Raw genomic sequence first — 144,179 nt, 5'->3', positions numbered from 1 at the left:
AAAATACTAGCAAACAGAATCCAACAACACATTAAAAGGAACATACATCATGATCAAGTGGGATTTACCCCAGGGATGCAAGGATTCCTCAATACATGCAAATCAATCAATGTGATACACCATATTAACAAATTGAAGAATAAAAACCATATGATCATCTCAATAGATGCAGAAAAAGCTTTTAACAAAATTCAACAGTGATTTATGATAAAAACCCTCCAGAAAGTGGGCGTAGAGGGAACCTACGTCAACATAATATAGGCCATATATGACAAACACACAACAAACATCATTCTCAATGGTGAAAACCTGAAAGCATTCCCTCTAAGATAAGGGACAAGACAAGGATGTCCACTCTCACCACTATTATTCAACATAGGTTTGGAAGTTTTAGCCACAGTAATCAGAGAAGAAAAAGAAATAAAAGGACTCCAAATCAGAAAAGAAGAAGTAAAACTGTCACTGTTTGCAGATGACATGATACTATACATCATAGATAATCCTAAAGAAGCCACCAGAAAACTATTAGAGCTAATCAATGAATCTGGTGAAGTTGCAGGATACAAAATTAATGCACAGAAATCTCTGACATTCCTATACACTAACAATGAAAGATCAGAAAGAGAAATTAAGGAAACACTCCCATTTACCATTGCAACAAAAAGAATAAAATACCTAGGAAAAAACCCACCTAAAGAGGTAAAAACCTGTACTCAGAAAACTATAAGACACTGATGAAAGAAATCAAAGATGAAACAAACAGATGGAAAGATATACCATGTTCTTGGATTGGAAGAATCAGTATTGTGAAAATGACTATACTACCAAAAGCAACCTACAGATTCAATGCAGTCCCTATCAAATTACCAATGGCATTTTTTACAGAACTAGAGCAAAAAATCTTAAAGTTTGCATGGAGACACAAAAGACTCCAAATAGCCAAAGCAATCTTGAGGGAAAAAAATGGAGCTGGAGGAATCAGACTTCCTGACTTCAAACTGTACTACAGAGCTACAGTAATCAAGACTATATGGTACTGGCACAAAAACAGAAATATAGATCAATGGAACAGGATAGAAAGCCCAGAGAAAAACCCACACACCTATGGTCACCTAATCTATGGCAAAGGAGGCAAGGATATACAATGGAGAAAAGACAGTCTCTTCAATAAGTGGTGCTAGGAAAACTGGACAGCTACATGTAAAAGAATGAAATTAGAACACTCCCTAACACCATGCACAAGAATAAACTCAAAATGGATTAAAGACCTAAATGTAAGACTGGACACTATAAAACTCTTAGAGGAAAACATAGGAAGAACACTCTTTGACATAAATCACAGCAAGATCTTTTTTGATCCACCTCCTAGAGTAATGGAATAAAACCCAAAAATAAACAAATGAGACCTAATGAAACTTAAAAGCTTTTGCACAGTAAAGGAAACTATAAACAAGACAAAAAGACAACACTCAGAATGGGAGAAAATATTTGCAAACGAATCAATGGACAAAGGATTAATCTCCACAATATATAAGTAGCTTATGCAGCTCAATATTAAAAAATACAAATGACCCAATCAAAAAATGGGCAGAAAACCTAAATAGACATTTCTTCAAAGAAGACATACAGGCGGCCAAGAGGCACATGAAAAGCTGCTCAACATCACTAATTATTAGAGAAATGCAAATCAAAACTACAATGAGCTATCACCTAACACCAGTTAGAATGGGCATCATCAGAAAATCTACAAACAACAAATGCTCTAGAGGGTATGGAGAAAAGGGAACCCTCTTGCACTGTTGGTGGGAATGTAAATTGATATAGCCACTATGGAGAACAGTATGGAGATTCCTTAAAAAACTAAAAATAGAATTACCTTATGACCCAGCAATCCCACTACTGGGCATATACCCAGAGAAAACCATAATTCAAAAAGACACATGCACCCCAATGTTCATTGCAGCACTATTTACAATAGCCAGGTCACGGAAGCAACCTAAATGCCCATTGACAGGCAAATGGATAAAGAAGTTGTGGTACATATACACAATGGAATATTACTCAGTCATAAAAAGGAATGAAATTGGGGCATTTGTAGAGACGTGGGTGGCCCTAGAGACTGTCATACAGAGTGAAGTAAGTCAGAAAGAGAAAAACAAATATCGTATATTAACGCATGTATGTGGAACCTAGAAAAATGGTACAGATGAACCGGTTTGCAGGGCAGAAATAGAGACACAGATGTAGAGAACAAACGTATGGACACCAAGGGGGGAAAGTGGCGGGGGTGGTGGTGGTGGTGTGATGAATTGGGAGATTGGGATTGACATATATATACTAATATGTATAAAATAGATAATAATAAGAGCCTGCTGTATAAAAAAAAAAAGTTTTATTGGACTACCTCCATGCTCCTTTGTTTACATACTGCTTTCATGCTGCGAGAGCAGAGTTGAGTAGGTGCTACACAGACTATATGGCTTCCAAAACCCCAAATAGTTACTATTTGGCTCTTTATACGGAAAGTATGCTGACCCCTGCTTTAGGAAGCTCTTAATTAGTAGGTTTATATCTAAAATCCAATAAAGGCCACATATATAGTAATGATTACTTTTGCCAGGAGGTTGGAAGATGCTCATATTGCAAAACATTTGCAGATTTTAACACGTGCAACTTCTCTGCTGCACTTCATTTAATAGACAACAAGTATAGGAAAGGCCCCATGTGCTGGTTAGGGAGGTAGGTGCTGTAGGTGTAACACAAGGCAGCGTAATCCTTAATCTTAGGAGGACAGGCAATTTAGTTGGAGAGACATCTTCCCTGTTATTTAGAAAACAATCCCTAGCAGCATTAAAACAGGAGCTGCTGGGTACATTATTATCTAAATATTCCATGAGAATTCCCAGAAGAAGAGAAAGCTGAAAGCCTAATAATTCAGAGGATTTTGATTGTACCCTGAGAAATGAGAGCCTACATTTTATCCTCAAAATATGTTAAAGGATTATCTTTAGGCATCGTGTACTAGGACTAGTAGGTGTCTTGTATCTACCTCATTTTAAAAATACATTTCAAATGTGTTTGCTCAATTAAAAAAAACTCTATCATTTCTAGGATGGTAAATAAATAACCTTTGCAAACTCAAACCGTACTTTCTCCTTCCTTTTTCTATTGAGCTTGATACAAATTGAAAACTGAAGTCTGACTCTCCTGGCCAGTAAAGTATGTAGGTCTGACAGCCCAAAGGGAAATAAGTGACCATTAGAAGTTACTGGACTCTGGGTCCATGAGGAAATGATGGTGATTTTGTGGAAGGCAGTAGTGGATTCTTAGCTGACTGAAGCTTGGGTAGGAATTAGCTGCAAAACTAAGTAGCTTAGTCTGTTTCTTTTTCTATAGTATGAAGAGTGTGAAAAGGCCATTTTAATGTTTTCATAGAGTGGCTTCTCTTGGAAAACATCCTCGAACATACCATGGAGCGGTGTCAACTGTAATATAAAATGTCCTAGAAATCTTGCAATTTACGAGTTAAATGGCACACCTGAGGATTACAGGGTTTTTTCCATCCACTCGTAATAGCCCAATGACTGATTTAGCAGAAAGGAAGCAAGATGGATAATCCTGATCACCTCCTAACATTTTTTCTGTCTTGCTGACTTCAGAGATTTAGTGGTACAGATTTGTACACCTCTTTGGTGATATTTTAGAGTCAAATTCAAGAGATGAGGAGGAAGAATGATCCTTAGATAGGTATCCATACTCCATTATTTGCAAATGGCTTTATTTTTCAGATAGCAAGCTCTCTCCTGCTTAACTGTTTCTCATGATCTGCTTGCAAAGGTGTAAAGGGCTTCTGGACGCTGTGTTTTTTCTCTGTTGACACCGCTGCCCTGATAACTGAGGAACAGGGAGCAGCAGAATGTAGTTTCAGGTTCTGGATTCCTTCTTAATTTCCCTTTCCAACCCTCAGTTTTGTTGGCTTGCTTTTAAATCTGTAAATGGGAATAATAGTCATAAGAATACTTTTCCCTTAGGGTTATTGTGAGGATTTTTCCTGTAATGATGTAAAGTAGCAGACGTATAGTTAGCGTTTTTATTTTACTATACACAAAGCTAGTTATCTCTAGTGCATTCAATCACCTGAATAAAAACGACTTTTAAGATTCATGTAGTGTTCATATATTGCAATAAAGAATAATCTCTTGTGTGTAGAGCTTACGTTGTCAATTGTATGGGTCTAATGATGCTAAAGTAGTGTTTTCTTATTGATTTTAAGAAATTAGGGAATTTTGCATTGTTCTCTTATTTTTAAAATGTATGCAATCTCTCTCTTTTTATCTCTGTCTGTGTCTCTCTCTCTGTATGAGCTTATTTATCCAGGACATAAAATTCAGAAGAATGGATGCTGTTAGGGTATTTGCATTTTAAAATGTGGTTGTCCCATCATAATTACCAGAAGCCCCAGAACTGTCTCAAAGACTGTAGAAGAGAAGTCACTTTTTCTCCTGATTTCAAGCTGCATCTCCAGAGCGTATCTGGAGTAATGGACTTAAAAATGTAGAGGGCTGTGTTTTAAGTGTGCATTTTTCTTCAGCGCTGCTGTTGTCTCCTCATAGCCTTCTATTTCACAGAGTTCCAGAGAATACATAGTTTGGGTTGTTCAGTTTGGAACCTATAGATCGATGAGGAAAGATAACTAAGGAAAGTTTGAAAGTATCCATTACATGAATATGCCTCCACTCTCCTTCACTGCAGGTGTGGCTATAAGCATGACTACCACACCATAGTTTTCTTGCCTCTATTCTTATCATACTCTCTTTCCATATTTAAGATGGCAATTAAATTAAATACTTTGGGTTTATGTAGTTGGTCTAGCAAATGAACTCTGTGGTATCTGGGCATATCTTTGCATCACTTATTTGCATGGTGGTGCTCAAAAGCTTTTGTGAATATCAACCACAGAAAAGATGCAGGGAACATGATGGAGCAATTCAGCAAAAAAATAGAAATGACCAAATAAAAGAGCAATAAAGTATTCTTCTGCCTATTGATTTGATATAGATCAGAATATGTGTGTAACACCCAGGGTCAATGAAATCCAAGGAAATGGGTATCTCTCACACTTTGCTGTGAGGTGTAAACTCACATACCTTTTTGGAAAGCAATTTGGCAATGGGTATCAAAATCTTAGAAAAAGTGCTTCTCTTTTAGAAATTTAGTCTATGGAAATAATCTGCAGGAAGATGTAGCTATAAGGATGTTTTACCATAGTTCTGTTTATAGTAGGAACAAAATCTCAAACAAGTGACATATCTAATAATAGGGACTTGCAACCATGCAGTAGAATATTGTAAAGCCAACAAAATTATGCTACAGAAGAATGTAAAATGTTTATGGAATATGAAGGAAAAAGTACTACAGGTTACAAAACAGCCTTACAGTTTGAGCCCATTTTGGTGAAATTTTATATTTTGGTTGAATTTTATATTTATATTATATTCTGGAAAGATTTAATTGAAATAACAGTAGGTATATTTAATGGGAATTTGAGTGATGCTAATTGTCCTTTCTGAATTATCTATGTGTTTTTTCAAGCTTCTACAATAAACATGTACTTTTTGCAAGATGGGCAAAGAATGGTGCTTTTTTATTTTATACAAATACACAAATAAGAGTATTTTGTTTTTTCATTCGTGATTCCAAATTCTCTGGGCTTAGATTCAGACTGTGAAATATCAGATAATAAACACAATAGATAAATCTAATTGTTATGGCAACTGATTTGTTTCTCAGTTAAGTGGATTATTTTTCTAAAGCAATCTAGATGAATTTCTGAGTAAAGACCAACTCTTTAAAAAAATCCATATTTTCTTTTTGTTGAATAAAACCAATAATACTGATGTGATTATAAAGGATAAATAAAAATCATAGGGTCATAAAATTGGTCTAGCTTTTTGGGAAAACACTTATGAATAAGTTCTTTTCAAAGGGCTTTGACCAACATTGCTTCAAACCCTAAATCTTTCTTGTCCTTCTGGGTGTTCTGTTATGAATGAAAAAACAGAAAGACTTAAATAAGAAATCCTCCTCACCATCTCACTTAGGCACCTTGACACTTACTGCCCTCTGTAGATTCATGTCAATTCCTGGGTACTCGCCAAGAGTTGCTTCTTAAGTATTTGCCAATATTTCAATATTTTTCTTAAAATAAGATTATGGAGACCCAAATGATTTATTCAAATGTGTTACCTAAAGGCCTGCTTACTAAGTACAAAATTTAGGTTAGCTGCCTGAGAACAGGGAAATATTTTTCGTGCCCTGGGCATAGGGATTTGGTGAATGATGAGAGAATCTGGATAATTAGCCTGAATTTATTAATGTTCGTGGATACTTTTAAGTTTGGAGTAACTTATGTTACAATTCTTTTCTAAGGAATTTGAAGAACTTTACCTAACTTTTACTGACTGGGGCTCTGGTTGCCCTCCCAGTTCTTGTGCCATTGCAAGGTGGGTAGCAAAGTGTGTTCTGAGCAACTCACCATTTGTTGGCAGAATGGCAGCAAAAAGGAAAAGAACTCCTTCACTTGCATCTCATTCCTTTTAAGAAAGACTGGAAATATCTGAGAGCCCAAGTGGAGAAATCTCTGCTCATCAATTCCCTGCCCTGGAGACCACATGGGATCCAATTCTACCATTTTCTTCTCCTGACACTCTTACCTTGGTTCACATTACAACCTTTTATATCAAAGTGATGAACTCTTCACTTAGTACATATTGCAACTATCCTAACAAGGACTGGTCATTTAAATAATTCATGTGACTGGGAAATGGTGGAGAGGACATCTTCTTTGTTCTTTTCTTTTATTGGAAATAAAATTTTGTCTAATATTTGTATTAAGGACATTGGAGCTTCACTTTATTAAAATTTTCTACTTTCTTTAACAGCTTAAAGCACATGATAGTGCAGTTCTAGTCTTGTGAAAACTACCTGAAGTTGTTAAAGTTTTTTTTTTTTTAATCAGTACAAGTGGGCATCTTTTATTGTAAAATAATTTCCCTGTCAATTCAAGCCAGTTGTATAGTGTGAGTATGTGTGTCTGTCTGTCTGTCTGTCTTCATGTGCTGCCTGAAGGCTATATGTCCTTTCCCTGGGTAGAAAGAATTTTCCACTCAAGGTAATAAATATCTAACTTTCAAACCTAACCTGGAAATGCCGTCTTTGACTTATCTAGCATTTCTGGCTTGTGCCCCTACAAAATACAAAGCATGTGTCTTAACCATATCTAAAACCATTTTAAAATAGTGTTTTCGGAGCAATGGATCCGTGAATCTTCTCTAAGCTCTTTGTACAGGCAGCCATGAAAATTCTCAACACTCTAGGTATTAGGTTTTCCCCTCTTCTTCACAAGGAAGATCTTTAGGCTAATGTCACAGAAAACCGGGGCAATTTGTTGTTTGAGAGATAGTGAAACAGCTAAAGGAGATGAAGGATATCAGCCCAAAGCATGTCGTCTTCTGAGGGTCGAAGAAACTAGAAAAAAAGGTTTCTATCACTATAATTCTAGGAGACAATCCCTAGAACACAGGCCCCAAAGCTGTCCAGGGAGGCTCTTTGTTTCGAGGAGACCCCCAGAAGAACAGCCCTCCTCTGGAGCCTACTTTGTTTGTGATTCACCAAGATGAACAGCCCCTCCAGGGGGCAGAATTTCGACACTTGCTAATACCCGCTTCTTTGTCCTCACTCTCAGAGACTGCCTTGTAACTTCCTGAGAGTCCAGGTGTGGAAGGGGAAGGCCCACAGGGGAAAAAACGAGGCTCGGAATTTATATTTGACTCAGGCCACATGTTCCCAAACAATTTCTCAGTTGCATAGATATTAATCTCTGGGACCACATGTCTGAAATATTTCATCACTGGGAAACAGCTGAAAGTAGTTGGTGGTGCTTCATGTGCCCCACATTAGGTGTTGGAAGTATGGCCAGAAGAGGACCATGTGTCTGGGGCTCATGGGACCGTGAGGAGAAATGGCTGCACCTCCTCTTACTTATACTTTTGAGCTTGGTTGCATGACTGCAATGGTTAGGTTCCAGGTAAGTTTATTCCCCAAAAGTAAGGGTTGGGGTGGATGGTAGGAACAGATGCAACTTTTGTGGGATCATCCTGTATCCTCTGTTTATCTGGAGAATCTTTATTGCCTAGAGTGTCATCCATCAGCAAGATGTTTTTCCAGACTGGGTTTTCCCAAAAGTACAATATGCCAAAGATCACCCAAAACAAAAGAGAAATATTGTGCTGTGTCTAGGGGAGAGATCATAGTTGTTGAATTTCATAAAGATCCAAGGTTTTTCTATAGGAGAAAAACTCTTATTTTGTAGAATTAAGAATAGTAGTTAGGCTAATCCAAATATTTGATTTCAGGGGGTGGTCATAAAAATGATACATACATACTTCTAATATTTTCATTTAAATTAAAGCATCCGACCCTGTACCCATTTACCAGTCTTTTGATATAGGGCCAAGCCTTTGCTTTGAGGGTGTGGTAGTTGGTTGGAATTCCATTTTGCCTTTCTTGCAAAGACCACACCCATAAATATATCTTTTCCAATTTCTGGTTTGGATTTCTCTAAAGCAGAGCAAGAATTGAAAGAGATATGGGTGCAGGATCATTTTATATTTTATGTGATGCATACCCTACCCCAGCATTAATTATTTCAGGCATACCAAATTCAAGGCATTTTAAGAACTCATTTTTATTTAGTCTTTTCAAAGCATTCAATTGAGTGTTATAGATACAATGCTCTTTTTCTTTACCCACTCAAATTTTCTCAGTGTGTGTAATACTTAAATTTAATAATGACTACAGTTAACATAAAGTATTTGGAAATAAACACAACTGATATTTATGAAGCACACAAACCTATTGGTGGATATATAGGGCCCCGAGGGTTGGAGAGTAGCCGGATAGATCTGCGGGTTCTGTGTCTGTGGACATCAGTCAGTGTGTTTAGAGAATGGAAAGAATTAGTTAACTTAGTGAAAACCTCAAGCAAGTAGCAGTTAAGATGAATCACGTATGATGGGCTAGATAAGTCTGCAGTAAAAAATACTTCCCAATATCTGAAGAATTGTAAATATTCTTCATGGTCTGCAATAAAAAGTTTTAGGTTTTCTCATGTTATGTGAGAAACAGACCTGCTGGGGGCTTTTCCCAGGCTCCAGACTGATGGACCAGCACCGTCCGGATCAGGGTTGGTGACTGTGGCCGGGGTCCCTGAGAGTCAAGTACTTGCTCTTAAAGTTTCCACCTGGGAGTGACACGTTATAAAGCCCACTCAGATTCCATTGGCCAAATTAAGTCAGTGGCCACATCTCACTTGATCAGGGCAAAGAAACACAACCTTACCCCATGCTTGGAAAGAAGAAAGATGGAACTATTTGGTGAATGGCTTTATAGACTGGCATGGACAGCTTTTATTTGAATTCTGAGCAATAGTATAGCTCTTGCTTTCAAAGTACTTACAATCACTATTCTAACTGCTTTATAGTATAACCTCAATAGATCCTCCAAACCATGGTATGAGGTTGGTACTATTATGCATATTTTATAGATGAGGAAATGAAACATGCAGAGGAGAGAAATTTGCTAAAGATGCACAGCAATTGTCAGGCCTGGAGCTCAGGAGGCTTCATGGCAACGTCCGCATCCTGGACACCAACGGCAGCTGCCCCTCAAAGGGAATGGATTGACAAGTGGACTCAAGTGGATGAGTGTCTGAGGTGGTGATGGAGTCACAGGAACAGTAGATCCAGCTTTGTCAAAAACAATGCCAGGGTTTTCTCTGTAAAGTGGGGCTGGCATATTTTTGCTCCACTATTTGCCCCACAGATGGGTTTAGAGCCATTTTCTTATGTCTGCAAAAAGCCGTAAATCCCAGACCTGCACTGACCAATATGGTAACTACAACCCACGTGTTACTACTGAGCACTTGAAATGAGGCTTGTCTGAGTTGAATTGTGCTGTAACTGTCAAAGACACACAGGGTTTCAAAGACAATATGAAAAAAATATATGTCACTAATCATTTTTCATACTTTGTATTTAAAGGATGATAGTTCGGATATATTAGGTTAAATAAAATATATTATTAATATCGATTTAACCTGTTTTTAAAAACTGTCTGAATATGAATAGAAAATTTTGAATTACATATGTAGCTCACATTGTATTTCTAATGGCCAGTGATGCCCTAGAATCTCAAGGTGGATGAAAGATGGGTGGAATTGACATCAGTCAGTAATTTGTATTTTCTACATAGGGTTTGGAAAAATTAAAATATTTTAGTGAACAAGTACAAACTTTAATGAAAGTGTTCAAGAGAAAACAAGAACTAAATAGCATTGTCCAGGAAAACCCAGAGTCTATTGAAGAATAAATACTATAGGTTTCTTTGGCATTATGACTCCTACAAGGTAATTTTTTTTTTTAACCTGTCTTAGATGAATTCAGGATCTCTGAGTGCATTTCTCACTTGTTAATTAATTCACCAGACATTTACTGAGGGTCTATGTGCGAGAGGAGGGGCTGCCATGCTATGTCTTAATAACTTACCAGAGGCAGAAAACAGTTGGCTAATCCACAAGGAAGATGTGGGTTCTAGGCTTTAATGCATGCAATACAAAGGGCTACTCTCTTTACCTTAAAAAATATTTCACATCGAGGTTCTGAAGGTCCCATAGGGTGTATATGTACAGAAGTCCACTCCCTGCCTGATGGGTCTCAGTGGGTGACAAGCAGCGTGTCAGGGCTGTCCCGCTGACCTGCCATGTAGTCTTGGGGACCTTACTAAGCCCTTCTGGACTTCAAGTGCCTTCATCAGCTGGACTTCGTCTGCCCCGTCTCCTGGCCTATGAACTGACTACATCAGAATCACTACATCAGAAGCTTTGGGGCTCCAACCCCAGACAGTCTGATGAATTAGGCTTGAGTCAGTCCTGGGGAATATGTATTTTATGCATTTCTCCAGGAGACTCTGAATACCTCTTACACCCTTTTCTAGGGTTTGGAAATCTTGGGGCTGAATTTTGGCTTTCAAATATTTTTTGCCTAAGATCACAATAAGAAATACATTTTACTTTGAGATCTAGTACACAGATGGATAACTGAAACAGAATTGTCACAGACAATATTTACTTTTTCCTATGGGCAATGCTCTCTGAGATGTTCTACTTTGTTTCTCATTCTGTCTTATGTAAAATTTGTCTGTTGGGATCGGTAAATCGATCCCACAACTTATAATAGTTTGCAACTTGCCAATTGAAAAAGACTGGAGCATATGACTGTTCTCAGCTCTTAGAGATTAAATGAAACTCAGAAATCAGAAACAATGAGAACTCTGAACTCAGAGATGATTATATAAAGCTTTTTGGGCTTTGCGTCCCACTTTGGAATTCTATCTCCTGAGAATCATCTCTTTACTGGTGAAAGGACCAATAAGCCTGTCCCAATTTCTCCATCATGAGAGTAATATCTCCTGGATCATAATGCAGATAAAGTCCACATCAACTTATTCAGGGTGAAAGTTCTGAAGAACTCTGTTGGAGCTCTGTGTCAGGCGTTCTGAACCTGGGAGTTGAAGGACGCTCCACCCACAACAGGCACCTTTCCGTTCATCTCCTCGGCACCTCCCTCTGTATCCCCAGGCCTCTGCTTGAAACCGGCCATCTTTCTTTTTAGGTAGAGAAATATGGACAAATCTTTCAAATCCATCAGTGCAGGACCCCCCAGATGGTCCAGAGACCGAGTACCCCTGCTGCCTGCTCTGTCCTCTCCTTTCTTCTCGGGAGCAAATACAGGGCTCCTGCGGGCCCCCAGCCTGGGAGGGAAGGGCCCCATCCTTTACCACGGTGGCATGTTGCCTCGTAAGGATGTCTAGGGTTTCCTTGGGCTGTCAGTCTACACGGTGGGGCAAGATTGCTTTTCGGAACAGGACTTGCCCCCCAAAGCCAAATGGCAACTCTGGTCCTTGTCTGGGTTTTGTGGTTTGAGCTGAATGTTGAATTAACCCTCTGCTTCTTCCACCCGCACACACTGTCCATCTTCTGGATAAATCTGTTAGTTCTTCAGACCACACACGTGAAAAGGGTACTTGCAAATAACTCTCCTGCCCTCTGACTTCACTTTAACAGCCCTCCGAGGAAATAAGGTCGCAAGTTCACTGATGGCAGGAAGGACCCACTGGTGGCCTGAGCGATCCCACACGTTTACTGTCCCATTCCTAATTCATAAAGAACCCACAGTGCCGGTAGAGCCCAACGACTTTTCCATGTGTTTGATATTTTTAGTTCTAAGCACTGTCTTCAGCGCTCCTCCAACATGTGTTTGAGAAAGACCCAGTGGTCCCATATTAAGATAATTATTTTCACTGCTGTTTTGAAACGCCACAGTGGTGCACCAACAAACTTCCTACCCAGTAACCTGCACAGTTGCTTAAACAAAAATTGATCCCTAGTCAATCCAGTGAATCTAATACGTTGTAGAGAAATACATGGTTTCATCACCTGTAGTATGAGCACCAAAGGGAGATTGGTGACCTCACTGGAGGTGTTGATTCCCTCCGTAATAAATGGATTGGCCGTCGGCTGGTGCTAAGCAATCAGTGATCTCACGAGACTCGCTGCTGCAATAAACAGGAACAATACGAGATGGACGGAGGGAAATTCTTCCCATAGCGAGTAGGACTGCCCGGAATCCATCTTAACAGACGCAAACATAAATTAGCCTCTATAAATCTCGAACTTGTTGCTTTACTGACATATATGTCCTGCCAAAGTAGTATGTTCTTGAAAGAGCTGTGTAAGTAGATTAAATGGTTTCTGTCCTTGGGAATGTGGAAACCTTTATTTGTTTTGTTAAGAGACTTTTAAATATCCTTAGGTTATGCGTCAAACAGATGTCCAGGGTAAATGCTTCTGACCCATTTCAACATTTCTTAGGGGGAACTGAGGTCCAGTTTCTGCAGCTTGTGTCAAGTTCGACCCACTGGGCAGCACCTGACAAAACTGTGAGGCTGGTAATGCTCCGTCTGATGGCTCTGTGCTGTGACTTTTAATGGCAGGACTGAGGAAACTGAGATAAATTAAAACCTAATTGGGTACGTTAACAGTTTTAGCAGTCTGTGCAGATGGATCCCAGGAGAACACTTGAAAAGATGTTACAGGGGAGCTTCTGTTGCAAGACTTCTCCGCAGAATGTGACTTGTACATCCTCTTTCCAATCCGTTTCTCAAGGTTGAGTTTTCTTTATATTCTGAATGTTATAATGTTCCCTGAGTGTAAACGTTGCATTTACCCTTCCACCCCCAACTAGTTCAGTCCATGATGGGGCTTAGGATGTGAATGTCCGGACTTGAAAGCCGCAGAATGTTCATCAAAGAGAGGAAATTCCTCAGGGGAATGGCTCCACACTAGCAATGCTCTTCAGGCAGAAATTTCAAGGCATCTCGGTTACCTTCAAAGTTCTCCAGGGCTTCTGCTGTCTGAGTGGTCATCACCTGCAGATTCTGTTTTGTAACTTGAGATCACCTGTCAGGGAGAAAACTCCCTGTGTGCCTCACAAGGGAAACAAAATTAATTCCACTTAGGTCTTCAACCAAGTCTAGCCTCCATGGTTTTTCTCTCTTTGCTGTAGTTCATTGGCTCCTGACTTGGAGCAAGCTGGAGAAAGTGAAGGCTTAGGTAAAGATTTTTTTTCAGTTTCTTCAAAATGGATCCCTTCAACCTTTGAGTAAGAGCTCGGTAGCAGCAGGGTGATAATACATCTATAGGGGGTTGAGAAAGGACTCCAAGAAGATACCCCTTGTTCTTGCAATGGGAGAGAACCTGGGAAGCTACTTCTTGGTGGGCTTGGGGACGTATCCTAAAGTAGATTTGCCATGACTGATAGTGTTATCAAGTTCAAGCTTGTACTGCTTGCCACACGACAAGCCAATAAATCAAGACATGGACAACCTACAGAATTGGAGAAAATATTTGCAAACAATGTGACTGACAAGGGATTAATCTCCAAAATATACAAACATCTCATACAGTTCAATATCAAAAAATAAACAACACAATCAAAAAATAGGAAGAAGACCTAAATAGACACCTCTCCAAAGAAGACATACAGATGGCCAAAAGGCACATGAAAAGATGCTCAACATCACTAATTATTAGAGAAATGCAAATCAAAACTACAATGAGGTATCACCTCACATCAGTCAGAATGGCCATCATAAAAAGTCTACAAATAACAAATGCTGGAGAGGATGTGGAGAAAAGGGAACATTCCTACACTGTTGGTGGGAATGTGAATTGGTGCAGCCACTATGGAGAACAATATGGAGGTCCTTAAAAAGCTAAAAATAGAACTATCATATCATCCTGCAATCCCACTCCTGGGCATATATCCAGACAAGACTATAATTCGAAAAGATACATGCACCCCCCATGTTCACTGCAGCACTATTGACAATAGCCAAGACATGGAAGCAACCTAAATGTCCATCAACAGATGAATGGATAAAGAAGATGTGGTATATATATATAAACACACACACACACACACACACACACACACACACACACGGAATATTACTCAACCATAAAAAAGAATGAAATAATGTTATTTGCAGCAAAACGGATGGACCTAGAGATTATCATACTAAGTGAGGTAAGTCAGACAAAGACAAATAACATATGATATTGTTTATATGTAGAATCTAAAAAAAGTGATACAAATGAACTTACATACAAAACAGAAATAGACTCATAGACATAGAAAACAAACTTATAGTTACCAGAGGGAAAGCGGGGGGGGGGGAGAGATAAATTAGGAGTTTGAGATTAACACGTACACACTACTATATATAAAATAGATAACCAGCAAGGACCTAGTGTATAGCACAGGGAACTCTACTCAATATTTTGTAATAACCTATAAGAGAAAATAATCTGACAAAGAATACAGATATATATAGCTGAATCACTTTGCTGTACACTTGAAACTAACACAACATTGTAAATCAACTATACTTCAATAAAAAATTTTTTTTTAATTAAGAGAAAAAAATCAAGAGACGGGTTGTTGGGACAAGGAATAGTGACTTTATTTGGAAAGCCAATGGACCGAGAAATGGTGGACTACTGTCCCAAAGAACCATCATACCCAAGTTAGAATTCAGGCTTCTTTTATACTAAAAGGGAAGGCGGTGTGGTTGGTTGGTGCAAACTTCTTGGTGTCAGAATCCTTTGTTCTTGCAGTTGTCCATGTAAGTCAGGTTAAGAGGTTCCTGTAAACCTCCAACAAGACAAATGTTATTCTCTGTTCTTCAACTTTTTACCTCTATATGAATGGGAAAGTGTTGTACCTTTAAAGGTCAGAGCCTTGAGAATGGGCTATCCTGTATATTTTAGGCTATAGGCAACATTCTTAACTTGTAGCCAAAGCAATAGAATATAAAAGTTAAAGAAACAGATCTAATTTGGAGTCAGATTTTGTTCTTCCCTATTACTATAGGATTAGCACACAAGTCTCATTTCTGTTAAAGACTCCCTGAGGCTGGTTGCTCTAGAGTTTTACTATTTTTTCTGTCCACTAATTAAAGGCTCTTAAGTTTGTCCTCTTTTGATTTACCCAAAGAATGTGAGGACTATAGGAGTGAAATGATTTCTTAACCAGTTCGAATCCACTCAGGGCGCTGTGATAACAATGTGCACTTACAGAGATTTTAAAAGCTCTTTTATAAAGTAGCAGTTAAGGAAAAGTTTATGCAACTGAGCTGAATGTATAAGAGTGTGAATAACTTTACTATGACCACTTTCCATTACCAAGTTCTTTGGCAAAATTGAAATCCTCTAGTTGGGTAACTAGATATGGTTGTCCAAAACTGTTCTACCTCTGATTTGTAGAATCTATGAATCATATGTAAGCTTATACAATTGGTTCTAGAGATGAGAAAACATTTTATTAAGCTAATTAGCGAGTTTTATTTCAAATCTGAATATTTTACATAGATTTATTGCATATCATTGCATCAAATGTTAACTTGGGCATGTCTGAAAATGTCCCCTTCTTTCTCTCCTCCCTAATACACCTTTAACCAATGTGCATTAAAACATAAAAGGAAGTAAGACATGCAAGCATAAGAACGTGTACAATTCACATATTATTATCTATTTGGGTCAAGTAGATGTATCTATCGTTGAGAAATTACCATTGAACATTGGGGTACTGCATCTGCCCTAGTCTGCATTTCACCAAAAGCTTTCTGGAATGTGAATGTCTCAGTCAGCACCCTCTGAGAAATCATGTGGAGAGCCCAGTGGGTCCACTTCCTGTAGGGTTTATTATGGCATATTAATGGGAGATGTCTGTCTTAATTAATGTACAGCCCAGCTTTCCAAGTTTGGGTGAATAACCTTAAAGAGAAAGATAGCTGACATTAGCAGCCTCAACTGTCTTGTGTTTTCTTTACAGAAGGAAGGGAAACTCTTTCCCCTTTTAAGAAGGACCCACAGTGATCTCCCTTCATATTTAATACTGTGCAGCCATGCCGAGGCTGGCCAAGGTGCTTGAGTAGGACCATTCCATTCAGGGCAGGACAGCAGGGAAGTAAACAGAGAGACTAACCTGAAACCGGACAAACCTGTCTTGAAAGATGTGACGCGTTCTCAGGTCTGCTCCCTTTTTATAGGACTCTGAAGAAGGGAAGGGCCTCATGGAGCCTTCTTCGTAAGCTTTTTGTGCATCCCCTCCCCCACTTTTGTCAGCCCCTTCCCCTTTCCAAAGAGGAGCCCCCAGGGGATGCCCATCAGAGCAATCTATCGGAGATCTGTCTCTGCTGGGTCACGGCTGTGTTTGTGTGGCCAGCTTATGAGAGTGTGTTTAAGAGGTTAATTTAATTACTCCAGTTTTAAAATATGCAATGGCATGGTCTGAGCTCTGAATTTGAATAAGGCCTAAACTGCTTTGGAAGAAAGCCCTGGGTTTGAAGGGGTGAGCCCTAAAACCAAAGAATGTCAAAGCCAAAATAATGTTAGAGATTTAACAGAGCTGTACACATTTCCTATTGTGTGTGTGTATATGTGTGTGTGTCCGTGTGTGCATGTGTGTAAGTGTGTGCATATGTGTTACACGTATATGCTTATATGTATGTGTGATGTGTATATGCCTGTGTGTATGTGTATGTATATGTATGTGTGTGTATGTCTATGTGTGCATGTGGACGTATGTGTGTATACGTGTGTGTGCATATGCATGGGCACATGTGACGCGTATGTATGCCTGTGGCTGCATGTATATGTGTCTGTGTGTGCCTGTGTATGTATGTGTGTTACGTGTGTCTCCGTGCACCTGGATGAATGCGTGTGCCTGTGTGTGTACCTGCGTATGTATGATGGGTATGTGTGTGTGCATGTTGGGGATGGTGGGGGCGGTGAGGAAGATCAGACTCTCATGTAGACTTTTCCTAAGTCATGATTTCCCCCCAGTTCTCATTTATCTGCCCCTCTCTACCTCACTTGGTTGAGACTTACTGCTAAAATGAGGCAGTTCCTTACGGGACTGGGTTATTTCTCTAAGATGTGTGCTGGGGGATAAAAAACGGTTGGGAACCACTGCATGCAATCGCCCCGAGGAAAGGCTGGAGCCCAGAGAAATTGATCGGCTCTTCTAAAATCACACAGCTAATCCAGGGCCAAGCCTGGTTCCCCACCTCCCCTTCCAGACTCCGTCCCACGCTATCATGCGGCTGGGATCAGAATACGGCAACTTTTCTCCTATGGGTCACAGCCTCAGGCACATCCATAGTCAGATACGAATTCTCATGTTAAAGCATTAATCTCACATTCCTTGATACCAAAGGAAACACACATCAAAAACAAATACCTCTTCTGAAATGCATTTTCTCCTCATGGTTCCGGTGAGCTGTGTGGGTGAGAGTTTCTAATAAAATTCCACTCCAGCTGCTCAGATGAGAAAGTCTAGGGCTGCTGACTGGTTGCTGGGTGAGCGTGCTGTTGACCCTGGCTCTGGACGGCGCCAGGCTGGTGTAGACCCTCTCTTCCCGCAGAGCTCACTGGTATTGCGGTGGGGCCTCTGGAACCGGTGACTCAAGGTTCTGTGGGGACTGATTCAGTGTAACAACTTTTCTGGGACTAGGAAGACCACTTATAATATTTTCCAGAATATAGGAAAACAGAAGTTTCATGGGAGATTTTAAGAGCCCAAGTTCTGGACATTTGAGCCTTGGAAAACTATGTGCTAATGATACCCATTAGCGTCTCTTTTCTTTTTGCAGTCAGGAACAAAGGTAACAATTCATTGGTTGGACATTTGGTGACTTCTTATGTTAACAGCTTCTTTTCTTTCTTTTTTTGGGATTAAGAGTAAGCGTGTGTCCAGCTGCTCTTGGCCCTGGGTTGGAGGGTGGTGGATCGGCGGGTCATCCGCTTCCCTCGTTCCTGCATCTCAGAACTGGGCCTCCTACTCACCTCGCCACCTCCTGCCTTGCCTTCTCCAATCCATTCTTTCCCTGTAACCAGAAACATCCTTCTGAAATAAGAATACGAATAGCTTTTTCTCTTGCTGGAACCTGTCATTGGCCCCCATTGATTCTGGGATGAAGCCTGAGCTCCTGGCTGTGGCTCACAAGGGCCTGTGCGATCCAGCCACCAACTTCACCTCTGACCTCGTTTAGCACTGCCTTCTCCCTACCCTCTGTGCGCCAGCCAGTCTAAGTGACATCCTGTTCCTTGGACTTACTGCCTTCTCATTGGAGCTTTGCCCGTAGTTTTCTTTCCCCCCTGCTCCTGGTCACGGCAGACTGCTTTGCTGGTCCAATTCTTCATTCCTTCCACTGTCCACGTGCCAGCAATGGGCTCCTCCTGGGCAGAGTGGTCGACTTTGGTGTTGACCAGATGACTGCTGTGGCCAGTTGCGTGTGGATCTGTAGGATGTTCCTTCTGGGAGTCGTGGGTGGCAGGAGTCCGTCTCAGGTCAAGGGCCACGTCTGGTATAGGTCAGAATCTCAGGAAGTTCTAGAGAGCATTCATTTTATAGTTGAGTAAAACGAGATGAGGTCCATTTCATTTCTATTAAAGTCATCTTACAGAAACTGTTTTTTTAAAATGTTTCCCATATTTTGTCCACATGCCACTAATGTGCATAAGCCAACCGAGTGAAAAATTAAGAAGTCTGTATTCAGTGCTGACCTGAAATAAGTACAGACCAGGAGTCATATCCTGTTCAAATACTAACCGAGGGCCACCTCCACTGTCATTAGTTTTAGGAAAAAGTGTTTCCAGGTTCTCATGGGAATGTATAATGGAAATACGATGGAATTTTACTTCCAAAGACAGGCATTCAGGTTTTGGCACGCCAGTTACAAATGCTGTCATCCTGCCCAGCCCTGTATGTTCTCAGAGCCTGTTTCCACATCGGTAGAAGAGAACAAATACCACCAAGGAGAATCGCTCTGAGAATTAAATGAATGAATACACAGTGAACACAAATGATTGGTAAACCTTAAGGTGCAATATATATGCTATTTTCTTGCAAATGAGGATGTACCTCTGCTTACCAGCCTGTTTTTGTTCACAAACCAACAGGAATTGTACCGCACTTGTCTAGAAGGAGCTTATCATGAGATAGATATATTTCAAGAGCAAGATATGTCCTTACTTTTTCTTAAAATTTTATACTTGTGAATAAGTCAGAACCGACAGAGAAGAACTAATCAATATTACAGTAAGATATTGAGCAGCCAGCTGGAGGTCATCAGTACTTTATGATATTTGAGAAGTGCTTTCCACAACTTGGAAACGATGATGCTTCTGATTGAATGCATACACCTTTTGGCTCTATGTTTTCTGTGTTATTTTCTATTTGAAAAATTTCTTTTTTCAATATGTGGTGGAGAATGTGGAGTTCCTGAGAAAAGAGGAAATTACCCACGTCTCCATTTGGAGTTTGGCTACACAGTAGGTCCCCCACATATGAACAAGTTCCGTTCCAAGAGTGAGTTCATTAAGTCCAATTTGTTTGTGAGTCCGACAAAGTTAGCCTAGGTACCCAACTAACACAATCGGCTATATAGTACTGTACTGTAATAGGTTTATAACACTTTTCACACAAATAATACATAAAAAACAAACACAAAAAATAAAACCTTTTTAATCTTACAGTACAGTACCTTGAAAAGTACAATAGTGCAGTACGACAGCTGGCACACAGGGGCTGGCATCGAGTGAACAGGCAAGAAGAGTTACTGACTGGAGGAGGGAGAGGAGGTGGGAGATGGTAGAGCTGAAGGATCGTCAGCAATAGGAGACGAGGGCAAGCTGCAATTTCACTCACACCTGACATTGATGGCACAGGTTCTGGTTCCTTGCTGGATTCAATTCTATCTACCGTCTTGAAAAAACGATCCAGTGATGTCTGGGTTGTAGCTCTTTTTTTCTCATCATAGGTGACACAGGAGCACTGGATTGCATTCTGAAGAGCTGCGGCAACCTTCGTGTACCGTTCTACATTCGGGTCCTGTGCCTCAAGAGCTAACAGTGCTGACTTCTTAGTAGTACCAGCTACATCACCACTGCTTTTATGCTTGCTTCTGGACATCCTGAGATTGAAATAAAGATACTGTACTACTGTACTCTCTATACTGTACTGTAAAGTACACAAAAACACAACCACTCGTAGAGGATGCATGCACGTGACAATGTACGCCAGACATGTGGACTAACGTGATCGGACATGCGAATGAACGTTTGCATCTTTGAAAGTTCCCACCCTGAAGGTTCGTATGTAGGGGACTTACTGTAGTCACACGTCTGATTGATGGGCGGGAGGCCCCAGACGAGCCAGCTCTTATGAGGGGATGGCAAGGTCTTAAAGGAAAAACCACCAATAGGAAGGAGCCTGTCAAGTTCAAGCCAGACTTAATTATGGGATGTGGTATTAAAGCAGTTTGTCTGTTCCAAGAATTTCGTCATAGCCAATGTGTGGATCTGACCCAAACCCATGACTCAGGTAGCGTATGTGGGTTCTGTGAATAAAGGGATTGTATGTGTGAACTGAAAAATCCAGTTCATTCAACTCTGCAAAACTATGGGGCCCAAGTGACCCAGCTGTGGGACCCCAGAGTATAACACAGCCCCTTTCCTGCTGCTGAGCCGGCATGAGGCCAGGAGTCCTGAGTGGTCGGTGGCCACACATATCTTCACACTGCAGAAGGGAGCATTTTAGAGACCATAAGCCTGAATTTGTGAATATATTTGAAGCACAGGGAGTGTCAGTGTTAGTGAGCTCATGGAAATTTAAAGCTCATAAACATTGCCATTGTTGACGTGATCTCAGGGGTACCCGGGGTGCTGGTGAGGCTTATACATATTTGGATTGTATTAGAAGGATGTTAGGTTGCATATTGTCCAAAACAAAAAACACCTGAAGAGTTAAACATCCTCTCTTGACTGAGCGAATAGCATCATCTCACTTCTAAGTTTGCATTTCTAATCAGCATGTCAGCATGTGTGGATGCCCAGAGGCATGGTGATGGGTTGCCACCACCTTCAGGGCCTTGGGGCAATCTGCTGACCAGGCCTTGGAACGTCATGGGGAGGTCTTGCAGGGAAGCTTTCCTGCTACCATGGAGAAGGCCCAAGAGGCGGGCAGTCAAGTCGCACAGGCCTGCGTGACAAGAATTAGAAGCGTCATGAGAGAAGGGTTGGGGGTCCAGGCAGCAGGGGCTGAGGCAGTGGCTGGAGGGGAGGTCAATCCAAGTCTTCTGAGGGAGCCCAAGGCAGAAAAGAGAGTCAGGCCCATGACCTGGGAAAGCCAAGGGACCGGGTTCTGCCATGTTTGATGGAGGTTCCACCTTGGGACTTTTTAGGACTTTCCATGAGATCATCAATTCCTTTTTATTCCCATTGAAACTTGTTTGTATTTGGTTTCTGTCCCTTGTACCTGAAAGAATACTGACATGGTCTGAGTGCAGATCTTCCCAGGGATCTGTGTGTATCAACAAAATGCATTTCAGAAAGCGGGTGGGGTCAGGGCTGCCTTACTCTTGTGCTCCGCAAGTGGCCCCAGGTGGGGTCCACCAGGCAGATGTACGTGGATCCCACCTCTTGTATCGAGACGTGAGAGGTGGAGAGCTTGGTGGATCCCTCGCCATGTGAGGTGCACTTGGAGCTTGGCATCCAGGGCATAAGGGTTTAGGCTCTTAAGTTTGAGACCACACCACCTGGCCATCCGTGCGGTAGCTGTCCCGGTGGGCAAGAGCAGAGGCAGAACGGGTGGGTCTGTTCTGCCACTGGAGACACACTTTGCAGATTAAGAGAAAGCAGCACATCTGTATGTCTTCTTTGGAGAAATGTGCATGAAAAGATGCTCAATATCATTAATTATTAGAGAAACGCAAGTCAAAATTACAATGAGGTATTACCTCACACCAGTCAGAATGGCCATCACCAAAAAATCTACAAATAATAAATGCTGTAGAGGGTGTGGAGAAAAGGGAACCCTCTTGCACTGTTGGTTGGAATGTAAATTGATACAGCCACTGTGGAGAACAGTATGGAATTTCCTTAAAAAACTAAAAATAGAACTACCATATGACCCAGCAATCCCACTACTGGGCATATACCCTGAGAAAACCATAATTCAAAAAGAGACATGTACCACAATGTTCATTGCAGCACTGTTTACAATAGCCAGGACATGGAAGCAACCTAAGTGTCCATCAACAGAGGAATGGATAAAGAAGATGTGGTACATATATACAATGGAATACTACTCAGCCATAAAAAGGAACGAAATTGGGGTATTTGTAGAGAAGTGGATGGTCCTAGAGACTGTCATACAGAGTGAAGTAAGTCAGAAAGAGAAAAACAAATATCATATATTAATGCATATATGGGGAAATTAGAAAAATGCTATAGATGACCTTATTTGCCAAGCAGAAATGGAGACATAAATGTAGCGAACAAATGTATGGATACTAAGGGGGAAAGGGGTGGGGTGGGAGGAATTGGGAGATTGGGATTGACACATATACACTATTGATACTATGTATAAAATAGACAACTGATGGGAACATACTGTATAGCACAGGGAACTCTACTTAATGTACTGTAGTGTCCTAAATGGAGGGGACATATGTATATGTACGGCTGATTCATTTTGCTGTGCAGTAGAAGCTAACACAACATTGTAAAGCAACTATACTCCAATTAAAAAAAAAAAAAAAAGCTGCGCATTTTCCACACCTCTTGCTCGCAAATCTGCATTCCCAGGAGTCTCGGTGGGAATTCAGGTCAGGGCTGAGGCTGGAATCATCGTTTCTGGGGATGGCTTGTGTCCATTTCATGTCTGATCCCCAGAACTTGATCTGAATTTCATTTATCATCATGCATTGAACACCTACTGCATGCCAGCAGTAAGTTATTGGAGATACCCTGAAGTCACCTATAGTCTAGGGGTCAAATAGGGCGACGGGTATAGTTAGAATAATGTGATACTAAGGATGGAACAGAGGAACAGTGATGCAATAACTGCTGACTTATCAGAAAGAACACAGACCAGGAGACAGTGAAACATCTTCAAAGTGTCAAAAGAAAAAAAAAAAAAAAACTATCAAAGTAGAATTTCATATCAAGCAAAACCATCTTGCAAGATGCAGGCAAAATAAGGATGTTTTAAGATAAAAGAATCAACCACAACCTGTTCTATACAAAAAGGGATTCTTCAGGTTGAAAGGTACTAATACCAGATGGAAGGTCCCATCTGCAGGAAGAAAAGAATATGGGTAAGATAAATATGTGGGTAAAAATATTTAATAGTACAGTCTACTCTTTCGTCATTTATTCAAAATACATATTATTGTCTAAAGTGGGGGCTGGGAGGGCTTCCCTGGTGGCGCAGTGGTTAAGAATCTGCCTGCCAATGCAGGGGACACGGGTTCGAGCCCTGGTCTGGGAAGATCCCACATGCCGCGGAGCGACTAAGCCCATGAGCCGCAACTGCTGAGCCTGTGCGTCTGGAGCCTGTGCTCCGCAACGAGAGAGGCCACGACAGTGAGAGGCCCGCGCACCGCGATGAGGAGTGGCCCCTGCTCGCCGCAACTGGAGAAAGCCCTTGCACAGAAACGAAGACCCAACACAGCCAAAAATAAAATATAAATAAATTAATTAATTAAAAATACAACCGCAACACCTTTGTAGCACATTGAAAAGTTAATTATTAAAAAAAAATAATAATAAATAAAGTGGGGGCTGGGAAAATACAGCCTGTGGGCCAAATTCAGCCCACTGCGTTTTTTTGTAAATAAAGTTTTATTGGAACACAGCCATGCCCATTCCTTTCCCTATTGCCTGAGGCTGCTTCTGTGATACAACAGCAGAGCTGCATAGTGTGGCATAAATTGTACGGTTCTAGAGCCTAAAATATTTGGCTCTTTGCAGAAAAAGTTTGCCAACTCCTAGTTTAAAGCAAAAATTGTTTTATAAACTAGAGACTGTCATACAGTTTATGTTTATAAACTAGTTTATAACACTGAGGGTTATAATGCGTAGATGTAAGACATATGACCACCACCTGGACTGCATGGTGGCAAGGCTCTTACCATCTAAGCAGAGGAGACAGTGTTCACTCTGACTGACAGTGATGTGTTAAGGATGTGTATTTTCATCTCTAGAACAACTGCTAAATAATAATGCCAAGAGGCATAGCTACCTAGCAAATAGGCACACTAAAAATGGAATCCTAATATTAAAGAACCTCAAATCCATTGTGTTCAACCACCGGTCACATGTCAATCAATGGTCCTTCTTAAATGGAACCACCTGTGCAAGCTTCCTGCCCCCAAGACAATTAGCCATAAAAGGAGGAGCATAACTGGTTATTAATACAAAATGGTTTTTTAAAATACATTTTTTAAAATTGAAGTCCAGTTGATTTACAATGTCGTGTTAATTTCTGCTGGACAGCAAAGTGATTCAGTTATACATATATATACAGTCTTTTTTTATATTCTTTTCCATTATGGTTTATCATAGGATACTGAATATAGTTCTCCGTGTTATACAGTAATTACAAAATGTTGTCATAGAAAATTGACACATTGGGAGAACTGATCTCTTGATGCCCAAGAGACTTTGTTTTTCCCTCCCTGACACTTGGCAAATCTGATAAAGACATCGAGTACCTGCTGGGGTAATTTACTGTCTTCATGTTTATTTTGGGTTCAGGCCCCAGATGACCCATAAAAAGTTGTGGCTCTCCTGGGAGAACGGAATAATAAAGTACAGACTTTCTTGAAGGCTTTTTCTTATTTTTCAAACATGCTTTAGTTATTTGTTATCACCTAAAGCCACGAAACATTTTTTGAAAGATGTGCTCTAATTTTCCTCAAGTTGGAGGACCTTCCTTTCTCTTTTTGTAAGGATATGATAGGGCAAGTGCTGTTTATAATTTTAGTTTTAATTTTTTAGTCAATAAAAAATATTTTGAATATCTTATGCATTCAAAAGTAAATTCTTTGTGCTCTTGTGCATTTTATCTTGCATGTGCTGTAAAAATGCATTTCTATTTTTGCTTTAGACAGTTATTTTTTTTTTAGAGCAATTAAAGATTTCTTAGTTAAAAATAAATATTGTTTTCATTTGTTCCAAAAAAAAAAAAAGTAAATGAAATAACTTCAGATTCCTATTTAATAGTTTTCTTACTAGATTCTCATAAGTCATTAGAACATGTTATAGAAGATTGTTCTGTAACAGAAACCTGTAAACTATTTTGAGTTTTCTCATATTAATAAAAGTTATGAAAGGGAATCATGAATGTTTAAAAAGTTGTTCCTCTGCTCAGATCAGGTGATGCTCAAGTGACAACTCTGATGTGATTATTTCCTTGGACATATTGCCCTTTTGTTCCCAAAGGTCAAGATTCAATTTCTCCTCTCCCAAAATGGGTTTTTAATAAAAGCTAGTACAATGAAATACCCAATGACTGTTTTCAAGTCAGCCAGCTGTCAGAGTTCCTCTTGAAGCCACAGGGCATCCATGGGCAGCTTATGGAGAAGCACTGGGGAGACCCCAGCCCTTGTGGTGACATTCAGCCCTGCAACATCACAAGATACACAGCTCGGGTCTTACTGCCCCATTAGAGCTTATCTGATGTTCCTCAGAATGAATTCTAAACTAGTTTATCCACAAAATTACGTTTTATAAAAAAATGTCCAACTTCCTGCATCATCAGAAAGGATGTCATTTCCCAAAACATGACGTTATGTTGTATAATTTTCCATTCTGTTTCTTGACAAACATTCTGCAGCACTGAGATGATTAGTTTACTTAAGTGGGTATAGAATTCAAGAGTGAGTATTCAGTACAAGGACTTTATTGAATGACTGACACTGGTGTTGGAGTTTAAATGTTTGGCTTTTCATTTATAATTCGGCCATTTGGTAGCTGGGAGTCTGAGCTTCAGACAAGGCTGAAACAGACGCCTGGGGGAAATATCTCTTTGCAGGGATTTGCTCACAAACCTTGGCCTGCAGTAGCCCTGAACTCCCCACCCTGCCACGTGTGGATGCAGACAGGCTCAGTGGAAGGAATCCAATGCCTACAACACAAGGAAAATGCGAGTCTCTCTGGGAAACACAGGGCAGTTGTGTTGCTGCCGTATGGCGTTCAGACTACAGATTCGAAGAAGTTCCACTGTGCTTCTTTAAGACCAAAGCAGCCGTGGTTAGTGTTAACCAGTGCACGAGCAACTCTTCTTTAAAATAACTTCCAGGAGTTTCCCAAAACTTCCAATAATATTGCCTGTTAAGGTGAACTAAACTGCTTCAGACTCTGTCATAAGTTTCTAAGCCTTAATAATGTAATATAACTATTAGCAGATAAACTAGGTACTGGGTAAGAACTATCCAATTTAATCTTTATATCCCTATAATGGAGACAGTAGTATTATCCCTGCTTTAAACTGAGGCATGGGGCAATTAAGGAACTGTCCAAGATCACAGAGACTGCAACAGCAATGAGATTTCCACCCAGGAAGCCTGATTCCAGAACCCACCTTCTTACCCCTTATCTAGTTAGCAGGAATTATGAAGCTCTCCATAGGTTTACATCCAAATATTGTGAATATTCACTTACAATGGGTGATTGGTTATAAGGCAACTATTAGTGAACCTCAGCTGACATTGGGGCAAAAGAGAACTGCTGTTTGTCATCAACTTCTCCACCTCCACTGTGACCACCGCAGTCTTAATTGCAGTTTGGTGAATGATAATCTAACTGCAATAGCAATTCCTCAGAGAGTCTCTGGGATCCACAGTTACACCTGCTTCCCAACATCAGAAATCTTTCTGTGGTTTACAGAAATTCTCATAATGTTTATTGAGTGCTTGTGAAGAATTAGGCATTGCATAGAACTACAGGAGATTAAAAAAGAATAAGAACAATCCTTGTCCTTCACACACTTAGGCTCTTGCAGGGAGAGAGCGAAGCTGACTCCAGTGATCACTGAGGTCCAAGCAAAGTGCAAGCAGAGTAAAAAGGAACAAGATTGGAACTTTCTGTGGCAACCTGGGGAGGCTACATGGAGGAGGTGAGATTTACACAGGGCTTTGAACAATGGAACAAGTGAGACTTTGAGAAACACACAGAGGCCAGACAGTGTTGGTGAAATAAGAAAAACATTGGATCAGGAGTGAAAATATAAAGGTTTTAAAAATCGAGGCTTATTTACAGCTCTGCCAATTAATCGTCTGAGAATCTTTTGCTAAATCATTCAATTTCTTTGTGCTTTAACTTCCCCAGTTGAAAAATGGAAAACTGCATTTTGGGGTTCTAGTAAGAATGAAGTGAGATAGTATATTGAGAATAATTGTTAATCAAGAGGCCATAAAATACTGAATCTTCCTATTTGTTGTTCAGTTGTTAGAAATGGTGTTTAAGGAAAAAAACAGCATGAGCAAAGTCACACAACAAGCACTTTATAAATCTCTCTCTAGTAAATGCCTGAGAACGCCTATTTATTGGATGCCTATTATTTGCTGGGCACTTTGCACATATTGTTTCATTTCAACAAAAATGTCAATCCATTTCATTAGACGTGCTGCAGCTCTTTCCCTACCTCCGGAGGGTGCCAGCACCATGTTTTTTCTCTTTATATCCCAGAGCCTGTAAGAATGCCTGGCACATAGTAAGTGCACAGTACACACTCACTGAATGAAACTTTGGCATAATCTGGCACATGGTAGGGGCTTTATGAAACGTCAACTTTCCAAACAAATTGGAATAGGTGGGAAAATGGATGGATGGCTAGAAACGACCTCCATCATGGACAATGGGCTCGGAACAGAAACAGCATGTACAGATACTGTATTTGTTGATGCAGTGGACTCTTCTTTGTCTCCTTTGGAGTTTTCTGCATGTGGATGTGCCCTGGTCTCTTCCATGCTGTTCTTGGGCACCAGAGCACCAGGTTCACTGCAGCTGCAACACTCAGTTGTGCATTGATGTTTCCTCTCTGAAGACTGCAAGTCCCTCTTTGGGAAGCTTTCCCAGTCACTCTCTCCCTCAGTCGGTGCACCTGTGAGCCACACTTTTGCACACCCTTGTCAGACATCATGGCTGGTTTTCCTTCCAAAGCTGCAGTTGCAGCGGTGTGGGCATGTGGGAATGTAAGCCCGGATGAGGTTTCTTCTCAGCCCTAATGGCGTTGCTTCATCCTAGGGATGGAAAAGAGCTAAGAGGAAATATGTCTTGTTCCAGAGGGTGGCACTGTGGGTGACCACCGTGAGGCCAAAGCCAGATGCATTGTCCAACCAACAGCATTTCTAACATCCTGGCTTCCGAAAAGCTTGAGAGAGGCAGCTAGAAACATCAGACTGGCAGTAAAAGATCAGACCAACCCACAAAGGCTATGCTTCTAGCTTCCCCATGCCCTTTCTGAGGGAAAAGCAAGAAGAGAAATTAATAATAAATATAAACGACAGGGGGAAAAATGACAAGCCAACCTCCTAGATCCTTCTAGTTAACTTCTGTGTTGCAAGACAAACAAAGAGAAGAGACTTCTAATACCGCAAACTGACATAAATCTGACAAATAAGGTTAAAGCTAACCTAAAGCAGCTGAGCCTTACAGGTTTACAGGGGATTAATAGGGCATTGGTATTTACTTGTCTTTTTTCCCAGGATGAAATAACACATTGTCTACCATTAAACCAATGCAATGAAATCAGTCACCATGCCTTTCTGGTATTTATAAGTGTGTCATATTCACCACTATTGAAGAAGACACAAATGTGTGATGAAAATTACCAAGTGAATGCCATTTAATGGGACTTCATGCCATGGTTTCAATGTAAACAAGTTTAGAAATTTATTGCATGAGGACAAAAATCCTGTTTTGTTCTTGCTGGTGTAAGTCATCAAACTCTCTTAATGCTTTTCCTTTAAAATACGCATTTTCGGAGGATTATTTCTTGGATATGAAAGTAGTTTATTCACAAAATCTTTCCAAATATGTCAGAGTATCAACATGCAAGGGATAAAAAATGTGCACCTCTTTGTAACCAGTTATTATAGCCATCAAATGTAATCTCCCTGAGCTGTGGTTGCTGCCACATTTTTGAGTGTGTGTGTCAGCATAACTACGAGGGTAAGTGGTCTCTTGGCTGAAAAATTAGTGTGCATGATTTCCAAAACATGTAATATTTATAATTAATCTGCATATTTGGCTCAGGTCAAGATGTTGACAGGGCGGTAATATTGTTGCATTTACGGTGAATTCAAATTTGTGAGCGATGCTTCTACAGTCCCTAAGCTCTGGCCTCCAGTCTGCCCATGAAATGGGCTGTGTCCATATCTCTCTCTTCTCCCTGCAGAGGTAGCTGCTTTTAAACACCAGCTTGTGTTGCCACACCCTGCATCCTCAGGCTCGGTGGGTTGGCCTTCCTGCTAATGAGACGAATGTCCCAGGCTCCCTCCCCCATGGACTCAGGTGCTGCACAGAGTAAAAGTCTTTGTCACTAGCACAGTCGACAGCCCTGCCCTGCCTGGGGAAGTGTGTCCTTGCCCGCAGCAACAGGGACGCCTGACTGGCTGGATTATTATAAACTCAACACGGCTCCTGGAGGACCAATATAATTGGCTGTTTTTGTGGGTCGGTAATATCTGTTGTGGTCTTAACAAGGGCACGTACAGAAAGCATTTGTTCCCTTTACGAATCGTCAAGGACATTTGTTTCTTCTTTACTTGAGTAAATAGAAAGAAAATTGGAAGCCCAGAGACAGCTCTGTCACTCTCATGGTTGTAACCATCCCACTGCTGTGGCCACCATCTGGCATTTCTCCACAGGGGAACAATGCAGGAGGTGACTTCCTGCCCATCTTGCAACTCAGGCCCCACCTGTGTTATGCAGAAGGTCTTGCTCTGATGCTTTCTGCAGGTGTGAGGAGTGGGAAGCGGGGTCACAATGGGTAAACCATTAATAACAGAAGTGAGAAATCATTCAGTTGTTTTCTGGCAACGCAAGGGGCCATGTGAAACCACACTAATGGCCTTAATCCTGGTTAGAAAACACTAGAAGAATTAAGGCAAGATGAACTTCAAATTCTCCAGGCAAGTTCTTCCTGCCCTTCAGCAAATGGGGCTGTGAGTTTTAGGGGCACAGTGAATATGCAGAAGAAATGTGTTGCTGTGAAGACTTGTACCTGCAAGGTTGTTTGGGATTCTAGTGGCTTAAAAAGTGGAATGAAATTGTTCTCAAGGACTGTCTTTATCAAACTGATATCACAATTATATCAAACTATATTTAATGCTCTGTTGACTGTATTTATGCCATTAGGTGTGTACATTTTGATTTAATGTTCAATGAGCCACCACTGATGGTTGAGACTCTACTAATCCAGTGCTTCTCCAAGTGGTGAGGGACTGATATTTGAGGATGTCCAACCTATCATGGATCCATGTGTGGTCCTACTGTACACAACCCATGGCCAGCTGGCACCACCTCCTTGGATGGCAGCAAACTAGTCTGTATTCATTTCAATGAGTCTACTGATAACGTACTTGATGTTGCAACAATGTCAAAGTGCAATAGAAATTTCTAAGTGCGCCTGACTTACAATTGCTTACTTTGCTGCCAACCAGTAGCAGGCAGTTATCCTGGCACTGGTCACAGTCTGCACTTTGAGAGGTGTTGTTCAGAATCCCACCTGCTTGACATCCTGGAAACGCTGGGGAAAAGTCCTAGGGGAATCCTAAAATGAGACTGGGCAAGGATGCCGTATTCAGAGTGGTGTTTTCTGAAGATTATTTATTTGGAATTCAGTAAAGAGTCATGAGTGAGTCTGAGGGAAGCAGGGAATCTCCAGCCTGTGGTAAAGCAGGCGAGAGTTTATGAAGAACTAAAGAACAGAGTCCGTCGTGAAAGGTGGTGAAAAGGCTCTGTGATCTTCTGGGCGCCAGCTGTTCAGGGTGTTTTGTATGGAGGCAGGAGAGCACAGGACTGTTGGGGTTGAAACCCAATGGTTTCTGGAGGTTTCTCAGGAATCACAGATGGGAATAGGGTAAAAGGGTAAGAAACTGGGTGAACTGGAGAACAATGTCCATTTAAGGGAGATAATGCCCACTCGAGTCTAGATATATCTGCTTTTTTTAAAAAAGAGAAATTCTAACTTTTTACATGATAGCTCCTAATTGCGCGACTATTACTAGCTCTCAGCAAATTAAAATCGTTTAAAAATCCTGTGTCACAAAAACAAAAAACCCACCAAAAACCACCAACCAACCACCACCAACAAAACACGTGAATAGGCAGCTAGTATGTGACCCTTGAAAATTCTCTTGAGGTTTCTACTCATGAAACATATTCTAGCAAGTTCCACGGAATGTTGGAATGCCAAGTTATCTGAAGGTAATTCAAAGCAGAATTTTGTATTAACAGGAATAGGGAAATGTACGATGAGGTGAGTAGTGAAATTTCCAGGTACTAAGATACATTAGACTTCAAATAAGTGTCGAGGTTACGTTTGAGGGCGGTAGCTTCAGTCTGGGTCCCCCAAAACTTCAGAAATTATTCTCCTTTCCCTGATCCTTGGAGGAACATTTTGAGAAGCAGAATGTTAGGTTAGTAGTTTTTGTGAAAACATCCTCAAAATACAGAGCCTTCCAGTGAAAAGCAGGTTTGTTTTTTTTTTTAAGTTAAAACACAGGGCTTTAAATATATTATCTAAAATATTTCACATGAGAATCAAAGTGAGAAGAGACAATTTTGAGGAAACCACCCCCCCCCCACACACACACAGAAATAAATAGCTGTTTAATTCTGTTATTTCAGAACATTTTGATAGAAAGAACTATGTCCAGAATATCCACTCCCTTGAGGTGCACTATTCTGACAGATCATGGTACCCAGCTTTCTGGGGAAACTTGACTATGCTGAAAATTGGTAAAGAAACTCTTGACAGATGGGCTTACATTTCTCTCTAAGACCTTAACTAGAGGCTGGCACGGCTCCTGCCTCTGTGGTTGCCAGATGGCTGACTGAGAGATGACACACCTGTGACAGGTGAGTCCATGGATGCTGTCTGAGTGCAGTGAGAAGATTTTGTTGCCTCTGAAACAGAAACGAAAGTATGTATGGGAGGTGCCAGGGACAACCTGGGGGGTGTGAACTAAGGCCCTGAGTGGTAGCAGCTGGTAGGTAACATCAGCCAGGAGAAAACGTCTCTGCCTGAAGACTGAGTCCCAGGCCAGTGGGACCTTTGCCTGGCACTCAACCCCAAAGGCTGCAGAAGAGCAAAGAAAGTCTGAAAAGATCAGGATGGGCCCTTGGTCTGTCTTACTTTGGGATCCCCCAGAAGAAACCCCGAGACAAGAATCTGAGTGCAAGTGGTTTACCTGGGCTATGAAAGAAATAACAGCAGGGAAGGAACCCGGGATAGAAAAGGAAGCCCCTCAAAGGTGCATCATGAAGCCAGTTAGGCTGTGAGCAGCTGCAGCTCAAGCCCTTTGGGAAACTCTGCACCTAAGGGTTATCCCACCTGAGGGGAGGGAGCTGGGGTATCTGTCCACCCAAGGGCAGGAAAGCCTTAGCAAAGGAACGTAGGTCCTGGAAGAGGGGCGGATGTCTGGGGGGGTGCTTTGGAGGGTAAGGGCAAGGGGACCGGGGAGGCCCCCAGTAGCATCGGCTGCCAGACCTTCAGAGTTCCTAAAGCCACCAGTGCCCTGCCCTTGAGGCATCAGGAATGCCCAGGGCAACGCTAATTATGCATGGACAGGCATTCAGAGCTCCTACACTTTCTAGTTGCAAATTTCTGGATACGTCCATTGAAACTAAACTTTCTTCTACCACCACCTCCTCCTCTCTCATTTTTAAGAATCAATCAGGTGCCCCCGATTTTCTGGTGCCCTGGGTCCATTCTTAGGCTGCCTCTTGTGTAGTTGATGACTGTTTAAAGAGCACAGGAGAAGTAGGCATAAAATGACACCGATGTGTCCACTGAACATCGAAAGTCAAAGCCATTTCCCAGCTGAGCGCTGGCATGATGGGAGTGATGAGGGAAGGGCGGTGCTGATGACACAACCTGGTGAGGGCTCCCGGCTGCCTCCTTCTTTAACTCCCTCTATTGTCACAGCAACTGCCTGTCTTTCTCCTGGAAAGCAACCTTCCCCACCCCCTCACCCCCACCCCCCATCCCTGATCATACTTGCCTAGAGCAAAGGCAGATGGTAGCATTTTTTGAGATCTGACCGGTGCCTGGCACTGCTCCGAGCATTTTGTGTGCAGCTAGCTCATTTTCGTCCACGCACAGCTTTCCGAGGTCCGCCCTCTTTTTACTTTTATTTTGCAGATGAGGAAACTTGGGCAGCAGAAGTTAGGTGACTTGCCCATGTTACACACAGCTAATACCAGAGCTGATCTGAACTCATGCCTCCTGTCTCCAGATTGTTCTAAGGCCACCAGCTGCTGGCAGCCTCGCTGAATCACTCGCTGGTGAGGGGAGAAAGTGCAAATATGATTTTATTGGTGACAAGTCACAAAGGTCTCCTGGCAACAGGGATGTCACTGCAATCTCCCCATTTAACATCAGAGGGAACGTCGCATTTGCAAAGTCCTCAGCAGGACTTGCCCAGAAATCTGTCCAGAAAACAGGGAGCAGATTCCTGGATCTGGAACGGAAACAGGAAAGAGCCACCGTCGTTTGGAAGGTAAGTGGCTTAGGAAATCGATGGAGCTGCGTGCAACAGAACTCCTCCTAACACATAGCTTTTGTTGATTTGGCATCCAGGGATGGATGGCTGGGAGGGCCAGGCAGACCCCTGATCATGATTCTTTTCTCTTTCTCTTGAAGAGTGGTCCAGCCATAGGAGTCTGTGTGCTTCATAGTTTGGAGGACCTTGGGCAGCATTTAAGTGAAAGGGTTGCACAAACCCAGACAGGAAGGGATTCTGAGGCTGGAGCAGTGGAACAGCCTCTGTCTTTTCTGTGTTTTTCAGTGAGGATATAGGCACATCTTTGCCATCAAAATTCCAGCAATGAATTTTAAGAAAAGGAAGCATGATTGAGGCATGTCATTTGCCCCAAAGTTCCCACAGGAGATGACAGCTTTCCCTCTCAGGCAGCGATTTCCAAACAAGGTCAGGAATATCCTCTCACTTGTGAAGTTTGCCCTTCACAAACCTCCCTAGACTTTGGCTCCTAAACTTTGGACTTTCGAATCCTGGTTCTTTTTCTTTCCCCAATTGTCTCTTTTCATCTCCAGCTTCATTGCCAAGTGATGTTCTGGCTGGTGAACTTGGAGAGTTCTTTTTCTTTCTTCCCTTTTGACTGACCTCAGGCGAAATGTTTGTCCTGGGACACACGATACTTAAGAGTTGATTTAAAATACCCTGAAAACGAGATTTTCTCAGCTTTTGTGTGAGGAAAGAACTTCTCTGTGGGTTGGTGACCGTTTCAAAGCTAACCCCAGACAGACTCACACTTAGTGACTCAGAGAACGACAATGCCTTCTGGACACTGGATCACAAATGTTCACAACCACCCCGAGCATGCAGGATTTCGATGCATTTCTTTTCTGTTGAACAACACAATGCGCCCTAAGAATGGCTGCTTCCATGCACTGAGTCAAATCCTGAATAAAGGGAAATACAGCCCGACATCATGTTCCAGAGCCTGTAAACTTCCCTGATGCTCCCGCTGCCCCTGGGGTCTACCTGTGTCATCTATCTGCATGCTCACAAGATGCTGTTTCATTTTCAGACTCAGATAATTCTCCATCTCAAGTCAACACTGTACAGAGGGCACAATCAGAGCAGTTTGTTCTAAATTCGTTATCATTAACATGCAAGGCAGCTGCAGGGAATTATACAACTGCAAAGCATTTCAGAAAAATGTTCTGATGTGATATCCGGACTGTTTGATCCGGAAACAAAGGGAAATCATGATCTCGTTGGCTACAGCCTTACTAAAAAAGATTTTTGCTTTTCTTAATCATCATTTGTCATCCAAGTTATTTTTATTCCAGTGACACTGGTGCTCGCCAACGATTTTGAGTTGATAATAAGAACCATGTTCGTGGGTTGGAAGTGCATGGCCAGGATTAGTACGGATTGCATAACCACATCCCTTCATGTTTGGAATGACCTCTGAAAATAAGAGTGTGCCAAAAGCCGGGATGGAATCATGAAGGAAAAAAGGAATCTTCCTCATCTATAGAATGGGGTGAATAAGGAGTAAAATATGATGGCGTGAAATGAATTGGGGCTGTATAATCACAGAAAACAAAACTTACATGGTGTTTGATGTCAAACAATTACCAGGAACTCTGTGGTACGGCCCAGAGCATTTGGCGATTAAGTCAAACGACCTTTCTGAAGGAATGTGAGTTTTGTGGGGTTCAGAACTCAGTCCAACTTTAGGGGTTTGAGGTTTGAACCAGCTTTCAACCTTGCACTTTGCCGGTTTTGGATCTGTGTGTTTCAAAAATTCTTGATGAAAGGACGGTGGGTTTCTGGGAAAAGGAGCAGCGGAAGATCAGATAAGTGGGCCTGGACCACCAGGACGTCCAACTTCTGGAGGACCCATCTCTCTCTCACCTTCTCCGCTTTCTCTCCACTTGCCAAATGTGCACCAGATGTGCAAAGCCAGCGTGCGAGGTCTGTTCTGATTTGGAGTTTTTGCTCATCTTGTGTCTACTTTCTGATTGCAAGGTACCCAGAGTCATGGGGCAGGGCGGGGTTGGGGGGGTCAGCTTAACTGCCTCTGTCTTCGAGAGCTGCTGACGCAAGATTTAGGAGCTCTGAAAAGCCACTCCTCGGAACTCCTGAAATTCCCATCACTAATAACTCCTCCGGGTTAAAGACTTTGAAAGAATAAAGACACCCCAGGTGAACGTGGTGGGGGAAGGTTACCTGTCTCACTGCTGAGTGGCAAACCCTACATCCAGGAGCTCTGAGGCTCTGGGGTTCTGGAAGTCTAAGGGTCCGGGGTTCTTGGGGCCTGAAAGTCTGAGGGTCTGGGGCTCTGGGGATCTGGGAGTCTTGTGGGTCTGGGATCTGGGGGTTCTGGGAGTCTGAGGGTCTGGGGGGGTCTGGCGGTATGAGGATCTGAGGATTCTGGGGGTCTCAGGTTCTGAGATTCTGCAGGTCTGTGGGTCTGGGAGTCTGGGGGTCTTGAGGTCTGACGGTCTGTGGGTCTGGAAGTCTGAGGGGGTCTGGGAGTCTAGGGGAATTGGATGAAGGTGAGCTTGTTCTGGCCACAGAGGTAGGAGGGAAGGTCCTGGAACCTGGGCGGGGTGGTGGTGGAGGGGCTGCCATGGGAGGGACACCTCCAGGGGGAGACCAGGCAGCGCGGGCTGTGCAAGGGCAGCGAAAACCTGGAATCAGAGACCATTTGGGGAGCCAGAAAGGTAGGATATTTCTAAAACTCATGTTCTTTAACTCAAGCATCTTTCTATGCCATCTCTAGTTATATTTTTAAACAGGCTTACTGGTTGGTCTTTCATCTAGGTGCCCATGTGTTTGTGGATCCCTCTAGATATTTGCTTTGCTATTTTTTAGATTTCTAATATAAAGAATGAAAGTTGGCGAATATAGGAACTGCATCTCATTTACTTGGATGTTCACTAGCCCTGCTCCTAACACGTGTGGGCCGGGGGTGGGTACACACAGAGGCCCACCTGCCGTGGGAGCAATATTTAAAAGTTATAAACCAAACTGGCAAGCTGCTCAACAAAAGTTTCTATTCTTCCACATTGACAAATACATCTTCACAGTGACAAAATAGAAAAATATGTGTCAACTACGGTTTTTATGTGACAGGAAGTCGGCGAGCTATCAAAGATGATTGAATTTCACTGTTATTGTGCACGTGCCAGATATTTAAATGTGTAATAAAACAAAGACATGCACGATTCATAAATGATAAGTTATCCATTCTTAAAATTTTCTTCCCTTCATTCCAGCAAAATCACTAATCCTATTTTTTAAAGTCAAGACTTTCATATAAGTTGTGTTTACAGAAAATAATGCTAAATTGGCAAACTTTGTCCAGTCATCATGGTTCTTCAGTAGTTCCTGAAAACAATTTCAATTTTGAGAGACTTTCCTCGGCTAAGGCCAAGCAAAAGGATTTTCAATACAATTATTCAAGGGATATTTAGATGGGAGATGAAAAGGGAAGTTGGCATGTCAAGTGCAAATATTGTCATGCTGTCACACATGATATGCTAATGATAATAGCATATTATTTATTTAATGTAATTATTAAAATATATTTAATGTTATCATATAGGTTGCCATCACTTATATCAAAATTTTCACTTTTTTTAGTGATACCTATATTCCTGCATGGAAGATATATGGTTCTCAGGTTCTTCTTTCAAATTTTTCAGTGCTGGGATATTATAAAGAAAAACCAAAAGCCATCTATTGTTCAATTTATCGAAATCTTTCTTCAAGCAACACCATAGTGTCTATAAAATACTCTCTAAAGAAACTTATTTTGGGTTGATTTGTACTCGTACCTTCCCCTTCATAATTGCAAATGTTTTTGTTTCCTTATTCGAATCTCCTTTTTATTTTCCTGGGAGATTACTTTGCTACATAGTTCACATGAACTTTTACTTTATCTAAAGTTAAAAAATAATCCTTCATAAAGTAAAATAGCGAAACTTGGATCTGTTTCTGTTATTACTAACATTAATAGCAACCACAATTCATCCCAAATAACTTTGGATAGTGCAAATTCAAAATTAAGTCCATTTTCTTCCAAAGACCATGATTCTCTATTTGGGCATCTTCTACTTTTCACTGAACTTTTCTGATACATTTTGCCTCTCGCCTAAATTAAATCTGATTTCTTTATCAGTGTTCAGTCAGCATACCTCTTGTGTGACCAAAATAAGTCATAAAGTTAGAATTGATAGTGTTTCATCAAGATGTCCTATTTTGGGGCAAGTCCAGAAAATGTCATATACAATTTTGAATTGCTCCAAAGAATGTCATTGCTATTGGCCCCGCTGAGACCACGTCTCACAGTAACAAATTCAAACCATGTGCCACGCATGGCACAAGGAATGCTGCTGGTTTCCAGCCAAATTTATGGCCTTACATATTTTTCTTTACCAACCATGTCAGCACCATTATCATAGATTTGCCCTGTACAAACTTTTAAACTGTTTGAATAAAGCTGACATTTAATATTGAATTTTATAAAAATTTGGCCAAATGTTTCGAAAATATTTTCATAAAATATAATCAGTCACAATTCTAGCATCTAACTTGATGCTCACCTAATAGTATTTTTGTATATACAGCTTTAAGTGTCATGTGATGTTTTTAAACACTGCAAAATTCCTCAGCTGCTTCTTGCAACGATTGTGATGACGGCTTAATGCACATGCACCTCTGGAACCAGTGGTTGGAATGCAGGGAGAAGCAAGGAAACAGATGCTCCCGCCATCGGGTTCATTCTGTCTGAGGAAGAATTCCACATATTAACTGATGGACTTTTTTGTCTCCAGCCAAGTGCTTCCGCTACTCAAATTCTCTCCACTCTTGGGCAGTGTGTTATGAGAATAAACTTTGGCAACCCCACGATCCAGAAACCTCAATGGCTTTCGGGCATAGCTGCCTTTGGTTTTAAGTACTTAGGGCAAAAGATGCAAGGTCATCAGATAGAACTCTCTGGCTGCGATCTGATTGCCAGAATTGTTTTGCCCTGGCAAGCTGGCTAGACTGAGGACCAGGGCGTTTCCCTGATGATTTGCATATTGAGTCCAAGGGGGTGATGGTCTCAGAAAGACAGCCGCGTGCTCTTTTGGGCCAGGCATTGGAACAAGATGATAAAAGTTTTGCTTTTTTCTCTTGTTGCATCTACAGGGAACAGTGCCTGATACATACGTGGTACTTAGTAAATATTTGTTGAATACATAATAATAATAATAATTCCACTTCTAGATTGCTTTGTAGGAGTATTCTGCAGCTGCCATGAGAATGTATTCAACATCTAATAGTGTAGAAAATAATGGAAGACAAACATTTCGTTTTCAGAGAGGTAATATATTTGGGTAAACTGTGGACCTCTACGCCAGAATCAGGGTCTTCTAGTGGATTCTAAATAACTTACCATGGTCAGTGGCTGTTGATTACGTTGTGCACATCCCAGATTCAGATTGAAATTCTCCCAGCATCCTTCTTTTACTTGCCACATGCAACTATGTCCATGGATGTGGCTGCAATGAGGAAGAGCAGCGAGAGACTCTTACGAGACTAAGGGAATGAAACACAACGACAAGGAGAAAGGAAAAGAGAAAGACCAGAACCCATGACAGATGCTGGAGGCAGACCTAGTTGACTCAGCTAAGATCAGGATGCCCTCTGGTCTCTCATTAAGATGCTACGGAACATTCAGAAAACAACGTGCTGAGAAAAAGAGCATTTGGATGATGGTGGCCTTTCTTGCTGTTTACGAATGCCATGCGCATCAGACAATCTTGCTTAAGACCTTGCTAAAAGAGGAACAAAAACTCGTATTTCTCTTTCAAAAGGTGTTTGAGCAGCACCAGCAGCAGCAAAAACAGCAACAACAACAAAAATGAGACGGGCATGTGTAGCGCGTTGCCAAGAGTGTTGCTTTGTACCACTTGGAATGCCTCATTGATTTGCCAACTAGCATTTGACTGACATCTGCATAAATTCCATCCTGTCTCTAAGATGCTAATAGAAAAATGGCGGTGAGAATTTCAAAGAGTAGGCAAGACAAAAAAATTTCTTGCAAAGCCATTCGGTCATTTATAAAGCTTGCAAAACTTTTTGCTCCTCTAGAATTTTCTAATGCCAAAGAGACTGCATGACTCTTTCTTGGTGGTTGCTTTGATGCCTCTGGAGGCCAATTAGGCTGGGATGGAAGACGGTTGACCCCTATGAAGACTGGTGAGTGAATAGGCTACAGGATTGGGTCCACTGAACAGTGTAGCCAACAGGGAAAATCACATCAACCCTGAGGCCATGATACTGGTAGCTACTGAAACCAAGAAGGACCCTGTGGGGCTCCTGGGCACAGAAGCCTTTTTGTCCCCTGTTTCTTGTAGGCAAGACTCCAGCCTCCATGACCTTCCCTGAGCTCCAAAGGGCAGATTCGAACAGTTGCTAATCAAGGAAGGAGCAGCAACAAAACCACCTGCGGCAAGATCAAAGGGACCAGAGGAGCCCATTGAGATTAGGAAACCAAGCACCTGGGACACTGCACACACCCTAATCTTGTCAGCAAGCCCACCCTTGAACTATTGCTATAAAACCCCTCATCAAATCCTGTTGGGTTGGGACACATAGTTTGCAAGGGCAGGAGCCCGCTGTGTCCCCCTTTGCCTGGCAAAGCACTAAAGCTATTCATTTCTATCGATACTTCACCCAATACTCTGTCTCCGAGATTTGATTTGGCACTAGCGCAGAGAGGCCAAGCTTGCGGCATCAGTACCATTGGGGAAATCTTCAAAAGGGATTTTTTAGGAAAAGTGTACATCTCAATGGATTTTCACAAATTAAACACTATTGTGTAACCAGTACTCAAATTAAGAAACAGACAATTGCCGCCCCCAGGTTCCCTTCCAGCCAGGCCCTCCAAATAGTAACTACCATCCTGACTTCTAACACATGGATTCATTTTGCTATTTATATGTCACATACCCTGCGTGCGGCTTTTTTCATGCAACAATGTGTGAGTTTCATCCACTTTGTTGTATGTGGCTGGAGTTCGTTCTTGCTCAGAGCTGTATAGTATTCAATGATATTACTGCATCACAATGTATTTATTCATTTACTGCTGACCAACCTGGGGTATTTTCTAGTTTGGGGCTATCTCAAACAGTGCTGAAATAAACCCTCTCATACATGTCTTTTGTTGAAATAGGCACATAATTTTGGTGGATAAATTCCTAGGACTGGCATTGCTGAGTCACAGGGTATGTGCATGTTTTGCTTTAATACCAGCAGTTTTTCAAAATGTTTTGGATCCATTTTTACTCCCATAGTTTGACAAAGTGATAATTGCTCTGGTGAACTTGATCTCAAAGAGATAGCAGTGAGCAGTCCTGAAGAGAGATTTTAGTTCCTTGTCCGGGAATTGAACCTGGGTAGCCTGGATTAAAAAACCAGGAATCCTAGCCACTAGACCACCAGGGGCTAGAGGTTAGAAACAAAGTGGCCCTGGCACTTACCCCCATTGAAAGCAAGAATGTTTCAAGGGGGCAAAAACTGTAAGAACAGGTACAAAGTTTATTATTAGAGATACAGCATAAAATGTGGGAGAGCACACGGAGAAGCCGTTTGTTTACTTAAGACAGAAGCTAGGCAGAAATACACACCCGGAGAGAAAGGGTGTGGGTGTCCTCGCTAAGGAGCAGGAGAGCAGTGAAGAGGTGATTGAAATCACTTAGATAGGACAGTCCCTCCAGGTCTTTGTTTACATTTGGCCAATTATCTTTTCTTTTTTTCACACCTGACCAGGCCTAGGACCCTCCCCGACATGCTTGTGCAACTTTTTGCTAAGATGGATCCCACCACAGAGGCCTGTGGGTGCATGTCTGCACACTTATTATGGGGTGGCGGCCCCTCCCTTTTTGATGCCCAAGGAGCCTTCCTGCGCATGTGCAGACAGGGAAGTTTTCCTTGACCTCAGGGGTGGGCACCTTATCTCTTTATTCCAGCAGAGCTCAGCTTCTGCCACTAGCTTTGTCCTTGGAGTGTCTGGGGGAGAACAAAGCTTCAATATTACTCCACTTGACAAAAAGCAGCTGTCCGGCCCAGGGGCCCATATATCTCCTACCTCAAAATGGTCACATTTTACAAAAAAGTGAAAACCAAGGGGGATAGTTATTTCAAATTATTATTATTTCAAAGACGCAGGTAGGGCCCTGTGTTGGCACCAGCATTGCTAAGCCCGATTCTGATTACAGACCCCCTGAGTCATGAAGCTGATCTTACATTTTAAGATGTAGTCAATCGATTTTTGTATCTTATTCCAGCTCCAGCATATGAAATATGGTGGGTAAAAATACAAGTGCATTTAATTGGGAAAGTAGAGCTATTTATTACGTCCCTGTTTATTTTCAACTGTCAAATACACAAGATGATAAGGGCTGTCAACTGTTCACATTCCAAAGGTTATCAGTCATGAGGTGAATCCTGAAACTGCGTGTGTGCAGGGCGGGCCCATCTTTCTGTTTGGGGATTATGCCATTGGATATAAATAGCTTGAGAAATGACTGCAGGTAAGAGAAAGAAGCATTTTAGCTGTTCTCGTAATCAAGCATAAATAAATGAAGTTATAGCCTTGACTGCAAATGTTAACATCTGCAATATGGCTTGTTGTATAAATTTAACCCTGACTGACATATGTGTTCCCATCTGCTTCTAACCTTCCAACCAGGGCACCAATAAGTAGTGGAGTGAGCTTTTGCTGCTGGATCCCTGAGCTAATCTGGTGAATTTGTTAGCAGCTTTGGAAGACTAGAAAGAAGGAAGAAGGATGAAGAGTTTACATCAAGGATGGTGTCCTTGTCAGCAGTGACCATGCCCACTCTCACAGACCAGTTTGCACGAATGTCTATTATCCAGATAAAGTAGGAAAGAATCTCCTTTGTGTCTAAAGAGTAGCTGGCACATCCTTGTATCTAGAGGGATGGTTGATGTAATGATGATAACGATAATAGTAAATGTATTGGGTGCTTACCACGTACTCCACTTGCGTTAGTGCTTTACCTGTGTGTGTTGGTGCCCACCAAGATCACTTGGAGACAGGTGCTGTCATCACCCTTAATTCACAGATGAACAAGTAGGGGGCTAGAGAGTTCTGAAAATTGGCCCCAGCTCCCGCAGCCATTAAAAACAATGAGGAGACCAGAAATGAGGCCAGGGTAACCCCAACGTCCAATTGCCAAAGCCCAGATTCCCCGGGGATGCAGGAAAAGGCATGGAGACTGGCTGAGAGCTGGCCAAGAGGTGTTAAGCTAGGAGCTTATTTAGGAAAGCAAAGAACACAGGAAAGGTTAAAAGGAAAGTTGTGATTATATTATAAGAAGTAAAAATCAAACTTTTGTGGTTCTTAAAGAATGGCAAAGCTTCATAAAGTACGTGTAAACAGGTAAAGAGCTTTGGCACAAGAATTTGAGAAAAGTACATTCTTAGGACTTTTCTTGAGATGGTCTTGTCATAATAATGAACAAGGCAAGCCCATGGCAGGCAGCAAATGGCACCCAAGAAGGTTCTGGTCTCTCACTCCCAACCTCAGGGACAGCCATCACTCGTTCAGGTTTGTACCCTTGGACTATGGAAGAATTACCTCTTTTTTTTCCTTCCTCTTAATCTGACTGAATACAGTCAAAATTTTCCAGTTTTCCTTAGCAAACACAGTGTATCTAGATCTATTGTTAACCTCTTCACTTTCAGCTGCTGAGAATCACAACATCATATTTTATTTAAAGATCAGGAGGGAAGGCTTTTGCATCTGCACCATCCAGACGGTTCTGTTAGATCCTCAGTACTCAGCGTGGTCTGTAGACCAGTAGCACCAGTGTCCTTGGGAACTGGTTAGAAATGCAGACCCTTGGGACCCACCCTAGACCTGCGCAGAATTGGAATCTGCATTTCAGCCAGAAGTCTCTGGGATTCCTGTGCACTTTGCATTTTGAGAAGCTGTATATTAGCTAAATAATCCTGGAGGGTGAGGACTTACTCTTCCTTGTAGTTTCCCACACAAATCATAATTGTATAAATAATCGATTAACCTGTAACAAGATGAGGAAGCGATCCTCAAGAAGCAGATAGTACCTATGCTTTCAGAATTTTTCACTGAAATAGATATTGACCATCAGTGTGTAATCCTCATTCAGGCTAATTATTGGTTTGTTGTAGTCAATTTCTCTTGAGTTATGGGGAAAGATTTTGGGGGAGAAAATTTCGTAAACTGGCACAGGTTTCCCATTTGAGAGTTCAGGAAAGTAGTCTGTGCTAATCCTGAAATGGGGAAAGTTGTTTTCCAGACCCCAGTGGAGTGATCATGGGTAACTGGTGGCTGGGTAGACTTTGAGGATAACCCCCGCCCAAGCTTCTGAGTGATTGATGCGGTCCATCTGGGTTGAGCCACATCTGGTTTGGATCACCTGAATCTAACTCAGATCTCTGGAAACAAAGGAATTAATTTTGAAGAAACACTGTGATATTGTAGATGAACTTTACGTACTTGTTAACTTAACTACTTATATCACTACATCCAACAGAGAGCTTTCATTTTACTTCATCACTTGTCCTTTCTCCTTTGAGCACTGAGTCTCAAGCCTGAACAAGCATCAGAATCCTCTGGGAGCTGGGGGGGAGCGGGGACAGGGGTCTTGTTAACACACAGATCCCTGGCCTCCGTCCCCAGAGTTTCTGATCTGCAGGTCTGGGGTGGGGCCCCAGAATGTGCATTTTGAACAAACTCCCAGCTGGAGCAGATGTTACTGATCTAGGACCACAGTTTGAGGCCCACTGCCCTAAAGAATTAGCAGATGCATAGCCAGTGGTGGTAGCAGTCAAATTCTCCCTCTTTTCCTCTTTTTAAAAAAGTGCCACTGATTTTTCTCCCGTCCTTGTCTGTATCTGACTTGTTGGGTGCCCTCTGCCGGAAGCCCACTGAAGGAGGGGGGGCGGTGGGTAGGGGTGCTCGGGCTCTTTCTGCAGTTATTTAGCTTCTGTTTCCAATTTACAAGGCCTTCTTGCTACATGTGGTCCTGCACAGTCAGACTGACGTTTGGTCCAGGCGAGGCCGTGGACCTGCCTCAGCCACGTGCCACATCCGTCGTAGGGGACACATAGACGTGAGCGTGACCTTGGGTCTGAGACAGGAGAAGGTGGAGAGGCCCTGTGTCTTTCCTGCTCTGCCCCAAATAAAATACTTCTGCTCTGGAAGCCTGGTCTCACGAATATATACTTTGGTTTTCCCTATACCTTCCAGGACAGTTGCGTTGGGGAAACGAATGTGGTGTTTCTACCCCTGAAACAGCTGGAGTTTCCCAATGAGTCCAGTACTCAGGTTAGGACTCTAAGCTGAGCCGTGACATGTTGGGGAGGGACAGTCACACACCCCAAAGTTCAATTCCCAAGCTGTGACCACACTGTAACCCTGTCACCTCTGGAACATCTATACTAACGCAAATTGGGTGAGGGGTGAGGCTGATGTAACTTATCGAATAATTTAGTAACTAGCCTAGAGATGACGTCTTCAAACTGCTGGCAAAGTTAAAGCCACTATCTTTTGAATGATTGATTCCAAATGGATCCAGAAAAAAAAAAAAAGCCTATTTATTCAGAAAATTTTGAAAGAACAAGAGAGCTGCCTCTTCTATAACACGAGATTAGTAGGAATGGAAGAATCACATTCTGACTGCGTTTCCCAGGTTCATCTGGGACACTAGAGCCTTGTTGACTAAAAGCCTTGTCGACTGAAAAAAAGCGCACAACCTAAAAGTTGAGAATTATGTTTTATAGGGGGACAAAACTGAGGACTTAAGCCTGGAAGACAGCCTCTCAGATGGCTCTGAAGGACTGTTCCAAAGAAGTGAGGGAGGAGCCAGGATGTATAGGAGTTTTTGCAAAAAAAAACAGGTAGTCGGAACATCAAAGATTACTGTTAATGAAAGAAAACCAGACATCTCAAGTTAATGAATTTAATACTTTTCTATGTATGGGAAGAGGCGAGAGTCTGGGCTCATTGAATTCATTCTTTTGATATGTATCTTAACTATCTAGGGCCAGTATCCTGCTTTTCTCCATCCTGAATCCCCTCAGGGTACACAGCTGGATGCAGTGGCTGAAGGCAGGATGGGCGCACATCCTTTGTTTACTGATATAACAGATGACATCTTCCATCCACAGCCTTAGGTAGCAAACAATGTCAGCTCCTACCCATGACCCATCAGCAGTGTTAAAATGATTAAAGAGCACAATTTAGGCGATACAAACAAACTTTATTTAATACTCATGAAGCAGGCAGTCTCCCTTCCCAAGGGTCCAGAGAACCACAAAATGGGGTAGAACGCAGGACGCTTTTATAGGATGAAGAATAAGGAACAGGAAGAGAAAAATAAGATGTGAAAGAGGAGCAAGAAGTAAGTACAGAGCCTAGAGCTGGCTTGGCATTTGGGGATTGGCTGACTGGTCAAGCCAAGCACTCATAAGGACAGTTAAATGTTACATAAATTTCAGCGTGTTGGCGTGGCATCCCAGGCAGGAGCAGCTCCTTCTTAGACCTAGAAAGTTATTTCAATGTCAGTGACAATTTCAGTCACACCCCTTGTCTTGGCCTGAGCGCTTTCTCTCACTGCCAGAGCTGGGTGTTGGGAGTGGGGAGAGCTGGGGAAATTCAACTGCATCCCCCACACCTGTGATGGACGGAAGCTGGGGTATACGTACCTCAGCTCCCTCCCCTTGGGGAGAGCATCAGTGCAAACACTGCCCAGAGCTCCCCAGTGGGTTACGTTCTAGCTGCCCCTGGCTGTCCTACTTCCCTGCCTCACTGCCTCACACCCTCACCAGGGTTCTGTCCCTTCACACCCTGCTCTCATTTCCCAGCCAGGCTGAGCTTGGAATCAGAAAAGAGAGACCCCGGACAACTCTTTTGTTGTTGTTATTGCTGGCTACACAATTCCTATCATTTTCTGTCTTGAAAGCAGAGTCAACCAGATAGGAAAGGCCATGTACCCAAGACCAGATTACTCTTCAGGAACTCAGAGCGGTTCCAACAGCAAGCTCTTCTCTGAAGCCAATGTTTAAGGAACGTTTTGGCCCCTAGATTATCTGCTTTGATGTTCTATACCACCGTTGCCTGTGTGAGGAGAAAATCTGTTTAAAGCCAAAGGAAGGTGGTCATTATAATGCTCCATGCCAATGACCTCCTGGCTACATTATCTATGCTTTAAATTTCTTGTTAAGTAGAAAAAAACATCAGTTAACATCTGTGTAACAAACATGATAAAAGAATTTTAAAGCTATTGAGAGAAAACTGATTAGAATTTTCAAAAACTCTAATTTTCAAAATTTCCAATTGCTTTGTCAATAAAGAACTTCTTACCTTTTTGGCATTTCTAATATCCCCCTCAAGATAATGGGAATTACTTGTTATCAAAGATCAAAACTCTCAAAACATTTTCAGAGATTTCATAAGATCACGGATTGGTTGCCTTGGAATTCTCTACCACCCAAAACTGGATGAAATCAGAGGGCGATAGGCTAGGCTTGGCAACCATTTCAAAACTGCAGTTTTTCACCAGGATAATATTTATTAAAACGGGCTAGGTCCTGCAGATAAGATTAGTAATACTCTTAACCATCAGGAGGCCCCAGGGAGCTGGAAATAAAGTGGTTTCTCAGGCAAAATCCATGGTAAGGATAGGCAAAACTGGCATTAGGCCAACCATGTCAAACCATGCATCAAACGTTTGAGGTCAGGCAAAATTGAAAACACATTTGGAGAAGTTAATTCCCCTTAATTTTGAAACCCATGTGTATTTCAAGGGAAATTTAATCCGTGTGTTTCTAATTCATTTACACTCAACTCATCAAAATGTTATTTTGAAAGAATTATTTCATTTTCGTATCCAGGAAATATTATGAATCCCTTTAACAAGATTCTTGAAGGCTTGAAAAAAAAATGTCCTTCAGCTAAGTAGTTGTGTTTGGCCAGCCCTAAACAGGACTTATAAACAGAGGTAAGGGAAAGCTGTGTCGTTCTAAAGCTAGGCCAGCCCACCCCACAACCCCCTCCATGTTCCAGCCACTGTATGTTTTGTCCTGTTTAGTCCTGTTGGTTAGGGGCGCCATGTGATTTTGATTCCACCTCCTTCTCTACCATTTTAACAATGGGTTCCTCAGGGACCTGTTACACTTGACATAGGATGAGTTGACCCTTAGCCTTGGTCTTCCTTAGGGGATGGACACATATGTCTATATACACCAAGTGTTTAAATGAAAATATTGATATGGGTTTGATCTAGCAGAGACTATGATTTTCCTTGTTCTATAAGAAAAGTCCAGAGATGCTGAATCTTGCTAAGCAAGAGAAACCCTGGAAAGAAGGGACAAAGGAAGTGGGCAATTTTATATAGTTAATTTAATTTGTCAAGAAACCTAGTGGATGGGATTAGTTATAATTTTACATACAATTTCTGGGATGAGAAACAAAAGCACTTTTATTAGAACAAAGCCTGGAAAGGCAGCGGATAAAACGTTAGGCTGAAACATGGAAGAAAAGGGGATTAATTTTCCATGTTTCTGTTTCTAAAATATGACAATTAGTAGAAGGCTCCAAGTCAAAACGTGTTGGCAACTCTTGATGAAGTCAGTGTGTGGTGAGAGAATCCCCTTCAGTTTCTGAGAGCAAAGGAAGAAAGCTGTGCTGTGCTTGAGGGTTTGGTTTAAAACCAGCAAGGGAAAATGAATTTTCTGAGCTTCCCTTTTTGGGTGGGAGGGTGGAGGTGCCGAGCAATGGTGGCCAACCTGAGGGTCCTGAGGGATGACCTACTCAGAGTCGCCCACTCCGCCAGCCACTGTTTGCTACCTGAACATTTTCAATAGTGGTGGGAAAGCCCTCAGGATTGGGGTGGGGTGTTCTTTTGAGGGCCTCTGGAGTGAATTAGCAGGCAGGCTTTCTTCACACTTGATTTGCAACAGGACAGGGTGTCCGTGGGTCTTACGAGTGTGTAACAAGAAGCTACGACAGGTGGGTAGCAGTGAGTGGCAGCCAGCCTCCTGTCATAGCCCCAAGGTGGCAGTTGAGGTCTCTAAAGTGACCATCTTCTGTGAGCTCTTCCTCACTTGTCATAGTACATGCTAACTTAATTTCTTTATTTTTTTTTTTTCTCCTATTGGTTGGTGGAGACTCTGAAGGGTGGCTTTTCTTGAAGAGGTTAGTGAAAGCATTGTTTTGGTTTATGGGCTCCTTATATTAGGTGCCAGAGAAACCCGCCAAATCCGTGTGGAAGGACACATTGACTTTAAAGATCTGGTACCATTCTAGGTCGAGGGAAGCATGACCTTGAAGTAGCCACAGCGGTATGGCCTTGCCTCAAGGCTGCTTGGAGCAATAACACCCAACTCAGGAAACCTTCTGAAAACCTGAAGAAGACAACTGTGGGCCTTTCTCTGTTTACCTCTAACGCTTTTCTGAGTAGAATGATGGGCAAGTTCCCCAAATATCACATGACAGGAAGATTTAATGATCCCTGGTTCCTTCTTGGAGATGGCAATTAATTGTTGGTATACCAGGACAGTTTATGAATTTCAAAGTCATTCAGTGAGTGCCTTGGGCAATTCCAGTGGAAATAAATAGGAGGAAAAACTGACCTTAAAATCCTAAAGTTAATTTACCCACAGAAGCATCTTTCCTTAGTCCTATTTTTTCTAAAGTGTAGAAGGGTCATGATGATGCTGGTTTTAATCCCAAGGTCCTTCTTTATATGTGAACCCAGTTTTCTTATATAGATAATAATTTTAAATGGTCATGCCAATATATTTCTTCAAATATAATGAAATATGAAAGTTAACCATGGTAGCTTCTATAAAGCCCAGCACAATGCCTGGAGCCCTGCAGACACTCAGGAAATGTTAGCTGCGTCTCACCTACATGGATACACAGATTTTTGAGCTCGGTGGTGCAGCTAGTATTATGTTTCATGTTATTATGTGATGGTTTTGAAAGGTAATTCTGTGTTAATGACTTGGTGTCCAATTCAGTCTCTAAAATACCTTAATTCCAAATTCAAATTTAATCATAAACATATGGCCTGCTTCTTATTTAACATTATAAAGGAATGAGCATATGATCATAGGTTTATATTTTTGGAACATGCTCTGGTGGCCATTACAATCAGAATAATTTCTGAATCTTTTTTTGCACATCTGCTTCTGAAGAATTGATTGGAAGTAATGAAATGCCCTTGTCGATCTTTGTTTTATTTAGATTTGATTACCTTATTAAAATTGAGAATGTGATTTTTATTCTCCTCATAAAGCTCCACAATTGTGCAGTGTGGATGGTTATAAAAGAAATGAAACGCGGATTTGATGCTAAGTCAGGTCCTGCTGCCCATGTGGCTTCCCCAAGTGCATGGTTCCCACGAAAATTCATGAATGCTCTGGGGGTGGGGGTGAGGGGGTGGGTGGAGGGGAAGGATGCTTAACGCAGGAGCGGTGATTCCAATTTGCTTGGCGCCCAGGCTGGGAATCTGCAGCTGAATGAATGTGACAATATGAAGTGCCTTAAAGTCACCGAGCAGGTGTCCTTGATGGAGGGAGGGGAGCTAAACCCTGCTGGGAGCCTTGGCTCTGCTCTCAGGAGATGGACGGCTCTGGGATAGCCGTCACCTTCCCCCTACTTCCCTTCTGTCCTCCTTCCTCTGCCATTGTCCTTTTCCTTCTTAAGAAGATCCGCTCACCTGTAGGCTCTTTTCTCTTTGAAGTTTTGTGCTGGGAACACAAATGTGCCTGCTGACAGTGCCCTGTTGAAACTTCCAACGACGGCCACTCTCCTCCAAGCCCACATCTCCAGTTCCTGTCTCCTCGTAGAGATTCCTGTGTGTTGGCTTGATGAGTACAACGTTGGTACCACTTAAGGTCATAGCCCCTTATTGGCACAGAGAAGAGTGGCCCACGACCCCTGCAGTGAAGGCTATCCCATCTTTAAAAAGGACTGATGCCTGGTCTTACCCTCGGGGATTTTCATCTATGGATCTGAGAATGCAGCTGGAGCTGGGGGGTGTTTATTGCTTCCCAGATGATTCTATTGTGCAGCCAGAGTTGAGAATCACCACCCTCATTGTCTTAACATCTGAAATACATCAGCTCTCCTAATTAAAAGCCCAAACTCCTTAGCTGTTGTACAGAGTCCTTCAGACCTGATCGCCCCCTCTGCCATCCCCCCGCCCAGACTCCCTGACTTGTAGCTGCACTGAGCTCCAGCCAAACTCCAGCTCATTCCCCCAAACCCCTCCATCCCAGGGAAGAGCCCGTGGCAGCCTGACAGCGCTCAGCAGAATGTCTCTGGCTCCCTCCTTCCTACAACACTAAGAAATTTCCAGCCCTCTGCAAAGTCTCCTCTTATTTTTATCTGAGTTCCCCAGGTGGTGTCTAATACATCCTTCTAATTATCCTTCCCCTGTAGACTGTGATTTTCTGTGTCTTTTTCACAGGAATATTGTCAGACCTTCCTTGCAATTGCTGACTCAGTGAATTTTTGTTGAATGGATGAATGAATGAATGGATGAATGAATGAATGAGTGGATGAATGAATGGATGAATTTATGAATGAATGCCACACGACCACAACCACATGACGCTGAGCCTACCATCAAGATTCCCTATTGTTCTCCACCCTGTTTTGCAGATTTCAGGCTCTCTGCTCCCTCATAATGACTCATAGAGTGGGGAGTGTGTGTAAGTGTGTATGTGTATAAGTGTGTGTGTCTGTGTGCATGCGTAGGGGTGTGTGTGTCTGTGTGCATGTGTGCTGCAGAGGGATGCATGGCCCAGGCTTGTGAAGCTTCCCTACTTGTCCCTGGGGAAGTCCACTCCACAGGTGACTTCCGTCCAGGTGGCCCAGGCAGTCCTCTGTACACTCTCTGAGTGGCTGGAGCATCCGCGCTCCGTCTGGAGGTTGAATGCTGCGTGGTGCTGTTTGCTCTTGGCTCTTGGGTCCGGGTGAGAGGAGTGGCAATACCTTCAGGGCGGGTTTCCTTCTGGATGTTCCTGGATGGGGGCTGCCTTTTGAAACGACGACACCCCAGACTGGGGACCGGGACACTCACCACCGTCCACCTGAAGGAGACACTATTCACCCCCCTTGCTGGGTTGCCGCCTCCTTCTCATTTTGAAAGACACACCTTGGACGTCCTCTCTGCAGTGCAGTGCTGTGCAGAGGGTGGCTCTTAGTAAACGTCACATTAAAGTATGAAAAATTAGTGAATAATCGATTGATTGGCAGGTTGAATAATTGATAGAGTGATAGTGAATGTTTAGTGATTTTGCCCGAGGTGAGCTGCATTTCCAATAGGGGTCGCTGTCCATCATTCAGAAATGAGAGACACTTGACCTTCTGTTTGTCCTGCATGGACCCTGCATGAAGATCACTTCAGAGGAAGGTCACCAGAATCCACGTGGAAGGTTCTGAGGGCCCGGAAGTCTCCTGTCAATGCCTGTCCTGTCCAAGGCACCAGCCACTAGCCTCGCGGAGTTGTGAGCAGTTGAAAAGTGGTTAGTGTGACTGAGCACTAAATTTGTAATTTTATTTAATTTTAATTATTTTCAAATTTAGGTTTAAGAATGGATATTCAGTTCAGTTCTTGGAAAACTTTTAAGTGCATTTAGACAACTTAGGTAGGCGAATCTACCTTTAAAACTGTAAATTTTTTTAAAAAATTTATTTATTTATTTATGGCTGTGTTGGGTCTTCGTTTCTGTGCGAGGGCTTTCTCTAGTTGCGGCAAGTGGGGGCCACTCTTCATCACGGTGCACGGGCCTCTCACTATCGCGGCCTCTCTTGTTGAGGAGCACAGGCTCCAGACGCGCAGGCTCAGTAATTGTGTCTCACAGGCCCAGTTGCTCCTCGGCATGTGGGATCTTCCCAGACCAGGGCTCGAACCCGTGTCCTCTGCATTGGCAGGCAGATTCTCAACCACTGTGCCACCAGGGAAGACCTAAAACTGTAAATTTTATGAAATCTCAATACAGCCCAAATATTTCTGGTGAAACCTTATTGTCCTCATTGAGACATGCAGTAAGGATCAAGGACTTACTGGATTTCCAAGACATAGTAGGAGATCAAGAATGGGAGAATGTTCTAAATGCTGCTAAAATAAAAACATTAACATTCTTTAAGGGATGAAAGCAAGATTCAGAGTTTTGCAAAGAAATAAACATGATGTTTAAGATACACTTCAAAATTACTCAGTACATGAAGAATTGGGAAAATCTCTGCTGCATGAGTAAAGATGATCAATAGATGACAACACACAGATGCTGGAATTTTCTGACAAAGATTTTAAAGCAGCTATTGTAGAACTGCTCCCCCAAAGCAACTGTGAATGCTCTTCAAATGAATGGAAAAATAGATGGTCTCAGCAAACAAACAGTCATTATGAGCTCAATAGACAGATTTAATAACAGTAAAGACATGAAGGAAAAAAGAGTCATTAAAATTGAAGATAAATCAATTTGTAAACTGCCTCTTACTTAGAAAGCTGCTCTTTAAACAGCATTCTTTGAGAAATTCTTCTGAAAGTTTCAGAATTCTTTGTAGAACAATCACCCCGGGTTTATATCTTACATAGCGGGATTTGCTTTTAAGAAAAACACATTGCCAGAGCTCTCAATGACCTGTCTCCCCAGCCAGACCCGAGGAATGAGTGAGGCATCTCATACATGTGAGATTACTTGGCTGTGATGCAGCCCAACATGAACAAGAAGGAACAAAGCAATAAGAGATTCTTGAAAAGCAGGGCACCGTGGGTTTAACTGATTTCACACTGCGCCCTGGCAGCACCAGGCTCTGGTGGGCTGGTGAACATGAGATGCAGCTGCAGACAGATGCTGGACAACCTGCACATGCTGGGGGCACGCCTGGTGCTCAGACAGGCTTGTCCAATCGGTTCACTGTCAGGTTTCCAGGACCTTCTATGTGTCTGCAGCCCCAGCCTGGCCAGGCCCGCCCTGCCCCCTGGGTGGACATCCAGGAAGGCTCCCCATTCGTGTCAGCGCAGTCTCAAACTGGCTGTCCCTTCCCCACGTGTAAGCTACCATCTGGGACAACTTAGCCATTGTCTGTTAGGGCCTTTGAAGCTTGATTATAGGAGAAGGGAAAACATCAGCTACAACAGAGCCGTCTGTCCTGCTTGGGACACCAGTGCCATCTTCTTTCTCTCTCTCTTTCTTTTTATAACCCGCATATTTTTGATCATCTTCACGGGGGGACGTGGAATGGATTCTAGAATCCTCTCTCTTGAATGGAATGGACCCCACGTATGGCTATTTTCCGATCGCTGTAAAAACAGGTTTGTGAACATGATCATGTGGATATGGGTAAGCTGGGACGAAGTGAGAGAGTGGCGTGGACTGATATATACTACCAAATATAAAGTAGATAGCTAGTGGGAAGCAGCCGCATCGCCACATCTAAAGGACCTTCCAGGCGCCCTGGTGGTGAGGCCGGATCACACGGGGAAATTCTAATCAGGTGTGTGAGTGGCAGTGGTGGGTACCACCTCTTCAAGTCCTGTGGTTCTGGGAGCTGAGGCAGCCTCTTAGACCAGAAGATGCAGTCCAGGCAACAAGAACTAAGAGACTGGTTCCTGGATGCCCTTGGACCATATCAGTCCTGGCTTGCCTATGTATGAGCATTTAAGCAAGAGGGAAACAATCTTTTATCTTGTTTAAGTCACCATGTGTGGGACTGTTGTTGTTGTTGGTGTCAATATAGCAACTGAACAAGTGTCCTAATTAATAATAGTATAGTACATTAGGATAATTTTATGATACATAATAATACTGTATGATGAGTGGACCCCATTCTGCCACCTTCTGTGCCTTCTCCCTTTCTCCACCCTCTTGCAGGAAACCACGCCCCTCACTTTCCTGCCTAAGCAGGTGTGCAGCACTGCTGGCTCTCAGTACACCTGTAGTTTCTCACTTTCTCTGAAACAGAGGTGTTAGTTCCTAACCTAGCAGATATTTGAAGGAAAAGTCTTTCAAAGTCACTGTAAAGAGACTTTCCTTTATTTCAGCAATTTAGTTTCAGAAAATCTAGGAACCGAAATTGAAATAACTCTGACGGCCTTTGGGGTCAACCTTGAGGACCCAGTGGTCAGCATGGACTCCATGAGGCTTGCTCTCTGTACGTAAGTCCACGTGAATAGCACAGATTAGAGCTGCACACCTGAAATAGCACACATGAAAGCTGTGCAGACACAAGGGAAAAATCAGAGACCAGGCGACTGGATATTGAAGAGTCGAGAATCCTGGAAGCAAGCAACCCAAGACAGGGGGAGAGGAACGGCATGCAGCCTGGGGAGCTTTAAAGGCAAAGGCATGGAGACAGGAGAGTGTTACACTTTGGGGACCGTGACAGTGGGGGCAGCTGGCTTGGCTGAGCTGGGAGGTCATGTGGAGAACAGAAGGCAAAGACCCTGGAAGTCTCGGGGCAGGTGTTGGGCTAAAATAGACAGAAGATGCCATTTCTTCCAAGCATAATGTCGCTCTATTAAATGGATTCAAAGCCCCTTGCTCTCATCAGACCCGCTTTTTGGAACTGTGATAGAACATTAGACTATAAAATTCCAGGCACGTCTAAAATTCCCAAGATGATATATAGGCTAAGTTTTGTTCACATGGGGTCAAAACAGGCAGGTCAGACACCTCCCCAACCCAGAAGCAAAAATCATAATGAAGTGGGTTTCCGTGGTTTTTCCTGCCCAAGATGGCGGCTGGAGTTCTAGCTCTAAATCCCTCAGTGATGGAATCCAAGTATCATCTATCTCCCTCCTCTGTGTCCTGGGGGTCTGCCAGGCTGCGGAGGGGGTGTCCCACCACCTCAGAGATGCGGGTCCCAGAGCTGCTGTACAGATTCCCCCAGAGCATGCTCTCTCTGGCCTCACACCAACTCCCCCAAGTGGCTCTCTTCTCTCCTCCAAAACAGCCCGTGTCTCTTCCTCCTTCCTTCTTACCCACAAGGGACTCCTCTTTCTGATCATGAAATTTCTCTGCTTAGATCACAGGCCAGGTCATACCCTTTGGGCCAGCCGACAACGGAGCAGAGTTCGTCTTCTTTTCCCTCTCCCGCTATAGTGGGGAGGGTGAGCAGTTCCTCACCATCCTGTCTTGAAGTTTCTATGGCCATCTCGACTCTCAGCCCCTTTCTCTCCTAGTCTGAGCAACTTATGTGACTTCGTTCTGTAGAGTTCTGCAGTGTGGATAATTTATGGCCCTTGCTTACTCAAAACCACAATTTGATGAGTGTAATTTTTCATTTGTTGACTCTAGTGGTTGTGTTTTGAACGGGTGGGCTTGTTAATGCACAGATGGCTGGACTCCTACCCCAGGGTTTGTGGGATACAGCCCCAGAAGGCACATTTCTAATGGATTCCTGGCTGGACTGCAGGATCACATTTTGAGAACAACTGTTCTAGGGCACTCCTGCCCTAAGAATGCCTTCGTGATTTGCTGTGCTGTGGGAGCTTCTCTGATATGTCCTGGTATCTTGGGCCTCTTCTTCTGCTCTGTTGAGTTTTGGACCACACGTGGAGGGAAGATGTTGTCGCCAGGGTGTGCAGAGGAGAGAGGACAGTCGTAGGTGTCAGATAGGACAGCGACGCCCCTCTTCTCGGAGCCTTCCAGGGAGCTCAGGCAGCAGAGCCATTAAGTAAAAATCTTTTCGGAAACATGGACGTTGTATCCCCACTCACTGTTTGTTCTACAAACTTGAAATGCTCGCTCCATCCAGAAACCTCAAAATTCCTTTGCCATTAACACCTGTGGTGAGTGGCAGGGTTTGCGGCACTAAGATGACCAGAGGAAAACGGCTGCCTCACCTTGAACGGAGGAGGTATTAAGAGTTAATGAGGTACCAGCACTCACAGTCTGATAAACCGAGAAAGCTCTCCCACGCCTCCACTCCCTGTGTCGCCTCCACTGATCTCTTTACGGAAGACATTTTCAAAGACCAAATGTCAACTGTAGGGCTATGGATGTCACCAGGAAAGGGGAAAGAGAAAATACTTTGCATTGTTGGCAGAGGGTCATGAACACACAATGGCACGTTTTATGTATTTTACTTGAGGGATCAGACCACACGGCGTTTACCCTCGCTCTTTGTGCCAAGTGAGTCAGATTGGATGGAAAGGATAATTTGTTGGAACGGATGGGTCGGTGGCACTGAAAGCAGCTGTTGGTGACTCACGACAGTGGGGGTTACAGGCAGCTGGGGAGCTCGTCTCAGCTGTCTACCTGTCCTGGCTCTGAGTGCCTTCAGGGCAATCACTGTATCAAGGCATCCAGAGCTTACCTCTAGAATGCTGGGACATGTCACCAGGCAGCCCTATAGGTCTGGAAATAGTCACAGTGTGTGTCCGGTCACTACCAGAGAGCAGGTGGCCATGCTCTTTCTCATAATACAGTGCATGGCTTTGTTCGGCTCTGGCTTCAGGGCTGGTTGATTTTGATGAACATACAGCCCAGGCTCAGCTTGTATTTTCTTCAAGAATTTGGAGGCTATACTTGCCCATCATGATTTTTTGTAGCTCAGAGCTCTTTAAAGGTGCTTTCTAGGGTATCTTTTCAATGTTCTTTGAAGGAGGTTGGTAAGTGTTACAATAATATCTCTTTTGAATATGTAACTACTATTCACTACATGTGGCTATTATGAAGATGAATAGTAATAATTATTCTAAGAACTTTCCAAATATGAACTCATTTACTCCTCAAACCAATCCAATGAAGTCAGTGCCATTTCTATGCCTATCTTACAGATGAGGAAACTGAGGCGTCACATGTGACCTGCCCAGGGTCACACAGCTAGTAAGTGGCGTAGGCAGGGCTCGAAGTCAGGGCTTCAAATATCAGACCCCATGCTCTTAACTACTACATGAAACTACCGATTGTTTTGCTGATGAGATTTGATTGGCAGAAGCCACTTGCAAACTTGTTACTGAACCCGCTGGAATCAAAAGCACATGTGTAGCACAGGGAGATCAGTTCAGTGCTTTGTGATGACCTAGAGAGGTGGGATAGAGAGGGTGGGAGGGAGGCTTAAGAGGGAGAGGATATGGGGATCTATGTATGAATACGGCTGATTCACTCTGTTGTACAACAGAAACTAAAACAGTATTGTGAAGCAATTATACTCCAATAAAGATCTATTAAAAAAAAAAGTACATGTGTGTTTCTGGACAGAGAGGTGAAGTCGGTGCTTCTTGAAAGCCTCTCACTTCTTTCCATTGTTTTAGAATCAATAGATTCCTTAGCATGGCTTTCCTAGGCTGTCTCCCTCGCCCCCTCCCCAGCCACGTAGGACCACCCGAAGTACGCGAGGGGCATCCACACTCTGTCCTTTTGCTTATAACATCACTTCATCCTGGAAGAGCCTTCCTTCTCACGCCCTGTTTGCATACCTTTAACTGGGACAAATTCCTCTTACAGTTTCCCGATCTGAGTGCCTTGTTTGGCTGCTGCTAAGTTGAGATAAGGCTTCGTGAACCCTCAGGGTTATTGACAGTGGTCCAAGGCGGCTGGAGCCCTTATGTTGGCCATTTCCAGTCCTACCTGTTTATCTCGATGTGCCATATAAATATCACTTGTTCCTTTGCCTTTCTCTGAGCTGCTCTGTGTGCAGGGATCTGATGGATGTGGACTTCCACACCCAGGCTCCCTTGAAGGACGTGCAAGAACAGGGCAAGAGGCGGAGTATTTTTCCCCTACTCCCTCCCTGACTTGGGATGCAGTTCTGGCTGCAGCATCCTTCCCTCCCGAACCAGGGCTGACCTGGCAGCCCCTCTTCCAGCTCCCCGTCTCCCACTGTGCTTGTTCCCGGGGGCCTCCCTCTCCCTTGTTGGGTCGCTCTGTCTATAGCATGTCTGTTGCTCCTTCATCAAAATCTCCATGTTCAAACCATAGGGTGACTCCTGTCTCCTGCTGGGACCCTAACCCGTGCAACCCCTTCCTCCCGCACTGTGTCTGGACTTGGTCTTCCAGCTCACAAATGGTCACTACACACGTAGCCCACGTCCCCACTTATAGGAACACAAGACATCTTTGAAAGCATTGGCATTCCAATGTCAGCTCAAGGGCCCATCTGATTCTTGGGCAGATGTGGTGCTGGGTTCCTTCTACTCCCCTTGCCTACGACACCCTCTGAGTGGTAGGTCACAGGGACAGGTCACATCCTCCCTTTAGCCAGAGCACAACCCCGGGGTCCTTGGCTTATTCTTCTTCCTTTAATATCTACATGATTGTTGATACATTTGTCCGCTCTGGAAATGTATTAGCTCTACCAGGGGAGGATGGGTATCTTGAAGACTAGTTCAAAATAAATGTTTCTCAAGTCAATGAATGCATGCCTGAAAGACATCTGACATGACTTGGGGTCCGTCGTGTAGCCACAAAACCAACAAAGGTGAAGTGTCACCACCCGGATCCTCAAAACTTTAAAAGACACCAGGTCTCCTTCCCGTGGTCCCCTGGTGTGTTGCAGCACATTCAGAGGCCCCATCCTCTCTTTGGTCTGCTTCCTTCCGGGCCACGTCTGGAAGATAGTGAGCCATTGAGCGCCTCGCCCCAGCTGGACGCCCAGCTGAGCAGAGAAGACCAGTTCCCGACACCCAGCCCAGCCCTCTCTTAACTAAACCACATGGGCTGTTTTCCTCTGCCCGCCTTGGACCACTCAGCTCTTCTTGGCTCAGACACCACTGATCCCTTTCCCGGGATACACACCCACCTCCTCCCCCGAGCCAAGTTGTGTTAGGCGTGTGGCTTTTCTTGGAATGCTCAGTCACCTCGGAGCGCAGGTCCCTTGGCCCAGGGCGGGAGAATTTGCGTTGACAAATTCCCACACCATGGACCCGTGTGAGTCTCCAAGGCCTCAAGCAGGTCAGAGACTGTAGATTTTCTTGAACTGCCTTATGCTGTACACAGTTGACAGGAAGGAGAAATCCAAGTTTGTAGGGTATAACCCTTCTTCATGGTAAACCTATTTTAGAGCTAACCAAGACATACAGGCCACCGTGGATTTAATACAACCAGAAAACGTGTGAATCTTCAAGGACAGCTAATGCTGCCCATACCCACTTTTTGGCCTTTTTCTCCTTCCCCTCCCCCTCCTCCTCCCTTCTCCCCTCCTCCTCCCCCTCCTCCTCCTTCTTCTTTTCAATAAACCACTTATTTTCTGGTGCATAATAAAGTAAACAGAAAACGAATGAGCTGTGGAATTTGAAGGAGAATTTTTTAAGCTAGAAATCTGAAGGAGGAAAAGAAGGCCACAAAAACTGCATAAACAGTTAAGGCAAATATTTTAGATCAAAATAGCCAGTCTACTGCAGCTGGGAGATGGACGCCACTGCTGGTACCGAGGAAAAAGGGGATTAAATTGACCAAAATAGGGTTTGGAGATAGCAAAGCATTTTATCTTTTGTAATGTCTCTTCAAAAAAAGGTATGATGTAAGGTTACACTTTTGTCTGAGCAAACATTTAAAGCTTCACTGTCTGTTGCTACCATGTCTGGGCTTTACATTAGACGTTGGTTATAAAATGTGCTTTTCTCGATATGTATGTATATACATATATATATCAATAATATATATATACTTCTTTTCTTGTTGAACCATGATAGTAAAAATGATTAGTGGAGTTGAAATCTGCAGCAATGCCCAGATCACTTGCTACAGTGTTTAGGATAGCTGAAATATGCAATAATTGATTTTAACATGCACTGTAATTGGTTCCAGATGTATTGCTGTCAACTGTGATGCATCATAATTAAACTGACATGTTCAAAAACTGGCCACTGAAATGAGTACTCACTGAGTTTTCTGACTGCGGGCAGCTGCTGCTTCTCTGCCCCTGGTTTCCCACTCAGGACCCACGTCACTGGGTTCCATTTGCCTGCTGGCCTCCTCCATATTTTCTCTATTTTACCTCCTCAAATTTTCAGTGACCTCCTTGAGTGAATTCAGGCTCTTTCCCCATGTTCGTTTTCACATGGTCACATATTTCCGCAGTGATAGATCAATGTGCAATTTCCTAAGTCATCATAAATCAGCTCGAAAATTGTGAGAATAGTCAAGAACTCGATATAAAGTAAGACACAGCAACAGATCCATAAAAGTTCCATATTTTAGCATGTCCACCCCCAATCTAACCACACTTGAACTCTTACTAGGAAATTCCATTGGAGGAAGAAAGCATAGTGGGTAACACATGTCCACCTCCTGTTCCCAATTGTATAAATGAAAATGTTCCTACTTATGACAATCTTCTTTTCTTACTTCTATGGTCATCAGAATGCTTATGCGCATTCAGGATGGTCTTACCTTGGTAGCCTGATTATCTTTCTTTTTTCTTTTATAAAAGCAGCATGATATAGTTGAAAGGGCATTGAACTAGGGTCTGGGGGCCCTGGGATCTCCATGACCACTAATAGTGTTGGTAAAGCCCTCCAAGTGTCAGCTTTCTTCCTGGAAAAATGGGAATGATAATACACTTTCTAATAGATTTAGAACAATACATGATGATCTACAAACATGAATAGATTCACGGCCTTTCAGTTTCTGAAATCTTTACTCTGAATCAGCATGAACCATGTCTGTCTTTGGACTTTGTATTACCATAATTTACTGTTTTGATTTAATGAAGAACTTCATCCCTTCCCTGCCCCTACCCTGTGCCCCAATGTCATATCTTCTCTAAACTGTTAATCACATGGGTAAGTCCTGTGATGGCAAAACATTTAATAACAAAAGTTAGTTCACACCCATCCATAGTTGATGAGAGTGGCATTGACTATGAATCACCATGGCACCATTTCTACAAGGAGGAGCGGGATAGCCATTTCCCCATCATTTCCTTAAGGGGCAACATCCTTCCACTGATTTCAATCATGTGACACTGGTGGGGCTCCCTTATGTGCTTACAGTAAATTAGAGTCGGCCAATCATGGTGTCTCTTTTGTCTTTCAACAGAACATAGCCCAAGCTGTGGCCATCTGACCAAGCTGGACCAATAAAAGTTCTTCCATGAGCTTTGATAGCCAAAAGTTGTGAGACAAACTTTTCTCAATCCAAGGAAATGAGCCATGAGGATATAAGCCTGGCGATTCTCCATCACAAGAGGGATGCCGTGCTGTCCACCTGATGAAGGAAGGTGAGATCGAGGTCCATACACGGGGAGGAGCAGAGTTGACAGGAAATGCTAATGAAGGGCTTTGGAAACCATCAGGTGAGTCTGTCAGGTGAGTTCTAGGAGAGCAGAACATACTCCAGTTCCCATTGTCTTATTTTTTGGTGAAATCTTATAAAAGTAACACAACCTGGGATTAAGGAAGAACTGGATTGAAGGGGTCCTTTATCGCCCTCTGTCTTCTCAAGCTTTAGTTTCTTAAGGGAAAGAGTCTCTATTTACATCCCAGTTCTGAGTAGGATGGGACATAAATAGAGACCGCTGCTTCATAGATGTCCTGACAAAGATGTCTCAGCTTCCAGAATGTTCCTCTCTACCCCACTCCCTGGTCAACACAATTTTGGGCCCACAAGACTTGCTCAAGAGTTTTGATCAACCTTTGGATGGTGTGTGGTACATCTACAGTGCTTCTCAAACTTGGGGTGCATCCAACCCCCCCAGAGAGCTTGTTAGAACAGATTGCTGGGCCCGACCCCCAAAATTCTGATCCAGTAGATCTGGTTGCAGTGGAGAGTCTGCATTTTGAGTAAGTTCCTAGGATATAGTGAGGCTGCTGGTCTGTGGACCACACTATGAGAATCACTGCTGGGATGAATGTCATGTTGGACTGAAAGTTGGGAGACTCAGGTCTTCTCCCCTTAGGCAATTCACCAAGTGTCTGTGGGCCTCACTTTAACCATCTCTAAGATGGGAGACTTGATCTAGGTGATCTTTAACTTTCCTTTGATGTGCTCTAAGTCCACCAGCAGTTCATCAGGTTCTATAGGGGAAGACTGTATGGTCATTATGAGGCTTCTTCCTTTTCCTTTTAAGAGAGCTATGATTTAAAAAAGACAACATCTGGGCTTCCCTGGTGGCGCAGTGGTTGAGAATCTGCCTGCCAATGCAGGGGACACGGGTTCGAGCCCTGGTCTGGGAAGATCCCACATGCCGCGGAGCAACTGGGCCCGTGAGCCACAATTACTGAGCCTGCGCGTCTGGAGCCTGTGCTCCGCAACAAGAGAGGCCGCGATAGTGAGAGGCCCGCACACCACGATGAAGAGTGGCCCCCGCTTGCCACAACTAGAGAAAGCCCTCGCACAGAAACGAAGACCCAACGCAGCCAAAAAAAAAAGATTAAGAAATCAATTACAAAATAGAAGCTAATTACAAAATAAACTATTTAAAATAAAATAAAAAAGACAACATCTAACTTCTGCAAAAATGGTGGAGATGGTCAGAGAGCAGCCACTGAATGGGGTAACTATTAGATGTTGTGAATTCCAAGGCCCTGACAAATTACTCTGCAATTGAGCAATGTTTTTCACCTGAAGGATATACTGTCTTATAACAGTTTGTTCATGAATCAGGCACTCGTTCTAGAATTGAACCCCTCCTCCTGCCGTGTTCTGCCCCTCCCCAGCAGCTCCTCTGGGCATGCAGCCAGCAGAAGGTTTGAGAGGTTATGTCTGGAACCCAAGGAGTTGTTAGAGAAGAGATGGATCACGGAGGCTTCTAGGAGATCCCACTTAAATTTGAAAAGAAAGAGAGAAAGGGATTGAAGGGATCTTCTAAAGTGAAAAAGAGAGAAAAATCATTAAGTCCAGGCTTTTCCCTGAGACTCCTAGTGCCTGCACAAAATTACATCCCACCAGCAACATCAAATGACCGCTTTATGAGTATGAACAGGAAACTGTGGCTAAAACAAAGTTTCCTTGCCCCTTCCTTTACTTCTGAGGAAGAGTAAGTGATGGATGTAAAGAAAAATAAAGAAATAATTTAAGAAATAATTTCTTTTCACATAAGAGCCAATTTATGACAGCCTAATAATATTGCTAATCAATGAGTATCATAGAGCATTCATTAATTCATTCAATATATATGGGTTGGGTGCTTAACATCCCCTAGCAGTGTGCGGGGGGCAGCAGGAAATCAAGCTGTAACAAGATCATGTCCACATTCGAGGGGCTTCCAGTCTAGAGGAAAGATGCCAAGTAAACAGGCAATTTCATGAGTTCCAAAAGGAATGAACCCCAGGAACCAGGAGAGAGGCATGGTCTGCAGTGAGGTGGGTATCAGCAAAAGTTCCCTTTGGAGAGTGATGGGCTCAAGCATGCGTGGAGGTTGGGTCAGACAGCAAACAGGTATTCTTTTCAGACACAGGCTCTAAGAGGTGAAGTCATGAAGCTGCAATAGTTTGACAGGACTGCTGGCTCGGATTGAGGCTGCAGGGGAAAGCAGAAGCACCTACTGAGTGCATTTTGACACCTTGGTTCAGAACTGCTCCCCATTCCCCAAGGCTTTGATTTTTATTGGCAAGATGAGATGAGGGATCATGGAATTAACATCCATCGGCAGCGAGGGAAGTGTGTGGGCTCAGAGTACTTCCTTTCCCTTGTTCATGTTCTTTTATGATGCTTTGCCTCACTTCCCAGGCAAGGATGCTTCGTCACCTCCATCCCTAACTCCTTCTCTTCTGGCTTTACTTTGAAGCCTAACACTGGGTGGCCTCCTTCCTCTAGGTATGAATTCATTTTAAAATAGATGAAATAAGCATGACTAATGTCTGTAGACAAACAAGATACTTAAAGGAGGAGAAGAGAAACTCAGGAGTTTGCTACAGGTTGGAGAATGAGTTTTCTATTTTGGAGGACCTGGATCTTCTTCTCAAATGATGGTTGTTGAAATCACATTAGGCCAAATAAGTTTTAGGTTCTTGGACTTTCTCTTCCCTAAAAGGAAGACACTTTTGCAGTAGAAGAACCATTTCTGAAGGACCCAGAAGCCTTTTTGGTACATTCTCCAACTTCATAGTTGTCAATAAACTTAATTCTTTCTGGAAAACAGAATAACTGCAAGGAAAAATCTATACCCTAGAAGAGTTTAACCAGTCTTGGAAATAACAAAACCTTCATCCTGGTGATCACGGCCACCATCATTTCCAACATACCCATCACTCTGTTGAGTATTGGGTGCCATGTGGCACCTCAGGGAAGGCAAATAACTTTAAATCACAATCCCTGCCCTCAAGAAACAGGTCATATTGGAGGGTTGACATCCACATGCAAAGATTTATAGTAATAAAACGTAGCTCATAGGAAGTCGTCATGACCTGTGAATGGTTTGCGAGGCTCTGGCACACCGTTCTGCACGTTTTCAGGTTTCAGAATCTGCAGGCATTGAATATGTCGCTGTCATAGTCTGACTAAGCAGAAAAGTGAGGCTTCTGTTTTAACTCTTTAACATTTTGCTTTCAGCTCGAGAACTTTCAAAGGGACAACCTGACTTGGACCCACTTTGATATATTACTAGTGACTATCAAGTTACACGTAATGTTCCACATGTTATTTAGGCTGATATTTTGTAACAATGTTCTGGAATGAAGCTGAGTACAGGCTACAGTATGAACATCCACATAACCTGTGCCCTGTGATTAAAGAGAGGCCAAAACAAGAAATACTCTTCCGTGTAATTTCAGAGGAACAGAAATTCAAGAAACGAGCAATCGAGGGTACGGACAGCTCAGACGCCCATTAACTGGCTTCCCGTGACCAGCTCTGAGCTGTGGAAGCTTCGGAAGGCAGGGGGCGTTCCTCTGAGAGCATCTCCGGTGGGCTTTCTGAGATGAGTGGCAGTTGTTTACACCTGTGCTTCTCACACTGTACTGTGCACATGAATCAGTGGGATCGTGTGAAATTCACGTTCAGATTCAGTGGTTCCAGGTGGACCTGAGCTTCTGGTGGCCGACAAGCCCTCAGCCATGCCAACGCCTCCATCCTCAGACCACACTGAGTAGCATGAGTTTAGAACAAGGTAGAACGATGTTAGAAGGGGCAGCGTGAAAGCGAAGGCCCATCTGCTCAAGAAACAGAAAATCGGCGATAGGATGCCAAGGCTCCTGGGTTTAGGTGTCCGGGAGGTGGAACCAGCTCCCCCAGGACCAAGCAGGCCAGACCCATCCCCCGGGGCTGCCTCTGGCATTGAACCTGGCTCTGCTTCAGGCCCTCAGGACCTGCCGGGCTCTCCCGCCGTGCAGGGTCAGGACTTGGGCAGGTCGGATGCTGTAGCGGAGAGAGGGTGATGCTCTGCCCCACCCCCCTGACCTGGCGGATGACCCGGGATCTTCCCGGACGGAGCACAGGGTGCGCGGGGCACAGGCGAGAAGCCCAGCTCTCCTGGGGGGAGGGGCGTCCCTGTCCCTACACCCCCCAAACGATGACCCTACATCTGCTTGTGGACAGCTGAGAAATGAACAAGAAGGGGCCATCTCAAATTAGCCCACCTACACGGAGAAGAATCCAGAACCCAGTTTCCACTCTCCTTTCGTAGGCCACTTCTCAGGAGGCTCAGGACCCTGCCCCCTTCCAGAAAGCCCCTTGACTCCCTGAAGCTGGCTCAGTGCTTTCTCTCCCAAATAGGAGAGGAAAGGGCAGCTCTAGGCCTGTGCTTCTCCAACTCTGACGTGCATAGAATCGCCTGGGGAAATGTTAATATCAGATCCTGTCAGCAGGTCTGGGTGGAGCCCAGGAGTTTGCATTTATAATGACGCTGCCGCTGCCTGGTTCCATCTCCAGGAGCGAGGGGACCATCCTCGGGCATCTCCTGAGCCAGGAATGAGGTATCTCTCAGTCCCAGGGCTGCTGGCCCCAGGGAGCTGTGCGGCTGTGTAAGGTGTGAATCTCAGCGCCCAGCAGAATGGGGCAGGACCCAGATAAGAGCATCTTTCATTGCAGTAACTGCAGCCACCAGCGCAGGTTACAGACGGGTAGGTTTCCCAGGGTGTGTTGATTTTGTTGTCACTGATTTGTGTTGCATATTGGGGAAGCTTCTGAAAGAGGGAAGGAAAGTCGCTCCAGAACCCCTCCGCTCCTGACTCCTCAGCCCTGGGCTCCCTTCTGCCTCTTGTTGACACGTTTTGAGCTCTTGGGCTGATTTCCAAATTCCCAAAGTTCAAGTGTGGAAAAAGCCAACTAATCCTCTGGAAAATCTCCTGATGTATATTTTTCTTTAAAACTCTGGGCCGGTTTTAAACTTAGCACTCTCTAAACTGTGCTCACCAGGCATTACTGTTGTGGACGCACGTTGCTCTGTTTCCCAGAGAACTCCCCTCCTCCCGCCCGATATTGATACTGGATTCAGGATGGAATTTGTCAAGGCCTGTAGCGTGTTCCTCCTACACCATTAACTCGGTTCGGTTAGTGCATTGGAAGTAGGAAGACTGATCCTCGCATGATATTCTGGCTGTCAGACCTGATTTGAGCTGATTTCTCATTGAGTATTCCATATCAAAGGCTTGGATAATAGAATTACAGGACATTAGGATTTCCAATCTGGAAGGGACCCTGGAGATCATTTAGTGCTGCCTGCTCACTTTACAAATGAGGAGACTATATTTTTCACTCTTAAGAACTTGAGCAAATACCCAGCTTTTGATATGCACATGCACGTGCCCTTGCTGTTCCTATGTAGGGAGTTCTGCATGAGGGTAAAAGATGCCCAGAACAGATCCCTCCTATTTAGTTATCCTTGATCTTGGCTTTCGCTTCCTCAAAGACTGTTATATCCACCCTCTGGACGGCACGCACTTTGCAATAATATGCAAATGCCTTGGCTCCTGACAATAGCTGGAAAAGAAGTGTGATGTTTTTACGTAAAGGACATTTTATACAGTTTAATAGTGACTGCATCTCTGGCATTTATAACAGATGTTATCCCACTGCAGGCAACTTTTTCTAAGTCATGTAGCTGGATTTTAGCTGCTGAAATTTTCTGTATCATTTGGTGATCATATTTCATTTCAGACTTCTGAACGCAACAGATTGTCCACCTGGATTCCATTTTGCCACATTTTATTGATGGCCTGACTCAGATCTTTCAAGTTTGTGCTCATTGACCTTGAAGGAGTAGCTTGTTGTTTAAATTTTATGACACAGAGACGTAAACGGCCTGCAAATTATGCAATACAACGGTGATGAACAATGAGTTAGGACTTTTCATTAATCTTGATTGCCTGGAGTTAAGGGATTAATAAGAACTGTTACACTGTACCCATTTCTAGGACAAAAATCCCAGATGAACTTTACTACAAGCACATGTGTAATGAGTGAGAACCACATTTGTGTGTGCAAATCCGAGCTCCGTGTAGAGATATTACACTGTTCCCCTTATGTCTTCCTGTCGCTGCTCAAATTCTAGAAATAATGGCACCTGCCCCCTTCCAGCCCTGTTTTTCTGGGTGACCTAAGGCAGCCACGCCCATCAGCGTGACCCATCACTGAAGACCTGAATGACAAGGATGGAAACTACAGAGAGAAAAATAAAAACACTACCCATAGCCCCTTCTGACCATGAGAAACATCCCGCAAACCCAAACTGAGGGACATTCCTACAAAATTCCTGGCCAGCAACTCCTCAAGACTGCCAGGTCACGGAAAACAAGGAGAGTCTGAGAAATGGTCACAGTCTAGAGGAGGTGAAGCAGACATGACAACTGATGCCACGTGGGGCCCTGGATGGGGTCCTGGGACAGAGAAGGACAGGAGAGGAAAACCAAAGAAACCTGGATAACGTGTGGACTTGAGTTCATAACGATGGATCAGTAACAGTCTGCAAGCTGTGATAAATGTACCACATTAGTGTAAGATGTTGACAGTAGGGAAACTGGGTTTTGGCTGAATGTGAACTTTCTTTACTATCTTCACCACTTTTCTATAAATCTGAGACTATTCTGAAATTAAAAGTGTATTAAAAATAATACTTTGATGTCGTGTCCTTTCAGCCACGATGGAAATGTCACTAGAAAAGCTGACCTCAAATGAGTGTCTGGGTCGTGTCAGGCTTTCACCTCCATCATCTCCTTAAATCCTTAGAACAGCTCTATGAGATATTGATTATTCTCCCCACTTCACAGCTTTGAATGAGAAAACAATGTGCATGAATACTGTTCACCAGTCCGATTTGTGTGAATCTGAGGTCCAGAGAGAACAATCTCTTATTTGTTGATTGAAATCCCCTGGCCCAAACGTGGCAGAGCTGTGATCTGAACCTTGTTCGTCTGACTCTAAAGCACACATTTATTTCAGTTCCCCACATGGTCCCCAGAATCATGGCCTCAGAGATGGGACAGAGTTTGGGGAAATGGGAAGGGATGGGTGGGGCCAGGCTGTGTGGACCCTGCTGCTCTGTGTCTGCCATCTGGGGCCATTGGAGCTTCCTGGGGAGGCCCTTCAGCCTCTATTTTCCCCAAGGGCTGGGGTCCAGGTCTGCTCTAGATTTCGTTCCACAAATATTCAAAAAGAAGCTCCCCCTGCAATGACAGACCCAGGATGGAGGAGCAGGTGCCGGCTGTGGTAGCAACACTGAGAACCTCCTGGAAGGAAGTGTAGACGACTTCACGGGACCCCAGGGAACCCACGCTGCATCCTCTTTCCACCCCTGGCTGTGCATCTGTGTCATCAGGGGGCCTAAGAATGTCCAGAACCCTGGTCCCTGAGATCCTGACTCAGAAGACGAGAAGAGGGCCCAGAAATCTGTATTCAATACTGTGTTGGTGCTTTAGCCATGAACCACTGTGTTCCAAATCTGAACCTCAGAAGGTCTGCCCTTGTTCTCGCCTGAAGGGAACGGCAAACCCCACTCAACACTCTTGGCTGTTGAGTAATTTACTGTCTAGACTAGGAGTCCACAAATGATACCTGTGGCCAAATGGCCCACAGCCCCACCTATTTTGTAAATAAAGTTTTATTGGACCCAGACACAGTATTTGTTTATGTGTTGTCTCTGGGTGCTTTCTTGTTACTATGGCATAGTTGGGTAGTTGTGACAGAGACCATATGGTCCACAATCCTAAAATAACTATCTGACCCTTTACAGAAAAAGTTTGCTGACCTATGGTGTGGAAGATGGAAAGGTATGTGGATTAATAATTAGTCACAGTAAAAGGCAAAGGGAGTCCCAGTGCTCTCAAGTTTCAGAGCACCTAAGAATCCCCTGGGGTGCTTATCTAAAAATCCCCATCCTGAGGCCCACCCCTGGAGATTCTGATGTAGCAGGTCAGACTGAGGCCCAGAAATATGCATTTTTAGCAATGCTTTCAATACACAGTCCTAAACATTAAGAATATTGACATCGACAGCAGCTGGACCTGGGTCCCTAACCACCTCTAGAGGCTTGGATGTGTCTAAATATTCTTGCATATTATATTTGGACCAAAATTTATAAGATAAAACTAAATATCGAGAATTATCAAAACAAGGAATTAAAAGTAAAAGCGTTGACTCTGTTTATTCAAGGTATGAATAAAAAACAGAAGAGTTGGGCAAGAAACAGATGAACAGATATTTAGTGAACGTCTGATGAGCAACGAATGCCAGCTTTCTGCTTTCGACATGCTTTTAAGAGCTTCACTGAGGTGTAGTAGATATGTAATAAACCATACTTATTTAAAGTGTATAATGGGATACACTTTGTCGTGTGAAACCAGCATTACAGTCAAGATAATGCACAAACCTATCACCCCCAAAGTTTCCTTGTGCCCCTTTATAATCCTTTGCTTTGCCCATTCCTGCAACTACTCCCCACCACTGTAAGAAGCAACCACCTATCTGCTTTCTGGCACTATAGATCTATAGATGAACTTGCATTATCTAGCATTTTATATAAATAAGTATCATATGGATCGTAGGCTTTCTTAGTTTGGTTTCCTCCACTTACTATAATTTTTCTGAGATTCATTCATGTTGTTGCACGTATCAGTATGTTATTCCTTTTTATTACTGAGTAATATTCTGTTGAATGGATATACCATAATTTGTTTATGCACTCACCTGTGCATGGATATTTGGTAATAGCCCAGTTTTAGGCTATTACAAATAAAGTGTCAATGAATATTCATGTACAAGTCTTTGTATGGACATATGGTTTCATTTTTACTATATCAAATGGAAGGTGTATATTTAACGTTTTAAGAAACTGCCAAACTGTTTTCCAAAGTGGTGGTGTACCATTTTACATCCCCACAAGCAGTATGCAAGAGTCACAATTGCTCTACATCCTTGTCAGCGCTTGATATGGTCAATCTGTTTAATTTTAGCCATTGTAATAGATGTGTAGTGACATATCACTGTGGTTTTAATTTGAATTTCCCAAGTGACCCATGATGTTGATAATCTTTCATGTGATTATTTACCATTCATATATCTTCTTTGGTGAAATGACTGCTTTGCCCATTGTTAATTTTTAAGTTATTGAGTTTTGAAGGTTCTGTACTGTGAATAAAACTCCCTTATCAGATATAAACTTTGCAAATATATTTTCCCAGTATGTGGCTTGCTTTCTCCTTCTTTTATGAATGAAACAGTGTAGGTCCATGAAGAACAAATTGGTAAATGGTATTTCATTTAAAATTGGTAGGATCTGAAGAATACCATTTACCAATACCATTTACCAATTTGTTCTTTGTGGCCCTTGCTTGTGGTGTCATTGCTGAGAAATCTTTGCCTAACTCAAGGCCACAAAGGTTTTATCCTATGTTTTCTTCTAGAAGTTTTATAGTTTTAGGTTTTACATTTAGATCTGCAATCCATTTTGAATTAACTTTTATATGAGGTGTGAGATATGGATTGAAGTTCATTTTTTTGCATATACCCAATTGTTCCAGTACCATTTGTTGAAAATTCTTTCGCCATTGAATCACCTTTGAACCCTTGTAGAATATCAGTTGTCTATATATGTGAGGGTGTACGTCTGGATTCTCTATTCTGGTCTACTGATTGATTTGTCTGTCTTTGCACCAATTATAGTCTTGATTACTGTAGCTTTATAACAAGTCTTAAAATCAGTGAGTTTTAGTCCTCCATTTTCTTCCTTTTCAAAGTTATTTTGGCTATTCTAGGTCCTTTGAATTTCCAAATGAATTTTAGAATTGGTTTTTCAATTTCTACCAAAGACCTGCTGTTGTGATTTTGATGTCTTAGGCAATGAAGGTAATGGCACTTCTACAAAGGATAAAAGACTCCGTTCAGTTATCATTTCATGAAAAAGGGAAGCATGAAAACACGTACACAAACAAATCAACAGAATGAGACAATTTACTTTTGTTACCAGGCAGCACAGAACAAAAAATGAGCCCCAAGTTCTAATACTCTAGTTTATCTTAGCCATCTGGGAGATCTACACACTAGCTTCCCGTTAGATATTCTTTTTTTTAAATAGAGGTAAAATTGACATAACATAAAAGTAACCGTTTCCATTTTAAAGTGAAAAATCTGATGGCATTTTGCACATTCATAATGTTGCACAGCCACCACTTCTATTCAGCTCTGAAATATTTTCATCACCCCAAAAGAAAAATCCTCACCCATTATGCAGTTGTTCCCCATTTTCCAACACCCAGCCCCACCCATCTGCATTCAGTGTCTATGGATTTACTTACTCTGGATATTTTACATAAATGGAACCATACAAGATGTAACCTTTTGTGTCAGTCCTTTTTTCACTTAGCATTATGTTTTCAGGTTTCATCCACGTTGTAGCATGTTTCAGTACTTCATCCATTTTTATGACTGAATAGTATTTCACTGTATGTATGTATCACAATGTATATATCCTTTCCTCTATTGAGAGATATTTGGGTTATTTCTACCTTTTAGCTATTGTGAACACTGCTTTTAAGAACATGCACGCACATATACTTGTTTGACTGTCTCTAGTAATTACGGTTATATACCTGTGAGTGAAATCAATAGGTCATATGGTAATTCTACATTTGACTTTTTGAGGAAGTGCCAAACTTTCTTCCACAGTGGCTGAAATATTTTACATTCCCACCAGCAATGTATGAGGGTTTCATTTTCTTCAGATCCTTGTGAAAATTTATTTTCTGATTGTTATTATTATTGCCATTTTAGTGGGTGTGAAGTGGTACTTCATTGTGGTTTTGACTTGCATTTCCATAATGACTAATAATGTTGACTACCTTTTTATGTACTTATTGTTCATTCGTAGATCTACTTTGGAGAAATGTCTCTATATATGTGTCTAATATATTTTATATAATATGTAGAGACATTTATCTATATCTTTATCTATATAGATATAGATATCAGGCAATATTTATTGCCCAGTTTTGTTTTTTAGTCCTGACAAATTTTACTTTCCTTTATTCCTAAATTTGAAATTCTAGTAGAATTAAATTAAGAGCATATTTTCCCTCAACCCCATTTTTTCCTCTCTCTCATAATCTTTTTTTGCATGTGTAATGGAAAGTATTTTTCTCATTTATCCTTTCATCCTTTTGATAGATTTTTCTCTGCATTCTCCTCAAATATGTATCCAGATTGTTCCTTAAGTTGTCTTGGGTTGGCTGTGCTACATAGTTTATGTCTTTTTAACTCCCCACATAAATATTTTACTACATATCTGAATAGTTATCTATTGCTATATAATTCTGGTATCAATTTCTGTTTTAGTTACCTACTGCTAAGTTAGAAACTATCCCAAAATGTAGCGGCTTAAAACAGCAGGACTTTATTATTTCTCATGATACTGCAATCCAGGCTAGGCTCAGCTGGCTGATTTTTCTGTTGAACATGATTGCTGCTGAGGCTGGCACATCCAGGATGGCTCATTTACTTGCAGTCTATGCCTTGGGCAGGATGGCTGGAGCAGCAAGGGAGAATCTGGCATCTCTCCCTTTCCATATGTCTTCTTCTCATGGCTCTCTTGAGCTTCCTCATAGTACGGTGGTCCTAGGATAATTAGACTTTTTAATTGGCAGTGGGTTTCCAAGGAAGAGAAGGTGGAAGCTGACAGTTTTCTTTAAAACTGGGTGGGGAACTGGCCCAGTGTCACACCTACCACATTCTATTGGTTGAAGTAAGCCACAAGACCAGCCCATATTCAGGGGAGAAGGGACATAGGTTCTGCTTCCTGATGGGTGGAGCACCACGCTTGTACTTGGAGGGAAGGGAACCATCTTTGGAGACCATCCACCACAGGAGTGAGTCTGCCTGTATGTGAGAGGGTCAGTAAGAATACTTTGTCTCACAGAGTGCCAACAACTTTGCAAGCTTCCTTAACACCTAATAGCACTAGAAAGCACACGGAATATATTAAATAAACAACAGTGCATCAACCTGGAGCCATACTGTGAAGTCTTACTAAGTCCCCATGATATTTTTTATTAAAAAATCTGGGGGTGTGTATGCATATGGCCGATTTGCTTTGCTGTGCAACAGAAACTAACACAGTATTGTGAAGCAATTATACTCCAATAAAGATCTATTTTAAAAAATCTATTTATTTAAAATACTTATTTTCATTAAAGTACTCTGTACCTCCATTTTTATGTCAAATAGTACTAAAAGCCTTATAGTAATTGGTGACTTCCAAGCCAAGTGATAAATTATAATTCATATTACAGGCCCTCAGGAGCATTCAACACTTTTTGGGGCTACTACACGTAAAATGCTGAATTCCTATTATCCGCTGTTACTACTAATTTTTTGCAGATTAATTGACTAATAAAATTTTTTGATCTTTTCTGTTTGTTGTTAATTGATATATATATATATATATATATATATATATATATATATATATATATAGTTTTTTTTTTTCTTTCTTGTCCATTTGTTAAGGTTCTGATACACATGCATTATTTTCTGCCCCTTCCCTGTGATGTGGCCTATCCACCGAGAGTCACAGTGAAGGAAGGACCGACAGATCTGGGCTCTTATCACCATTCCTGTCCCCCTGATCTCCAGTGAGACAGCACAATCTCCCAATGTTGTCACGCTGACACATGTGATGGTTCCCCCGTTGCAGAGTCCATGCCAGGCAGAGGCACTGGGTCGAGTCATCCATGAAACCAAGTCAGCAATGCAGCTTCTACACCATCAGCCTCCTTGCTGAGAGGCTGGGCAGCACAGATGAGCCACAACAAATAAAGAGCAGCGTAACTTTTCAACATGCTTTCTTCTCTTCGCTATGGGAGGGAACACAGCTAGGGAGAAACTCAAAGCATGTCAGGAGGGATGTAAAAACCTTTGCTTTCTCATAGGCATGTTTATGCAGCTTCAAATGCTTTCGGTTTGCTGTAAGTTAAAAATGAATGTGTCCATCTGATGGGGTTTTTTGGTTTTTGGTTTTTTTGGGTCTGTCTTCTTTGCCATATGATTTCATAAAGCCCTGTGTGCTTTAGGAAAATATAAATTGGAAACGTCTAGAGATGTAATTATTGGGCCATTTTTCTGCAAATGCAACAATATGCAGTTGATCAAAAAATAATTATACTTCCTGACAAATTACCTTTTCTATTAGTGCCCTGCCTTAAGAAAAAAAGACTTTTTATTTCTGCCTAATGAAAACAATATATGAAACCTTGCTAGATGCTCTGGCAGAGCCATTCCTTTAAGGGGGTGACATTTCTGTTCAGCTTCCATTAACGGGAGTGGGAAGCACGTGGAATCGGTTTGCTTTTCTGATTTTACTGTAGCCTAAAATTAACTTGGGAAAAAAAATTTAAAGAAGACCAAGGATGGCGTAAGCAGCTCTGGCCACAGTGGAGCCAGGGTAGAAGAGGTCTTAATTTTCAGGACAGTCGTTGGGAGCGGCTATGTGTCTTCTTGAGTCGTTTTGAGAACACAGGTTTCTTTTGCAGAGAAATGTCTTAGGATTCAGAGGAAATCCTGAATCACCTGAGAACAGAATATTCACAGACAGCTTTTATTATTGAAATTCAGAGCCCTGCCTGGTCCCACCCTCACACCCTCACTCTCACTTTACCTGCCTTAGCAAAGTTCTTGGGTTCCAGTTGTGGGGTTCCCTGACTGAAATCATAGCTTGTGGGGGCTATATGGATGCCAGACTTTCCTCAGTTTATGGCCTCAGGCAAGACCTAAGTTGGAAGAGATTCACCACCAGCATTTTTTTGGAAACAGTCCACAAAGAGGCTAAAAGTCACACTATAGTCTGACACCTGGAAGTCCTCTCCTAAGGACCTACCAGAGCTTCATTCAACTGCAGGATTTCTCAGTGAATCACACAGTCAGGGTCTTAGTCTGTTCAGTCAGGGTCTTAGTCTGTTTTGGCTTCTATAACAAAATACCACGCACTGAGGGGCTTATGAACAACAGAGATTTACTTCTCACAGTTCTGGAGGCCAGAAGTCCAGGGTCACGTTCTGATGAGGACCCTTTTCCTGGTTTATAATGGCACCTTCTCACTGTGTCCTCAGATGATAGAAGGGGCGTCTCTTTGATAATGGCACTAATTCCATTCCTGGAAGCCCCACCCTTAATCAGCTCCCAAAGACCCCTCCTCAATTACATCATTTTGGACATTAGGATTTCAACATATGAATTTGGGGGAGACACAAACATTCAGATCACAACAGACAAGGAGATTTTTGAAGAGAAGATATAGCAGACGGGCCTGTGGTTGCATGAGGGAAAATGACATCTTCATTTTGCCTAATGTGCATCATTTCAGCATATTTATAGTGCTCAAGTCAGAGTGATGAGTGTCAAATTAGTATGTAAATATTTAAACTACTTGAACTGTGAATCAGCATGTTTTTGCAAGAATTCGATTGAATACTGTGCAGTCTCATGTATACTTCAGTTTGAAACTCCTGGTGAGCATTTATTAATTTTATTTAGTGTGGTGTCACATGAAGATAAGTATAGATGGGTCCCCAACTTACGATGGTTCAACTTACAACTTTTTGACTTTATGAGGGTGTGAAGCGATAGGCATTCAGTAGAGACTGTATTTTGAATTTTGAGTTTTGATCTTTTCCCGAGCTAGTGATACAACAGGGTCCCATCCTCTCGTGATGCTGGGCAGTGTCATAAGCCACAGCTCCCAGTCAGCCCCTCCATCACCAAGGAAACAACCAATGCACTTACAACCGTCTGTGTCTAGACACTCACTCTGCTTTTCACTTTCAATACCATATTCAATAAATTACATGAGATACTCTACACCTTTGTGTTAGATGGTTTTGCCCAACTATAGGCTAACATAAGTGTTCTGAGCACATTTAAGGTAGGCTGGGCTAAGCTATGATGTTTGTTATGTTAGGTGTATTAAATGTATCTTCAACTGATGATATTTTCAACTTATGATGGGTTTATGGGGATGTATCCCCATTGTACATCAAGAAAGATCTATACTAATATTTTCTTATAAAAAATAGTGGCAAAATATAGATGATAGATCAGATTTTGGCCAATTTGGCAAATACATTTTTGTGTCAATGAACTTTAAAGCTTAATAGGTGATTTGGAGAATATATTTCTCTGGTTGAATAGTTCCCTTCAAAATAACACAAAAGGATTATACACATGTTGGTAAGGATAAGCCAAAGAAGCAAACAGCACATAAAAGCCTTTGTACCAGGGAAGATGGTTATGCTATAAATACCTTAAGATGAGTTTTCCTTTGAGTGACTGTTTTGTTATCTGGTATTAAGTAGTTTTTATTCAGTAACTTTGGCTCTGTTCCCTATTAACAAATATTTATTGTGTTTTCACTTAAACTTGACTTTGAAAAGAAATGGTAAGAAATTTTGTTCCTGTTAGTTTTCTTTTGTAAATAGTATTTACCCACAGCATAAAATTTCCATTTGAACTACAAAGGCTTCAGATGGAAGAAATGCTCTGTCACAGCATATTTCTGTGGTATGGTTTCTCACTCAAATGTCATTATAAAACATATGCATTGTAATAATCATTAATAAATAAGTATATAATTAAATAAAATGTCACAAATACATGCATATACAATACATGTATATTTATTCTAAGTGTGTGGGACATCTCTTTTAAAAGATTCCAATTTTACTAAGATTGCCCACTTTTAGAGCAACTAAAGCTGTAGGCATTTTCTGAGATATAATTCGATGGTCTGCCGTTCATGATTTTTCCTGTGATTAATTAACTTTTGTTATGTATGTGAAAAAACTGAAAAAGACAATTGAGTGTTATGCACAGACATTTTATAATTAAGACACTAATACCCAAACGTTTATTACATTTATTAAACTAACAAAATTACTAATCGCTATAAAGTAAAATAGTCCATGTTAAACATTTTTAATTACCTTTAACTCAGCAAGTAATTTCTAGAGAATTATCCCACGGCTGTTTGTAAAGCTTCGATAGTAATGCTATCTATCTCAAACCTGATTATAAAAGCAAAAATTGGAAACAACATAGATGTCCAGAAACGCGGGATTAGTTAGATATTCTGTTGTAAAAGACAATGTTCATGCTACCGTATTAAGTAAAAAGGGAGGTCATGTCTGCATCCTTTGTCCAACCTGATTGTGTTATTTTCAATTCCTGGAATAGATACATTCAACGTCCATTTAGTTCCTAAATGTAAGGAATCATATATGTTATGTCCATACCGATATATGTACATATACACATGTATACATATCTATGTATAAAATGTATCGATATGTACTTACATACATTTTTACATACATTTTATACAAATACATTTTATGCACAGACATTTTATACGTATGAAATTAAAAGTGCTATGAATCATTTAATATAGTAAATGTTCCCTGAGAAAAAATGCAAATGTTGAAAATACCATGAAAATTCATGAATGCTTCTGGAAACACACGTCGGAACACAGAAAGAAGGAAGAAAATGGATGGCTGGCACCACTGGGAAATAGTGCTTTGTTATCCGAGAACTTGTCTTCGTGCCTTGCGAGAGAAAATTAATTTGTCTTTATTCACTTACTTACTTATTTTACCTCATTGTTTCCACTGATTAAAACCTCCCGAGCCTCTGAAGCCAAGTCTGTCTCTGATGTTGGCAGGGGTACAGCCCACAAACGTTCCTTTGCAGTCACCCTTTGTTTTGAGGATATAAGGCAAGAAATGCAGAGAAACACTTGCCTGGACCTGAACTGCGTAGCCAACGTTTGTTAATTTTGGTTGGTTGTTAATATTCGGGACTTCCACAGCATAATCTCTCTTGCCCAGGTAAAAAGGTGGTGCTGTCTACATGTAATATTAAATCCCTTTAGCTACACAGCGACACTGTTCTTTATATATATATATTTTTTCTCCTTCCTTTTTTAAAAGTCTACTTTTATCTTTGAGTGTAAAGTGTGCCTCTTGTAGACAGTGTATGGTTGGGTCATGGTTTTTAAAATCCAGTCTGACAAACTCTGACTTTTGATTGGACTATTTAATCCATTCACCTTTAATTTAATTCTTGATATAGATGGATTTGCATCTACCATTTTAGTTTTTGGTTTCTATGTCTCATATAGTTTTGTTTCTCTATTCCTCTTTCATTGCTTTATTTTATTAAGTGAATATTTTCTGATGTAGCATTTTAGTTTCTCTAAATGATATTTTCTGAGTTTTTTTTTAGTGGCCACTCTAGGGTTTATTATTTACATCTTAATTTATCAGAGTCAGCTTCAAATTTACCCTTGCATAATTGCAGTTATATATAGAAACATTACTCATTTATAGATCTTTTTCTTCCTTTTTTGTGATATTGTTATATCTATTATATATATTAATGTTACAAACCTAAGAATTCATTGTTATAATTATGACTTTATCATCTGTAGTCATTTACCTAAGTGCAGGAAATGGCTTTGTTCTCCCCACCTCCTTTGAGCTATTTTTGGTGAGTTTATTACCTGTATATTACATTTCTATATGTGATAAGCCAGATAATACATTATATACATATTATTTTATACAACTGACTTAGAAATAACAAAGAAATGAGAAAAATGAGAAATATGCATTTATACTGCTTCATACAATGACAAAATTACCTTTATTTGTGCTTTTTGTTTTTTCGTGTGTGTGAATTCAAATTTGTAAGCTGGGGCAGGATGAGAAATGAGGTCCTGCTCCTTCTGGGAAGAAAGCCCTTTTGGCTGTAGGCTGGGGGCGGGGAGCCCTGTGTTGTTGGTGGCAGCTTTCTGGAGGGGAGTCTGAGCCTTGCTGAACTGGGACTGGGGAAAGAGAGTGGGGTCATGGTTCATCTACCACAGAGTTTCTTACTGGAGTTTCATAGATTTTCTTCAATAGATGTTTCTTCATTTGCTATTTGTCCTTAGGACCATTTCCAGAAGCTTTCAATGGTTTTAAAAAAATAATTCTCATCAGTTTCCTTGGAGAGCAGTTCATCAGAGTTCCCCATGCTGTCATGCCAGGAGTTGATTTCCCCTGGCCTTCATTTCTGAAAGATAATTTGCTGGCTATGAGATTCTTGGTTGACAGACTTGCTTTGAAAATTTCGTCTGCTGCATTAAACCTCTGGGCTCCCGTCAAAGGCAGTTTCTATTTTCTACCATTTTCCTGTGTAAGGGTCACACTATCTTGTTTATTTGCATCTCTCTCTCTCTCTCTCTCTCTCTCTTCCAGTGAAAGCTGGGCGTTTAAAATAATAATGTTGTAGCAACTCTGGATTTCAATGAGTGCCCCCTTCTCCTCCCCAAGGGCTTGTTGATGTTGCTGGTTTTGTTAGTTTGTTTGGTGGTTTGCCTGGACTAATTCTGTGAAATCTACTTCCTCCAAAGTGTGTTGCCTGTGATGTCACTGCTCAGCTTTTTCCCCCCTTGTTTTTATTTTTAAGCCTGGATTCCTAGAAGTCACCAATGGCTCAGTATAGCTTAATATTCAGCCAGTGATTGGCCAGAATTTACGGCCTTTGTCCTTTGCTGATAGAGCTGTGTGTAGCTTGGGGAGTGATTTCAAGCCTGTCTCACGTTCAGCCAGGGGCTAGTAGTTCTCAAGTCCCCAATCTGGCTTTGTAATTTAAAAAAATTAGAGAACGTTTATTGATAGAAAAGTAAATATAAAATATAACCATGCATTGAGAAGTTTCTCACAGTATGGAATTTGTTGCCCCACAGTTTATCTAAAAACACAACTGTGAAACTCAATGCACTGATTCTTCAAAGAAAAATGTTTTTCTAAAAATTACACGGATGTGACAGAGACTGTATCTTTAAAATAACAGAAGCAGGAATTGGTGTGAGTTGTCCGACTAAATTTGTATGAGACCACTAATTATTATAATGAGACTGTAATAAAAAGTGCTCTGGCAAGCAAGCCACACGAGTTTCTGGCAGCCTCTGTTTGTTCTAGGATAAGAGGCAGGTTTCATTCTCTTTTGAGAGCCCCGTCATTCAATTCTACTTCCTCTGGAAATGAATTTCCCACCACTCCACTCTAAACAGAGTTTTTTTTTCCCTTTACTCTCTGTCCAACTCATCCCTGGGTATTTTGGAGTTCTTGAGCGTTCTCCAAAGTGGCGATGCCCTTTGTCCTTTGACCTTTCCACCGGTGGAGCTGGTGGTGCTGGGGAGAGGGCTCCATTGGCGTCTATATACACTGAGCTGTTTGGCTCTGTTACTGACGTTGAAGACAGAGAAATTAAGGACCAATGCTCAAATCTTTCTCCCAGAGTCCCCTTGGGTTGATGAGCTTTACCTGCTGCGCAAGGAAGTGTGTTTGCAAAGAGCTGTGAGAAGCTCCAGGAGGCTGAGCCATCCCGGGGAAGGGTCCTCTCTATGGGTCAGCTCTCCACGTAGGGCGCTGCCCTTTGGTCTCGGGGCTTAATGGTTTGTTAAGGATTTTGTTTTTCTTTGAGAAACTAGATTTCATGTTCCTTTTTGAGTAGCCTTTACTCCTCATCCTGGGGTTGCTTCGGTGTAAAATAGGGGAGAGACTCCTCTTTGCATCGGATTGCAGTTGACTTCACTGTGAGCTCTTACGGCCCATCTGCCGACACTGGCTGTCCCTCTGCTGCCTGCGGACTCTGCAATATCCTCAGCCTTCAGTGTCTGCACAAGGACGGGAAATGAGCCTTACTGGCCCCGGGGGGCCATTTGCTTCCCCATCCTCTAAATTTTCCCCTAACTCTGGCTTTAGTTTTCAACAAACCTTAGCTGGTAGCCAAGAAAAATACTTTTAAGAACACCCCTTCAAAACTGAAAGGGACAAGAATCATAAATTTAAAAATAATTATAACAAAGCAGGAAGTCTAATCTTATAACCCTGTCCCCGCCTGTCACCTGTGCAGGGGCCCTGAGGGTGCCCTCCACCAACCCCAGAAGCATGTTCCTGGGTCTTGGGCACATGGCATGTGCAGAGGAGGAAAAAATCCTGGCTTTGACTTGAGGCCTCTCACTCAAACCTGAGAGGAAAATCTGTGCATGAGTCTCGGTTCCCCCAAAGGAGAGAAAATGAGAAGGCACTTCCTATCCATTAAAGTATCCAAAACATTGCCGCGGGAAAGTTAAGCTGGTCCAGATGCTAAGTACGTTAAATAAAGAAGCTCAGAAACCTTGTAGACTGCCAAAAAAATGTTAGGGTCGTACTTCATCTTGGCCGTTGCCAGTTGGTTCTATAAGCAGCAGCAAACTTGCTTGTAAAGATCAAGAGCTAAGCTCGGGCCCTGGGAAGCGGGCCCTTTCTCCTCATTCTTGTTCACGCAAGGAACATTCTGGAAAAGATGGGTGGGAGTCAGAGACGTCCAGAGCGCCTCCTCCAGAAAGGAGAGACTTACAGCTGGAGGAAGCAGCCCACTGTCCTGAGACAGGGCCACTCTTCAGGGTTCCACTTGCTGCCCTTGAAGACAGAAAGACAAGGAAGCAATAAATCAGTGCAAATAAGTTTGCTACTTTAGTAAAAGATATCAAATATCAACAAATGCATAAGTAATAACAGAGGCATTTCTTGCCCCATTAAGATTGTAAATGAATTACATATTAAAATCCTGGCCAGGATCATTTACAAAGCACCCTACTACATAGGCTTTGTTTTTGTGCTTAGTTATGTAACTGCACTGCATGTCCTATGATCGTGCAGGAAGAAAACAAATAACTGAAACGCTGGAAGCGTGTCGGGAAAGTATGGGAGCTTGTGGGCAGGCAGTGAGATGTTATCTCAAAAACAAAGGTTTGAACTGTGAGGATGGTTCTAGGTATACCTGTTTCCTTCAGGGGTATTTCATAGAAAGTATAATACAAAGGAGTATCAAGTTAAACAAAAAAATAAAATCTCACCATTTGCCTACATTAAGACATACTAGGTTTTATAGATTAATTTCATTCCCAAGAAATAATTCCTTTAATGGTATCATTTTGCTGATTCTACAGGAGGTAGGTTGTTAATAGAAACCTTAATTTTTTGTTTTCATTTTGATAAGGTGGATGTTCAGATTGTTTTCTCCTTTCTGGAAAATATGACCTTGCATCTTATCAGAAGGAGAATGCGTCTTTCCTTTCCTTTTGGACTTTTTTAAATAGGTAGAGGAGCGTCTGAATTAGCAGGTGAGGTCTACTGCAGACAATCTCAGAAAGATGTGGCAGAATCCCTAGGACCGTAAAAGGCAGCCCCTTTCCTTGTAGCACGCTGCATTCCCATCCACCTAATGAATGCTTTTCATCAGAAGAAACAACGACCTTGGATTCCTGCCTTAATTGAATTGGTGCTTACGGTGGATGCATCATGTTCAAAGATGGCAAGATGAGATATTCACTTGTGCTTGGTTTTTCAAATGGAGCTTTCTGAGTCTTCTCTGTTCAGTATTCACTACAGTTGAGTGGATTTGGGGGAAAAAATCTGTATCGTATTTGTGTAAAATTACAAAATATCAGTGGTCTAGATCTGCTGTTATACTCATATGCTTTCCCTAATTTTCTTCTTATTACCCTTTGCATAATTGGAAGACAAGACAGCCTTACAAATTACAGGGGCCACTGACAAACACAAACAGCCACTAGGCACCAGCAGGTCCGCGTTTCCCGCGGTTCCAGCCTTCGCGCTGCTCCTCAGAAATGCGCCCACAACTTATTTACAATTGCAGATCCCAGGGAAGAAACAAGGATGCCTGAACCTACTGGCCAATGTGTGGAAGTGAGCCCATGTGGCGAAAACGAGAAAGCAAAAAGTATTCATGGTTGACTCTATTGGCCACATTGTTAAGGTCAAAAATCTAACCACCTAGGGCCAGATTCAATAAAAATCTGTCTGGCTTTTATGCCAAGCCAGGCAGGCCTGGAAAAATCAATTTTCTGGAACTTGTAAAGTCTTCCCCAGTCGAGGCACAGGCAGCATTCCTCTCCGTTCTTGCTCCCAGAGCTGGCGGGGGAGACTCTGGGGAGGCCGGGGCAGCCTCAGGCCTCCGCAGCTCCACGCAGGTTCCGGGAGAAACTTGGGGAAGAGAAAAGGGGGCAGCACGTGACTGTTGCCCATTGTCAAACTACACCTGTGCGTGCCTCGCACGATCAGTTTTCGTTCATTCATTTTCCCACGTATTCATCAAACACGTGGGGGGCTCCCCCACTGTGCCAGGTACTCTGCTCCAGGCTGGGAATCTCAAGATGAAAACACACGGCCTCTGCCCTCAACAAGGCCACAGTGTAATATAGAGTCATAAGGATTCTTTAAAGGGATGCAGGGGACCCATGGGAGCATCAAAAAGAGGCATCTCCTTAAGTCTGGAGGGTAAGAGCCTGTCTGGGAGTGCGTCTCCAAGGAGGGCACAGGTGAGATCAGCCTTGAGGTTTGGATATAGAACAATGGCTGGGAGAAGGTTGAGCTTCTTTGACTGAGAGCGTCAGGCGCAATGATGTGGAGCTGAATGTGTGTGTGTGTGTGTGTGTGTGTGTGTGTGTGTGTGTGTGTGTGAAAGAGACAGACAAACAGAGAGACAGAAAGACAGAGACACAGAGAGAGGCAAAGAGAGAGGCAGAGAGAGGGATTCCCAGCCATGTACAGTAAGTGAGACAGAGGCAGATGGGCTGGAGATGGAAAGCTAAAGCCACCAACATGTTTACGCAGAGCAGGTACACGTTATCATTACATTTTAGGAGGAGCCTGGAAATAGGTGGAAAAAGAACTGGAGCAAAGTGGCAGCCAGAGACAGAAGAGAATGGAATTGGGGTGGATGCGTTAAGAGCTTTCCCCTGATGGACCCATGGGACTGAGTGGAGAGACAGGACAATATCCCACTCTTGTTGATTAGATGAGTGGCAGGGCCATGCAGCAGGCTGGGGGTGGAGGTAGGGGGACGGGCAGGTGTGGAGGGCAGGAGAACAAAGTGGGTTGTGTGTTTGTGTTAGAGGTATTGGTGGGCAGCTGGGAGCATCTTCCTGGGTTGAGGATAAAGCGAAGGTTGTCATTTTGTGGGTGATGGTTGTAGCTTGAGGTGTAAATGAGAGAAAGAGACCAAAGAGAAAACATTGAGTAGAAAGAGATAAGTCTTGAGGACAAAGCCCTGGAGAGGACCCGGGTCAGGCTGACATGGTGGAGAAATTCAGGGGGTCCCTGGACGGTGGTGTAGAGGGAGGAGAGACAGCGGAGAAGAAGGTCCCTGAATGCAAGGGAAGAGAAAGTTCCAGGAAAGCAGGGGCTGATTTCACATTCTGCAGGATAGTCAAGCAAAGAAAAGTGTGTGTAGCCGTCCTCAAATGGGCTGGGTTGGAGGCTCGGTGACAAGCGGTCCGTGACACATAAATCTTCTGGAGGCTCTGTTTAGTGTCATAAGCACATCTGTCATGATCAGAAAGGGGATCAAGCTGGGGAAGCCCAGAGCGTGGCTTCTTGAATCTTCAGTTATTCGTGGGAGATGGTTTCGTGTGGGTTGTGCCCCGTCAGTCAAGGGGAGAGTCGTGTGCGGGCTTATCAGCCTCATATATCTCCAGACTTAGCACCCTGTGACTCCAGCGTCAGTACCTTTAATAATGCAACAACGGCCTCTTCACGTTCCCTCCAAGTCCTGTTTCTCACTGTGCCATCTGCCTTCTGATATAAAATATGGTATGAGATGGCTTGGCAAGACCGTGAGAAGTGGGGTGGGATTTGCTGCCCTGGTGGAGATTTCATTCTTCTCATTTTGCCACATTGAATCTGAAGATGGGATATGATGACACGACATCTGATATATCCAGGGACTAATCTCTACGTGCTCTGTGATTTTTCGTAGGATATGCTTTAGGCTTACTGGTGCCGATGCTGCCAGCGCCCCATCACACCCCCTTGACACCCGCTCTTTCTGGACCATTGTTGGTCCTCACCTCGAACACCTGGGACTCTTGGCCTGAGAGCTTTCCCCACCCCAGAGCTTCTTAGCCTGTGCTTGGGGGCAGGCCAGACATGCTGGGGAGTTCATGTCCATCCTTCAGGAGCAGCCCTCAAACAATAACTGCTGGGAATTTGTGGGCATGCCCCAGCAGCCTCGCCTCTGAGGTCTCCCAGAGGCCCTCAGCAGATTCAGCTCCAGATGCCCACGGTAGAAGTGGTCCACGCCCTTTGTTTTATTTGCTACCCTCCCTTTCCTGTTTCATTTCCCTGCTCCCTTACAGGTGGTTTCTGGGATCACTTCTAAATTTATTACCGGCATCCCGTTCTCAGGGTCCACTAGTGGGTAAATCCAACCTCATTGCCGACCGACTTCAAACTCAGAAAACTCATAAACTTGAGTTGGTAAAATTCAGGACGAAAGAAGGGGACTAGGGCCATGCCAGGTATAATAGGAATGAATTTCTTCGGCCCGGGTCTGAGAAGAAGGGAACTTTATTTTTCTATTCTTAAGCTTCACTTCTTCAGTCTGGCGCCTATTTTCATCAAGTAACAAGAGCTTAATCCCACCCAGTCGTGGTGAGCTTCATGGATTCAGTCCTCTCCCACCTCTGCTCGTATCTCTGGGGTTGTGTTTAAATTCTAGGAAACTTGTGTGGCATCAATTACCAGGAATCAGAGGTGAGGACCTGGTCCACGCAGGCACCTGTCCCCTGCAGCTGCCGGGAGACGCAGGCCTGCTTATGCATCCTTGGTCAGCATCCGGCCATGTGCCCATGGCCCCACCTGGATGTCAGTCCTCCTGCCACCTGGGTCAGCTCTGTTCTAGACTTCCTGCCCTTAGAGCCTCTTCATCTCCATCAGTTAACATCCACGTGTCCTTGGCCACATGAGAAAACAACTGGCCACTATCAGGAGCACGGCGATTCTTGGAGGCTCGGGGAGGACTCTCATTAGTCCATCAATCTAAATATCACCTGCAGCCATCTTTTTCTTTGTTTTTAATTGAGGTAGAGTTGATTTAAATATTATATTAGTTTCAGGTGTACAACATAGTGATTCACAATTTTAAAGATTATACTCCTTTAATAGTTATTATAAAATATTATCCATATTCCCTGTGCTGTACGATATATCCTTGCGGCTTTTTTATTTTATACATAGTAGTTGGTACCTCTACCCCCTACCCTTATCTTGCCCCCCTCCTTCCCTCTCCCCACAGGTAACTACTAATTTGTTCTATCTGTAAGTCTGTTTCTGTTTTGTTATGTTCACTAGTTTGTTTTATTTTTTAGGTCCCACATACAAATGTTATCATACAGTATTTGTCTTTCTTTGCCTGACTTATTTCACTAAACATAATACCCTCCAGGTCCATCCATGTTGTCGCAAATGTCAAAATTTCATTCTTTTTTATGGCTGAGTAATATTCCATTGCATATGTACCACATCTTCTTTATCTATGCATCTGCCTATGTACACTTAGGTTGCTTCCATATCTTGACAATGGTAAATAGTGCCGCTATGAACATTGTGGTGCGTGTATCTTTTTGAACTAGTGTTTTTGTTTTCTTAGGATAAATACCCAAGAGTAGAATTGCTGGATCATATGGTAGTTCTATTTTCAGTTTTTTGAGAAACCTTCATACTGTTTTCCTGCACCAATTCACACTCCCATCAACAGTGTACGAGGGATCCCTTTTCTTCACATCCTCACCAACATTTATTTGTGGTCTTTTTGCTGACAGCCATTCCGGCAGGTGTGAGGTGATATCTCACTGTGGTTTTGATTTTCATTTCTCTGATAATTAGTGATGTTGAGCATTTTTTCATATGCCTGTTGGCCATCTGTATGTCTTCTTCTGAAAAATATCTACTCATTTCTTCTGCCCATTTTTAACTGGGTTATTTGTTTGTTTTGATATTGAGTCGTATGAGCTATTTATATATTTTGAATATTAACCCCTCATCTGCCATATCATTTGCAAATTTTTTCTCCCGTTCAGTAGGCTGTCCTTTCATTTTGTAGATGCTCCCTTCATGGACAGACACTGTTTTTTTTTTTTTTTTTTTTTTTTTGCAGAGACAGTGAAATTTATTTAAATACTGTGACAGTTATAGTGCATACTGCTGGCATACTCATATTCACAGCTTATAAAGGAAAAAACTAAACTTTTAAAGTCAGCTCTGAAATAGATGCATCTCATTAATACATTCACTAGTAGGTTTGTTCTTCTAAAACAGGAGGAAAGACAGATATTGAGATTTTTGTTTAAAGAACAAACTCAACATTGGACAGCCACTTTTAATTCTGCTAATTTCATGTCACACTAAAGGAATGGGGAGACCTCTGGATCTTGCCACCTTCTCAGGCCCCCCTAAGAAGCAAAGCCCAGACAAGGCAACTCTGTTCTTTCATCTTTCTTGACCTCTCTTCCTGCTGCCAGCAAGTTCTCCACTGGCTGGTGGGCAGGGCTGTTAATGCCCCCGCCCCCGGAGCAGTCCTAGGCCACCAGCAGATGGAGTGGCGGGGTGCGGGGGCTGGGGGGGTCGGGGGGGCGAGTAAACTCCCCGGCTTCCTGGACGCCTTCTGGTGGGACAATTGTGTTCTATGTGTTCTGAGGCGTGTTCGGTCCTGCGGGAGTGAGGCCCCCGTGCCCACAGCGGGTCACGTTGGTCAACACCGTCTTTCTTGGTATTTTTTCTCCTTCCCTGTCTGGCCTCCCAGCTCTCCCTCCTCAGAGTCCTGGGATCACCTATCAAAGCAGCTCCCTGTGCCCAAGTCCACGTTACGGGGTTGCTTTTCAGCCAACCAAGGGTGCAGCATCTCCCCCTTTGGGGTCTTTCAGACCCATGTGGCCATGCCCACCCTCCCTGTTTGCTGTATGGAATGCGCATTGGGGTTTGTGCCCACGAGAGGCATGTGGTGGAAACAGGTGTCGCCGATGCTGAGCCGCCAGATTAAACTCTGTGTTTGCTTCAGTGAAACGTTGCCTCTGTTGGCAACACACCTGCTCAGCAGAACCCCCAGAGGAGGGTTTGCTTGGACTTGTAAGACCTGTTCCTTAAGGGCTGGGAGAGGGGGTGGCGTTGGGGATGGATGAGGGAGTAAGAGTCTCAGCCGGTCAGTAATCCAGGTGTGGGGCGGGGGAGGACAGGTGTGTGTGTGTGTGTGTGTGTGTGTGTGTGTGTGTGTAGGGCATTCCACAGTGGAAAAGTAAGAGGACATTTCAGACTCAGGGTGAAGTCAAAACGCACAATAAACCCAAGAGTGAGGTGCGCCTTGGGTCCAGTAGCACGTGTGGTCGGCCTCCGAGAGTGAGCCGGCCACCGAGACCAGGAGTGACAGCAGAGGCAGTGAGGGCGACACCCTCCTGTTTCTTGCGCTGCACACTTAGGGGCCAGGCAGGGGGCGGGCAAGCTAGGTGGGCCCTGAGTACCAGGTGTCTCTGATCCACGATCGGGGACCACTGTCCTTCTGGGCTGTCCCCTCCCGTGGGTCCTGGGCTGGCTCCCCTTGGGGGCAGCAGGACCACTTTCTCGTTTTCCATCTGGGAGGCTGGTGCCAGGACAGACCCCGCAACAGGGCGCAGCAGCTGCCTGCTGGTGGAAAGCCCTGGTCACCTTGCCAAGCGGACAACTGGGCTTCATCAATTTACCACGGAGGCACAAGGCCGGTAACTCACCATGAAGCTAGCAGAGCAGAGAAAATATTTGCCTAAAGATTAGCAGAGGAGCCCCTCTGGATTTCCAGCTTGCGGGACCTGACAAGCTCCAGGCTTTAAACACCTCGAGCCAGAGAGAGGGGACCACAGGCCAGGCCTGTGTGTGTGTGTTCCATCCCTGGTCACACCAGCACCTGGAGGTGCTACACGGGTGGGCGCAGCCTCTGATCACTGAGGAGGAGCCAGCTTTCTTAGCAGCTGGTCAGACTCTTGCTGCTGCCATGGAAACTGGGCGGGGCCTTGGGGAGCCGCTCGGGGGGCGCTGAGCTCTGCTGACTGAGTCCTTGGTCGGGTCTGTTTTCCCCGGGGCCTGTTGGTGTTTCTAAGTGAGAACTTCTACCACAGGGAAGAACAGGGATCTTCCACTCCAGGGATGCCCTGGGGGCCAGTTCCAAGCAGCCCTGACAAGTGTGAAGTGTCTTTTAAGCCTGCTGGTTTTTTTCTTCTATGTTATTTTATTTTATTATTATTTTGTAATTTCTAAAACTTTTTTGAATGAAAGATTAAATTCTATAGTACTTTACAATTTTCAAAAGTTTCACACACATGATTTCAAATAATCCCACAATAACCCATTTTTTATCCCCTACCTATATATTGCCCCTCCCCCCTTCCCTCTGGTAACCACTAGTTTGTTCTCTAGATCTGTGAGTGTGCAGTTTTTTTTTTTTGGCTGCGCTGCACCTCAGGCATGTGGGGTCTTAGTTCCCCAACCAGGGATGGAACCAGTGCCCCCTGCATTGGAAGCACGGCGTCTTAACCACTGGACCACCAGGGAAGTCCTGAGTCTGCTTCTTTTTTGTTTTATTCACTAGTTTGTTGTATTTTTTATATTCCACATATAAGTGATACCATACAATATCTGTCTTTCTCTGGCTTATTTTGCTTAGCATAATGCCCTCCAAGTCCACTCACGTTGCTGCAAATGGCAATATTTCATTCTATTTATGGCTGAATAGTATTCCATTGTGTATATATGTACTACAGCTTCTTTATCCATTCATTTGTTGATGGACACTTAGGTTACTTCCATACCTTGACAATTATAAATAACGCTGCTGTGAACATTGGGATGCATATATCTTATCGAATTAGTGTTTTTGTTTTTTTCGATTACATACCCAGGATGGGAATTGCTGGGTTTTTAATTTTGAAAACTGAGGTTTATGTAGTACAATATTCTGAATTTCTTGTTATGAGACAGGCGTGCTCTGAGTTGTTCTGTGTTCTCCTGTCCTTGGCACCTGACTTTGCATCTTCTATGTCTCCCCAGCATGAGGAGCAAAGGAAGGGACAGTGTCCTGGACCCAGGGCAGGAATTGCGTCATTTTGCCTGGTTTGACAACTAAGTGACCCTGTAGACTTGAATTAGTCATCGCGGCTCTATTGTCTTCCTTTTCTTCAATAACTGCCAGTGTCTGGCAGAGCAGTTTCACTCTCCTGGTCCAGGGAACCATGCAGGATATTTATTTAGTTATGTCTCTTGAATTTCATTCAATCGGGAACAATTCCTTCACCATTTGCTGGCTTCCTGACTGCGATATTTTTGAAGCGTACTGGCCAGTTATTGGGTAGATGTACCTCACTTTAGGTTTGTCTGACGTTTCTTCAGGATTAGATTCAGGTTATGCATTTTGGGCAAAAATACTGCATAAGGTAACATGCCTCTGACCAGGAGACATGTGGAGTTGGTTTGTCCCAGGATGAGGGAAATCATTCATCACTTGGTTAAGGTGGTTACTATTTTTGTAAATCTGATCCATGAATTAAATACGCTGTCTAGTTCAGACTTGGTCCTTCTCCTGATCGACTTCAGCGGAAGAAACGCAGCCTCATGCAACAGCGCCACCTGCTGATAAAAAAGGGAACGATGTTCTTAGAATTCAAGGCCCTAGATGTGGCTTGTATTTTGATGCCTTCCAAATGTTGCTTAAGGTTAAGTCTTACCTTTCGAGAGATGGGGTTGGTTATAGAGTGGAGCTTGGGGTGAAACCTTGAGGGAGGTTGTAGGGAAACGCTGAGTGGAAGATGATAAAAGAACTTTTCACATATTGAGATCTAGGGAAGTCATTCTGGCTTGTACTTGAGTTAACATGAATTTTATGCAAGTACAATAGCAAACATACGTTGTACATCTGCTTTAATTATTAGAGAAAAGGACACATTGACCAAAAGTAAAGAACTTCCATGTTAAAAATAAAGATTAAATGCCTCTCTTCCTGGGATGCCCATGCTGTTCCTCCTTTGATGATATGACTCCCTCCCAAGGTGCAAGCTCATGCTGACTTGCTGTGTAGGTGCTGGTCTGTGTGTATTTCTTTCTCCTTGAAATAGATCCCTGGCTTGTTTAATGTTCTTTGTTCTGACAAGATACAAAACTGTGCTGGAAACCACGCTTCTCTGGAGGAGTTTCTCAAATTCATCCGGAAGCGGGCTGCCAGGCTAGTCCTCAGTTTGGCTCAAATAAAGCTCTTTTCTACTCTTATTATAGATGATTTATTGATTATTTTTGTTGACAAAGGTACAGCTTCTGAGGATCAGGGCTGGGCGGTTCCAGCGCTGTTCCAGGAGCTCAGTCCCCCAGAGCACCTCTCACCCTCCGAATCATGGAAGGCTCCAGAGCTGTGGTCAGCTGCCCCTCACCAGGTACCATCTGAGAGGCCCCTGGGCAGGTGGGGGAGGGCACCCAGCCCTCACTGGTCCTGCTAGAACCACCCAGCCCCAAATCTCACCGCTTATTTTCCTTTCATCCTTATAATGCAATTCTTTATAAACTTTAACTTGGTCCAGCATTTGCCTCATCGCTTGTCTGGAAATAATAACTGTTTGTTTCGCTCTATAATTTGAGAGAAAGCCTGGCATTCCCCTCCCACCATGGAAAACACTGTGGAATGAGCCCTGCCATCTTCCAATCATGCTGCTCACTGACTAACTGTTTTCTTCAAAGAGATTTTTGATCTTCTCTCTGCTAATCAGAAGTTTGAACCTGAAAATCATACCAGAAAAATGGGATGGCCCACGTCCAACGTGTTTTCTGTTTCACCACCTGTTTCTGCGATACTCCTTCAAGTGTGGAAGGATGTGAGAGCCACTGAGGACATTCACATTTGAACCGAGTTATTTTTCTCTTGTTATGGGACCTTCTTCACTCTCAAGAGCTCAAACTTGGTCTGAAAGTGGAGGAGAGAAGGGAAAGAGGGGAAGAGGATTTTGGTTCGGTAGTTAGGAGTTAGAAGAGTTAACAGTGAATTTGGACACCAAAACCAAGAATATCTGAGAAGATCATCTCGGTCTTCATTGATTATATCTGCTGTCTCCGTGGATGGAGGAGTCAGCTGAATGCTTAGACCACAGCCGGGATTCCAGGCACTGCATTTACTGTGAACAAATACACACAGGAACCTATATCAGCAGAGAAAACGTCATGGCCACGAGGAAGGATTGGGAGCTCGGGAAGCTCTGGGCTTGGGAAAGAGTCAAGATAAAGGGGGACGAGACAGCCGTGTACAGCTATTTACAAGTGTAACACAGAGAGAGTCCAGACTTAACTCTCTTTGACTCGAGCATAGAACTAACACTAAAGAAAGTGAAGTTTCAAAGGGGGTAAGTGCTACCTTATTATGAAAAATAAAACACATTTCTAGCAGTTGGGAGTGTCCAAGAATGGTTTGGGATACTCTGGGGAGTAGAGTTGCAGGAAAGGTATGTGTGATCAGATCATATGACTTTAATGCCCCATTTACACTGAGATCCTGTAATTCAAAGATCCTTTAGCATTTAATCCATGGCTTGACCCAATCCATGGTCAATTTTTTAATCTTTACATTTTAAACAAATAAGTGAATAAAAATAAATCGGTTCGATTCTTTCCCCTAAACCCAAGCCTAAGGTCATGCAATTGACATTAGATTCATCTGGCCTAAAAATTATGTAACACATGAAAAAACATATTTATAAAGAAAATGAAGATTTTTTAAGAAGATTTTAAATTTGGCACTGAGTAAATGCTACATTTCTACTAAATGCTTAAACTTAATTATTGTATGATCAAGTTTAATTATTCCTAGAAAAATTCTCTATTTCATAAATTATTTAGTGGTTATAAAGTTGGGCTCTCTGAATTAGCACTTTGTAGCCCATGGAAAAATCCCAAAGGAGAAAATAAATAACTCATTTGTTTTTGAACATTTTTGGCTGCTATTAGGTTATATCTTATGAAATTGTTATTTGACCATTTTTAATTAAAATTTTTATTTTAAGAAGTATGGATTCACATGCAGTTGTGAGAAATGATACAGAAAGAGCCTATGTACCCTTTACCCCGTCTCTCCCAATGGTAACATCTTGCAAAACTAGAGTACATTTTTGATCTGCAAAATGGCGATTTTATGGGATTCAACCTAATATGTTATAGATGGATGTCAAAAACCACAAGTTTGACTGGATTAGGTTATGTGGATATATCCTAAATTTGTAAAACATTCAAGTAACGTTGACGACATTGAAACCTGGGCCATGAAAGTGGTAATGCACTTGGGTTAGGGTGTGGGAGAGGAGGGGTTTCAAGGGAGACTCTTGCAGCAGGAAAACATGGCTGATAGCTGGATTTTAAGAAATGTTGCAGAGGGATCAGGAAAATAAGTGTTGGGAAGTAGATGTGGTGCCAGGTGACAGGTTGGAGGTACAAACACCAGATACAACTCAAAAGCCAGAGAGAGCGAGGGGGTGGGGAAGCAGAGGCATCATGGGGTGGGGCCGGGGTAGAATGGGTGTTCAGTCTGCAGATTGAGAGGAGTATGTTAACTGAGAGAAAGAAATTGCAGGTGCAGCAGAGATTGGAGGGCAAGGAGCTGGGAGAATCGATAGGGGATTCACCCAGGCTAGGAAAAGGAAAAGCTTTCTCCCTCCCCTGCATGAAGAGAGAGACTAGAATGGGTGAGGTGGCTTTGACATTTAAACATAAAATAGGTGGGGACTTCCCTGGAGATCCAGTGGGTAAGACTCCGAGCTCCCACTGCAGTGGGCCCGGGTTCGATCCCTGGTCGGGGAACTAGATTCTGCATGCATGCCACAACTAAGAAGACCTCATGCTGAAACTAAGACCCAGCACAAAACATAAATAATTAAGTAAGTAAGTAAGTAAGTAAATATTTAAAAAAGTAAACAGGAGGGAGTGAATTGTAAAATTTGCTGGTTTCCAAATGTTTTAAAAGTAATGCGATCCTTTGTCTTTTTCTGCCCTATATCTTATGCAGAATGCTGAAATAGGAAAAAATATGATATCAGGGCTGGTCTTGTTGAAATGAGGGTAACACCCATCTTCTGTCTCTCCTGCCTAGAAGTGGCCCCAGTTTTACCTTCTAAAGCCTGGAGTTTCCACAAATACATTAGAAAGTAATAGAATCCGTGATGGAATAACATGGGTAAAATGTGTCAACCCCTTAAGTCTTGCTTTTATCAGGCTACGAAATTTAATTCTCACATGATTCTGTTGTTAGGCAAATAAAGTGTGAGACTGCAAAGGATTTCACTGATTTCAAAGAGAGACTGAAAGCTACAGAGTGAACTGTAATGGGGATAAATAGGTCATCTGAATATCATCACGATAGTGATTAGTCCTATGACCTAGAATGGGAACAATCTGGCCACTGACAAACACCCAAGAGGATTCAGTTGATTGTGAGCACATCTTGAACCAAAATGTGATGGGCTGCCCCAACACAAAGGTACTTTTAGCCTGGATTAATAAAGACCTAATATTCAGGTCCAGAAGCATGACTGCCCCACTGTACATGCTGGCTGACCACATCCGGAGTAGAACCTTCATTGTGAGCTCCAGATTCAGGAGGGAGAGAGACAAAGTGAAAAAAAGGTGCAGATGAGGGGAAACAGAACAGGAATGGCCACAGAGTTGACTTGCTATAAATATTTGTTCAAGGAAAGAAGGGGGAGAGGCAGAACAAGAAGAGGAAAAAGGAGGTCGGGAGGGAGGGAGGGAGGGAAGGAGTGAGCGGAGCATATAAAGCGATGACATGTGGTTATGATTTAGAGAATTTTTATTTCAGAAATGGAGATGAATAAGCTTAAAAGGAGAGAAGGGAACTTGTGAAAGGGGATAAGAATATGGAGGGTAGGAGAAGCAGATAGGGCTCGTGATGGTTCCACCGCCGTAAAGTGTCATTGGAGTACAAGCCATCATCTTGTGGTTGTCAAGGTCTAAAGCCCCTGTCCTTACCCCAGATGCTTAAGTGATAATTCCAATGCCTCGCACTTTAGTTCTGTATCTCCCCCCACATTCCCTTGGGTGTTACACACATGCGAGTGTTCCAACATAAATATTTATAGGGCAAAGGGCCTCAGAAAACACAATCTGTGTTTTCCAAATGGTATTCCACAGAACTAACCCACCCCCTTGCCTCCCTCCTTGCCCTGCCCCTCCCTCCTTCCTTCCTTCCTTCCTTCTTTCCTGCCTTCCTTCCTCTTCCTATCTCTGCCTTCTCCCCCTCATCTCTTCCTTCTTTCTCTCCTGTTTTCTTTTTTGTTCTTCTAGCACATGCTCACTGAGCACTGCTATGTCCCATACCCCTCACCTACGATGTTGAGTGAACAGATATGGCCCTGCCCCTGTGAAGCTCATGAGAAAGTGGGGAAGACAGACATTGATCAAACAAGTGTCACTGTCATAGACAGTAAGTTGTGCTTCCTTTATTATTATAGAGGGAGAAGTTGAACATTTAGTCTCATATCTATGGTGGGTGTGAAACCCATGGACCTCTTAACCCTGTTAGGAAAACCAACTTATATTATACACAAGATATAACATATATATATATATATATATATATATATATATATGATAAATAAATAAAGTTCTATTAAATAAAGTTCTGAACTAAATAAATATATATATATATCTGAACTTTATTTAGTTCTCTGGTCCCTATTGCCCAACAGAATAATTTGATCTATTCATTTTCAGGCATCAAAATCAGTCTAATTAATCAGTCTAGTTTCTCAATCTAATTCAATAATGTAAACTTGGTCCATTTTGTTAAGATTCTCTCTACTCAGGGCTCAGACCCTCCTCTTCCTCCTTGGGGTGGTACCTAAGATTCCGGGAGCTTAGACCCATTATGGCCTCAGGACTGGTGGGGGTGGGGAGGGATGTGGGTTTGGGCCCTTTGCCAAGACACAGCTCATCTCATCGCCCTTGGTGGGGAGCCCTGGTTCCCGCTGGCTTGCCACATGGTTGTTTCCATGGATACTGGTTGCCACATCCATCTGCATGTGCCCTTTAGACTGGTGCCAGTGCTTCTTCTCTAATTCCCTGAAATTCTCAAAGAGCCCCCTTGAACTCATTTATGAATTTTATCATTCTTTAATTTACCAAATTCAGCATATATCTTTATTAATTCCTTCATTTTCCTTTCATTAGGCTATTTATCCCCTCTAGCTTCTTAGGTTACATTTTCACGTCGTTTGAATTTCTTCATTATTTTTTATTCATTAAAAAATGTAAGGTTATAAATTTTATTTTGAGTACAATTTTTACCACATGGTATTAATTGGGATTTATGGTTTTCCAACCATTATTATTTCGGAGGAGACTAAATTGAATGTTTAATTTCTTTTTTGACCCTCGCATTAATTTGGATATTTTATGTTTCAGTTTCCAAGGGGTTAGATTTTGTTGTCATCGTCAATGTTTGTATCAATGTCTGTGCTGGTTGCAGGTATAAACATGTGCTTATAAAATTTTTACTTTTAGGAATACATGAAGATTCTTCATGGAAATTCCATAATTTTATATTTTTATAAATGTTCCATGGACACTGAAAAAAAAATTTGTACTGAGTTTGAAATTATAAATAGATATCCAACAAATCCACGTTTCCTATAAATTTTATCTCCCAAACACATCTCAACTCCACTTCCTACTATATACATCTTACAACCCCAGAACCCACAACCAGAGCAGGGAGCGTCCTGTGTTTAGGGTTTACAGGTGTCCAGGTTAAGGGTTCTCTGGAACTCCAAATCAGTGGTTGCCACTGGCAAGAGTTAAGTCAGCCATGCCCTTCACCCCCACTGCCTTACATCCTTAGCCCATGTGGATTCTGCTGTCATGGGAGGTGTGTGTCCAACAGGGCTAGTATTTTCCCTTTGGTTATCCTTTGTCTCAGACCCCAACCAAGAGGTAAAATTATTAGAAGGACATTATTGAGATTCCATCTTTCTGTTAGTTTGCATTTGTATATTACCCTTTAGCCATCATTTGGTTTTCAACAGTTGCAAGTTATTTTGTGTACAGCCTTGCTTTTATAGACGGCAAAGTTGAGTAGAGAAGTTTTTCAGTCCAAACTGAGAAACTTTTGTTTTAACAGAGGTATTTAATCCATTTTGGTCTATTGTCTAAATTAATAATTTGGTCTCTGTCATTTAATGGGTAATGTTTCTATGATGAATCCTTTGTTTTCTCTTTAACTCATATGAAACATCTCCATTTGAATGTCTAAGACGTATGCCAAATGCAACACATCTCAAACATAGCATTGAGTTCTGTGTTCCCAAAAACCCCTCTGAAGTTTCTCCAATTTCATTAAATGGTGCCACCTTCAACATACCTCAGAGTCATCCTTCACTCCTGCCATTTGCAGAAAACCTACATCTAATCTATCTGTATCCTGTTTGCTCAACACCCGAAGTACATCCCAAATATGACCACTCTGTCCATCTTCTCTGCCATAAATCAAGTCCAGTCCATCACCATTTCTTGTGGAGCTACTGCTAAAGGGTCCTATCTGATTAATTGCACTCAGTCAATACTCACTGAGTTCTTACTATGTGTCAGATGTTTGATAGGTATTAGGGATACATCTGTGGATAAAACACAAATGCAGCTTACATTCTAAGGAATGTAGAGAGACCATAAAGAAAATTGTGTGTGCCTGTGTGTGTGTGTGTGCCTGTGTGCCTGTGTGTGTGTGTGTGTTAGATACAGGTGATAGTTCTATGCAGAAAAAATAAAGAAAAGGGGATAAAGGGGAAGCGTGAGAAAGTTGTGTTTTTAAATAAAGTGGTCAGAAAGACATCACTTTGAAGAAGACATTAGTGTAAACTATAAAGTGGAGAAGGGAGTGAGCTGTGCAGGACCCAGACACAGAACAGACCTCACGGTGGGCAAACAGGTGGGACAGAGTGATGAGGTGAGTGCCAGGAGGTCAAGGCAGTCAGGGACGGGCAGCAGACCATGCAGGGCCCTCAAGGCCACGGGAAGGACGTGAGCCTACGATGGACCAGTGAGGGGCAAGCCACAGAGGTTTTTGCTTAGTTCTGTTTAACTTGAAATGAAAACAAACTTATAAACTTTAGGATGGTTTCAGACTTGCAGAAGTGTTGTAAAGATGATGGAGAAGCCCCACAGAACGTTCATCCTGTTTCCCTTACTCATCACTTCACTTCACGGTGGTATGTTGGTCTCACGTGGAACCAGCATGGCTGGGTTACCACTAACTCAACCCCACACTTGTTTGGAATTTCACCACTTTTTGCCTAATGTTCTTTTTCTATCCCAGGAGGAACCAGCATGGCTGGGTTACCACTAACTCAACCCCACACTTATTTGGAATTTCACCACTTTTTGCCTAATGTCCTTTTTCTATCCCAGGATTCCATCCAAGATATCACATTATATCTTGTTGTCCTGGGTCCTTAGTCTCCTCTGGACAGTTTCGCAGACTTTCCTTGTTTTTCATGGTCTTGACAGTTCTGAGGGCAGAATTTTGTACAGTAATCTCCAGTTTGGATTTGCCTGATGTTTTCTCATGACTAGACTGGGGTCATTCCTCATGGTTTTAGACTAAGGTTTTTGGGAGGGAACATTGACCACAAAATATGTAAAATTAAAATACAACAAGTAACAGCAAAAGCACCCTCGAGGGATTATAAGGTGTATTTCTAAAAAAAAACGTTAAAGAGGAAAACTAAGGAAATGGTATAAAATATTTCAAACAAAATCACCTTATATAAAAACCAGTGGTGTGCACTCTGAGCTGTACTTCAAGGACAAATTTATAATAAATGACCTAGTATTTCAAAAAGTAGAAAGAGGGACAACACAAAAAACTAAATCAAGTAGCAGGAAGGAAATTAAAAAGAAAATGATTTAATAACAAATAAACAAAAAGGAGAGTTAATTGATAAAATCAAATACTATTTTAAAAGAACAATAAGACAGAGAGAGGGAAAGTAAACATATAAATAATATTAAGAACAGATAATATTAACACAAACATAGCAGAAATATTTTTTAAAACTATCAGGGCCAATATGAACAGCTTTATACCAATAAATTTAAAACTCATGAAATAGACAATTTTCTAGGAAACTATTATTGTCAAGATTGGTCTTAGAGGAAGATTACCAAGAAGGCTCATGACCATAAAAAGAGTAATAATAAATATTGAAATGGTGGTTTGCAATATCTCATCCCCAAAGGCTCAGGCCCAGGTGGTTTTTCCAGCAACTATTAACATGAATTCAAGAAACATATATTTTCCATTATATCTTAACTGTTTCTGAAAAAAAAATCTTTTAAAGTAGTACTGCATGAGTCACTTTATAAGGATTGAAGAATACTCTTAAGAAAACTAGAAAATAAAAACACAAAGATGCACGCCTTTGTTTCAGAAATATAAACACAGCAACAAAAAAATTATTTCCTTGCTGGTTTCACTTCAGGGAAATATTGAGTCATCTTTGTGGTTAATACAAATTCATCTTTGTGGTTAATACAGTTTAAAGGGGCTCTGATTTTAAATGTATAATAAGCCAGTGTAATACTTCCCATTGACTTGTTCTATACTTGGCCTGCAGTTACAATTGTTTAAAAAGTGGACATTAAGTCAGGAATTTCTTTCTAAATATTGGGAGCAGTGTTTCAGGAGAGAATAACATATACTAATTTTTGCTTGACAAAATTCCAGGTTGATACTTTGGACTATATTTTGTTGTAAGAAGCTGGGAAATGCTTCATCTTGATTCTTTCCTTTACTCCAACTGGCTATGAAGTTGTTCCAATTTACCACCACTGACTGGATACATCTTCATCATAAAATAAATTCCCATTTGTACCTGTATCTATGTGTTAACTCAAATCCTTCCCATGGATATGACCCCCATCCTCACCTCATTACTCACTCTTGTCAGTGAAGAATGCTTTCAGTCTCTGCAGCTGTAATTTTTTTTCCTCACAAATCGAGGGGTCAAGAGGTAGATGGTTGCTGGTGCCCTGTCTTTAGTTCATGTCTGTCAGGACTAAATTCTCTCAGGTTCTTCTGGCCATTTCAACATGGTGACAAGATGGCCATTGTGTCCTTGTTCAAGGGGAGAAGGAAGAAAGAGGGCAGAGCAGCAACCACATGTTCTGACCCCATCACAGGACCCAAAGCAGTGTCACGGGGCTCCCTGATTCTAAGGGATGATCAGTGGGTCTCCAGGTCTCTAAGCATGAGGGAAAGAGGAGAGAATGGCTTTTCTGATTTCAAATTCACATATTTCTTTGTTATCAGTAGTAATTCCTTCACTTTTCCCTTCTTTACTTTTCTTTTTCCTTTTTCTTTTCTTTTCTTTCTCTTTTCCCTCCCTCCCTTCCTTCCTTCCTTCCTTCTTTCCTTTCTTTTTCTTTTTTTGAGTTAAAGTGACTTTTATCTGAGTGCAAAACTGACTTTGTTCCCAAGATTTTAAAACAATTTGTGTCATTATTTTCTATAGCTTTCTTTTTGAAATACTAATTTTCTTTTTCATCCGATGTGTATAAGAGAGAATGTTTTAGATTTGCAAGTAGATTTAAATTTTTAAAATTTATTTCTCATTTTATTGCATTGTGGACACAGAATGTGGTTTTTCTTATTCATGCTTTCAGCACTGATTGAGGAATTTTGGGTGGCCTAAATTATGGTCATCTTGTAAGTTTTTATTGATGTATAAAAAACCTTTATTTTCTTATTTTTTTAAGTAGAGTTTGATACCTTTTATACCTCTTGGCTCAATTGCTCCTAATAAGTAAAATGGATAATAAGTATAAGGGATCATAGGTCTAAATATGAGACTACAATTCCAAAGCTTCTGGAGGAAAATATTGAAGGTTGCCTTTGAGACCTTGCATCTATTCTTGGAATAGATGCAAATGCATTAACCACAAAAGAATACAAATTGGAGATTTTGACTTCATCAAAATTACAAATTATTGGTCATTGAAAGACAGGTTTAAGCGGAAATAGAGACACAGATGTAGAGAACAAACGTGTGGACACCAATGGGGGAAAAGGAGGTGGGATGAACTGGGAGATTGGGATTGACATATATACACTACTATGTATAAAATAGATAACTAATGAGAACCTACTGTATAGCACAGGGAACTCTACTCAATGCTCTGTGGTGACCTAAAAGGGAAGGAAATACAAAAAAGAGGGGATATATGTATGTGTATAGCTGATTCACTTTGCTGTGCAGCAGAAACTAACACAACAATGTAAAGCAACTATACTCCAATAAAAATTAATAAAAAAGAAAGACAGCTTTAAGGAAGTGAAAGGCAAGAAACAGACTGTATTCTCAATAAGTATATTTGACAAAGAACTTTTTCCTAGAATATATAAAGAAATATAAATCAATAGGAAAAAGACAAATGGCCCAATTTTTAAGAAAAGGACAAAAGACTACAACAGATACTTCAAAAGAAAATATCCAAATGGTCAATTAACCCACTAAAAGGTGTTCGAGTATCATTACTCATCAGGGAAATGCAAATTAAAACACAGTGAGATCGTGTGCACTTCTATGGAAAAGACAACACCATGCATTCACAAGGACATGGGGCAACTGGGACTCTCAGAGATTCCTGTCTGGGAGTTTACAATGAAGCAAACCCTTTAGAAAACAGTTTGGCAATTTCTAACAAAGATAAAGCTACACTTACCCTAAAACCCAGCCATTCGACTCCTGGGTATATACCCCAGAGAAATGAAAGCAATATATGTTCATTAATTACTTGCACAAGACAATCTGTGTTATATTCATACAGTCAATAGTATACAACAATACAAATGATCAAACTGTTTATATACACAACAACATAGATGGATCTTAAAAAGACTACACACTGCATAATTCTATTTATATGAAACTGCAGAGCAGTCAAAACTGTTCTGTGGTTGACAATAGAGGTCAGGACATGGTTACCTTGGAGATTGACTGTCAAGGGACATGAGGGCACTTTCTGAGAGGGGAAATGTCTGTATGTTTCTTGACCTGGATGGAGATTACATGAGTTTATACATATGTAAAAATTCATTAAGCATTTTACTGTATGTAAACTATGCCTCAATTTAATTAAAAAGTCTTCTATTCTTTCTGATGTTTTATCTACTTGATCTGCCCAGAACTAAGAAAGTTGTGTTTAAGGTTCCAATTATTGGTTTAGGGTTCTGTTTCTTTCCCTTTCTCCTTGTGATTCTACAAGTTTTACTTCTATATTTTGATGTCAGGTTACTTGGGGTATAGACAATTCTAATTGTTTTCTCTTCACGGTAGAGGACAATCACCATCATGATTATAAAGTAGGTCTCTCTCTCCAATTTAAATCATTTTCCCTTGAGTTTATCAGTTATTAATTTCATGGCTCTTGCTCTCTTTTTACTTCTAATTTACATGGTATGCTTTTTCTCTTCTTTAAAAAAAATTGTGGTAAAATACACATGACAAAATTTGTCATCACTGTTCAGTGTACAGTTCAGTGGCATTAAATACATTTACATTGTTGTACAACCATCACCACCATCCATCTCCAGAACTCTTTTCATCTTGCAAAACTGAACTCTGTATCCATTAAACAATAACTCCCCATTCTCCCTTCCCCCCAGCCCCTGGAAACCATCATTCTACTCTCCATCTCTATAAATTTGACTACTTTGGATACCTCTTATAAGTGGAATCATACAATATTGGTCCTTCTGTGACTGGCTTATTTCACTTAGTACAATGTCCTCAAGGTTCTTTCATGTTGTAGCAGGTGTCAGAATTTCCTTCCTCTTTATGGCTAAATAATATTCCATTGTATGTATATAAGACATTTGGTTTATCGGTTCACCCATCCGTAGGCACTTGGGTTGCTTCTGCCTTTTGGCTATTTTGAATAATGCTGCCATGGATGTGGGTGTACAAATATCTCTTGTGAGTCTCTGTTTTCCGTTCTTATGGGTTTATATCCAGAAATGGAAACGCTGGATCACATAGTAATTCTCTCTAATTTTTTGAGGAACTGCTATCCTGTTTTCCATAGTGACCGCACCGCTTTACTTTCCCACCAAGCTTGTACAAGGGTTCCAATTTCCCCACATCCTCACACATACTTCTTTTCTGTTTATCTGATAGTAGCCAGCCTAATGGGTTTGAGAGGATATCTCATTGTGGTTTTCATTTGCATTTCCCTAATGATTAGTGATATTAAGCATCTTGTCATGTGATTTTTGGCCATTTGTGTATCTTCTTTGTTTTTTTAAATAAATTTTTTAATTTATTCATTTATTTATTTTATTTTTGGCTGCATTGGGTCTTTTTGTTGCTGCGCACGGGTTTTCTCTAGTTGCGGCGAGTGGGGGCTGCTCATCATTGCGGTGCACAGGCTTCTCATTGCGGTGGCTTTTCTTGCTGCAGAGCACGGGATCTAGGCACACGGGCTTCAGTAGTTGTGGCACATGGGCTCAGCAGTTGTGGCTCGCAGGCTCTAGAGCGCAGGCTCAGTAGTTGTGGTGCATGGGCTCAGTTGCTCCGTGGCATGTGGGATCTTCCCGGACCAGGGATAAAACCCGTGTTCCCTGCGTTGGCAGGCGGGTTCTTAACCACTGCACCACCACGGAAGTCCCTGTGTATCTTCTTTGGATAAGTGTCTGTTCAAGCCCTTTGCCCACATTTTAACTTGGATGTTTGTTTTTTGTTGTTGAGTTATAGGAGTTTTTAACATATTCTGGATATTAACCTTTTATCATACACATGATTTGTCTATACTTTCCCCATTCCATGGGTTGCCTTTTCACTCTGTTCATTGTGTCCTTTGATACACAGTTTAATTTTGAGGTAGTTTAATTTATCTATTTTTTTCTTTTGTTGCCTGTGCTTTTGGTATTAGGTCCAAGAAATCATGACCAAATCCAAGGTTATGAAATTTTTCTCCTATGTTTTTTCTAATAGTTTTATAATTTTAGGTCTTACATTTAGATCTTTTTTCTCTTCCTTTTTGCTTGCAAACATTTCTGATCATTTAGTTCCAGTGTATTGGGGTTTGCTTTTGTATTCAACTTGAGAGTAATCATTTGCTTCAATGGATTTATTTTTCAAATTTATTAACATGAAAGACATGTTAGGTTTTATTTATGTTACTTCGTTTTATTTTTTTGTATTTTTCTGCTCGCTTGATTATTCTGCCCTTTTCCCACCTCCTGCACAGTGGAGGAATGCAATCAACCATCAAAAATGAACAATGATGAACCCGTGATTCTGCTCCGTATGTGTGGGGAAGAGTTTCTGTTGCCTTTATACTTGAATAATATAATGAAATCTTTACTAGATTGCTTTGACTACATTTTTTTCTCCTCAAAGATTAACATAGTATTGCAGTATCTCCTGGCAAAAACTGTTTCCAGGTATTAATGAGCGCAGTCTGGAAGTTTTTTCCTTTACAGATAATCTTCTTCTCTGCTTGTATGGTTCTTGTACTCTTTCTATATTTCTCTAGCTCTCGTAACTTTTCAACCCATGTTTGGTGTTGATCTTCCTTTATAAATTTCTCATCAATACATTCCTTCAGTAGTTACAATAATTATTTATTGAACAAGCATTGTGACAAGAAATAAGAATAAAATTAAGCAGGAAAAAACAAACTTCCTACCTACATAGAGTTTATAGTCAAATGGGAAAGACAGCTATTCACTAGATTATCACATAAATAAATGTAGTATGACCACTTAGAGCCTTAATAAGAGGATGGAAACAGCCCAGAAAACCAGAGAAGAATGAGTGGGAATCAACTCATTGAAGAAGAGTATTGGGAGATGCTCGGGGACTTAGCGATTCCATATGTGAAGGCACGCCCCCCCCCCCCCCCCAAGCAGGAAGGAGCTTGGTCTCCACAGGGAATTAAAACCTTAGCTGTAACAAGAGTGTCTGGAGATTCAGGCAGGAGTCAGACAGCTCAGAGTCCTATTGGTCACACTAAGGATTTGGGTCCTCGTTATAAGAGCAATGAAAAACCCCTGAACAGTTCTAACCCTGTTGGCAAACAATCAGATTTATTTTCTGAGAAGACCACTCTGCCAGTGTTGTGGAAAATGGATAGGAAACAGTGTGAGTGGATGTGGGTTTACCAGTTAGAAGTACCTGTACGGTAGCCCAGGGAGAGACGGAGGGAGCACAGGTAGACATCTGTGTAAGTGGACAAAGTGAAACATAACTAGAAAATGAAATTGACAGAAGTCAGTGCTGAGATGACAGAGGAAAACAGAGTTCTCAAAGGTGGTGCCTTTCAGGAAGGAAGGAACCCTGGAAGGGGATGGGTTTGGGGGGATAGGGGATTATGAGCTTGGTTTTGGAGATTTGAGTTTCATCCATTTATTTCTTAACTCTTTCAACAAGAATGCACGGACTGTCTGCTGTGTGTCAGGCATTGCTGCAGGTTCAGCAATACATATCTGATGAGCAAGTTTGAAGTATCTTCCCCACATCCAGGAGGAGCTTTCAGATAGGATCTGGAAGATATGGTCTGGAACTCAGGAAGTAGGTCTGAGGTCTGGGTTGGCACTATACATTTATGTGTTATTTACCCATAGGTGATAATTGAAACTGGGAATTAGATGAGATGATTTGAGTCTTAGATACTAGGGTGAGAACATTGCATAAGAGGGAAAAACCTGAGGGACCACACCTGAGGAACATCAACTTTTAAATGGATGTGGTAAGAAAAAGACACCAGGACGGGAGGCAGAGAAAGAGCCGGCAGAGAAGTAGGAGGAAAACAGGGAAGAACTGTACCCCAGAATAAAGGTATGCAAAATGTGGAGGTCAGCAGGACTGAATTTGACCAAGAGGTCTAGTCTGATGAGGACTGAGTAATATCCCCTCTAACATGGAAGTTACCCCTGACCCACCAGGGTGGTTCCATTAGAATAATGGGGTCAGAGGCCAGTGTGGAGTTGGTGAAGGGGGAGTGAAAGGTGAGGACATTGAGATGGCATGTTTGGAGCCTTCTTTCAAGGGAGCCAGGAGCCCAAGTTCAAATCCTGATGCTACCAATTATTAGCTGGGGACCTTGGGCGGGTCACCCTCTGTGACTCCATTGTCTCATGGGTAATAATGGGGTGATGTAGGACCTGCCTCATGGAGTGTGGGTGAGGATTGCGTAAGGCAATACATGGAAAGTACTTTTAAAATTTCCTGGCTTACAAGGGCTTAATAAATGTTAGCTTTAGTGAACATTATACATGGGGTCAGAGGAGGTTTCTATTAATGTCTTTCCTTTCCTTCCTACTCTCTCTTCCTCCTTCCCCTCCTCCTCCTCGTCTTCTCTTTCTTCTTCCTCCTCCTCCTCCTTTTTCTTTTCTAATGACAGACTTGAGCATTAGCCTGCATATGTTATGTTTTTATTTATTCTAGGAAATCAAACCCATTTTGTCCTGACCCTGGTTATTTGGGAAGTGCTGATGATTTTACACACACACACACACACACACACACATACACATATCCAAATGGACATTTTTTCCAACAGAGAGTCTGTAAGTCAAGTAAAAAAGGTATATGCAAGCAACCAATGGTGCCTAAAATTTGATGAGTATTTTATACCAAATGTAAAGTAGATAGCTAGTGAGAAGCAGCCTCATAGCACAGGGAGATCAGCTAGGTGCTTTGTGACCACCTAGAGGGATGGGATAGGGAGGGTGGGAGTGAGGGAGACACAAGAAGGAAGAGATATGGGGATATATGTATATGTATAGCTGATTCACTTTGTTATAAAGCAGAAACTAACACAACACTGTAAAGCAATTATACTCCAATAAAGATGTTAAAAAAAATTTGATGAGTATTTTAAAAATAACTTTGACACTATAATGGTTATTTCTGAAGCAGATATTTTTCTGAAAAATGCTGGTCTTCCGTCCAGAAAAATGAAAAATATGAGTTGCTTCTCACAGTGAATTGAGAGCTGTAGGCTGGAAGAGTCTCTTCTTGCAGCCAATCTGAACTCTTTTACGTAATGAAACTAGGATATGAGTATACATAGGTATATATGTATGTATTTCTACTGTTAGTCTATCTTTATTCGTTTAACAAATTTTCTTCACCTGGCACCTGGCAGAGGGCTTGTGATACTAAGGAGGGTGAGTGGCAGACATGCGCATTCGCTGAGGACTTGGCTGCTGGGGAGAAAGGATACAGGAACAGAACTGTCGGAGGTCACAGGGTGAGGGTCTCCTATGATGTTTCAGCTGCACCGCAGCTGTGTGGGGTGCTACCCCTCCCCGGAGGTCTCTCTGATCCAGGTCTTGGAGGATGAGTTCCCAAGCTGGGAAGAGACAAGGAACACCCTGGGCTCCTGGTACAGTCCGTGCAAAGACTCAGATGCACAGAGGGAAATGGGAATTTGGGAATCACGAGGACTCCAGCAGCCAGAGAGAACCACTCCTGGGGGAGAGGGGCCGGTACTAAGCCTCCATCAGTCTCATTTCTCCCTGAGCATTTTGTGATGCTTTGTGACCATTTTATTTCTACTCCCTGACAGTTTAATTTTCTAGGATACGTTCCCACTAGGGCCTAGTTAGGTAGAATACCAGTATAAGTTTATTTAATAATCATAAGTTGGCTGCAGGCCAAAGCAGTGCTTGTAAACACCTTTATAAAATAAGGAGAACCTTCCTGGATTCTTCAAAGTACTAAATCTGTCTTGCACAAGGCAGATGTTACATGCCACCCCCCCTACCCCGCTACGCCACTGCTAAAGCAGATGTGGAGAATATTTAACATAAGCGATTGTTGTGATAAAATTTTAGAGTAGAGAGTTATTAAGCTTGAAAAACAAGAACAAGTTACAAGAACTTTTGAAGAAATCTGTTTTGTTTTTTTTTTTAAGGACAGGCAGAAACTGGCTGAGTAGCTTAAAGCGTTTGAAAGTGATATCCCACCTGCATCATGATTTCTACCAAGTTCCTCTTGGGGGTGACACCCCCCTGTGGTGTCACTGGAAAAGCATAGACTCTGTGCTTTCAGGGCTCCAGCTTGGTTTTCATGGAGTCAGGATTGGCATCCCTGGCCAGTTGGCAGAGTTTTCTGGAAAGAGGCTGAGTTGAAGGGACTTTGATGCTTTATGTTTCCCGATGACTGTCAAGTGAGGGAAGCCTTGAATGAAGGTTCATGGTTGTGCCATTCTCTGTAATTGAAAATGCTACATAAAAAATAAAATATGTCAACAGTTCCTGCTGCCTGCGTTGCATCCCGGAGGGCTGTGGACATTTTAAGTTATCCCTGCAACTTAAAAGAATTATAACCACAGAGGTTGTGAAGGACAGCTGGTTTGCAAAGCTGCTTTGGGTAAACCTGTCACAGCTCATGAGTAAACAGAATCTGAATACAGACGCTGCACGTAGGGGAAATCAATTGCTTTTTCTACAAAATAAAAGGAAGAGTTTTGCTCAGGGCGATGTGACGATGCCTTGCAACTGTTCTGCATTAAGTGCAACTTTCTTCTTGCTTTCTCGCCGCCCAACTTTCCTTTCTTCTACAGTGAGCCGTTGAGGTTGTGTACTGTGCGCTGGGAATATCTAAACTGGAAATAATTAAAATATATATTTCATTTATAGTGGGCCTTATGTGAGGAGAAGGAAAGATTGCCACAGCTTCCTGACTATATGAGTTAATGATGTGTTCTGCATTTTCTTAATTTTCCACATTTTAACGGCCTCTGTTCCTTATTTGGGGGCAGGGAACTCTGAGAGGCATGGGATACAGACTCACTCGGGCAAAAACTCTCAGCTCCAAAGAATACGAGGGGATGGCGTGGAGAAAGTCAAGTTAATCATGTGGTTCCTTGATGTTACTTTCCTCCAGTTTCTTCCTTTAGTGTCAGAGCTAGCCTGTTATCAAGGATAAGTTTCAGACTGGAGAATGGTTTAAAGCCATTGTGGTATTCCATTAGGGTGTGTTTTTAGAAGATGATAAATAAGTGAACTTTCAAAATGAAGTTCCAAAAATAATTATAAATAAAAAAAAGTACAGACTCCCTACAGAAAAACAACAAACCCACAACTGTGTGTGTGTGTGTGTGTGTGTGTGTGTTGTAAATACATTAGATACATGTCCACAGGGGAATGAAGTCATTGGTAGGTTAAGACAATGCCCAATTAATTTGGACATCGTTTTGATGGAGACTAAGCTAGCATAAACAAAGCCAGAAATAGGATACAAAGGCTAAACTGATTATAAATCTTGGGGCTTACTTGTATGACTGTGTTGCATAACTGAAGCTTATAAAGGAAAGAGTGTCCTACATTGAGTTACAAGTGTGCTTTTGGTTGTGGTTAACTATAAAAAGAAGAACTATGAAAGTTATTCATGTTTGCAGATAGGAACTCTATGGTGGAAATCCAAGAAATCAGGATGCATTCTTATTTATCCTGTGATTTTTCAAATTGCAAAGAAATATTATTTCTAGAAAGGGTTGACTTAAAGATATCTAAAGGCAATGAATCCAAAAATAAAGCACAAAGGGCACGAAACATTTGATCCAAGATAACCCCCATGAAAAGTCAGTGACAGGATGAAAATGTATCTTCCCCAATTGAAACCCATAGCCTCTGGCTCAGAGCCGGGCTTTGAGGGTGGAGTATGAACTTTCTCTTCCAAATTGCCTGGCATCCTGGCAACCAGACAGTAGATTTCTCTGAAATTACATCCTAACATCCCGGTAACCGGGTGATTATGAATGTTCATCTCGTTGAATGGAATCTGAACTTTCAAAGACTGATCAGAAAAAGAAAATTACTGATGGTTGTGAAAGAGGAACAAATATGGAGAAAGATGAATCGATTCTGCCTCAGGTTGGAATCTTCCTGAAACTGCCCTGAGACAAGGATTTGGGCACAAGCAATTTACTGGGAAGTAATCCCAGGAAGCTGTGAGCAGGCAGAAAGTGAGACAGGGAAGAGGAGGAAGCCAACAGAGCATGCCACTGTGGCCCCCTGGGGTGCACACCTGGGGCAGCCCTGGGAAATGATGCAGAGTGGTCCCACCCCAAGGAGACATATGTTGGGGGAACAAGGGGCATCTCTCTTGGGCTTCCCTGTCTGCTAACAGAGTGTAGGTATGGGGCAATAGGAAGTCTCTCCTTTGAAGGGGTGAGAGTAGCCCTGCCTGCCAGGAGCCGAATGCCCAGGACTGGCTTAGGCTGGTGGGAGCACAGTGGTGTGAAACTAAGACACAGTTGGAATCTTGATGTACATCTACTGTGACCTTTTCATTCCATAGGAACAGACTGCTGTACTCCAAACCTGTACCCCTTTGTTTTATAGTCGTGTACCACTTGTTCTGGAGAGATGCCAGGCAAGAGCATAGAACATGTGTGCAAGAACATGAACATATCTGGTAAAATAGATTCACAGTTACATCATGTATGATGCATGCCTCACTAACAGTGAATTGGACATCAGCTGTGTTCATAGACAAAGCTTGGTTCATTTTCTTATCATATCATCACAGACAATTCTTCACAATTACTTTGCCTGTGTTTCCCGACTAGGAGAAAAGGACGCTAGGGAGTGCATCTCGGTAAGTCAGAGAGCCTTGTGCATCCCTGGATTCCTCCTGTGATCCCTCCCTTTTTATGTCCAAACGTGTGCACGTCATGTCACCAACGGACAACTGAGACCCTAGAGCAACCCTGTGTGGAAAGATGGTCCCGTCTTTCTCTGTCATCACCCCTTCTCACCCCTAACTCAGCATGCCAACCCTTTTACTTAACAAGGAATGAGCAGCTGTGACTGGCAGGGATGGTTGGACACTAGTGAGGGAAACCGACCCATCTTCCCTCCGCATCCACAACCCCGCCCTCCTGCCCGTAAATCCAGGTTCTTGCTCACAGTTAGAACTGATAAGGGCTGCAGGCCATCTTATTATGCTCGCTAGATGCTACCGCAGCACCACAGAAGAGCATCTGATAAATGGTTTGAATAAATGATCTGTCCCTCAAATAAATAGTCTTAGCAGTTGCAGAGGAAAGTACTCTCGCCCTTGCCTCCCCATGTGTCAGAGACGCCAAAAGCTACAGAAGCAACCTGAAACTCATGTTCTCCTGATGGTTAATCCTCTTCTTCTCTAGACAAGACCTGTGAACGCTTACCTCTGTGTCCCGGCGCCATGAATTCTACAGACTCGCTGAATGGGTGGTGGAGACCTGGGTCCATCATCTTACCAAAAGCTTGGCCCATGTGGTCCTCAGCATTGGGCAGAAAAAAGGAGAGGAATTTACTGTCTTAAAAAGTGAGCCAAGGGCTGATTTTGATTTATGCCCTTCTCGAGGCTTCACCTTGGCAATGAGGATATACACAGCTATAAAACTGAGGAAGTGTTATTTGTTTTAATTCCTGACCTCATTTGTGATTCATCAATGTGGCTGGTGACACTACAGATAGATTTCAGATATTTTGGCTTTCCCTGTTTCACAGTACTTAACTGGTCTGCACCCCGTTATGGACTGAATTGAGCCCTCCCCCTCACCCCAAATTGTATTTGGAGATAGGGCCTTTACAGAGGTAATTAAGGTTAACTGAGGTCATAAGGGTGGGCCACGAATCAGACAGAATTGGTGCCCTTATAAGAAGAGGAAGAGGCACCAGCAGACTCTCTTTTTCTGCCTACACATGGAAGAAAGACTTCGTCAGGAAACAGTAAGATGGTGGCCTTCTCTAGGCCAGGAAGAGAAGCCTCACCAGACACCAACCCTTACAGCACTTTGATCCTGAACTTCTAGCCTCCAGAACTGTGAAAAAATAAACTTCTTTGTTCAAGCCACTCAGTCTGTGGTAGTGTGGTAGTTTGTCATGGAAGCCCCAGTAGGCAGATGCATCTCCACCTGATTTTTTATCAGATTCTATCCTCTTGTAGGGTAAGGGGTGAGGTGTATATGAACTTGGTTTCATCTCTTCTGCTGTGTTGGAACCTGCTTTGAAAGCATTTTTTTTTCATGACTTTGTATGACACTTGGGATAAAAATTTATATCTTTTAGAAAAAAATCAATTGGGTAGAATCTTGCAAAACATGCATTTGGTGGGGCAGGGGTGACTTTCAACTTGAAGATGTTTGGGATCCTTGATGATCTGAAGAGCTTTCTTTTGGCTGAGCTATAAACAGGCATATGCTACAGAGGTGTTGATCCCTCCCCGTGGAGCTGGTTTCTGACATGGCTGGGGACTTGTAGATACTGGATGACTCATCCAGGAAAGTAAAGGGATTGAAATGCCCTCTATGTTCCCTCCCCATGTTGTCTACTTTTGAGATACTTTGGGGTCAGACCAAATGATCAGCTGTAGGAGACCAAACGGAATGGTTTGAATCAAGTAAATGTTTGGAGACCACTGTGCAGTTTGCTTCATGGAGCCATGGTTCTATGGACGGGGAGTAGCATCAAGAAGTTCAAATAGGGACTTCCCTGGTGGTGCAGTGGTTAAGAATCTCCTGCCAATGCAGGGGACATGGGTTCGAGCCCTGGTCCGGGAAGATCCCACATGCCGCGGAGCAACTAAGCCCGTGCGCCACAACTACTGAGCCTGAGCTCTAGAGCCTGCGAGCCACAACTGCTGAGCCCACGTGCCACAACTACTGAAGCCTGCGTGCCTAGAGCCCGTGCTCTGCAACAAGAGAAGCCACTGCAATGAGAAGCCTGCGCACTGCAATGAAGAGTAGCCCCTGCTAACCGCAACTAGAGAAAGCCTCCGTGCAGCAATGAAGACCCAACGCAGCCAAAAATTAAATAAATAAATAAATAAAAAAGAAGAAGCTCAAAGACTAGTAAATTACCATCATGCTATGGAAACTGGATGTGGATGTCAGCTGAATATTTGCTTCTACCAGTAGAGATGTGAGTGTGAAACACAGAGAGAGAGACAACTGAGGCCATTAACATCCTAACATCTTTGTTAATAAAAGGCATGGTCCTACCCACTCAGTTGACTTTCTAGGACTCTGTAACTAGAGGTTGAATTAAAATGTAGGACTGAATTGTAATGGTGTAAATATTTAACACGTAATTTAATTGAAAATACTCTATGGCAGTCATGGAGGTGTGCTGTTGGGATATTTCTCTAAGAAAGAACTTGCTGACCAGCTGTGCGGAGAACAGACAGCAGTTCTGGAATCTGCCACAGCATTTGTAGTGGACTAGGAAGCCTCCGGTCAGTGATGGAGCATCCTGGGGTCTGCCTGTTTCTGCCAGTCTCTGGAGTTTCTTTTTATTTTCTTAGGACTGCCCTGCGGGCTGAGGCTCCTCCTACCCAAGCCTCTTTCCTCCCCTCCTCCCATCACAGGAGACCTGCAGAATGATCTGAAGACTTCCCTCCCCACTCCTGCCCCCTCCCTTATCTGTCAGAGGTGTTACTTCCACTAAGTCTCTGGCATCTGTAACTCTGCCTTGGCATTTGCTTCCTGAAGGACCCAACCGACATTCACTGAATAAGGTAAAACAACTCGTAGTTCACCTCTGGCCTTTTTTATTATTATTATTTTTTTGCTTTATTTTATTTTATTTATTTATTTTTTTAACATCTTTATTGGATTATAATTGCTTTACAATGGTGTGTTAGTTTCTGCTTTATAACAAAGTGAATCAGTTATACATATACATATGTTCCCATATCTCTTCCCTCCCACCCTCCTTATCCCACCCCTCTAGGTGGTCACAAAGCACCGAGCTGATCTCCCTGTGCTATGCGGCTGCTTCACCTCTGGCTTTTTACGTAAACTCCTACTTCACGAAGGCCAGTTGAAGGGCCAGGGAAAACCATAGAAGAACCCAGAAATTTTGTTGGGGGGTTTGTTATTGCATTTGAGAGCCAGCAAATAGCTTTCCTTTTTTTTTTTTTTTTTTTGACTCAGTCTAACTACCTAATTTATAAAGCTACTGAGTGCCCTGAATTTATTTTGCATTTGGAATACTATCATAATTATCTGTTGGTCTCTTCGTAGCCGTATAACCAAAGAACTATCACATAGTAATCTGGGTTACTTTAAGCCAAATGACTCAAGCTTCAACTGGATTTCATATGGCAATATTTTAACCATAAATGTCATAAAGGAGTTTCACCATGGAAAGATTTATTAATCACGGTACTGCTGTTTTTAGACCTTGGTGGAAAGCAAAGCATCATCTGTGAATATTTTTTGCTGACTTTAGATCTCTCAGAAGTGTAGCGCCACCACGCCCACCACAGAAGAAGAAAGGCCATGGATGGTTCATTTCTTACTTATGTTCCATTATGCAACCTCTCTCTATGGAAAGAAAAGGGTCCACAGGGTTCAAGAAACTTTAAACACAATTATATAATGGCAGCAGCCACTCTTGGTAATTCAAAGGCAACATACCAACTTGTTATGTTGGGTTGACCATTAACTCCAAGGGCAAAATTGCAGATCTGCTGGAATCTGCAGTTGTCTGAGTTTTGATGATTATGAAAGGGTTGATTTGGATTTTGATAATCTTTTTAGTACACAGAAAACCACACTGTCTGCTAAAACAGATTGAAAAAGAAAAGACAGGTAGGCATGTATGATATTGTATTTTTAAAAGTACAATTAAGAAAACAGAGGTCTAAACAGAGAATCAAGTCACTTGACCACGTGAATCCTGTTTTGTTCAGGGAAAGTTATTTTGAACCGAGGAACGGTCTATACTGCAGATGTTAAAATGTGGTTTAATTTCTAAAATTTGCATATAGATATACAAGCTAGTGGCTAGCATTTTTTCCCCAAGACTAGATGGAAATAAAATCCATGGAATAAAAATCCTGTCTCTTTCTAGCTGTGTGATCCTGGACAAGGTAACCTCTCTGAACCTCTGTTTTCTCATGTATAAACATGGTGACCCTGGTACCCAGCTAATGACACTGTTGTGAGGATGTTGGGAGGACATATATGCTCAGAGTGAGCTTTGAACAAATGATTCCAGACATAAATGGTGGTAAGGATGATGGTGAAAAAAATGCAAAATATATATATGAAAGGTTGGAAAAGTACTTGAAGTCTTATTTACAGTAACCATTTTGTTTCTTGAAACTATTTTTTAAAATGAAAAATACAAGAAACTCTAGCCCAGTCAAGTAGTAATTGTTACAAACTCTGAATCAGTGGGATTCATTTAATAAGGTGAATGGGGTATTCTGAGAAACTTTAAGATGGTCACTAAATTTATTTGAGTGTTTACTGTAGGATTTGCTGCATAACTGTGATTGAAAGTATGTTTCTCAACTATTTCAGAAGTAAATACAGTTAGTTCCATCCCCTCGATCTCAAGTGTATTAATAAATCTACTCAGTAAGTGGTTTTTATTTCTTCTTCTTTTTTTTTAATTCCGAGAAGAAAATTTGAAGATCATGTTGAAACAGAGCCAGATGGTCTGATCTGACTTTTCACATTAGGTGAATGCTCATAATTTACTTTATCCTGAAGCAACCACAAAAGCAGAAATCATGGTGAATGGCCTCCAAGAACATCAAATCCAGATAATCTCAGGGGTTTTATGTTCTGTCAAACATTTCATCAAATGGCATGAGAAACATATCTTTCATGTCCTTTTCATTTTTAAAAAGGCTGTATCCTTTATATTAGAGGAAAGTAGTTTTGATATGTGTTTTAAATTACCGCATATAATAACAGTCTCTAGAAATGTATCTTTCCTTTTTTAAGCCAATGCAAAGTTCTTTCTATAAGCATAGTCAATTCGTTTAATTCTCTTTCAGATAAAACTTTTAAAATCTGAGATCACTCTCTTCCACCTTATATAAAACAAAGAAACCATTATGATTTTAGACATGCAAGAATTTTCATCCTTTTCCACTGGATGGAATTTAAAAAAATTGATGAATAGGTTACATATAGTAGGTCAAGATGATAACTAATCTGATTTTAAAAAAAGAAACGTGGGCTTGTGCAGCAGAAGAATTGGGAAATGTGTTATCTAAATATGTCATGGGAAATATGGACTTTAATCTGTAACATATGTGAAGTTTAATCATTAAGCAATGAATTCCTCTTCTGAGGTCTGTATGGTGAGTATCAATGAATATAATATTTTTTGAGCTGAATGAAATGCCCAAGACCAATCTCTCAAGATTTAATTACCCACTTAAAAGTCCCCAGAGTTCTTGAAGGAAGCCCCAAGACCCATAGATCAAGCTCCCTGATGGTCGCTCTGCATTGGAAGGTGAACCGACAACAAGGGGTCTCCTCTACCTGGAATTTTGAAGTAGGTCATGCAGAACAGAGAGCCCACCCCATGCCCATTCATCGGTGCCCTTGTAGATCCCACAAACCCAAGGGCCTGACCTCCTGATGGTGATGGTGATGTGAATAATTGAATACAGTAACAACATTAACTTCCAATTAATGAGATTGGAGCCTAGAGAACAAGGGTCACGTGACAGGGAGACACAGAGGTGGAGGGTGGGTCCACCTCAGAAAGAATCTTCAGGAAAGGCTTTTCTAAGGAGATGCCACCTGAGCTGAGACCGGATAGAAAGGAGGAGCCACCCTGAAGCAATAGCAAGTGCCATCCCCTGAGGTGGGGCAGAGCTTGGCAGGTGTGAGCAGGGGCAATGGGGCCAGTGTGGATGGAGGGCAGGGCCTGAGAGATGGATTGACTAGCTGGACTGGGAGGCCATGCTTGGGACTTTGATGTTCTTGGAAGAGAACTCATGGGAAGCACTGAAGGATGGAAAGCTGGGTAGTGACATAAGCTGATTTATTATTTTAAAAGCTTCCTCCATCTGCAATCAAAGATGGTGGAATAGCTTCCAGTTAGGAAGTCCTATAGCCCAACCCATAGTTACGGTGATGGTGGTGTGAATCATGGTGCGGGCAGTGAGGTGGTGGGCAATGAGCTGATATGACTGGCAGGTGAAGTCAACGTGTGGGATGTGAGAAGCGAGGGTTTCGCCTCAGCAAACTGGCTGGTAAATAGACCAATGAGTAAGATGGGGAATTTGGGTGAAGAAGGAATTTTAAGGATGATGTTCAGGAGATTTATTTTAGAGATACTAATTTTGAGATAACATTTGGACAACCAGTCCCAGATTTCCAGCAGGCAGATTAGATACTGGTCCATGATGCCTTATCCACAATTCGAGAATCAATAAATCTCCAAGAAATGGAAGGATTTTCATAACTCTTTTGACAGACTTGAACCAACATGAGGCAGCCCTGGTTTATTCCTCTGGCACCGTTCATACATTCAAAGCAAAGCTATTGATGTGTGTGACCACAGGGTGCACCCCCAGACCCCTCTGGGGTGCAGCATACCATCCACACCAGATTAATTTTCTAAAATGCCCAAGGTTGAAACACATTTACCTCTCTCCCCTGCCCCCATGTTTTGCATGAGGACCTGTGGATTTCTGTAAAGTCTGGAAGTAAGTGGAAGGGATAATTCTGGAGAGGCACACTGAGAACCTGGAATCCTCAAGGGACAAGGAAAAGGGGGTAGATTTGGGAAAGTCATGATCACTCTCTGAAGTTTCAATGGGATTTTCAGCAAAAAGACCCTGACTCCTTGAAAACTCCAGTGTGCCCTGAAGACTTGTTGGGAGGATGTAGGATCTCCCTACAGGGCAGCACCCAGCCCTGGGAGGTGTCAGTTCTGCTCAGCCCCTAAACTCTAGTTTGGCAGGAGAAAGCATGCTTTCAGAGTCCACCATCCTGGTTTTAATGTTTCAGCACAGCCTTCTGACCAGGATTTTCAGGGATTGTTTTAATGCTATATGGTTATTAATTATAGCTTAGAAATCATTTTATGTATGAAGTGCTTTTTATTTATTAAGACCAGCATAAATTTTCCCATGACATTCAGGGTATAAAATGCCATGGTTCTCTTCTTTTTTTTTTTTTAAGTATTAAATTAAATTCAGCTTGAGCTCCTACTCACCAGCCTAGGTAAGAAATCCAGGATCTGTGATGTTTTGGGGGGGATCCTTCCTCCATCCTCTCCCCTAATGCCAGAGAGTCTCAGGGATTACTCAGTCGGTGGAAATGGGGATGTCCCTGTCTTCACATGTGGGTGACTGGCCGTCATTGCCATTGCTCCTGGCTCAGGCCCCCTGTTCCATCTGAGGCTGGCCAGCTCCCCATAAGTCATGTCCACCCCCTGAGCCCTCTGCTGCTGGAACCTGGCATTTGGCACTGTACCTCCATGGGATTCACTGGTGTAGGTAGGAGTTGGAGTCATCTGGCCTTCCCCATTTGTGGAATATTGCCCTTCTCTGCAGCGGCATCTTGCCTGGGAGCAGGACCTCCAATGTCTGACCATGAAAGCCCCTAGCTTCCCTCCACACCACCAACCTGGACAGTCCTCCAATCCTCCTCATCCTCGAAGGTAGGAGAAAGGTGCACTTTGCTCCAGGTAAGTCTATAGCAGCGACATAAACACAAGATACCAGCAAGTTTTTCATACCCCTTTAACAGACTAAACAGACCTAAAAAACAAACAACAACAAAAAATCTTGTGCTCACTTCAGTAGCACATATACTAAAATTGGAACAATACAGAGAAGATTAGCATGGCCCCTGTGCAAGGTTGACATGCAAATCTGTGAAGCGTTTCATACTTTTTTCTGACTTCAGACTACTACAAAGCTACAGTAATCAAAACAGTTTGGTACTGGCACAAGAACAGAAATATAGATCAATATTTTCTCAGGCTAGAAAGCCCAGAGATAAAAGCACTCACCTATGGTCAACTAATCAATGACAAAGGAGGCAAGAATATACAATGGAAGAAGACAGTCTCTTCAATACATAAGCAAAACAAAAAGAAAACCAACAGAATGGGAGAAAATATTTGCAAATGAAGCAACCCACAAGGGATTAATCTCCAGAATATACAAACAGCTCATGAAGCTCAATATCAAAAAACAAACAACCCAATCAAAAAATGGGCAAAAGATCTAAACAGACATTTCTCCAAAGAAGACATACAGATGGCCAAAAGGCACATGAAAAGATGCTCAACATCACTAATTATTAGAGAAAGGCAAATCAAAACTACAATGAGATATCAGCTCACACCAGTCAGAATGGCCATCATCAAAAAAATCTACAAACAGTAAATTCTGGAGAGGGTGTGGAGAAAAGGGAACCCTTCTACACTGTTAGTGGGAATGTAAATTGGTGCAACCATTATGGAGAACAGTATGGAGATTCCTTAAAAAAACAAATATAGAACTACCATATCATCCAGCAATCCCACTCCTGGGCATACATCCAGAGAAAACCATAATTCAAAAAGATACACGAATCCCAGTGTTCACTGCAGCACTGTTTACAATAGCTAAGACATGGAAGCAACCTAAATGTCCATCGACAGATGAATGGATAAAGAAGATGTGGTACATATGTACAATGGAATATTACTCAGCCATAAAAAAGAATGAAATAATACCATTTGCAGCAACACGGATGAACCTAGAGATTGTCATACTGATTGAAGTGAGTCAGACAGAGAAAGACAAATATCATATGATATCATATGTGCTTATATGTGGAATTAAAAAATAATGGTACAAATGAACTGATTTACAAAACAGAAGCAGAGTCACAGATATAAAAAACAAACTTATGGTTACTGGGGGGGAAAGGGGGGAGGGATAAATTGGGAGATTGAGATTGACATATACACACTACTATATATAAAATAGATAACTAATAAGGACCTACCGTATAGCACAGGGAACTCTACTCAATATTCTGTAATGACCTATATGGGAAAGGAATCTTAAAAAGAGTGGGTATATGTATATGTACAACTGATTCACTTTACTGTACACCTGAAACTAACACAACATTGTAAATCAGCTATACCCCAATAAAAATTTGAAAAAAAATCCTACAAATATCTGCTCATTGCTATGTTCTCAGTGTATAAAACATAAGATGTTCTGTAGAATTACGATGCAAAGGGAAGGAGAGGAAAAGTTTTGAGGAAGGAAAACTATATGGAATAAACAAACATAATGTTTTACCTAGCTGTGCAATATTCCAGAAGTTTCCCCAATGGTTCAAAGGGATAATATACAATCCTCAAGACACAATCACATTTATGTCTCTAGACTGTCACCCAGTGAGACATTTTGAAAAAAGATTGGCATAATGTCACTAAATGAGGTAAACCATACGGGGTGTTTTGTTTTTAAAATATGCTTTCCCCCGCCCCTGTCCCCATAATTAATATGTGCCAATTGTAGAACAATTTGAAAACACAGGAAGTGCTGTAAAGAATAAGATTCATATTGCCTGTAATCCCCTCACAGGGATAACCTTTGTGAGATTTTAGGCTTTCCTTCCAGTTTTCTCTCTCATGCTGGCTCTGTGTCCTGTATTTCTATAGTGACATAGCTGAGGTGTTAGAGTATGTGCAGATTGTGTCTTGTTTATCTTTCAATAATTTTGGATTGTCATGTTTCATTCTCAGGAAATATGTCTGAAAATGAAGTGAGGATGCCAGCCTCATAGTTTACACCTAGAACAGGACAAACAAGCCTCTTTCTTCCCTCAGCCAGGCACACACGGTCTCGAAGAGCCTTGTGGGCATAAAAGAAGGCTAAAAATAAAACAAGACTATAAACATCGTTTCATGGTGGCATCTGCAGGAACTGACTTTCTTAACCATTTCTCTTGATTGCTTCCCCTTTTTCACAGTTTTTTGTAACTCTCTCATTAATGTCTAGCTATATTTCTAAATTTTTCCTTAGGAAAAACAGTTTGAAGTCAAAGACCTTGGTCAAAGAACATGAACTTTTTGGTTAGCGTTTGCTCAGTATGACACTTTTCTCTGAAAATGATATATTATCATCTTAAAATATGGAAAATACCAAAAAAACACCACCTGTAAAATGAATAACATAAAAATCATAAATATTCCTATAACCTAGAGAAAATTACTGTCAGTACTGTGACATCTATAATCCCATATGATTTTAACATGTGTTTCTGCTTCTTTTATTAATGCTACTTACTGTTAATTGTATTTTTCCATATCATTAAATATTATTTGAAAATGTGATTTAAATGGCCTGATCTCTCTCACACATCATAACATATTGAGCAGTTTCCCTTTCATTGGCTTTACTGGGCTGTTTCCCTCCTCTTTACTGTCTCAAACACTATGGTCATCAACACCCCAGGGTTAAATCTTGAAACCTCTACCAGCTCAGTCCCACCTCAGGGATGAGGACGTTGAAACCAGGACATGCGCAGAGATCTCTTCAGGCTGCTGTCGGCACATTTGTATTCTCCAGGCAACTGCCAAGAGGTGCCTCTCTGGGTGGATGTGTCTCCTCTTAGGGGACAGATTAGAGAACAGGGCCCCTTTCCTAGGGCTGATACATAATGGGGTAAGCAGAGTTGGGCTAGGTTTGTGCACCCACCTTCCTGGCCATGTGCATTTATTGCAGTCAACAACCTGGTCAACCTTACACAGCTGTCATGTTACATGTGATTTTTTACCCAAAGTAAATGACAGAACTGGTTGGCAGATCCAAATGTGGTCAACCCCAGCTCTGCTGCTCCTTTAGCTGCTTCAGAATGCCTTCCTGATCAGGTCAATAGGCTAGCACTCTGGGTGGGGTTTCTACAGCTCTTGCTATGCAGTATTCATGGCCAGGCACTGATCAGAGTACATTTCATTTTTGAGAAAGCTGTCGCCACAGGATTATCTAAATGTTCCATTCAGGCAACTGCATGTATTGTCTGGCGTTCTAATTTACCCAAACTTTGTGATATTAAAAAGTCTTGGGGCTTCCCTGGTGGCGCAGTGGTTGAGAATCTGCCTGCCAATGCAGGGGACACGGGTTCGAGCCCTGGTCTGGGAGGATCCCACATGCTGCGGAGCCACTAGGCCCGTGAGCTACAACTACTGAGCCTGCGCGTCTGGAGCCTGTGCTCTGCAACAAGAGAGGCCGCGATAGTGAGAGGCCCGCACACTGCGATGAGGAGTGGCCCCCGCTCGCCGCAACTAGAGAAAGCCCTCACACAGAAACGAAGACCCAACACAGCCATAAATAAATAAATTAATTAATTAAAAAAAAAAAAGTCTTAAGTTATGGACTGCAATTTAAAAAAAATTACTGTGGTCTTTGGGATCCTTAGGAAATGTCTCCTCAGCCAGTTCAACTGGGCAAATTGTTAAAAACAACAAGGATCTTGAACACGACCTTAACATCATCAGATGTGAGGGGAACAACTATAAGCCAATTACTTCAGGGATCACTGCTGATTTTGACATCCCACCAGGATGTCCTGGAATTTTGTCCTAACCTAGTCATAGTTTTCCTTTCAAAATTTGGAAAGCAGCTTCCACCCAAAGGCTGACAGAAGATGGGAAAGTGACAATGAAATGAGAACCAAAGAGTTCAAGTGTCTATTTTATGTCCTTTAACCAGTCTTTTCTGTTGTGTATTTCGGCACGTGATTTTTAGACATATTTGAGTCTATCTTTGCAAAATTGAAAGCTGATTCAAAGCCACGCATTCAGAAAGAGACTAAAAGGCAATTGTAATTTATTATCCCACAGAAATTTCATTGTAATAATTGTTCTAGACTGATGGATTCCCCATTGAAAACTGGGTTCAAAAAGTGGCTTTGATAGAAAATCCCCTGGATTATAAAACAGCACCTAAAAAACACCCAGCAGACAGAAACAGAAGCATTCCTTCAGGTCTGGTGTGGTGTCCAGTGGACTTGCCCTGTACTCTTTTTTAACTTTCTATTTTGAAATAATCTCAGACTTAAACAAAAGTTTCAAAATAGTACTAAGAATGTCTATATACCTTCATCCATATTCTCCAAATGTCAGTATTTTAACCCATTTCCTTTATTGTTCTGGTTCTCTCTTTAGAGTGTACTTTCTAAAAATAGGAAAGTTCTCATAGGTAACCATGGCACAAAGTCCAAATTAGGAAATTAGTATTAATACAATACTGTTATCTAATCTGAAGCCTTTATTCTATTTTTGCCTGCTGGACTCGACCTTACCCACACTAGGACCAGTCGACCACCGGAGCCTCTTATGTGATGTCTTAAGAAAGACACATCATCAGACACAGCATGGCTTCTGTGACCTTCCTGCCAAAAATGCATAAACTTCATCTAATCTTGAGGAAACATCAAGCAAACCCAGAGTGAGGGTCATCCCAGAACATAACGGGACAGTCCTCTTCAAAAGTGCCAAGGTCACCAGTACCAAACAAGCAGGTAACCTCAGCAGAGACCAAAGGGGAATTGTTCCAAACGCATAGCCCGGCAGCTTGGTGAGTCTGAATTTTTTGTGTAGATGAAGATTAAGCTAAATGACTTAACAACTGGATGAGATCCCAGGAAAGCAAATCCTCACTTATTCTCAAGAAACTCAAAGGGCACTTTCACAAACACATCCACACTCCGCCCCACGTGTGACAGCGCAGACAGCTTTGACGGGCATTGCAACCCATCAAATGTAAACTGTTACCCTGTCGTCTGAAGGATGGGCTGAGCCCTGCAGCCCAAGCGCCTGGTCGTGCGTCTCTGTGTGGCCACCAGAGCCTGCAGGGCTGGGCACCCCGGGGCTTCTGGCTCCAGAATCAGAACAGAGCATCCCGGGGATAGTGCACAGCACAGAGCTGCTTCCTTCCCCTTTTCTACATCACAGCACACTGAGAACCATCACATTTGTACAGCATAGCAACCAGGAGATTTAGGGGCATTTATGGAGTGCCTGGTGAGATTTTCATTATGTGTTCCTTATGTTATATAATTATGAAAAGAAAAATAAAATATGATCCTTTTAGAAAAATTTTTAAACATGGAATTTGTATAAATCTTCCACATTATTTCACAGTTTTTCCTCTCCCCTCCCCCACCTCACTTTTTAATGAGAAACTTGAACTTGCCCCTGTAATCTAACTTTGTCAGGTTTTATGCTTGGTATGGAATTTATGAAATTCCCTATCAGCCACAGACCCAGGTTTCTAGGGCCTGAAGCTTATACAATTTGAGAGGGAGGAGAACAGAAAATTGCAAATGTAAAACCAGATACAAAATTAATATTTATTTAGAATGAGAAAAGAGTCATAATATATTACTGGAGACTTGGAGATATAGGTCCCTTTGCTTTACAACGATCAGAACCGCTTACGTAGAAAACGCCCTCCCAGCTTCTCTGTGACCCCCAGTGACGCTGCCAGGACTCACAGGGCTGGTGAAAGTCAGGCACCTTGGACCTTACCGAGCTTACCTACTCAATAATTCCACTTTCTTACAGTCATTGTAAACCAGAAGGTTTGTTCACTAAAGTAGATAATAAAAAATACCCATTGTACATCATTCAGAAATGTACAACACTTGAACTGTTAAAGACCCAAAAGCTCCTGCTTTTCCTGAATAGAAAAATAAACGACTACAATTTCATATGATAATGAGCACAGATTTCTAGTTCACTTGATTTCTATTTGTCAAACTTGGGCTGTGAATAGAAAAATAAACGACTACAATTTCATATGATAATGAGCACAGATTTCTAGTTCACTTGATTTCTATTTGTCAAACTTGGGCTGTGAAAGAGCGATGAAAATCTATTCTGCAGGATGCACAAGCCTAGTGACAGCAGGCATGTTGAACATGTAGTTTGGATGAAAAGGGCACTTCAGCCACAAAGACATCAGTTTCTGATATACTAGAGGACAGGGCTTTGGGACTTTGGTCTAGATTGTTGCTAGACAAGTGACCCTACAGGTATCCCCATTCCCAGGTCCCAGAGGGCCCCCAGACCACAGCCTCTCCCTCAGCCGCCCCGTCTCTCTCTGTGGGGCACAGCCTCACTCCATAAGAGTAGATGGCAGGAGGTGAGCATGGGCTTGGGTCTCACAAGGATGCCACTCGTCATGGGGGACCGCAGGGCAAGCCTGCTTCCCTTCAGCTACTGTCCCAACAGCCCTATCCAGGCTGCCTTGGGATCAAATCCCACCATCCATACCTCCAGCCCAGGGGGTAGAAATAGAACCGTTCCCATGGCACGTGGGGTGGGACGCTCCGCTGCAGTGGACAGGGGGCTTTGTAATGACAGAAGATTAGGTCAAAAATCATAGATAATGTGCGTGAAAGGGCTTTAATAATGATCAAGTAGGGACTTCCCTGGTGGTCCGGTGGTTAAGACTCTGCGCTTCCACTGCAAGAGGCACGGGTTTGATCCCTGGTCGGGGAACTAAGATCCCGTGTGCTACACGGCTCGGCCAAAAACAAGTAAATAAAGACTGTCTTATGAATGACTGAATTTTTAAAAAAGAGTATATAAAAAAATAAAATAAAATGATCAAGTAGTCTCAGCCAGTTTTGGCACAGAAACTCTAGGTAAAAATGCCCTTTGATGTAGAGAGAACAGCAGAGGAACGGCAGCCGAGAGAAAGAAGTAAGTAGCTTTACCACAGATTGCCAAACTGTCGGTGAAACAAGGCGTTTTCCAGCAGTTTCCTTTCTTCCATTGCAGGCTGGTGTGAAGAACCGTCTGTGACTCAGGATAAGCGTCTGGGAGCTTGGGCACATGCAGTTTTGAAGCCTGTTGCATCGTTTATAAAACCAGCTTCCCAAGAATTCCTACCTCCCAGTTGTTCTGAAGATCAGATCGAATGTGAGTTCTTTGTCAATGGCTGGGGAAGGTTTGTGTTTATTTTTCTTTTTATGTGATGGTAGAAATGTCTGGCATTTCAAGTTCACCTATAAGAGGCCATCGGTAAACGCCACACATTTTTATTATTACAACCCAGTTAATTCCAGAAATAAACAGGTAAGCCAGCTTCGTCCCCCGAGGCGTTGAGGGAATACTGCTCTCTCCCACCTCTCCGTTGGAGAGGTCGTTCTCATCCAGTTTTACCTGAGGATCAAAAACAGACGGAAAGGGGAAAATATCACAAAAATGTCACATAACGGCAGCCTTCAGCAACACGTAAGGCTGAGAAAAATCTTTGCATGGAGGATGGTTGAGTTCTTCGCAGATTCACGGCACATTTGTACCATGGATTATTTTGTTTTATTTTATTTGCATACGCAAATATTTGATTTGTATTTAGCATTAACTGGGGGAGTCACTTTTCCTTTTTATTAACCTTCTTGGGTTTCCATCCAGCTCCTGCCCTGCAGGCCCCCCACCCCACAAGCCACAAGCCAAGATGGCTCCCCAATTTGCTGTTCCTAAGGCGGTGGCTCCAAGCCCGGGTTTCCCGTCTCCCCACGTCAGCCAGGATTTATACGGCTTTCCTGCAGGGTTTCCTGCTCCATGCTGCTGCAGAGCGTTCTCTCTAACTTGCCACAATTTAATGGCCAAACCTCACATTTAAAATATTATGGATCCAGAAAAAGGAAAATAAATAATTTCTAATAATGGGCAACAAAGACCCTGCGGCCAAGTCCGCCTGTGATGCAGACCTATGGAAGGCAGCTGGGATCTTTGCAGTGGGACCTGCAGAGAGTGTGGTTTTGCTTAGGGCAGGTCTTTCTTCACCCTGCTTCTCGGGGTGAAGGAGACTTTGGGGGAGATTTTTGGTCAGAATCCTAAGGTCGACAAGCTCTAACACCGTCCCAAGGGCATCCCTTTTGCTGAAGGTGCGGTGAAAGTACAGGAACGCCCCATTTTCATGACTCCTTTGTTCATACACGCTTGCCAATCAGCATCTAGACTGAAATCATAAACACAATTTTCCTCCCTCCCTTCAAAGTTTCAAGAATCTACCAGTAATTCAGCCAGATTTCCAATTGTCATGTTAGAGTAAACCGAACACGAACAGGGAACAAGCAGCATGTAAAAATGGAAATTTTAAAACACGGCTTCCTATGTTGAGTAGAAAGACATGTTTTACTGACACATCCATCCACAAAGATAGAGATTAAAAGGGAAAATAGGCTTATTGTGAATCAAAAATAAATTTTATCTAGATACATTAGGTAATTTCCTTCAGATTCTTAAAACCTGTTGATATGTATTTGTTTGATGTCTGTGATCTAATTTTTGACAGGAGTGTGGGTGTGTGCGCATTTGTAGAACTGGAAAAAATAGTATAGTAATTTTAAAGTAAACAGAATGAAATGATTTCTCCCCATTCAGTAATATTTTTTTTGCACTAGCCTTCCTGAAACCGTTTCCATCTGTGACTTTATCTTTAGAAGTTTTAATCATTTTTTTAATTTTGCCACTTGATTTTGACGAGGGCTGTTGGCGATGGATTCAGGTGGCCGGGCCATGGTTTAATCAATTGCGAGCGGCTTCCATAACCTTTGGTTTGAGAAGTAAAAGGGAGGAGAACAGAAACTCAGTGGCATTCTCTCTTCTCTTTCAACCATATGTTCTTATTTAATAAATTCTCCCTCAAATAAAATAAGCCTGTAGTTATTGGTGGTCAGTTTCACATAATAGGACCAGTGGTTATAATGATAACTCCTGTGATGTGTCTTACAGGAAAACGACCTTGATTGCTCCATTTGGTTTGGGGTGGAACTTCTTAGCTTAGTGGTACGGAAAGCCAATATGCGATCGAATTCTGCTTCTCTGCTCCATGTTCTTATAGCAACTAGAAGGTTTCACTCTCAGCAATGATCACAGCCATAACTGAGTGTATAATGTGTTGTTTAATATCTCAGTCTTCTATAAAACTCTACCTATGGGCAAGAACTGTTCAGTTTCAGCAGCTGAATTACTGCATGTGAGCCTGAGTGATTAGCGTCCGTTATAGAAGCAAGGCAAAAAGAATGGAAAGAAAGCAGAGGAGAGAAGGAATAAAGGAAAAGATAAAGAGAGAAAAGCAAGTGGGGGAAAAAACGAAAGAAAGGAAAGACAGAGACCAAGAAAGAAAGACAAAGAAGAAAAGGGAAAAAAGAAAGGAGAGAGCAAAAAAAAGAGAAAGACAGAGGAGCAAAGGAAAGAAGGCTCTGAATTATAGGAAACCTACCATCTTGAGATTCTGCCAAGCTCCTTAAGTTTACTTTTCAGAATACCCATATCAAATAGGTATTTCTAACTTCGCTTATCTTTTTAAGGCAAGTAAACCACAGCACTAGTAAAGCATTTCCAAAGCTTGTTTCCAGAACGCCCTGTGCTGCACCTTGCTGCCAGCATGAAACACCGTATTCTTCCCCAGCCCTTCAAGATGCAGAGGCAGTAAAGAAAGCAAAGGTATTTCAACCATAAAGTGTTGCTGAGTGCTGAGTGTCGGGGCCACGCCCCATCTCTGTGGGTTCACATGGCTGGGAACCCATGGAGTGACATGGCCCGCGGATCAGAGATGAAGACAGAACATCATTACCCCTGGCAGGAACCATATTTTGCCGCCGGCCTGAGAACTGTTGTTGGACGTGCGTTCCAGTCCGGGGAATTTCTCTTAAAGACGCAATAATTCACAGCCTGATATTAACCAGACCTATGACATACAGCGCTGCCACATCATCTTCTCATTTCACCGGCCTTAACTGTGCCGAACGTTTCCAGTACAGCAGGGGTGTTGGGTGAAATACGACTTTCTGATTGAATGAGTGCCTTCGAGCCTCTGTGATAAACACCAGCTCAAGCACACTGTGGCTTCTAAGGGGAGGACAAGTGCCAGACCCTCCAGATGAGTTAGTAGCATACACGCCTTTGTTTGCAACTCCCTCCCCACACCCCCTTTCCCAACCAAATTATGTCCGCTTATTTTTCATCACATCTGACTGTGACCAATAATTTTTGTATGGCGAACATCAGCGTTTTTGCCTGCCTTGCGTCGTGCTGAATTTTCTCAGTCTCTTCACTTTCAGACGCCACTGAGCTGCATTTCACTTTAGGGCAATTTTATAGAAGGGAAGTTTTAAAGGAACATTTACTGTGTGGCGGGATTGATATAAACCCAGTGGCACGGAATAAAGTCTATCCACCTTATCGCTGTGGCTCCCCCCAACATTTTTATTACCTTTGTTGGGTTCCTATGGCTAACATATTTCATTTTCTCCCAGTGTATTTTTCCAGCACTAAAGCTCTGCTTTTTTTAGCTCTACCTAGAAAATTTTCAGTTACATCATTTGCACAACTATGTTGATGTTAACATTGAAAAACCTCTTTGCTTGCGGTTGTATATTTTATTTGGCTAAAAATGGCTCATGTCTAATACATTACATGTCCTTTGGTGATACTCTGTAAGCGAGAAATTCCAAAACTCACAAATACCGAATAGCCAAAAGTTCCAAAGCGGTGCATGAACGCTAAACATGCAATATATCTCCTCCTTTTCCAAACAGAAAGAGATTTCTCTCTGATTTGTTTGATAAATTTGACCCAAGATTTCCATTTGGAGTTATTGGAGTTCCTACTGTTTTTCTGCGTGTTGGTGGGCCGAGGCCTAATCACCCCAAAGCCCCACGGAGGCCATAAATTACAGCGATGAGGCGAAGCTTTGTACTCCTTGGGCTGCAGGAGAAGGCCATTTTGCTGCAGCCTATTTTGACAGGCATGAATTTAATTCATTGTTTTATGACAGACGGGAAAAGTGTACATGCTCATAGTACTGATTTATGGTCATTTGGGTCTGGAGGATTCTATAATTTGCAACTAATGTGAAAACAGATGGATAGGCAGACACCAAAGGTTAGGCTGACCCCTGGGTTCTCTCCCCTGGTTACAAATGGCGTCCATATGCGTCCAATCTCTCTGGGTGAGGTCTATGCCGGTCGGCCAGACTCTGTAGAGCTGATGCACTGCTCTTTTCTTTCCTGAGTAAGTCGGTGAAAGCCAAATTTGGGAAACATTTCTAACCTTGATATTTCAGGAGTCATTCTGTGCCTTCTGCATGTGTAGGACTCTTTCTTTTCTTTCTTTTTAAATTAAAAAGCTCTTTTCTAAGGTTTCTGTAATACCTTCCTTATTAGCCAAACGTGTAATACCATATAGAGGCATTGTTGGATGTTTTCATTTCAATTGACAAATTTGTTTTAATAGAATGATTGATTGAAAATCATCAGTTGGGGAATTTCAAAGGAAATGCCTCAAGTTGGGGACGAGCAAGTATTTTTGTGAGAAACGTGTTTTACGTAAACGAATTTCTACTTTACAAATCATTTTGCATTTTTAGAAAATAAATGGGTTATCAAGTAAAGTTACTTGGTCGATGCTAAAAGTATTTAATATATTTTTGACTATTAAATGACTTCACCAAAGAGGTAAAAACAATGATCACATCTCTTTTTGAAGAAAGAAAGGAATTTTAGGTCTAGTAAATTTTAGTTGATCTGGTACTTGTCAAAATATAATGTTAGGAAATTATATTTTTTGTTATTGATTATCATGTTCAATTATTATAACATTATTATTAACTTCATAACATTTCAATATTAAAACTAAACAGGTCGTTCATTTTAGTTCAGAAAAAGTTGTGTTTAATTCTACTTCATTTTGAAAAGTGGAAATATAGATTGCTGCTCCCTAAATAAGACTATGAAATCCAGATATAATTAAGGGCTATTTTAGTCTTGACCAAACCAGCAATTTGACAATAAAAGACATGGTGTTTTACAATGTTAAAATATTGCTTTATTTTTTTATTCCGTTTTAAAATTACATGTTAACCACTCTAATGGCTACACCGGAGGCTTAACTAACACAAAATGATCTGTGTTGGTCCAATCAGCAGAATATTTGCAACTTCACATGATACTGTGAAGACAGCAGCATTTAACCTCATTTGACACTTCAACCTTTGCACACTTACCCCGGGAAGGGAAAATTTTAAGTGACTGATAACTAATTTTAATTGGCATCTAGAAAAAAAGAAACCAAGCACACTAGACGAGTGTTTTCTTAAGGCTGTGGTCTACTCAACCATAAGCTCCTTTTTAACTGCGGAAAGAAACCCATGTGCATGTATTTTTTCACGCTTCCCTTCCAGAAGCAGTAGGCTGGAGAGGCCATTTTCTCATTTTGGACAAGAGCTGCCACCATCTTATTGCTGGGTTACTTGGGGTGGCTTCGTCAGAAGATACTAAGAAGAGTCACGTGAAAACCGGAGAAATGACAAAGGGCAATATCTGACCTTACAGACTTGGCCCAAATTTTAATTTTTGTTAAGGGTTCAGACTGTTGATGTAAGAACAGGCTTATTCACAGTATCACTTGACATCGAAACAGGTACCAGAGACTTCCTTTTATCTTTTTGGAATAGTTATGGTGAATTTGGAAGAGTACTTTTTGGAATAGTTATGGTGAATTTTATTTATCTATCCAGGTCAACTGCGTGGAAAGGGCCATATCTGGACCCATGGGCACTGGGAAGGTAAGGAGGCGGTGACTGGCCACCCCGTGGGGGCATCACCCAGCCCCGCTCTCAGCCTTCCCACTCACACCTGTCCCTGCCTGCACCTCCCTTTCCTTCCTCTTCCAGAACTCTGCCTTCTCCCCAGCCTCTGCATGTCCTCAACAGTGTCTGGTGCTGGGGCTGGATGGTGGGCAAGAGCTCAGGACCCCTGCTTTTGCACAGGGCTCTGTCACCTTGGCATCATGAACTCTCCTGGCTCTTCCCCCAGTTCCCTGTGTCTCTCTCTCCCAAGCATCACGCTGTCAAGTGGTTGGTTATTCAGACCTTCCTCTTTTCCTGGACCTGATTCGATTATATTAACTTTTAAAATTCCATTACCTACTTCAGTGCCTGGAACATAGGAATTGTTCAATAAAAATTAGTTGAAAGTTGAATATGTGAAAGAGAATTGCTCCTTACATCAACTGTATAATGAGAGATGGCAGTCAGGATGCCGTAGATCATGAAGTAAATCAGAAGTAAATCCATAACGTATACATAGTTATAAAATGATTTCAGAGAAGTAAAAACTATAGGTGAGGAGACAATTCTACGAATTAAATTCAAAAATTTTAACTATCGCTTCCATGTTTTGATGGCTCAAATAATAGATACATACATCCTTTTGGGCAACATATCTAACAATTCACACAAAGTAAAAGCCAACTTCCCTGCTTCCTCTTCTGCCCACTTTCTGGCTCTGAAGGTACTAAGGTTCACAGTTTATAAATAATCTCTCATGCTTTCTTCTTTCTATTTACAAAAATGTATACGGTATATGGAGGTCAACCATTCTATCTTGGTTTGTGTGTTTTTATTTATTTATTTATTTTTATTTTTTAATTAATTTATTTATTGCTGTGTTGGGTCTTCGTTTCTGTGTGAGGTCTTTCTCTAGTTGCAGCAAGCGGGGGCCACTCTTCATCGCGGTGCGCGGGCCTCTCACTGTCGCGGCCTCTCTTGTGGCGGAGCACAGGCTCCAGACGCGCATGCTCAGTAGCTGTGGTTCACGGGCCTAGCCGCTCCGCAGCATGTGGGATCGTCCCGGACCGGGGCACGAACCCGTGTCCCCTGCATTGGCAGACGGATTCTTAACCACTGCGCCACCAGGGAAGCCCGTGTGTTTTTATTTTTAACTAAATAAGTAGCTAACACTTGCAATGTGCCTGAGATTTGTCTAAGCACTTAACATGGTTTATTCACCTGATGATCAGAACAACCCTAGGCGATAGGTACTGTCATGGCACCAGTCTTAGAAACGTGAAGACCAAGATCAGGGAGGTTAAACAATCTGCCCAGGGCAGAGACTGATGCACAGAGGACAGGAACGTAGGCAGCCTGGGGCCGGAGCCCGCACCCTAACCTCTGTGCTCTGCTACATTGAAAATGAGAACAAACCTAATGGACCACTTTGTAACATTTATTTTCCACTTCATGATATGTCTCGGATATTTTGCCATGTCCTTACACATAGATATGACTTATTTTTAAAATAACAAGCTAGTATTCCATAACATCGATGTATGCTAACTTATTTTGCTGTTCCTGACTCCATGGATATTTAGGTTGATTCCAGTCTTTTATTATTAGAAATTTACAACAAATATTCTTGTATACTCTTTGTGTGTATGTGGCAGTGTCTCTGATTGATATACCTAAAAACAAAATGTTGGGCCAAGGGGAATGTATATGACATTTTAATAGATGCTGCTAAATTTCGATCCAGAAAGACTTTGCCAGCATTTCCACCAACCAACATTATTTATTGTCTTTTTTTGAAAAGAGTGTGAAAGATCCAAAAGAAATTGTTGATAGCTTTAATTTGCATTGCCCTAGTTATATCCGGATTTATTTTTACCATTTGTCTATTGATTTATACAGGTTCTAGATGTATTCTGGACACTAATTCTATACATGTGACATATGTTAACATATTTTCTCATTCTGTTATCTGCCCTTAACCCTTCTTGACTCCTATTGTTCCACTGTTTTAATTTTATTTATTTATTTATTTTTTTGGCCGCGCCATGCAGCATACAGGATCTTAGTTCCCCGACCAGGGATCAAACCCGTGTCCCCTGCAGTGGAAGTGTGGAATCCAAACCACTGGACCACCAGGGAATTCCCTCCATTGTATTAAAGGTTTATGGGAACAAATCTTTTCTGTGTTTTTTATACTGCTTAAGGAATTCCTTTCTACCGGTTTTAATTTGACATTTATTATAACATAATTGCATTGAGATTTGTTTTGTTTGCTTGCTTATTTACATATAGGTGTTATTCTGGAATTTATTAATGTTTATAGTGTAGGTATACTATACTATATACTACTCAATTTCCCAATACTATTTATTGAATAATTCTTTTGCCCAACACTGATCTGAAATACTACTTTACCATAAATTTAATAAACATTACTTTTATTCTGAAAATAGTAGTAAAATTAGCAAATGAATAAATACAGATTTTTCAGTAATCACAGTAAACTATTGTGTAGTATTTAGATGATTTCTCCCCATCCATAGTATTACTTTGTATGACTATTTTATCCAGTCACTTCTTACCACGTAATAAGCATTTTAATATATCATTAACTTAGTAATTAAAACAACAGTGGAATACTATGTCTGATATCAAATTAGCATAGACTTCTAAAATCACAGTACTTAGAGGTGGTGAAATTAGAGGTTGATTGGGCTTGACATTGCTGCTGGTAGCAAGTTTTTTATGCAAATGCTTTGGAAGAAACTGATAAAATAAGTGAAGAGTATTACAGTGTTTATATGTCCTGATCTAATAGTTTACTTTCAAGATATGTATCCAAAGGGAATAACCGGAGATGGAATCAAAGGTTAATATATAATCTGTTGCAGGTCTTTTTATAAGACTAAAGAGCATGGAAACCCTAAAATGTCCAACAAGGATGATGGTTGGATAAACCTGGCACATTCCTGGGATGAGGTAACATTGACTTCGTGCAGTGAGTGCTGCGGGCCTGACCGGGCAGCCACTGGTGTTCTCTGCCATGTGCTTTCAGCTCCCACCTCTCTGGCATGGTGGAGGCTCTCGCTGCCTGGAGCCCTTGTGTTTGGGTGGGGCCCTGGCTGCCTGCCAATGAGCCAAGAGCACAAGTGACATGCCGGAACATTTAATTGCCAAAAGGAAACACTCCAGGGTTAGCAAGGATACCAACAATATTTGAAACAACATGGCTGAGTGATGACAATGAGAGAACTTCTGCTAATGAGAAATGGAAATATCAATTAGAGAGACACAGGCAATGTTTTAAAAGTCACTAAACAATAGCTCTTAGCCTTTGATTAATACAGACGAGAAAAGGCTCACAAAATAGCCACTATGGAGAACCGTATGGAGGTTCATTAAAAAACTAAAAATAGAACTACCATAAGACCCAGCAATCCCACTAGTGGGCATATACCCTGAGAAAACCATAATTCAAAAAGATACATGTACCACAATGTTCACTGCAGCACTATTTACAATAGCCAGGACATGGAAGCAACCTAAATGTCCATCGACAGATGAATGGATAAAGAAGATGCGGCACATATATACAATGGAATATTACTCAGCCATAAAAAGAAACGAAATTGAGTTACTTGTAGTGAGGTGGATGGACCTAGAGTCTGTCATGCAGAGTGAAGTAAGTCAGAAAAAGAAAAACAAATACTGTACGCTAACACATATATATGGAATCTAAAAAATAAAAATGGTTCTGACGAACCTAAGGACAGGACAGGAATAAAGACGCAGACGTAGAGAATGGACTTGAGGACACGGGGAGGGGGAAGGATAAGCTGGGACGAAGTGAGAGAGTGGCATGGACATACATACACTACCAAATGTAAAATAGATAGCTAGTGGGAAGCAGCCACATAGCACAGGGAGATCAGCTCGGTGCATTGTGACCACCTAGAGGGGTGGGATAGGGAGGGTGGGAGGGAGGCGCAAGAGGGAGAGGACATGGGGATATATGTATATGTATAGCTGATTGTTATACAGCAGAAACTAACACACCAATGTAAAGCAATTATACTCCAGTAAAGATGTTACAAAAAAACATAGTAACTGGAAAAATAGAGCTGTTATCCACATATGAAATCAATTGTGTGTGTGTGTGTGTGTGTGTGTGTGTGTGTGTGTGTGTGTGTGTAGAAAATAATGTAACAAATATTGAAGAAAAAAAAAAACCACCAACACATTAAGTTTTTTACCTTTGGGTATTGTGCTTATTGAGTTTAATTTTCTTATATTTATTTATGTATTTTCTAAAGCAAATGCTCACTATTTTATTATTATAAAGCCTGATTTTAGGTCTTGTAAGCATACTTTTAATGGTTATATAATATTTCAATATATGAATAAATGTAATAAATTTAGCCTCTTCTTATTGAATGTAAGTTATAGTTTTCCACTATTTCCATAAGACAGTGATTATCATCGTGTGTAATTTTTACCTAGCAGTTCAATTATTCCCAAAGGATTGATAGTAAAATTAATTACATTTACTTACATTACACATCTCTTCACTGCAAGACTTCTCAGGGCATTTACTATGCTAATGATCATTGTGGATCCCAACATTAATTGGCCCTAGACTTATGTGTTCTAAGGAAACACTATTTCAAAATATAATTTTTAGCATGGCTTTTTTTTTTAAATACCGTGTTGTCTTTTCAGAAGCAGAAAGGGCTAAGATTACAATCATCCCATCTTCACACCACTCAACAACAGCTATGGCTTTGTTGTATGGTAACCTTCATTAATATAGATGATAATGTAATTTGGTGATCAAGGACAGTGGCTTTGAAATAACAAGAGCCTTGAATTTAAATCCCAGCTCTGCCATTTAGGAGCTAAGGGACTTTGGGAAATTCATGTATGTTCTCTGAGACTTAAGGTCCCTATTGGTGAACTAGGGGTCATACTAGTATCTACATCGTAGAACTGTTGCAAGGATTAATTGAAACATATGACAAGTTTAGCACAGTGCCTGGCCCAGAGCATGAGTTCAGTGAGTGATAGCCAATATCATTACTGTTTGGTTTTTTTTTTTTAACTGTTTCAAGGTCCATTTCTATAAAATGTTGCTTAGAGAAATTGGAAGTAGGAAAATAGTAGGGCTAAGGAATACAGAACAAGTTGATTTTAATCAAAGAACAGATTATTTAGGGGCAGATACCCTCTGTATCATTTTCTTGTCTTTTTTTGGTGAATTCATCTGACTTCTTTCCCAATATCGTGTTCATGTTACCGCCTTCAAAGTGTCCTAATCTCCACTCTTTCCCTCTGACAGCAGCCCTACATCTTCACTCCAAATAGAAGCTGGAAGACAGTGACAACTGATATTCTGTCTGCACTTATCTACACGAGCAGAGAGAGCCAGCCTTCCTGCTGCCCCAGCTGGTTCCCAGGACTTCACATTTCCGCAAACCACCGGCTCAGCCCAAACGAGCAATTTCTGTTCCAATTAAAATCCACAAGACAGTTAAGATCTAGAACCCCAAGGGAAGTTTCACCATTTCTAAGTATGAAATAGAGCTTCTCTGACGCAGGCTATGACTACTCTGCTGAAAGTGTGGGAAAGGAAATGATCTTTTAAAAGCTGGAACAAACCAGAAAGGCAAAGTCTCTTCTGGCCTTTCCTGGGGATTTTTGAGGCGTTTCCCCAAAGATCCCTGGTTAGCTCCCTAACATTCTAAGAGTCGTTCGTGGTGCCAGAGAAGGAAATGTACCTACAATTGTTCATTGGGGTATTATTTAAGTCAAGGCTAGATTTCAAGCTCAATTTAAGCACATTTTGAATTTTCTTAAGAAGAAAATTGTGCTTGTAAAAGTGCTGCTTTTCTTACAGAGAGATCCATAAACATGCTTTGGCAACTTTCAAAATGGGTTAAAAGTTGGCTTATATTTCTAAATGTAGCTAAGCAAATCTACCCATTTTAGATCTATTTAAACGTTCCTTACCATGCACTGAAATTCTCCATAATTTCCCGTTATTCTTTCTCATATCGGCAGACCTCGGTTTAGTGTGCTTTGCTTTATTGCACTTTGCAAATATCGCGTTTTTGACACATTGAAGGTCTGTGGCAGGCCTGCCTTGAGCAAAGCTATTGGTGCCATTTTTCCAACAGCACCTGTTCACTTCTTGTCTCTGTGCCACATTTTGGTAATTCTTGCAAAATTTCGAACTTTTTCATTATTGTTATATTTTTAATTGTGATCTGAGATTAGTGAGCTTTGATGTTACTATTGCAAAACTATTACAACTCACTGAAGGCTCAGATGATGGTTAGCATTTTTTAGCGATAAAGTATTTTAAAATTAAGGTATGTATAATGTTTTTCTAGACATAATGCTATTGCACATTTAATTGTCTACAGTAGAGCTTCCCTGGTGGCACAGTGGTTAAGAATCCGCCTGCCAATGCAGGGGACATGGGTTCAAACCCTGGTCTGGGAAGATCCCACATGCCGCGGAACAACTAAGCCCGTGTGCCACAACTACTGAGCGTGTGCCACAACTACTGAGCCCACGTGCCACAAGTACTGAAGCCCGCACACCTAGAGCCTGTGCTCTGCAACAAGAGAAGCCACCGCAATGAGAAGCCCATGCACTGCAACAAAGAGTACCCCCGCTTGCCACAACTAGAGAAAGCCCACGTGCAGCAACAAAGACCCAGTGCAGCCAAAAATAAATTAATTAATTAAAAAAAAAATAGTCTACAGTATAGTGTAGACTTTTATATGCACTAGGAAACCAAAAAATTCATATGACTCCATTTATTGCAATATTCACTTTATTGTGGTGGTCTGGAGTGGAACCTAAAATAGCTCTGGGATATGCCTGTATTTTGGCATCATTTGAATCCCATCCCCCCAAAAAACACCCCACTAAATGCAAAATATGAGTGAATGACCCTGGAAATTTTATAAATTGTATGCACAGCAATCAGAAGTTTAACAAGTAGACAATTCTGAAGGCAGATATTATTTAAGGGAATGAGGAGCAACATAAGGATAACTTCGACTCTTGTGAAGAGCTGATTTGTTAACACGTTTCTCAAGATCCTCTGTTGATGTCTCCTTGATACTTTCTCACCGGAGGGAAATTCAGAATCTCAAGGTCCACACGAGGACAGTGGAACATTTACAAGAAGGTCAGTTGGGCAGTAGCAGCTGGGATGTGTTAGAGTATAAAGAATTATTTTGTGTGTGGTAAAATATACATAACATAAAATTAACCTCTTTAGCGATTTTTAAGTATATAGTTCAGTAATACCAAGTACATTCACACTGCTGGGCCGCTGTCAACCACCATCTGTCTCCAGAACGTTTTCATCACCCCAAACTGAAAGTCGGTACACATTAAACAATAACTCCGCTTCCCCTCCTTCCCCAGCCCCTGAAAATCACCATTCCACTTCTGTTTCTAAGAATTTAACTCTTCTAGGTACCTCAAATAAGTGGTACAAATATCATATAATATTGATATTTGTCCTTTCGTGTCTGGTATTTCACTTGCCATATGTTTTCAAGGTTCATCCGTGCTGCAGCTGTATAAAAATGTCCTTCCTTTTTAAGGCTGAATTATTATATATACACACACATACCACATTTTGTTTATCCATTCATAGGTCAATGGACACTTAGTTTGCTTGCACATTTGGCTATCATGAATAATGTTGCTGTGACTACTGATGTACAAAAATATTTTGAGTGCCTGTTTGCAATCCTTTTGTGTCTGTACCAAGAGTTAGAATTGCTAGATCATATGGTAATTCTATTTAATTTTTTAAGGCCCCACCATACTGTTTTCCACTGCAAGGGCACCATTTCACATTCCCACTAGCAAAGCACAAGGGTTTTTTGTTTTTTTTTTTAATAATAATCATCCTAGTAGCTGTGAAGTGGTATCTTATTGTGGTTTTAATTTGCATTTTCCTAATGATTAGAGATACTGAGCATCTTTTTATGTGCTTATTGGCCAGGTGTATATCTTCTTTGGAGATATATCTATTCAAGTCCTTTACCCATTTTTCAGTTGGGTTATCTATTTGGTTTCTGTTGTTGTTGTTCTTGTTGAATTAGGAAAATTTAGATTTATAGCTTAGTTATGATGAATTTTAATTGTAACCTCAAAAACTGTAAAAAAAATAACAGAAATATTGTAATGGGTCATATTTTACTTCATTGTTGAAGTGATTGTTGAATATGAAACATTTTTAGTCAGTGAAGGGAGATTTATTTTTCGTGTAACTCATTCCATATGAATCGTGTATTCTATATTATTGGAATTCTCCTTTTCCACAGGTGTTTCTTTTGGACTTCACAATCAGAGAACAAAGTCGAGAAAAGTGTTCTCCTGCCTTCTGTTTGCTCATTTCTTCTTGCTGTGACACAGCAGTGTTACCAGCAACAGGACCTACTCTGTTTGTTTTGGAAACACTCCTGCCAGCCCAGCCGGGGTGTGATGGGCGGTAAACCACTCGGGCTCCTCCTTGTCCTGCTGAATTCTGTCACTCTGCCCTGGACTGACCACTTGCTCTGTGGGCCTTGGATGCATGTCCTCCCTCTCGGAGCCTCCTTTCCTCACATGCAAAGTGTATCTGACATCACGTCTCAGGGCTGGGTGGGGACAACACCAGCCCCTGCAAATGCGGGGACCCACCCTCACCACCACCTCCGTAAAATGGAAAACGCAGCCCCTGCCCTGGCTCTGCCCGGCCCAGGCCCTGCCCACAGCATAAGCAACCTCCCTGGAACATTTCAACAAACACGAATGCAGCACTTCCCCTGCTTCGGGCGCTGTCCTTGGCATTTTATACACCCTAACTCATTTAATTCTTGTAATAATCCTGTGCTTCCTATTATCGTCCACATTTTACAGATGTGAGGCACAGAGAAGGTAAGAGAATTGCCTGGGGTCACACAGCCAGTAGGTGGGAGGAGCTAGAAACTCCAGGTTCCATGAATTCTTAACTGCGGCTGCAGGCAGTCTTTGGGATTTGCTTGGCCCCGAGGGCCCTGGGTCCAGATCCTCCTCCCTTCCAGTCTCGATACCTTTCACTCAACCCCAAGTTTAAGGCAAGTCATCAAGAGGAATTACTGTAACTTTGGAGTCTTTTTATCTAAGAATGCAGTTTTAGGCTCAAAGAGAAAACCTGGTAATAAGGATATTATTAGATCCATCTCTCAGCTTCATCCAACTTACTGTCATCTCTCTTTCTCATGTTCTTGATTGATGGACTGACACACAATCTAGGAGTTGCTGAATTGAAGGGAAATGAGATCAGGGTTGAATTAATCTTGCAGTTGATGGCTACATCCTCTTTCTTCCCGTGAATTGAGAATCACAAAGATAGACCATGAAGATGACCAGATGTGGCCACAGACCAAGACCAAAATGTTCAAATGAATTCCGACTTATCTTGTGTCTAGAGAGAAATAAGTTAAAAAGAGGTAAAGAGCAGAAACATTTGTGACTAATACAGTCATTCCAACCTTCATTCAGGATCTGGAATATTATTATGTGACAGTATTATGACTGAAAATCCTCTGCTAATTCATCGCGGCTTGTATTTAAGGTTCCCTGAAATCATTGGGTCCAACGCCAGATCATGTTTTCTCAGAATTTCCTGTACTGAAGATCTTTAGAAGATGCTACCATTCTGAATTTCTCAGACCACCAAGGGATTTCAATTCTTCCTCTCTACCCTCAACCTCGAACTGAATCTCCGGGCAGGCTCCCAGCTCAGCTGTGTAGACAGGCAACATCCGTCCTTGGTTGAGAGAGGAAAAAAGTGAGCAGTTTCTGATCGATGGTAAAAACTGGCTCAGGGAATAAGGGCCACCTGAGGGACCAGCTGTGAAAAAAGACAGAGAAGGAGTCAGGGTGGAAAGAAAATGTCCAGTGGGTACAGGTGGGAAGGAAGGAGAGCAGGTGTAGACAGATGCAGCAATGAATTACAGGATGACTAACTAGCCACTCCACAAAGCATTACCTCCAAGATAAGTGCTATCAGTGCACTTAAACCAATGAAGCAACTGAAGCACAGGGGAACCGGGTTGCATGATCACTCAGCAGGTGGCAGAGACAGAAGGTAAAGAAAGGGCTCTTTGACACCTCACATCCAGGATGAGTCCCCACACTACTGTTTTCAGTGTCCTTCTGGATGTGGGAGGTGATTCTCCTGGATGGTAACACAGAGGAGGGGCTTAGACTGGGGAGAAGGAACCGCACAGGTATTATTATTTGAAGATGACACCACTGAATTTTTAGAAAGCCTGAAAAGCCAGTTAAAATTTTAGAACTAATGCCCAAATCAGGCAATGTTGTTAAATATAAAAACAAATACACCAAAATTATAACTTTCCGAGCACAAGCAGTAAGTTATTTGAAAACATGAGAAAATATATGCGTCACATGAGCAAAAAGAAAAAGGCCAACCCCCCACCCCCCAAAAAAAACAGAGGAATGACTTTAAGGATAAATGTGCAAAAGCCTCACATACGTACCACAAGAATTAACTGAAGATCATAAAATCTTAGAATTGGAAAGACGTATCGTGTGGTACGAGGATGGTGGGTTATGGCACCAATGTCAGTGTTTCCCAAATGATTGCATCAGCTTAATACCCTTCATCAAAATCTTGATGGAATTTCCTTGGAAAGGGTAAAAGAGATTTTTCTGGAAAGATAGACAGGCAACAAAATCCAGGATTTTTACAAAAACAGAGGAAGAGGACCACCAGGCATTGCTCCTGCTGGCAGCTAGAGACTGTAACAGTAGCTACGGCTTGTAACTAACCTTGTAAGCAACCCTTGTAATGAATCCCTGTAAACACTCTGCCCTGTCTGTCCTGAGCTGTCAACAGTTCCCTGCATCCAACAATCTCATGCAAAAAGGACCACAACTCTCCCCTTTTGGCAGAAGCCAGACGGTTTTTAGTGCTTCTTCACAAAGTCGTACAACTAATGGCAGGTATTTTTACAGCACCATGCAATTTTTTGAGTACACACCTGCTTACCTGCTATGCTGTGAGCTACAAAAAGCCAAACCAGGTAGCAGTGATGCAAAATCATTGATGGGCCAATGGACCAGAAATGGGTGCCCTGGACTGAGCATGTGCTAGAGGAAACATCACTTATCATGGAAAACGATATTCTTCAAAAATTGGTGCTGAACAGTTACCTATTTTGGAAAAAGAAAACAA

The sequence above is a fragment of the Balaenoptera physalus genome, assembly GCF_965194825.1.
Source record: "Balaenoptera physalus genome assembly, chromosome: 16".
NCBI lineage: Eukaryota > Metazoa > Chordata > Mammalia > Artiodactyla > Balaenopteridae > Balaenoptera > Balaenoptera physalus.
Note: the sequence above shows the minus strand (reverse complement) of the source record.